General features: G+C 38.2%; 1 protein-coding gene across 1 annotated transcript; it reads right to left on the bottom strand.

The window, feature by feature from the left end:
* Positions 1-42,392: 42,392 nt before the first annotated feature.
* On the bottom strand, positions 42,393-127,002 carry ADAMTS20 (ADAM metallopeptidase with thrombospondin type 1 motif 20). Its single transcript, XM_030960217.1, has 39 exons — positions 126,897-127,002; positions 126,238-126,584; positions 114,819-114,981; positions 111,462-111,721; positions 99,979-100,062; positions 99,141-99,265; positions 98,284-98,324; positions 97,876-97,981; positions 96,638-96,784; positions 95,998-96,139; positions 94,610-94,714; positions 87,681-87,826; positions 86,126-86,307; positions 85,893-86,029; positions 84,650-84,767; positions 80,979-81,074; positions 79,599-79,765; positions 79,360-79,489; positions 78,180-78,306; positions 77,286-77,496; positions 76,635-76,799; positions 75,785-75,949; positions 73,981-74,103; positions 73,014-73,121; positions 71,821-71,985; positions 71,304-71,594; positions 70,810-70,971; positions 69,195-69,371; positions 51,696-51,863; positions 50,336-50,509; positions 48,853-49,023; positions 47,992-48,192; positions 47,729-47,858; positions 47,480-47,574; positions 47,287-47,381; positions 46,761-46,894; positions 45,998-46,089; positions 43,188-43,292; positions 42,393-42,545 (listed from the first exon to the last, which is right to left on the bottom strand). The coding sequence occupies exons 1-39, from the start codon at positions 126,985-126,987 to the stop codon at positions 42,456-42,458; spliced, it is 5,736 nt and encodes a 1,911-aa protein (XP_030816077.1). The 5' UTR covers positions 126,988-127,002; the 3' UTR covers positions 42,393-42,455.
* Positions 127,003-144,179: the final 17,177 nt, after the last annotated feature.

Below are 144,179 nucleotides of genomic sequence, written 5' to 3'. Positions count from 1 at the left end.
GGGAAAGACAAGAAAAAGATGAGTAAATTTTCTAGGTGTCTGTGTGAGAGCCTTCAAGTGACAGGTGCTTTATCTAACACCATTCTAATATGTATCCATACTTTTTTCTTGTATCCATTTAAGTATAATTGAGAAAGGTACCTTAGCCCTTATTGCCAAGTGCTAACTGCATGGATGCAGTTTCACGAGACACTCCTTTTGATTTATCCAAAGGTGGTAGTTACTTCCCATGAGAATGAAAAATTAACTTATCACTAAGGATTTGAGAGGGGATTGAGGAGGCAGAGTGCTGAGAACCGAAGGAGGTTTCCTAAAATCAGGCTGTGGGCACTTAACAATCCTGATATGCCTCCATTCTTTCTGGAAGTTGTTCATGCTTGACCTAAATTGCAGAGGCAATTCACTTCACCCTGTTACTTTCTTTACAGATATAGAATTTGAACTTCTAAAAAGAAAACAGACATTTCAAATTAAACATTTGTATTAGTGCTGGGACCAGGCAGATAATATGAATGCTGGCTAAGAGAGGTTGCAGCTGCAGCCAGGAGATCTGGGAAGACTTGGTTCCCCTGTCATGAGAACAAGCACATGGAAAGGATGTATAGAAGATGAAGGGTTCAAAGTGATGAGAAGGAAAAAAATTACAAGAAAGATAAAAAGAGGAGGAATGGGAGGGTCAGACCATGTTGCCACGATTTAATTACACTGTCTACGGAAACAGTAAATTAATTGGCAGTGCATGCAATTCATGATGTTTGGATTGTGTTATGCCTAGAGACAACGAAGCAGAGGAAGAAAAAGTGTATGTAATCTTGGAGTGCTCAAATATCACTACAAAAAGTACCTGGAAATACATGAGAGGCCAGAAACATTCTCCACTTTTTACTATAGCAACAAACTTCATTTATAGTGTTCAAGTCAGCTGTGAAAAATGAGAATTAAATTAACCCAAGTTGATAACATTGGACAGACCTTCCTGAGCTTTAACAAACTTTGGTGAGCAGGTACTTGCAGCCACAGTGATAGAGTGCTAACTACACTAAAGTCTGGTGTATCCTTTGGCAAGTGCTCCTCTGCCATATGAAATGTTCAGGCTGTTTTTGAATGAACAAGATTTCATGACAATCAGAATGAAACTAATTACATCTATTTGATGGTAAGACCTACTTTAAGATAATTTGCAACAAGCTCCCTAGGGAAGTTTTCCCCTTTGAAGTGCTTCTTACTCCAGGGTTGCCTTTTGAAGTAGCTCCCCCTTTAGATTGCTTTTGAAGTGCTACTTTTTCCTTTCTTAGGTCTTTGAGTTCTGCTTTGTTGCACCTTTCACATTGGAGGTTAACAGCTGAAGATCACTGGCTAGAAAGAGAGACTTTGATTTTGACCAGTTTCTCTCTCACACCATGCAGGAAGACCTGCCTTCATCTCCCCAGAAGCAGCCAAACAGGGAGGATTAGGAAAGCTATTCATTCACCTCCCCACTGGCACCAGCTTCATATGTAAACTGGCCACCATCCAAACCAAGGTGCAGAAATGTCTCCAGCTATCTAAAATGCCTGTTTTGCATGATTGCAGAAAAACCTCTTTTTTTTCTTTCCCTTCTCCCATCATCTTAGCTACATGATTTTCTCCTCTTCTTCCCTGTGGTACAGGTCTCCACCTGGGAAGCCCTTAGCTCTGAGTGAGTTTGTAAAGCCACTAGCTGTAAAGAATGTTTTGGGGACAACACTTTACTCTGGCAGTGAGACATTCTCATCACTAGAAAGATATCAGCTCCCACACCTTCATCCTGACTTGGGGGCTTGGAAATGCTCTGAACAGAGAGAAGGAAGCAAAGGTTTGAGGCTGCAGAAGGTTTTTAGGTCAGATAAGGCTGATATAAGCCTGAAATAACTCTGTGTTTGGGAGGCCTTTGCAGAAACACATGAGATCTATCAGTGACCTGAGAGGAGCCTCTCCATCCCTTCAAAGCACCCTATCACACTTCATTACATGCTATATACCATTCTGTGGGGACAGATTGAAACAAGGAAAATATAGGTTAGGTACTAGGGGAAATTCTTTACTCTGAGAATGGTCAGACACTGGAACAGATTGACCTGTGAGGGAGGGAGTGAATGTCCCAACCCTGGCAGTGTGCAAAGCCAGGCTGGATAAGGCCTTGGCCAACCTGGTCTAGTGGGAGGTGTCTCTGTCTATGGCAGCAGTGTTTCAGACTAGATGGTCTTTAAGGGCCATTCCATCCCCTTAATATTCTGTAACTCAGTGACTCTATGCTGTGGCAGGAGCTCACAACATTTATGTTATTCTGCATGGGATATCCCACCAATTGTTATCCCAGCTTTATGCCCCAGTGGTTTTGGTTTCCATAGTTCGGAAACCCCTCTTGTCTCTAGATGAAATATCCTGGTGTGCAGTTTAGAAGCCTTTATCTACTTTCATCTCCCAGAGCAGCAAGCAGCTGTGCAAACCTCTGCTTCCCTCTGTGACCAGACACAACAACCCCTGGCTGCCACTGAAACTGGCCTGGGTCTGGAAGCACTTGACACTGCTGCTACCCCATGGCCGGAGGAAAGAGGATATTTTTGACATGGCCAGAGATATTTCCAAGGCAGGAATTGAAGGCAGTTCCTCATGGTTGTGGTCCCTCCCTGGTTCATCTCAGGAAAGCAAGGGTAGGTAAGAAGGCGTAAATGCTGTGTGGGGATAGCTGTCCTCTAAGGCATCACTTCATTTCTTCTTCCCTCCAACCCCCTGCTGCAGCCTCCTGATACATTTCTCCCTCTTCTCTGCATGGGCCCCAGTGTGTGGTACTGACCACCCCAGCCTTCACCCACAGCCACGCACCGCTGGGAGGGAAAGGTCTCTTATGATGCCCGCAGGGAAGGGCAAGGTCAGCCATGGAATTGGACCAGCACTGCTGACATCAGGCACTTTGCAACCTGGCCAGAAAACCAGTATGGAATAGCAGTGCACTTCTTAAAGACAAACTGCTCTTTGAACAAGACAGAGAACTGACCACCTGTCAAAACAGCAAATGTTTTAGGGCTTCACTAATAACACTTTCCCCAAGTAATGTAGAGGATATGAAACTGGGCTCAGCAGTCTGGGCCGTAGGTGTAAGAACACAAAAAGCTGGCTGACGTTAATTTAAGAACACAGTGCTTTCTAAACCAGATTTTAACAACCTACAAAGTGTTTTCATTTTAACAGGGTCATGATTGAAACAGAAACAAATGTGCCCCACGAGCAAAGCAATCCAAAAAATGTGAGAATTGGAAATTTTTTTGGCTCTGTAATCAGGTTAAATTAAATCAGCATAGCTGAAAATACTGAAACAAATGGTAAAGAGAAAGATTAAATATTACAAAAAATGACATTAAATCAGTGGAAATTCCTCTGCAACACTGTCATTCTTGTTATCATACTAGTGAAATACTAGTAATGAAAATGCCAGGGCCTTTGAAACACAGAAGGATGCTGACAACACCACACTGAGAACTGAGAATCTTCTAATTCATCTAGTCAGAGATCATAATTAGCATCAGTATAAAATTTTAGATAAGTTGTTATCTTTCCACCACTATAATGACTATTCATTAGGTATTTCTGTGGTTATGTCATAGAAAGTTTAGTCATTAAGACTTCTGTATTTAAACTGAAGCTTTAGTTTCATGTTATGTTTTTCCTGGTACTAGTGTCAGTGTGAGGAGAATATTTCCTCCCTGTCACTGCTACTGTCCCTGCCTTTATGCACTCTCACTAGGTTGAATGAAATGTTTGCAGGTCCACAAGAAAGTCAGTGAAGTAAACTGGTTCTTTTGAGCTGGGGGGGAGTCTGAAAAATATATCCCTCCGGCAATGTCTCCAGAGAAAACTTCCTATGAATCCATAGCCTCAGAGATTATTCAACACTCTCCATCAGCATTTGTCAAGCAGGGATACATGTGTGTATTATGAATGAATTATCTATTGTCAGGGAAATTATAACACTTTCTGGGCCACCCAGGTTGAGGTAGAGTTTCAAAAGCATTTTTGCATATCAAAAGCTAACATTGAATCAAGCAGCTTTTCACTAGCAAGAAGATCATAAATTGATAGCCTAATTAAACCAATTATCGAGTCTTTAAGCTACAGGAAACTCCCAGTGTGGCATTTACACTCTTGAATTCCCAGGGAAAGCATGAGTTCACTAAGCTTTGGCACAATCCAGGGGGATGACATTAGAAGGATGACCCTGCTCAGAAGCAGGGCTGTAAGTGCCTCTGGGCTGGTGCCCAGCTTGCTGAGCAGAGGAAGGCAGGCTGTGCCACCCTGCATCCTGTGCCCACCACCATCCCTCCCTGCTCCTTTCCGCAGCCCTGGTATCTGCCGGACATCCTGCCAAGCCAAATGACCCAACTACAACTTCAGACAGCCCTTTACTGCCTTTCCTCCTTCTAGGATTCATTTTCTGCTGTTTTAGTGAGATAAATCAGCCTGTGAAAAGCTTAAGGAAGATCCAGAGCTCGTGCAAGAGATGCACAGATGAGTGGTCAGGGGCAGACATGGGGAGGGGGTATGTGAGGTCAGAGCAGGATATGCTTCTTGATTCTTGGCACCTGCTTTCCAAATCTAGAACGCTTTTAAGAACTATTTCTAGCATAGCACAATGAAACTTGTTTTATTTTTTCACCCCAGCAGGATAACCAGTGAAATTCTGCAATGTCATCCTGCACCAGGAGCAATGTGCAAAGAGGAAATCTCTTAGGAGTGTGAGCCTTATGTACTCAGGAATTTTCCTGCCACTGAGCTGACAGGATCTCCTTAGAGGTCTCTAACACTGACAGCAAAGTTGTGGGAAGCAGACCATCACTGAGATTGCTTAGACAAACTCAGTGTCATGAAATCAAATGATGGGGATGAGTAGCAACACTGAGCATAAGGATCTACCTACTCACTTGTGACACTACCTGATCAGCTGACACATTGCTCAAAATGCTGCTGTTGGCCCCGTGCATGCTGTCCTTGGTGTTCCTAACACACGTGATGCTGCAGCAGTAACAGCAGGAGGAGGAAGGACTGCAAATCTTTCTGAATCACTCTAAGGGCCTCACCTTAGTTTCAGCCCATCTGGGGTTAAGCACCAATTTCCTTGGCTTCCTCAGTCACTGAGCCATGGGCTCTTGCATTAACTGGTGGTGGGGCCTTGGGAGGCAGATCAGGCTAGAGATCTGCCAGAGGTGCCAAGAAAGGATATTTCCTGCTGATTCTCACATATATTCCCTTTCTGCATCTTTGGAATGTCTGCACTGCAACACAAAACAGAACAAGATTTTCCTTTTTCCTTTCACAATCACTGACACAGAAGGTGAAACAAATTGCGGTTGCCCCTTGGACTAAGCACTAGTGAAAAGCAGAGAGTTTCAAAGCCAAACAAAAAGATCCTGTATCTTTTCCTGATGATGAAACTATTTGAATGTATGAATTTGAGTTATTTCATAAAATAGTTCAAAATGTATTTGTTATTTCTGTCAAGGTATTGTGAATCAGAGAGCTGCTTACACAGGCCCTGGGACACATCACTCACCCTGGCTATAAAAAGCTGCAGAACAGCAGCACTCATAAAGCATATCCATTGGGCTCTGGCCAAGCAGTCAGTGACTGTGATAAGGGAGGTGGCTGAGTGGGAAAATTAGTTTGATTAACTTTATCAGCAGGAAGGTGAGGAGTGGAAAATCCCTAAGCAGGAGAACAAAGGGGCAGAGGTGATAGAGCAGCAGCCTGAAGAGCAAGGTGGCTTTGGGCAAAAAGGAGGAACAAAGGCGGGTGCCTCCATGGAGAGGGCTTTCCTCCCCTCCACCACCACTCAAAGAAACAGGGAACTAGCTGGAGGAGATTTTCTCTGTGCTTCCGGGACATGATCATGTGGAGGCTGGGGAGAAGGGGTAGATAAAGGGAGATGAGGGTTACTGCCCTTAATTGGATTTCAAACACATCATCTCTGGATTTTCCCAGACATACCCACTTTCACTCTCTGCATAGAAACTTTGTTGGGAGAAAGGGTGAGGTTTTTGGTCTACTAAACATATCTGGCCATGTAAAAAGAAGGACAAAGATATAGAATGCTAATGGAAATGCTAGGTGTCTGTAAGTCCCAGAAACACAGCCATCACAAAGGGCAGATTGACAATACAGCACATAAAAGGTGGCACTGGGGTCTCCCACACAGACTGAACTTCACAAATAGGCTCTATAATGTTACTCTCCACATGAACTCAGCACCAGCACAACTCATGCTCCAGAGTGTGCAGGTATCATGTATTGTCCTGGTAGATGCTTGTAGGCTATTTGAAAGGATGCTCCAGAAAGGTGTAGAATTCCAGGCATTGAGATTCTGTTTCTCCTGTGCAGTCTACGGTCAAGTTGAATTGTGCCAGAGTCCTTCAGAGAGCCTGGGTGCTGTCCCTTATTTCAAATAGCTTCGAATATCATATTTCTTTACACATCAAATCAGAAGCTAAACCATAAATTAAAACTCTAATGCTATTTCTTTGATAATTAAAGTTTTTTCTGTCAAGAGTGCTATGATGGAACTTAGGATGAATAGAGTATTATGGACCATTTTCATGAAGACTAAGAGCACAAAGACTGTGCCCAGGAATTATAAGAGAGAGGCTAAGAAAAACAAAAATAAATAGTGCCTCAGTGCACCTGCAAGCATGAGAGCACATAGCTCGAACATTCTCTCAGCAGACAGCAGGCTGACAGATAATTAGGAGGGGAAATTGTGTTACAGCTTAGCTAATTGCTTTTCATCAAGAAACATTAAATATCTCTTCCAACATGTGAGGAGAGTGAAGCATAGGACAGGGAACAAACTCCTCCAAGGTGACCCACTAAGTGAGATAAGAATAGACTCCTCATTCCAAATTCTCACACAGACTGACCTGCAAAAATCCGTCCCTTGTGCAGTCACCTTAGCAAGGCTAAGGATACATCACGGTCACTGTGGGGAACTAAAGGTTCAAGGGCACTTGAAAGATAGTACTGTGACTATTGAGGCGTCAGGCTCATGGACTTTTTCAGACATTGCTGTGGAAAAGGAAATCTCAAGATAATCATGATTAAAACAAGAGTGGACTGTAGTGCACTAGCAAAAGAAATAAATAGAAGCATATGGAACAAATACACTGGAGAGCATGATCTTCTGTTATGTGACTTAACCTGCTCCAGGGAAAAGTGTGGCACTGTCCAAGGCAAGCTGCTGCTCTGACAGATGTGCTCTGTCTCAAAAAACACTTTTCCCAGACAGATTCCCCTTCTGAGGAGGATACTGGTATGTGGTCAGCAGTGATGCTGCTAGTTTTCAGCCAGTCGTCAGGAAAACATTCTTATCTTTCATCTTGTACAAATGACCACAGCATTGCAGCCACTTGATTTCAGTACTTTTGAAAAGACATTTTACCCTGAGAAGTTCTTTACTGGCCATGCACATCCATTCCAGCTTGCACGGTGTTCTTCAAAGAGAGCTTTTTCCTGCATAGTTCTGGTTATACAGGATAATAAATTCTGTGCTCTGCCACTGCTGAGGGCAAATCCTGGCTTTGGAGACAATAAGTCACAGATAATTGGCACAAAGTGGCAATTTGAACACGCAGTAAAAGCAATAACACGTTCAGGACTAGGATGAAAACTAGCAAGACACAGCAAGCAGCAAGCCAGGGAAATATAGATGGACATGGTGCAGTTTACATCTCTGTGGCTCCTGAATTGTAGGAAGACCTCTAAAGTACACATAGTCACTCTCTGGTTTTGACAAAAGGAGCATTAGAGGAATGTAAAAGCATCAGAGGATTGCAAAGGAAAGTCCCAGGTTGGACCTTAAAGAGAACAAGGACAGCAGAATGACAGAGACAAATCAGAATAGTAAAAGTCTGGGTGAAGCTGGGGCCTCCATCAGCTCACAGGAGAAGGAGATGTGGTTTGCAGTCTCATACTGCTCATCAGATGTGGTGTGCACTGATCTGCAGCTCCGATCTCTTTGTGTAAATGGATTGCTCAGAGAGGATGTGAGCACTTACTGCAGGGAGGGAGCGAGATCATTTATTCCTGCAATGTCACTGCATGACACCACAAGGATAGTGTTCCTGCAGCACAGCCTCTTGGCAATACCATTCTGCTATCAAACATCATAAATCTTTTTGATGAAGGGCAAGATATTAAGTATGTGGAGCTTAGCTAGAAATGCATTAGAAGTATATGGGCAGTGTTCACTGCTTCCTGAGTTCTTTCCTGGGATGCCTGCGTAACCTTTCCTGGTGTCAGCTTTCTTTCAACCTAACCGTATCTTAGCAGCAAAATAAAATATTGTGGAGTGACTTCATTCATTGCCTTTTACCTCTGGGAGTCTACAGTGAATTTCTCTCAAGCCTAAAGATGGTGGATGGATGGATGGATGGAGAACAGGTGTACTAAACCCATCCTGTTCTCCTTTATGTGCTTTATCCTAGAGCTGAAAGTGTTCAGCTTGGAGCTGTATGTCAACATCTCAAAACACGAAAATCTGACAGTCTGGGAATCACACATGCTCCCAGAATAATTGGTTAGCCATGGTGATTATGCATGTGCTGTGGCTGGGGAAGGGACTTACAGGGACAGACTTTGTGAAGCACAGATGATTTTCTAAGAACCTCTCAAATGCACAGGATTTTGTTTTGGGTAGCAGAGCTGGTGCTGAAGTAGGAAATAATTTTAATGATAGCATTGGCTTCTGAGACTGTTCAAATAGTGAGTCCAGAGCCTCGGCCAATGCTCCACTTGAATGACTCTGGTTTTGTCCAAGTGAGTGCACAGTTAGGAATAAACTCTTATCAAGAAGGATGGAAAAAATATTTTAAATTAGTTCTTTCAACCTTTTCAATAATCTTCATTCTTGTGCAAAACCAAATGTATTAGCATAAAGCACTGGCACTTTCCATGTTGACCCTTTCGGCTTTGCACTGGGCTGGAATAGATACAACTGAAAAGAGTTTTCAGAGGAAATTTCTGCCACATGGCTACTATTGGTGTCCAGGCTGCACATGGGAAGTTCTCCTGGATAGGCAGGCATTTTGCTGATGCTTGGCCCTGCTTGCTTAGCAGGCACCATGACAGCAGGGGGCAGAGTTGGAGTTCAGAGACTGAGGAGTTTGTTTGATTTCAAATCAGCAGCTAATATGGGGTTTAACCAAGAGTGTGGGCATCCCTTTAGCTTCCTTTAGTGCTTTACAAATGTGTGTCATGAACAGGGCTTTGTGTGAGAGAGTTGGGCTCTTGCAAATGGAAATGGAAATAAATACCTGTAAGTAAATTTTGGCCAAATGCAAAATAACACAACAGAGCTCAGAAAATCCTGCTTAGAGATCATGTGTTTGTTTTCTTCCCTAAAAATTAAAGGAGATGCAATAGGCCCTTTAGAGAATTCTTTCCTAAATGTAGCTTTAAAATTACTTTACCTAAGTTGAAAGAGGTCTGTACCTTCACTGTGCCAGCTCTTGCCTGACTGACAGTGAACAAACTGTGTGGCTCTGAGGGGCGGGGGGAAAACAAGGATCACTCTAAGTCTTCAAGATCAGCCCAATCTTCAGTATAGGTCAGAGAAGTCTGTTCTGATCCTGCTCAGTTGATGACCAGGGCATAGAAGTCACACACCTTTTTTATCCAGGAAGAGAGCCATCACCCTTGTGGTATTAGAGACCTCTAGATAAATTGATGTGTCTAGATAAATAATTTAGCTTTCTAGATAAAATAATGTAGAGATTTACCTGGAGTAAAAACATCTGCTCATGTCTGATAAGGTCACACACATTTGCCTCATCAATTTGGGCAGTATTTTTTTTTTTTTGAAGAAGCACACAAAAATTTTCATTTAGAACCAGCCGCATTAAGTGTAAGACTTAATTATTTACTTAAAATTTTTAAATGGGAGCACTTGTATTGAGTAATATTTTGAATGTTAATTTTCAAGTAAACTGAACTGATATGACAGCATTGCAGTTGTGCAAAAAGGAAGATGGTTAAAAATAGCTGTAGAACTATATCTGTAAATAAAAGCCATGTGCTTACCACCTCCACGTCCAGCATGACTGTGCCAGTTCAACCACATCATTTCAATGCCAGATGGTCTGTGCAAGCACATGCTTGTGCTGAATGAGGACTAGAGTCCCAGAGCTAAGGGAATCCCACAGATGAGGGTGGGAATTGCACTGCAGGAAGTTGAGAGGAGTGCTTTGTGCAGGGAAGGTGCCGCTGGAAGAGCAGAGATCAGCGACTGGCAGGGAGTAAAGATGATCATACAGAGGTGGGGAAGGCAGTGCTCACCTACCACAGGCAAGGTCTGACTGGGGAAAGGATGACTGGAACTTGGGTCCTGGGGTTTTACTGTCTGTTCCCATGGTAGCTTCTCCACGTGCCTCAGGCCTTACACAACTTTGGTATGTAAAACTCCCTGTGGAGGTGGCTCAGTGTCTCACAAGACAAGACTAGGCTTTGTCCAGCATCAATAAGCACCACGCCATCCTCCCTCACTACTACAAGAGCTAACAGTTATTTCTTGTTTCACAGCACTCCTAAGTAATTGAATTTTTTACCAGATGTCCACATGCAACCATCAAGAATGTTCACATACATGTAGAAACATATGCAGATGGAATTGTGTTCATTACAGTGTTTGGATAATACGCTCTTTTGATGGGAAAACTACTTGACTTCAGTTTTATTTTCATGTTTCCTTCTCTTATTGCTCACTGTTCAGGACATGCCAAAGCCACTGTTTAAAATACTAAAGAGTTGCATGTCATATCTAATGATCTAGTTAATGATCTAACAAATAGATAATTAAAAAACCTTACTGTACACATTTGTGTTAAGGAGAGGGAAATTGCAATCACCACAATTTTCATTTTCTGTTTTGTCTGAACTGAAAGTATTCCACCTTGTCCCTCCCCCTCTTTAAACACCAAAGGAAAAAAAAACATCTCCTTGTGTTCCTCAAAAAGTCCCAATACAAGAGAGTAAGGGAAGTTAGCTTCTGGTCAAAATCAGCTTAAAAGATTTATGTCACCAAATATATAAAGAGGGATCTTGGGGCAAGAAAATGATGAGTTGTAGGAAAGTGTTGGTTGTAAGAAAGTGTTAACACATTTATTATAGCTCTAGGGAAAGGTGTATTTTACATTCTTATCAGACCAGCTGTTAAACTACAAAGGCACTAAATTTTGCAACCGGGTTTGAACACCCAGACAGAGTCACAAGATTGACGCAATACTGAGTTGATCAGATATATTTTTTAACTCTCAAATGCCTTGTTACATTAGACGCAAGACTGAGGAGTGCGGTCATTATGGCCTACACACAACAATGGTATTTCGGCTTGTATTAATTTTGTTGTCAAAGATACAGCTGTTGTAGGAAATACTTTGAATTTTTAGTACCATCTGGTGTTCTGAAAGAAGAAGAAATGCTTTAAACTTGGCATAAATCCATTTTCTAAGTGGGTAATATTGGTGCTTTGAGAAAGGGGCTGTCAGAGCAGGAGATGAGAGGAGTAGTTTATTGGGGCTGTTTTCATTGCTCCATTGCACTACAAACCCTACCCCACCTCAGTTAAAACAAACATGTTTATGACTCTTACAGGGTTCTCCGAATGACTTGTCATTACTACCTACATTTGCATTATCAAGCCTTTTTTTTCAGGGTTCAGGATTTAGCTGTCTTGGGAAATGACAGACATTGGGATTGCAGAAGGCAGCAAACGGAGAAAGCTGAGACCTTACACGGAGACAGTTTTAGCAGCCTCCCCATAAGATGAATTTGATAGCCTCTCTGTAGTGCCTGTACCTCTATTTGCCTCTACACATTGTCAAGGCAAGCAAAAATCTTACTGCTTTAACTCCTTTTGCTGTCCAGATAACTGATAGCCAGATTTACCTTTGCCGTATAATTAGATCAGAGAGGCATAAATGAGCGTCTGCAGGAATGTTGGATGTGTGTCTCTATGCAATGTCTCCTACCCAGAGGAATCTCCTGTGGGGATGACTTGGCTTAGAGGAGGAGCAGCAGCTCTGATGCAATAGCACATTTCCACATGGGAGCCCTGAACTCTGCATTCACAGACTCTCCAGGGAAACTATGAACATTAAGACAATATTATAACCACGGAAACTGAAGACAACAAAAGTTAAGCAATTTGTTCCAGGGCAAAAAAAAAATGAGATGAAAAGTCCCATGTGCACATATTTTCATACAGGCTTCAAAAATCCTTTTGAGCAAAACACAGACCTCAGTTTCCAGGTGATTAAATCTCAGTGGACATCAAATTGAGTGAACACTATAAGTGTCAGTTCAGTGAGGGAGATTGGGCAACTGCATGCTGGCAGTGTTGCATAAATCCATAAGTTTTGGGTGAAGTTGCTATAAACCCATGGAGATCAGTTTGATCTTGCAGCTCCACTGTGGGCGGCATGTCTGCCTGTGCTGGGGGACACTCAGAAGTCACATCACCCAAAGAAAGGGGAGTTACTGAGATCTGACTGCTTCTTTCCAAAAAAAAACCTAAAACCAAAACCAAAAACAAACCCCCCCCCCTTAACATTTTTTGAGAGTAATGCAAAAAATGTCTTTCTTTCTTTCTTTCTTTCTTTCTTTCTTTCTTTCTTTCTTTCTTTCTTTCTTTCTTCCTTTCTTCCTTTCTTTCTTTCTTTCTTTCTTCCTTTCTTTCTTCCTTCCTTCCTTCCTTCCTTCCTTCCTTCCTTCCTTCCTTCCTTCCTTCCTTCCTTCCTTCCTTCCTTCCTTCCTTCCTTCCTTCCTTCCTTCCTTCCTTCCTTCCTTCCTTCCTTCCTTCCTTCCTTCCTTCCTTCCTTCCTTCCTTCCTTCCTTCCTTCCTTCCTTCCTTCCTTCCTTCCTTCCTTCCTTCCTTCCTTCCTTCCTTCCTTCCTTCCTTCCCTTCCTTCCTTCCTTCCTTCCTTCCTTCCTTCCTTCCTTCCTTCCTTCCTTCCTTCCTTCCTTCCTTCCTTCTTTCTTTCTTTCTTTTCTTTCTTTTCTTTCTTTCTTTCTTTCTTTCTTTCTTTCTTTCTTTCTTTCTTTCTTTCTTTCTTTCTTTCTTTTCTTTCTTTTCTTTCTTTCTTTCTTTCTTTCTTTCCTTCTTTTCTTTCTTCCTTTCTTTCTTTCTTTCTTTTTTTTTCTTTCTTTCTTTCTTTCTTTCTTTCTTTCTTTCTTTCTTTTCTTTCTTTCTTTCTTTCTTTCCTTTCTTTCTTTCCTTTCTTTCTTTCCTTTCCTTTCTTTTTTTCCTTTCTTTCTTTCTTTCTTTCTTTCTTTCTTTCTTTCTTTCTTTCTTTCTTCCTTTCTTTTCTTCCTTTCTTTCTTCCTTTCTTTCTTCCTTCCTTTCTTCCTTCTTTCTTTCTTTCTTCCTTTCTTTCTTCCTTCTTTCTTTCTTCCTTTCTTCCTTCCTTTCTTCCTTTCTTTCTTCCTTCCTTTCTTCCTTTTCTTCCTTTCTTCCTTTCTTTCTTCCTTTCTTCCTTTCTTCCTTTCTTCCTTTCTTCCTTTCTTCCTTTCTTCTTTCTTTCTTTCTTTCTCTTTCTTTTCTTTCTTTTCTTTCTTTTCTTTCTTCCTTTCTTTCTTTTCTTTCTTCCTTTCTTTCTTTCTTTCTTTCCTTTTTTTCTTTCTTTCTTTTTTTCTTTCTTTCTTTTCTTTCTTTCTTTCTTTCTTTCTTTCTTTCTTTCTTTCTTTCTTTCTTTCTTTCTTTCTTTCTTTCTTTCTTTCTTTCTTTTCTTTCTTTCTTTCTTTCTTTCTTTCTTTCTTTCTTTCTTTCTTTCTTTCTTTCTTTCTTTCTTTCTTTCCTTTCTTTCTTTCTTTCTTCCTTTCTTTCTTTCTTCCTTTCTTTCTTTCTTTCTTCCTTTCTTTCTTTCCTTTCTTTCTTTCTTTCCTTTCTTTCTTTCTTTCCTTTCTTTCTTTCTTTCTTTCTTTCTTTCTTTCTTTCTTTTCTTTCTTTCTTTCTTTCTTTCTTTCTTTCTTTCTTTCTTTCTTTCTTTCTTTCTTTCTTTCTTTCTTTCTTTCTTTCTTCCTTTCTTTCTTCCTTTCTTTCTTCCTTTCTTTCTTCCTTTCTTTCTTTCTTTCTTTCTTTCTTTCTTTCTTTCTTTCTTCCTTTCTTTCTTTCTTTCTTTCTTTCTTTCTTTCTTTCTTTCTTTCTTTCTTTCTTTCTTTCTTTCTTTCTTTCTTTCTTTCTTTCTTTCTTTCTTTCTTTCTTTCTTTCTTTCTTTCTTTCTTTCTTTTCTTTCTTTCTTTCTTTCTTTCTTTCTTTCTTTCTTTCTTTCTTTCTTTCTTTCTTTCTTTCCTTTCTTTCTTTCTTTCTTTCTTTCCTTTCTTTCTTTCCTTTCTTTCTTTCCTTTCTTTCTTTCTTTTCTTTCTTTCTTTCTTTCTTTCTTTCTTTCTTTCTTTCTTTCTTTCTTTCTTTCTTTCTTTCTTTCTTTCTTTCTTTTCTCTTTTCATAAACTACTGGCTTTGTATATCACCTTGTTGTAACATTAATCTTGCCAAAATATTTTTTTTTTCTGAAATACTACTAGAACCTGTTAGCATCATCTCTTGGTATTCCACAAGGGATTCTTTGTGCAGACAACTGGTTTCCTGAGACCAGACTTAACATCCTGCCTCTCTGTGGGATACTTTCTCCTTCACCAGTACTGGGCTGTAATTTAACTTTATTGAGTCTACAGTTCAGAGGAGCTTCAACACTTAAGCATATATTTTATTTTCATTTCTATTCCCCTTCTTTACAAAGCCATACTTTGGAAACACATCTTTCTCACACAAATTGCTATAGAGAGGGAAAAGATGTTTTGAAGACCACTTCTAATGAACATTTCAACTGGATGCTCTTTCTATCACAATTCAGTAGTTCAAAGACTACCCAAATGAGAGCTCTATCACCACACCACAGAGAGAAAGTCAAGCCCCAGAAAACAGGGCTGAGGCTCATCATAATTATCTCTCCTTGGAAAAATACTTGGTCTTGCTCTGGCATTTTGTAGCAGCAGGAGACCATCTTGTGATGCTATGCCCTTCCACCAGCATTATCACTTAATTCCCTTCTTTTTGAAGGTTTTTATAGGGATTGGGTGCAGCTGGTTTTCATCAGTCCCTTCTTATTAGAATTTCTAAGAATCCTGATTAATTTAAAGCCTGTTTCTACTGCTGCTTAAGGAGATTGAACATTTTGGCCTGCTTTCATAATAGCATTTAAAACATTGTGTGCAGTATTGCAAATTTCCTTGGGTTGTTTTTGTGCAAATATATTAATAAACATATTGCTAATGGAGAAATTTTCTTATTCTTAGGGGCTTAATTTCTTATTTCTTCTTTCCCATCTTTTAATTTCTTAAAATGTGTCTAATTTGTAGGATAGGACAAAACCACGAGTAAATAAATTTAAGCTCTGAAGGGACTGTTGCATATCCAATGCTGAAGGTTGAGCAAAGCTAAAAAGCAGATCCATTGCCGTAACTTGTAGGACCTTCCATGGTTCTTCTCCAGCTGGTTGAATTTTTGGGGATTTAACCTGAAGAAATTCTTAGGGGAAAAGGTTTCTACCTCACCAAATAGTCATGTAGCTGTCTTGTAAAGGATTTAAACACCTTTTTGTGTTACTTCCCTGCTGAAGATATTTTGGTCTCTCTCGTCTTGAAAATTGCTGTGGCTCTATTTGTTGGTGCATCTGAAACCAAGCCTGAGGAATTGTAGTCTCAGGGCTTCCATCTCCCAGGACTTGAACTTGGGCAGGCTGGCTGTGTTCTGAAAACCTCCTTCTGTCACTCTAGAACTAAAAGGAGATGGGCACGGCACCGTGAGAGAGGTTGCCAGAGGCAGAGAGCCGTGAGAGCCCAGAGAGCCGTGAGAGCACAGAGAGCCATGAGAGCATGGCTGCATTGAGTCATGGGCTCCCAGGGAAGGCTGGGGAAGGAAGGCTCTGCTGCATCTGCACTTCTGGGAGCTTTTCAAGCATACACTGCTAAACTCTGGGCAAACTAGAGAGTCTGTGGCACCGAGAACATAGCTCCAGTGCTATGGGGTTGGAAGACCAGAGGATGGTGCCTTGAAGACCAGCAAGGCTGTGGCCAAGTGAAAATGTCAAAGAAAAATCTCAAAAAGTGCCGAAGAGATCTTAGCAAGCTAATTGCCTGGAAGCAGGGACATAAATCCTAAAAGATGCCTGTCTGTAGGTTACAAGTATTTCTGAAATATCTTTGTTTTAAATGGCAAATAAATGTCCTTAAAAAAACACAAACAAATAAAATACATTATTATTTTGTTGATTTCCAGCAGGCAATTATAGGGATAAGGAAAGTAATTTCCCCATGGAATCTAAAGACTTCTGGTTTGGTCCTGTTTTGGCTTCTTAACCTCATCCCTTAGATATGTTTCAGCAGATGTAAATTCTCTTCTCCAGAAATCCTCCTGATTGCTTAGCATGGTATGACCTTGTTCTCCCATAAAGTCTTTTGAAGCATTCTCCCCAGACCTTAAGAAGATGGTTTTAAGCTAGTAGGCTCCTGAATTGAGAGAATTCTCCCTGAATCAAGGAGCAAGTTCACTGCTGGAATGCCTGGAAAAATCATTCACAAATGCGTTTCAAATGTTGGGTTCTTTTGGTAATAAACAATATTTCTGCTATTATTTACTGTGGTTTCAAGGCAACATGAGTTTACAGCAGTAATAATGATATTAGTACCCAACTGTTAGATAAAATGGAGAAATAGCCTAATTATTAATTAGGTGACTTGATAGAGCCTGTATGCCTCAACCCAGCTGTCTTCTACTGTAAAAATACTGCATATTGCGTAACCAGTTTATTGGGGGGAAAGGGTGAATTAAGGGTAGAACACTTTTCTTCTTAGATTACTGCAAATACTATACACAAGATTCTTGTTTTAAATACTGTTTATGGTTTTCCTAAGTGATTCGTGTGTTTAGTAACATCTTAGTTTTCATGCAGGGTATCTAATCAGTCTCACACAGCAAATGTGTTGTATGGAGAATTCAAATAGTCTCTAAAATAGGAATAGGACCATGGGACTTGAGGTTCTGTATCCTTTTAGGCCACATTTGGGGTTTCTAAATCTCAGTAATATAATTTCAGCCTGACTTTTCTCCCCTAACAGGAGTCTACCTTGTTTTTAAAGTGAATGCACCAAATGTCTCGGTATTACTGCAATGCTTTCATTTTCTCATTGGATTGCTCTCCCATTTTCACACTCCTGTGGCTGTTCCCCTAATAGTCACAGAAATTTGTAATACTCAATTTAACAATACATTTCCAAACCCATCCTGTTAAAATAGGTTAGAAATTTACTAAATCAAGCCTGATATTTTTCCTTTTTCAGAAAGGAAAATGTGACCCTTGGGGATGTTAACACATTTGTAGCTAGGAGGTTCTAGAGAAAAATCTGCAGTAGGACTTTATTTTCAACATTAAAGGAGTTCAGTGAAAAACCCATTTTCATATGTCCAGTAGTTTAAAAAAAATCAGAACTATAATGTTATCACATCTATGCTGTACAATATTTCCTTATCTAACCCAATTTCACCCTCAGGCAGTGATTGATTCAGGTGTCTAAAGTGACCAGTGCAACTCACTTGCCTGGAAAATCCCAGTCTTGGTTTTAATGGGCTGTCTACAAAGATGTAGCAGGGAACAGATGGTTTTTGGAAGTCACAATTCAGGTTTCCCTGTGAAGGAGATACACAGGTGCAATTCAGAAACTGGTGTCCATTAACACATACCTGCCCCAGACAATTACCTGATTTTGATTTCCCTTATTCAGTTGTAACACCAGAAGTTCTTCATTTTTACAGCAAAGTGCAATGGTGCAATGATGAGATTAATGGGAGAAGCCTACAAGAGACAAAAGAGACACAAGCCTGGCTCAATTCACTGGTTCAAAATGAACTTGGGGAGACCCTGGTGGTGAGTGAAGGGCAGAGAAGGGAAGTTCACAGAGCAAGGCAGAGCTTTTGATTGACTGATATTTCACTTAACTGAGCAAATGAATGTAGTATTTAATAGAACAGTTGTGTTTCTGATAATACCAGTCTCTGGTAATTTACTTAAGCTGTGTTGGGTAGAAGTTAATTCATAGTTACTTGATTCCACTGTTTGCAGCAGGGATATGGTTCAGGTCCAGTGGCTTGCTGATGGAGTGATATGGGCAGCAGAAGGGGCTGGTAGGGGCACAGCAAACACTGTGAGGTTTGTACTTGCTGGGGTAACACACTTTCTGCTCCTTACAGCCTTTGGCAGCCAGGGCTGTTAGACGGTATTTATAATGCATGGTAAACTTTATTTGTCTATCTAGGTAGCTTTGGATTTTCTGCTGCTAAAAACAAAGAGGGACCATAGATGCAGGGCTAAGTTACTAACTGGATGTTTATTCTCCCTCCATCTTGTTTTACTTTGCTATCAAAACATATTTTGTTTCTGCTAATCTAGAAAATTAAGCTGCAGTAATCTAAGGCCATTTACCCTGAATGAAACCATTCACATGCAGCTTGAATATGCTATAACTTACATAAATTGACTTCACACCTTTAGCTGATTGATTTATTTAACTTTCCCAAGTGACCCTGTGTAGGCAAACCAAAATGTTTAATTAGTAAAATGAGGACTGCCCTACAAGCTGTATCTCTTACAGCTTCTCTCAGTCCCTATCATGAAGTTTTTCATTACTGTGCAAATGTAAATTTTTGCAAGGAGCCTGAAGCCAGCTTTAGCTCACTGCTTGGACAACATTTTGGACCCAGCCTTCTTCTCACTGCCCTAGAATCTTCACTTCCAGCCCTGTTCCTGCAGCACTCCATCCTCCCACCCAAGCAGATTTACGGGGTCAGGGCTCCTGGCGTGGTGTGCCAGGGTGTCCTCCAACATTACCCACCCACCCCCATTTTTCTTCTTTCCCTTTCTGACAAATTTTTCTGCTTCTTTATGGTGTTATGTTAATTTGGTATTTTTCCTGGAACCTTTTCCAACAAGGACTCTCTCAAATACACTTCCTACCGACACAACACAAAGCAAAGCCCTGATGTAGGAAATCTGTGAGTGCCCCCTCTCGTCTGCTTTCCAGTAAAACAGCTCTGACATCTTTTCCATGGAGGGAGAGGAGAATACAATCATTTGGCTTAATCAGTCCATTTGCATTTCTTTACAGACTGAAATGGAATAAAATAGAGAAGTTCACAGCATGATAAATGTAGATGCCTGCACATACTTGCAGAATGAAAGGTTGGGCTGTCCCTTCTCCTGGCTGTGAAAGAGATTCAAAAGGCACATGTAATATTAGTTTTTCTGCCTACTCCACATTCCTCAGTTTTTTCTCTGCAGACAGAGAAATGCTCTTGGTATTGCTTTGATCAGAAAGATCATAGATGATAAAATATTCCCTTTTTTCTCAGCCCTGCTTGAACCTTGGGATTCACTTTTCCTTGAAACAGTTTCTTCAAAATGGTTACACCACAATATGAAGAAGTCTGATTTCTCAGCTAGTCAGACCCATAAATATTAACATTCTTGCAGCCCCTCTAGAATAATATAGGAAAAAATATCTCTATCCATTTGAAATGTCCTAGGTGATGAGAATGGAAGTGGCAAATGGAGGCCACAAAAAGAACTAGCGGGAGCACGGATCCCCTGTGGTTACCATAGCTGGGCTGTCATCTTCAGAGCCAAGTCTGCAGAGCAGGGCTCTGTCAGGGCACTGCGCTGCAGGATGGCTCTGGACAGAGAAGGCTGTGGGGTAGGATCCACTGGGAGGTGGATTCGTGCAATCTGCATGCTCAAGAATGGCCTTGGGCTGCAATCATCAGCTCCTTGCTGTTAGATGAATATGGAGAATATGTAGGGCTTGAATACAAAAATCCTAATCTATGGGTTTAAATATTTCCCCCCAAAACCCCTGAAATATTTTTGTATCATTAATTGAAAGTCTGCAATGCAGCCTGATTTTTGTTCTCTCTTTGCCTTGTTTTCATTCTCCTGCACAACTTTTGGTTTGCTGGCTGGAAAGTGACCCCTGGAGACAAAGTTAATCTTATTCCAGGAACTGTGCCCATAAAACAAGGAGACGACTGCTGAGTTCTGGATACTATTAAATTTTAAAAAAACTGCATTGCAGCACTGAAATCTGTGTGAAAGCAGCACTGGGGAGCAGGGCCACACTGACAGTGACAGGGAATAGAGGCTCTGACTTACACAGGTAACCTGCAAGGCCAATGCTCTGTCTTCTCACTAGCACATCCAGATGTCAGGACTTTGTCTTTGCCATCCAATCAATATGGTGCTGTGGCTGGCCTAATTAGCTCCAGTTCTTTAATTAGGCCAGCCAGGATGCTATGCTAATGTGACCAGGCTGCACTGGGACTTCAGTGAGTGTCTCTGCACATCTTTGCACTGCACAGCTTGATGGGATTTGAGAGGCCACCCTGCACTGTGAGGAATGTGGACAGTGCACTCGTGGTGTTTGTTTGGTGCTCAGCCCTTGCTGAAGCCCCAGATTTGGTCTGACTGAGCAGCTTGTGTGCTTTGTTCATGCTGGAGTTCTCTCCTGGGGAAGCGAATGATCCTGCAGCAATTGGCAGGACCAAAATATATTTCAGGGCTTTGCCTTAGTAATCTCCAAATAATTGACTCCTCAGTCACAGTCTCTGTCTCCTGGTGGATTCCACTGGAGAGAGAGTTCATGTCTCACTCTTATTATAATTGAGTTAAACATCAGTCCTCTGTGAAAGGAGAGTCCACCAGAAATGGTTTGATGAGTTCCAGCAGCTTGAGAAAGAGGACACTGCTCCCAGGCCACAGGATGGGCTGACACCAGCCTCCTCCTCCTCCTTGCCCAGTGAGGTGATTTTGCTTAGCTCTGATCTAGCCCAATTTTTTTTTCAAACCCTTCAATGCTAACATATTATTTTTATTTTCTTTACAGCTTTGTGATATTTACACTTTCCTAGGATACTCTTCCCAGATGAAGCTGCACTGCATTGCCTCGGATCTCTGCCAAAAAGAATTACAGATGTTTCAAAGGAAATGTGCAGAAACCATGCAGCTGAAACAGAATAAATTATGCTTAAAATGAAGGAAATGTCCTAATAAGTGAGAAATGCACCAATTTCTCTAAGAGCTTTTTTCCCTGCCTCTACCACCTGTGTTTATTTTTGTTTTTTTACTTTACTGTGTGGTACAGCAGATGGTTGTTTCACATGAAAAACTCTGCAGTGAGGCCAAGGTTGGAGAGGATTTTTAGAATTTCTGAAATTTTCTAACTTCAGAGCACTTTACTAAAATTTGCAGATGTGTTTCTTTGTCTGTACAACCAGAAAACATGGTTCTGGAGCAGCTCTTCCAATTGCAAGCCCTCCCTGACAAACTACAGATATAACACTTGATCCAGTCATCAAGCAGAGCCCCAGGTGTTGGCAGAAGCATCCCCACCTTGAATCAGAGGAGTGAAAGGAGCTCCTGAACTCACCTGGATGACACAGCTCATTTTCTGTCTGCAACAGGCTGTGAGAGACTGAAATATTAAGGGTTATAATGACTCAAATGATCAACCTCTGCAAAAGCAGGGGAGATTTGCTGACAGGTGACAGCCCAAGACAGAAGGTGTGAGCACCCACCAACAGAGGCTGCATGCTGGAGTTAGAGCCAGGTAAGGACAGCAGCAGGTCCTGCCTGGTGGGATTGTGCTTTTACCATGCCAGTGTCCTCCCTTGCACCACTGGCTCAGATGTGAAAGTTCCCCTCTGGGGCAGTGTCAGGGCATTCCCACGTAGGCCTGGCCCCCTCTGATGGGGCATAACTGGCTCAGCTACACTGCTGTGAGAGGCAGCTGTCATGTCATGTCTCAAAGCCCCCCCAAGTGCCTCCAGACTCATTTCTGGGGCCTTCCACCAGAGGACTGCAACACACAGTGTTGCATCAGATGGTATAAAACTCCCTACCCTGCCCAAGGTGGGCGCCTGGAAATTCCATAAACATAAACTTGCGTAAACCCATTGAGCTCCTGTGTTTCAAGGGCTTCCCCCAGTCCTGATGGATGAAGACTGAGACCATCACTTCTACCAACAGACTTTGAAACTGCAGCAATCTCATTGCTGGGTCCACAGGAGGTGGTGTCTTTGTACTCTTATTTTCTTCTTCTCTTCTTTTCCTTATACATTTTCTTAAGTGTTATTTTTTATGTTTTTATACTGCTGTATTTCTACAGATCATAAGCAAAATGGCTAAACACCTCCTTTCCATTTCAACCAGATCATTAGGAAATAAACCTGCTGATCATTTGGTGTCATTTCTCTCTAGTCCACCCCAAGGGACATATTATTAACAAGAGCCTCAGCTACCTCCTGCTTCAGGAAGGGTTGTAGCACATGCTGTGTTCAGAGAGGAACATCTTGGTCTTGCTGTAGCTGTGTCCCAGGAGAAACTGCAAACTTGAGTGCTGTCTCATCTCCTTGCTTCCCAATGATCTTCTTTACTTAGCAATGCCCATTGCCTGCACATAGATGTACTCCAACAATCTAAAATATTTCTGTCCAGCTAATTTTAGACTTTTCCTTTTTTAACTCTTCTTGAAAAGCCTGGCCCAAAGTCTCAGAAAACCTGGTTCAACAGAAGATGCCAGATTTTTACGCCTTCCTTGCCAACACACAGCTACTAATCAAATATCTGATGAGACCAAGTCACTCTGGGGAAAAGGCATTTCTACCCATTCCAGTCAGGAAAATACTTAGATTAAAGTTTATCCAAGGAGGAGGAAGGCCTTATTCCACACATTTGTACTTTTTGCCGGATTTTCCTCTTCTGTGTTTGATTTCTTTAATTTATCATATTTTCATACTATCAAAGCTCAAGTTCCCTGAAGAACCATGAGAGGCACAGCAATAACACTCATGAGATGAGATCATCTGTCCTGTTATGGAAGAAAGCTGTAATTCCACTGGAATTTCATTGTAATTTAGCAAGCATTTATGTCTCCTTATTTGAAAGTTTTTCTGGATAACAAATTGCAATCCCTTAGACATTCCATAATAATTCTTATTTATGTAATACTATACCTTCTGTGCATTTCTAATACCAAAAAAGTCCATGTCAAGCTAAATGATCAAAACTGAATGTAGTTTCCTCAGTGTAATTTAGCCCAAATTTGAATTCCTTTATTGCTATGTATTTTAATTATGCAAACTAGGGACTCAAAGTAATTTTTCCATGTTAACAGAAAGGACAACTGATTTTCCCAATGTGAAAAAATGCAAATCTCCTCAGCCTTTGTTTGGTTCCCAGACTTACTACATTTTGATGCATCTTAGAACTCTGTTTATCATGTGCATAGAGACACCTTTCAGGATCTCACTGTCCTGAGTGTGGGCTGTAGATGTGTGATTTGGTTTTTGTAGTTCATGAGTAAGCTATAGGTTGCACATTGGGGTTTTTTTGGTAACATGTGATCCCTGATTGTCTGGTCTGCATTTGGGAAGAAGCTGAGCTTTTTCTCACAGAAGTATTTGAAACCACTGTGTGGAAATTAATCCTGAGCCTGTTCTCAATGCTCCCCATCCACCCTAAACAGTGTGCCCAGCTAGGGCTCTTAGCTGCTGGGATCTGCAGCCGCTATCCTGTGTCACTTCACACACTGCAGCTATTGTCTCCCCAGGTTCCCCTCAGCAGCCACAATCATGCCTTCCCTGGCTCTGCTATCACAGCCACATGGATTGTTTTCCTTCAGACTCCAATAATAAGTCAATTAGGGCAGGATTAGCCTCTGGGAAGTGAAACCAGTTAGTCTCTCTCTCCCAGAACGAGGACCTTAAATGATCTTCTTGAACAATTTGATTCCCTTCCTTTTGCTTTTCTTTTCCCCCTGCAATCCATTGAATCCCTTCTCTTCTAATTAGCTTGCCAGTAGCCATCTATCAAGCATTTCTCTCATTAACTAACAGACAAAAGAGTTCTCTGTAGCATGTTGTCAGGCTACAGCCAGATTTGGTGTCTGGTAGAGCTGGAAAACAAACAACCAACCCATCCCACCTCCAAAAATACTCTGCCTGATCCTGTGCTAAGTTTTCACACAGGAACAAGCTCATTTTCCTCCCTGGCTGACACTCCTCTTTCACTCCTCTAGCCATTGGGAAGTATCATGGTGACCTCGTTTATAAACACCAGCAGGCCAGTGTTTAGAGATGGGGACAAATTTCTGGTCATGATTTTCATTTCCTGGATTAAGACAGGCAGAAAAAAATGTGGTTAGCCAATAGAAATGAGTTTTGGCCTTTTTCTGTGCTAAAAGGTAAGCAAATTCAAAATATGAATTTTGAATTCTAGCCACAGCCAGTTTGCTGTGGCTAGAATTTAAAGGATCAGCACCAGCTCCTGGACATCACATCCAAGCCTTGCTCCAATCCTCCTCCTGTTTGCCAGGCTGATTTATGAGGGCAGTGGTTCCAGATTGGCATTTGCTCTTGAAGACCCATAGGGTAATGAGTTTGCCCACTGCAGTTTCCCAGAGCCTCTGCTCCCCCAGGAGCAGCAGCTGAGACAGGGAGTGGCAGCTGCAGGAGAGCCATGGAAAGTGCCAGGGAAGCAATCCAGCTGTGAGCACAGCTGTGTGAGGTCTCCCTGCTACTGCCTTCTATCCCCTGCTACTGCCCCAAGCCGTACAGGGGCTTCTCCATGGTGTTTGGAATTTTTGCACTAAGTTTCATACAACATGCATGATGCAGGTTTTGCTGCAGGGCCTCAACCACTAGTAAGGAAGAAGAGGAGGCAGAGCATGACAACAAAATGAGTTTCTAAGGAGTTACTAAGAAAAAAACCTGCAAAGACCCTGGAGCCTGGCCATGGACCTTTTTTAGATGTTTCCTCAGAGCCATAGAAAATATGAATCTTGTTTCCAAACAAATCACTGTAACTGTAATCTGGCTGTAACATGGGCCTTGATTTATCAAAGAGCATATCAGAAAAATATAAGTGAATGACAGCAGAGATTTTTTTTCAAGCAAACCTTTTGAGAAAAGCCAGGTGTTTTCAAATCTGGAATGCAGCTTCTACTTTCAGCTTTTCTACCTGCTGGATGCAAGGAGCCTGCATATGTTGCTGGATGCTCTGGGTGCTTTGCTTGGGACTGTGTTCTGAATTGCACACTCATGAATCTTCATCTTCTGAACTGCAATATGCATCCTACATTTTATACTTAATAAAGCAAATATCTGTTGACAGGGAATGGGAGTCTAATGCCCGGTAGAGCCAGTAAGAGAGACAAATGTAGGGATGTGCACACAGAAAACATCCAGGCAGCTGCCAAGCACCATGGAATCGATTCTGCTGGCAGCTTTGCACAGAGCCTTCAGCAGCACCAGTGACGGCCAAAGAGCTCCCAGCCATCCAGGTTGGACTGCCCGTGCAACAGGCTCTTCTCAGCATCCTCCTCCTGGCACTGGAGCTGTGATTAAGAGCCCAGCCAGGCTAGGCCAGGGGCCTCTCGATATATTTGGCATTTTAGAACAAAGCCATCATTCTCCAGGGCAGTCGAATGTGCCGTAATGAACCAAAATCAGGCAGAATGTAAAGGCTGGGAGATACAGGCACACTGCTGGAAAGCAAAGTCATTAAAAATAATGAGCAGCCTTTCACTTCCTTCTTTTTATTAACTTTCTGCAGAGGACAACCTGGCACTTTATTTTTAACACAGTCTCCACTTTACTAATATCTGTCAGACAGATGGCTAATTTTTTTTTCCACAACATGCTCCAAAATATTAAGAAAAGAAAAAGAGAAAAGAAAAGAAAAGAAAAGAAAAGAAAAGAAAAGAAAAGAAAAGAAAAAAGAAAAGAAAAGAAAAGAAAAGAAAAGAAAAGAAGAAAAGAAAAGAAAAGAAAAGAAAAGAAAAAGAAAAGAAAAGAAAAGAAAAGAAAAGAAAAGAAAAGAAAAGAAAAGAAAAAGAAAAGAAAAGAAAAGAAAAGAAAAGAAAAGAAAAGAAAAGAAAAGAAAAGAAAAGAAAAGAAAAGAAAAGAAAAGAAAAGAAAAGAAAAGAAAAGAAAAGAAAAGAAAAGAAAAGAAAAGAAAAGAGAAAAGGAAAAAGAAAAAAAGAAAAAAAGAAAAAAAAGAAAAGGAAAAGGAGACCTGAGCTCCCCCCTCCCAATTTCTTCTTCTCTATATACCTCAGATGGCTTCTTTTGCAATAACCTCTCTGAATTCAGCAACTCCTGCTACACTTTGTGGCAATCACATGAAAAGCAATGCAAAAAGATGCCACACCCAGCAGCATTTGAAGCATGTGTCTATTAACCACCAGTAACAATTAGTGAAAATTTGAATGAACGAAGTTTTGCAATCTCTTCCTTGGGACAGAGGCGTGTCTGTAGCCACAGACAGAGCCCTGGCTTCCTGACTGGGTCCTGGTACATGAGTCCTACTCTGCAGAGCAGAGCTGAAGCAGGCAATGGGATCCACCAAACACTGCATGTCTTGGGTTGAAGTGGTTGCTCAGGCACAACTCCACATCAGAAACCAGGCTGTTAATTGCTTTAGCAGCTCTGTCTTCTCCTACAACCACAGAAACCTTCAGCTCTAGCTTGGAACCATAAGTTCAGATCCTGACCCCATTCCCTGGACCAGCATCCTTGGGCTCCTCTGCCCATGCCAGCTGCCCACGCAGGCTCATAGCCCTGGGGGACCCTGAGGTACCAAGTACACTGAGGGTGAAGCTTAGCAGCAAGCAAAGCTAGAACATTCCATTGCTCTAATCAGACATGTGGCTCAAATCATTGCTCTAGATCTAAAGAGCTGTTGAGTAGGGTTTAGACTTCTAATTTACACTTGCAATTTGTCTTTGTTGCAGCTTTAAACTGGGGTGGTAATTTATTACTGCAATTCTACCATCCTGGCCAAGGCCTTCTGGAATCCTAAAAACTGAAACCTCTCCCCAGGCCCCGTTGGGTAAGATTTGTCCCTGCTCTCCCTTTAGATGGGTTCTTAATTTCTGCACTCACACACAGAACTTCTGTGCTTGGATCAAAAAAATCTGCTGTGAGGCCAGAAATTAATATTTCAGAAGGGTGTAAGATAAACTGAATGAAACATCAAAATGAATAAGCAACATATTTGCATCAGACTTGAGAAGGGGGTGGGTGGGAAGGGAGAGGGAGCTTGCTGGAGACAGACAGCAATATCACACAGCCCTGAACTACCTACTGGCTACAGCCTGAAATGTTGGGAAAGCCTCAGAGGGAGAGCAAAAGGAGCCATGAGGGGTATTTTAGTGCTCTCCTGGTCTGCTCAAGCATGTACAACCCCATGGAGAGCCTCCCACTGAATTTAGCTCCAGAGGACGGCACCGTGCAGCCACAGGGGCCCAAATCATCCTTTACAAACACCTTCACAAGCTGCTGCACGGTGATTTGGGGTCTATGGTATAAAGGACTTTGTACAGGCATTTTCCTACCTGACTGTAGCAAAGCTCCAATTGTTCATGTCAGCCACGTTAGTCAGGGTTTACAGGGCTGTCATGATAACCTAGTGCTGATCCCCTGACAAGAGAACAAATATTTAAGTCTGGGTTGGTTGCAAATATTTGCAGTGGAGTTGTGCTTCCCAGCTGTAGTTGATAAAATGAGTGCTGCCATTTCTGTCCAGGAAGGTCTGGTGACATTTTCTCGATGCCTTCCCAAGGGATATCTCTGTGAGTTTGCAATCCATACTCTGGCTGCTTTTACAGCCCCTTCCAGCAGCAGCAGAGTGGACAAGCCCATACAGTGGCAGCAGGTCTGCATTTCAGATCAGGTGTTGAATTTTCTAAGTTAAATATTTTTACAATTTCCTATTTGTGTCTGTATTTATACATACAACTGTGTGTAAAGATATGTCTGTCCTGGTTGGGACTGAGTCAAATTTTTAAAAATCTTAAACTTTTCATGAGCAGTATGAAACAGCACAGCCTTTGTTTCAGTCAGTTCCTACAGAGGCCAGAGGAAATTCAGTTAAGAGAAAAATATTCCTTGTGCTTATGTATCATCATGTATTAATCGTCTTCCTCCTGTTCCACAAATTGCTCTGGGCTGTACTGGTGTACAAGGTATACATCAGCTGAGGATTTGTTTTTGAAATCCCTTTTGGGTTTGCACTCCAGCAGGGCCTGTGCCAGAGACTATCTCTGACAGCTCAGAAAAGATATGAACTGTAATTGATTGTGCCCCTGAGAGCTTTTCTTCCTGTTTGTCTGTGTGTGTGCATGAGAGAGAGAGGGAGAGGGAGAGAGAGACTGTCTTTTATCTTCTGCCAAAAGTGGCTTTAAGCCAGCACTGAGCTTTTCTTCTTCACTCATGTTCTGAAATGCTCAACATTATATGTTTTCAGGGTGGGATCAGAAAAAGGCAGCTTTCAGAGAACATCTTGCTCCAGAAATTTCAGAAAGAGGCCCTTTTTCTTTAGTTGAGAGGCAAGGGACGCTGCAGCAGTGATGACAGAGCTCATTTTTGAAGACATGGAGAGGATGGCATTGCCACACCATGGCGGGCCTCTGCCATGCTGAAGGACTCTGCCAGCAGAGCACTGCCAGACCCTGCCAGGGCAGTTAGAGGGGTCACAGCTTGTCCCTTCTCTGCCTCCTTACATCCCCTTCCCCTGCCCAAGTCCCTGTCCTGCTGCCTGGGATGCTGTGGCATGGAGGACTGGGTTTCACCTCCAGCCTGCAGCCAGTGAGGAGAAGGCTGCTCTTTTCACCAGGCTCTGATAGAAAGTGGAAGGACATGAACCACTTTCCCTGCTGCTGCATCAGCCCATCTTAATACCTATGGATCAGAATCATAGATTCATAGGAGATCCCAGGCTGGAAGGATCCTGAAATGATCATTTTGTTCAAGATTTTTTGGGAAAGGGAGATTATAGATGATAGTAGCACCTGACCAATCATCTACTGAAGTTCTCTAATGACGGGGGGTGCTACCACACCCTGGAGAGATTATTCCAATGAATGATGGCTCTCACTTAAATAATTTTTTCTGCACACCAAGATGAAACATCTCAGTGCAACTTGTACCTGGTGTCCCTTGTCTCCTTATGTGGCTCCTTGTGAAGAGAGAGACTTCATCCTCCTTGTAGCTGCCCTTTAAATACTGGAAGGTTATGGAGCTGTTCCTGCTGGAAGACGTTCCAAAGAACATAAAAGATGGGAAATGTTTGGGAACAGCCAGAGTGGAGTGAGTGATGAGGTTGGTCACCTCTTGGGAATCAGGCAGGGGAAGAGCAGGACCTGCTGTTTTCTTTGACTATAGCAAGGCTTTCTACAGTATCCTTGGAGCCAAACTGGTGCAGAATGGGCAAGGCCCTTCAAGTGCAGGATATGTGGAAATTGATTCATTGGATGGTGACCAGCAGGGCTTGCTTGGTACAGAGAAGAGATGTCTTTGGAGGGATCTTATTTCTGTCTGCAAAAATTGAATGGAGCCATAGAGGAGAAGAACCCATATTCTATTTGGAAGTGTGTAAGGCAGCAGACATAAATTGCATTACAGCAAATTCCATTTAGATAGCAAGACAGAAATTTTTTCCTCAGTATAAGGATAGTCAAACACTGGAAGAGGGTTCCCAGAGACTGTGAAATCTCCATTGTCGAAGATATTCAAAACTCAAATACCCAATTGGATCCTGAGCAACCTGATCTACTTGGCCTTCTAGTTGGAAAGCCCGCCAGGAACAAAAAGGACTCTGCATTTTGTGTGGTATTTTTCATTCACATCTTAATTATTTTCCCCCTTCATTCTTGTATAGGGCCAAGAAGGAGCCCCTGTGGGGCCTGATTTTAAAAAACAGTCATCTGTCTGTGTTTTCTCTTCTACAGTTACATTTCCCTTGCTTCTGCTAACGAAAAATCCCACAATGATTGTGTTAAATGCTCTTAAAGAAGTCTAAATAACTTTATAATCTTAAACCTTTATAATCTTAAAACCTTTATTAACCAACCTTATTTTGTTTAACCTTCTGTGTTAAAATAGCTTGAAAGATGATTCTGTGTGAGCCTGATGAACTGTTTTCCATAAATCCCGATCAAGCGGCATGGTTGATAACACTGAGTTGCAAAGAGAACTTTTCATCAGTAACTCTGGTGTTTTGCCCAGGATTGATGGCAAGCCTAGAAGTCTGCTTTCAGATCACTGTATTTATGCCTTTAAAGTAAAGGCATAAATGGCACACATTAAGGTCTTTCTTACAGGCCTCTGGAACATAAGGCAAAACTTTCCCAGCTGGATGCCAAAGATTGCACATTTAAATAATGTTCGCAAAGGCCATGAGAATGGCAGATGCTTAAAAATAGGGCATGTTTATTTATGTGTTGAACATGGGTTTAGGCATCTAGCTTCTTATATGAAAATTACACAAGTGTGAATAGCCCACTTCCAGACAAGTGTGGTTATGCTTGTGATCATCGTTGCTCATATGCAAAAACATGCTAAAAGTGGGTGTGGACAGCAGGAACTCGTGCAGCATGGTTGTGCTGGCAGGGAAGGGCAAGATTTCCTCCACCATCAGGTTTCAAATGCAGCATCAAACAACAGCAGAGGTGTGGAACATACAACATGGGGACGCACCTGCGTGGGAATTTGCCACAGAGATGGTATGGGATGGAGGTTATTGGCATTTGAAGAAAGAGATACAGAGCAGGGAGAGGGAGGGAGGGAGGGAGGGAGGGAAGGAGGGAAGGAGGGAAGGAGGGAAGGAGGGAAGGAGGGAAGGGGGGAAGGAGGGAAGGAGGGAAGGAGAATAACTCTTAAAATTAGATTTAAAGTGGGAAAATGATAGGACGTCTGCCAAGTCCTACTAAGGTACTGCTGCTGAGGACAGGGCTGTCCCCAGGTTCAAACCACTGCACTCACTGCCACTTACACTGCCATCAAAGTGTGCTTTTCCAACTGGCTGCATTCCATCTCCCGGGCTAGGAGTTGAATACTGCTACAAAAAAAAAAAAACTACTGAAACTCATATGTACTGTTAAAAATCATGAGCATATCACAATCAGCCTGTGTTGGTTGTGGCCAAAATCCATAGGAAAGAAATTCACAGCAAAAGTCTTTGCAGTGCAGAGGCTGGGAGGTGAGATTTTGGAGGCGATCTAAGTACACGCCTCAGCAGGGATGATTTTCCTGCACAGGCTCACATGGGTGCATCATGTCTGATAGTCAAACAAGCTTGTTTGGAACAAGCTGAGCCTCTCTGCACACCCTGCTTTATCACAAAAGCTTTGGCTCCTGAATGCATAAATAATTTTAAAGTGGTACTTCTGGCCAGAAATGGAATATATTTAGAGACCAAGTTCATACTTAAATCACTGAGAATTAGATGACTGAATACCTTTGAAAATCTGGTCATGTGGCTTTCAAGTCACTGAAATGCCTCTGTAAGTCTCAGACAAAGATTAATCTGATCTTGTCACCTACTGATAGAAACTCACAGGTACAGCTGGGAACGTATTTTCCTCACAATCTTTTTCAGGTACCTGAAGGGCTGGAGCCATTCAGTCTGTTAAAGTCAACTCCCACCTTGACCAAAAGAGCTGGTATTTACATTGTACCTTGAGAATGTAATTTTTATTGTTTCTAAAAGAGTAGGACCCTGGGAAACAACTGTTTCTAATACTGGACAATACTTTCACTCTTCAAAGACCAGCAGTTTATAATGTGGAATACATTCTCCATCTCTAGTACCCAGTCTGAGGGCACAACTACCAAGAAGAAAATTCTGCAGTTCAGGCCCCATTCAGGTTCCTCTGCTTGGTTGCCCAAAGAAGAAACTATTCCAAACTGGCCATAGTTAAATATAAAAAAAAGAAAGCCTAATAAAATATTTTGGGACTAAGTGTAAGGGAGAGTGTTACCACCCCTTCCTAGCACCTCACTTCTTGTAGCACCTCACTTCTTCCCCACAGTATTTGTTCCTGATCTTGTCTCTGGAGAGCACTGCTCTTCAGTGGCTACCTTTCTTATGCCTAAAGTACCATGCCACTTTTTCATGCTTAATTCAGAAATGAAGGAATTTATGGACCAAAAGACCTCACACAAAAAAATCATGGAAGGGGGGGTGGTGGTTGGGGGCTGGGGGGGAGGTGGGCAGGAAGGGGGAGGGGAAGGAAGCAGTCTGGCAAAGGCACAGATCAGAAGCAATAAAAGTACTTTTCCCTCTCCAGCATCTAGGGAACTTGCAATTCCTAATGTGGAATGACTGAAACTTGCTATGTAGTCCTGAAGTTAATTTAAAGTACAATCAACAAAGTACTTAAAAAGAATGAACATCTGCCAGATGAGTAACCCATTAAAATGCCCAAAGTGTATTATATAAGCAGACTTTAATGCAACTGCATGGTAAGAAAATATTTGGAGTTGCTAAGACTGTACATAGCACAAATCAAAATGATGTGTTATTAGAATTGTTTTGTCACCATCTTGTGGGACATTAGGGTAACATCTGGCTTGCTCCTGATTTCAGTTTTGGGTTCAATGTGTGCTGAAGAAAATGGTGAGAAAGTAACTGCTCTAATATTACACTGGTGTAATATAAGCACACCATACTGCAAAATTTCAGATCGCTTCAAAACTTCAGATCACTTTAGGGCTCCTGCAGCTTTATTGTACTGCTGAGCAAACTTTCCAATTTGCAGGTCAAATAATTCTCTCAAAGGGAGCATGCAGATGCTTATAAAAGTTGGCACAATAAAGGGGGAAGAGAAATAAGATTGCTAATGTAAACAGCTATGTCTTCTCAGAGAATGTCTCTGTTTCAGCCATCTGATTTCAAATGGTTTCCTTAAGCCCTAATTTATTACTTCAAATTCAGAAATTGTGCCTAGTCTGAAGATGCTTGAGAAATATGCTCCCTCTCTCCATTGGTCCAAGCAGTTGCTGTCTGATGCAGACTTTTCTGGGTAAATGTGAACCAGATGTTTCCCAATCCTAATTTGTGAACTTCTGCCCCAGGTTTCTACGCTGAGGCAGTGCAAGAGAGCTGCTCAGCAGTAAAGGGCTGTCTGGGTAAGTGTGCTGTTCCAGACACCCTTCAGTGTTGGAGCACTTTTCTTCTTGTGCTTGGCCACCAAAACACAAATCTCTCTCTTTCTAGGGACACTGAACAGCACCCAGCATAGCAAAATACATTTGTAGTGAGCAAACACACCATATTGTGTGTTTCTAGGAGAGGTGCCAAGCCTGTGTGGGCTCATTGCTGCAATCCCTCTGTGCCAGCTTTGCCCATGGAAACCACCTCACAGCCTGCTGCTGCTGTGATAGCCAAGGACATCGTATCTGAGAGGTCTGTGATAGAGAAATCTGGAGTCAGATTGTATTTCCCAACTATTAATAAAACTTCCCTCGAAATAAAAGTCGAGGATCTGGCACCACTTTGTGTTATTCAAAACCATGAAATCCCCTTCTCCCACAGTCTGCCAGACTCTTCTGCAACTTAAAAATTTAAGATGTTTTCATCAAGTGAGCATCGTGCCCCTTCAAAATGCACCCAGGGAAGTTTAGTGTTCCAATTTAGCATTGCTGTTTATGAGAAGAGGGAGGGCTGATATTGACCCAGCACAACACTATGCATTGGAAATATATTAGCAAGAATTTCTTCATTGCATTTACCCCACCTTTGCAGCAAATGTTTCTAGGAATGACACTCTGGGGCCAAGGTGAAGAGTGTAAGCTGTTTGTGAGAGGAACAAGGAGAATCTCTTTGCTGTCAGCCACAGGGCTGCTCCTGGGCCAGCAAATGAAACAGAGCTGGGACATTGAGTGGCCTCTGTCTTTCTGGCTTTGGCATTAAATATTAACACATTTCTTGGTGCTATTTTGGCCTCTACTGTTCTCTGGACTGAGTGTGGGCACATTTTGGAGCAGCATGTGCCAGAGGGCTCCTGCAGCAAGCAGGGACCCTGGAGTAGGTATAGATTTATACTCATAGACATATGGAGATGAACTATGTGTGCTGTGTTGTGCAACTGCTTAGTAGGGCAGATGAGGCCATCCATGAAGGCAAGAGTTGCGTTGATGCCTGGCAAGACCTGTTCAATATCTCTTGTCTGTACTGAGTCACATTTTCTTGTTAAGAAGCACAGTTGACTCTAAATGCAGCTATGCAGAGAGTTGGATGGGAAATCATCAGATCATTTCCCAGATTTTTACAGCGTATTACCTTATGTCTTTCATTGCTCAGTGTTTTACAGCCCCCCTGTCCCAAAGCCTCTGAGTATATAAAATAGACCACTGATGTCAGATGGAGAATCTTGTTATTAAAGTAAAATTACTTGTAAAATTTGTCATATATAATAAATACTACGAGCAGTCAAGGATCCTAAACCACCCAACTTGAGATTTGAAGACGGCATCTTTCATGTTTGATGCGCCTTTCTCTTTCCAATGAGCTGGAAGGCTGCTGGCTCCTGACCTTCAGCAGGTCTGTCCTGAGCAGGAGGCAGCAAACACCCCAGTGCCCAGCCTTGGAGCTGCACACAGGACACCTGGGCTCCTTGGCAGACGCTGCAGGAAGAGCTATGAGATTGATTCTGGGAACCAGCTATCACAGTGCCCCTTGGTGATGTGGAGGCCTGAGCTCTGTGCTGCCTGCTGAAGCCCAGGCTGGAAGCAAGCAGCTCCCTGCCTCCCACCTCATGGCCAGGCCCTCATGATGACAAAGAATCAGCACATTATCACTGGAGAAAGGAAAGGGTCACTGAGCTGAGTGAGGATTGCTTCCCAGATGAACAAACAGGGATTTTATATATGCAAGGGAGATTCTTGGACATACTCTGTAGTTCAGCAAATGGGATCATACTTTTTTTTAGGCAGGAAGATCTAGATTTGAGACTGTCATCTGCTAGTTGAAACTATATAGGGATGACAACCTGTCTTCTGCATGCCAAGAGGTCAGTTTAATGTTCTCATATTTATTGTTCTAATATTTTAAGCACATACTTGGCATAGCACTGATCACATCATTTAGCTTTGGCTTGTATGGTAAAGGCAGCCTGAAGTAGCAGCACAGTATGCAGTTAGATCTTTAAAGCAAAATATGCCCTCAGATTTGCATGAAATTTCTGCTTTCAAAGCAAGTGATTCTTGTGTAGCTATGGGAATTTAACTGGCAACCTTTCAAATAAGACAGAAGTTTCAAATAGCAACTCCTGATGAAAAAAATACCACACAAGTAACCACGTTACAACATTTATCCTGTATTTCTCTCAGCAATAGCACATTTTGAAAAATAACAATTCTGAAAAATAACCCCATGCTTTGTCCTGAACAAAATGCTAAAGGAAGGTATATGGCCAGGAACAAACATCCAAAAAAAGCCCAAAGACTGAGGTCTCAAGCATGGGGAACTGGATACCCATAGAAAATCTGTGCACCAGTGCAGACTTACATGGGTATTACTGGGGTTCAGTGAGGGGCTGGAAGTGTGGCCTGCTGTGGTGACTTGTGGAATCAGACCCAGAAGTCTTTTCTTGCACTGAAGAATGGGCATGCCAATTCACATACATTTTTTGTAATGTACCACGTTACTAAGAAACCTAAACAACTTTGCCAGGTTGGTACTCATGCTTGAGCTGGCTTATGCCTTTTGATATGGAAGATGCCACTGGCTTGATCAAGAATGTAAATGTGGGCGTGGGTAAAAATATTTAAATACTAAAATATCTCGTTGCTTGAATGTGTATTTCTAGGGCATTATCATTAAACTAAGAGACCTCACTTTTTTCAAGGAGCAAACTAGAAAGAAAAAATTTTTAAGAACTGATGTCTCCAGAAGAATTATTTTTTGGTTAGAAAAGTAAGCACACTCGAGAGGTATGAAATAATGTTTGTAGTGTACAGAACAAAACAGAGAGAAAAAGTCACTGAGTGGTGCAAAATTGCCTGTAGGTACATTTTTTTAAATTAAAATTTTATAGTTCTGACAGCTTATATATAATTTAATATGGCAGCAAAAAAAGAACACTGGTAACAATAGTGAGGGTGTTGCTTGCACAGGGGCTAGGTAAGCTTTTCAGGTAGCCAGAAGCACATTTCCTTATTCAAGTCCCCTCTCTCCCTCTGCTGAAGCAGGGTGTAAGTTACCGCTGGAAACAGTGCTCCACTCTTCACTTCCTCTGCTGCTTGGGAAATACTCTGAACATTGAATTTCATATGAGGCAATGCTGTCGACAGCTGGTCAGACAAACACATTGCAGGAGGCTGAGCTTCCAGCCCAAAGAGTATCTCCTGCTTTTATGCCTGCCTATCTGCATTCTCCAGAGACCTGTCTCAAAATAATCTCTCAGTAAATATTTGGCAGCATGATACCAAAAATTCACTTGTCCACAAAAGAAAAAGCAACAATGACTCTCTAATCCTGCCATGGAAGAGAGGCTTCTAGAAGCAAAATAATGTCATTCTTTGCAGTGCACTTTCTGGTCCTGCTTTTATGTCAGCATACAGGTTGTGTGGTTTCCCTTTGAGGTAGCAAATATGAATTTACTTTTTTTCCCTTCTCTCTCAGCAGTTAGAAGTGGGAATTCAGCTAAGGAACTGGAGACACTTACTTTTCTGGCAAAGGTAGTAATAAACCCAAGACAGAAAACAATAAGTGAAGGGCAAAAGAATTCTTAGTTAAATACACTGTGAACCCTGATGAAAGGGGCTACTGGTGGCAGCCTTCTTAGCCCTGTCTGATTTGCAGAGCTTCCAGGAATACAAATGCTAGCAGGGCTGCTGTTTTCTTTACTGAGGTGTATAATAAATGTTTTTACAACAAGCTTTTCTGCAAGATGTTTTAAATACAAAACACTAAAAAGAAACTTTCTGCTCTCTGGTTTTACAAGCACAAATTTCAATTTGTGTTTTGTGCAACCACATTTTTAATTATTCCATCTTCCAAAAGTAAATTAAAAAGCTCATGGACAATGATGAACTGACCATGAATGTCATTACCATGGTCAGTAAATGACTGCCAGAGACAGCTGAAGTGCAAGGATTTCACCCTACAAGGTGTAAATATATGCTGCTGCTATGAATCACTCTAGTCTTCTGCAAATAGAAAATTCATGAGCTCTCCTTGAATGTTTCTTGCTTCTGTAAACCAGACTGCAAAATAAGCCCATACAGTTATTTCAAAAAAAGCCTTTCAGTATTCATAAATGAGGGGTTTTGCTTTCCAAAACAAAATAGTAATGATGAGCAAGACAGAAAAAGCTTGGTTTATTTCAGTTCTTTAGAGAGAGTCATTTGCTACAATTTACAGCTCAGATTGTCCATGTTGCATGCTTTGTTTAATTATGCAAATAAAATTTGAAAAACATATGTGGACAAGAAAGTTTTGTTGCAGGAACAGAGATAAAACACACACACAGATTAAAGAGGGAAACATTTGTTTATTGAAAAGGAAAAGGTTCTGGATGGCAGCACAGAGTCAGACATGAGACAGATGAATGCATGCACAGCTGTTCGTGTTTAAAGGCAGAATATAGACATAAATACAGTTAGATCTTTGCTCTGCTCTGCTGCTACAGTATTTTTATACAATCAACTCAAAGGAATATCTATCATAACTGAACACAAGGAGAAATTCATCAGAAACAGAGCACAGATTTCTTCTTTAAAGCCAGGATAAACAAAGCCCAGAAAAGCCTCTCAACCTATAGTATTGCAAAATAAACTTAACTGTGCAAAAGCAAACCACCTTCTGTGGATGGCAATATTAAATGTCAGATCCAACTCCAAGTCAGATAGCTTGTATTTCTGTTTGAACACAATGCAGGTAGTTTACCCCCACTTTCACAGTCCTGCTCTGTCTCAAGGAAAGCCAGTACTGTGAAACAGGAATGCCCTTTACAAGCAGTATTTTTTTTCTATGATCTATAAAGCTTATTTTCAAAGCGCACCAGAAAGAGAGAGGGCCTCCCTCCATGTTTTAATGGTTACATTATGATTAGTGAGACCATCCTGAAAAATCTTAAATGCTCAGGAAATGATGGTCAAATACCATAGGAAAGCACAACAGGCCACACAAGAGAGACTAAAAGCAGGTCTATAGGATAAAAATACTTCCCCAGAGTTGCCACTTCCTAGCCTTTAAAGGACATTATTTCATATTGGTTCTGCCATGGTGACCTCCACTCATACTTTTTCTGCATCAAGTAAGATACCATGTAACTGTTCAAGGCACTTAAGTGCAGCTTTTAGTATTTCATACTTCAATTTCTACAAAAGTAGAAATATGGAAGTCTATCATACCATGGAAATTCTTTATAAATGCTTTGACAGGCTTCTTTGGTGTGCAGTAGGAAAATGTTTCAATTTATAAATAAGGCAAACATGGATTTACTGTCAACATGGATTAACTGCCAACATGGATTACTTTGAAATCTCAGTTGTGATGTTTATATATGATGCTCATTTTAATGTTCCTTATTTAAATATTCAGTTATCTTCCTTCGAAGTTATTTTTGTAAATAGTTTTCCTTTATATTTTTTAAGTTAAAGTTAAAATACTACAGCATATTTCTGATCCACTTATAATTCAAACTCAGTTTTGATAGCCACAGAACTTCAACTTTCACATATCTATTTGTTTCTTTATGGAAACTGTGAAAACAACCCCACATACTCCTTCCTAATCTTATTTAAAGCTTTGCAAGATATAGAAAGAACTTGCAAGACAGTAGTATTTTCTTCATATTCTGAATTTCCCAAGAATCTCATGTTTTACTGCAATAAAAATGCAAAGTCACAAACCCCCTTCCTTGCTACAGGCAACTTTCATTTCAATAGCCAAAAAAACCATGGAAGTTACACTGAACATATTCCAGGTTACAGAAGTGGAGGAAAACCCCAAATATTTCCTTCATCTTGTCAAGTGTGTCTTGGATATTACAGCCTTTTAGTTAGATAACTGTCCATGACTGTCCATCAGAAACCTGCACAGACACATACATGTGCTGAAATCACTCAGTCACAACTCTGCCACTAATGTAAGATTGATTGTACAACACCCATGCTCCAGATCAAACACCTGGACACATCCTGCTTCTCTGCAGAGGGAGAGTGGCACAACAGACCAGGGTGAATTCTGCTAGAACAGAGACCTCTTAGTGTACCCAGAGCTGAAGTTTCCATCTCCTCTGCCACCTCCCACATATAACCTTTGGGGAAATACAAGTAGAAGACATCTAGAGGATGAATTCATCAAAAGAAGTCACAGGTACTGTCTCACATCAAGAGACATTTTGTTAGGGAAATATGAGAAACAAGGGTTGTTCATACCTAGTCCCTTTTTGGCACTTAATATTCAGATAAGCATTAAATGTGTGCATGCACACACACAGTACGTTAAGTACACACACAGCCATGTGCAGGTCTCTCACCTAATGTGTAATGCTGCCATTGATGAGATTGATAAGATCCTAGAAGCCATCTAACAAAGCATTGTTACAATCCTCTTTAGCTATTACCATTTATCTTTTTTTTTTTTCTCTATGGAATAGTGATAGGGCAGTTATGCATTTCTTTTCCTAAGCATGACCCCAAGCAGGAGAGCTGTGTGACTGTGACAGCCACGGGCAGCTCAGCACGTGCAGACCCAGGAGGTGGAGCCCATAGCTCTGTCATGGAGCACCCTGCCTTTCTGGCAAGCATCTTGGCTGCCCAGTGGGATGGAAATTCAGAGCAATTTCAATTAAAGCATATGGAAACATCTTACTGCAAGTACAACCCATGATCCTCTTTCTTGTTTGCATGGCCTCCTAACATGTCAGCATCATCAAATCTCCAGTTTCTTCAGAGCTGATCATCAGGATTACATTTTTCTTAAATTGCCCTCAGGAAAAAAAGTTAGAAACTTGAAATTGGGATGACTGATAGAGCCCTTTTTCCTCAAAAAACAAAACAAAAACAAAAAAAAAAAAACAAACTCACAAACCCCCCCAAAAAAACCAAAACACCAAAAACAAAATAACAAAACAAAAACAAAACCAAAAAACTTACACAGGGAAGTCACAAAATGTCAAAACATAAGGATTACTTTTTCCCTACAGTAGGCTGAAACTCTGAATCAAGGGTATAAGAAAGAAAAGATGCAAAAATCTACAATACAATATAGTGCTGTTCTATGCAAAAGTTGGACCATATGATATCCTAGAAGTATAGAAAATACTTTTTTAAATTTTTACTTTAAATTTTTACTCAAAAATACATTTTATTATCCAAGAAAAACATAATATATTGAATACTGCATTAAAAGTCACTTTGTTTGGCAGTGGATTTACTGAGTGACTTTGTGGCAGCAGAGCTGAATGCTTTGTAGCCTTTAAATGAGCTGAAAAGCAAAAAGCCCTCTTGGGGATAGAGGCAAACTGCAGTTGCCCTTCTGCCAAAGCAGCAGGCAAGGGACCATGCTATAAAAGCTGGAGTTAGCACAAAGAGAGGAAAACTATTTCAGATTTCTACATTATTTCAGTTAGCAACTTATAGGGCAATCCCCCCAAAATATGGCTGAATGTGGGAGGATAACTAGAAAGAGCAGACAGACATGGAGTTCTTCACTCTGAAGCAGGATTTGCTTCAATAGAGATTATTCCTGTAACTATAACATCCAGTTATTCCAGTACATGTCAATGAATACCACTGTACAGGAGCATTAAGAATGTAATTATTCTGTAAATGATCTTATTTCAGCTTAAAGAAGGTGAAATGTTTTTGCAACTTTTTGTACTTAGAGTACAATACCAAAAAGAACCCAAACAAAAGTACCCTGGTACCATTCACACAAGCATATTTATTATATAAATATTTTATAAATTACAAGATTTTAATTGCAAATGTAAACACTTCTAGGAAAATAATGTTTCATAGTCTTATTAATGTTTACAACTATTATAAGGCACATAGTGCAAAAATACATTTCTGATGCAGAGATCACAAATAATTACCTACATGTGTTATCTTAAAAGAAGCTGGATGCACTTCTGTGGTACAGTATTGTTTTTAATCAATAAATATTGCTAATTCATGGCTAACTTTTTGTGGGTAAAAATGTGATATAGCTGCCACTTGATCTACCAATTATACTGGCTTGCAAAATAGATATTTGGTTTACAAAATGTGTGTGGTCAGAAAAAGCACGTATAGTTATTTGGTACATTATAGTTATCTGGTACAATAATATACATTATTATGCTGGTAGAGAATTTATTCTGAATACCTGAGAGTTGGCCCTAAAACACATTTTCTGTATATGCATATATTTCTACAGTTCTATAAGGATTGTAAGGTAATACAAACCAACAAATCAAAGAGCTAGATCATTTTTTAAACCTTGTAACTCTTCTTTAAATAGCAGATGTTAGAACTGTATTTACAGACATTGAAAAACCGAGTCAAAGATGGACACCAAAACCACAGTGGGTGCTGCCTCTGTTCAGATTTTTCACTAAAGTTATTGAAAATGATGCTGAATCAGACTTTGAAGGACCCACACAACTACAGCCTTTACTAATGTGCCACTGGCCAGGGTAAAGGAGTAAGGTGGATATGGAAAGTGTTTAAGGAAATACATATTTGTGCAATTATACACAAGATCCTATGGTAAACAGAATGCACTGCTTTCACAGTATACTTGGATGAGAGGCAGCGATTTAAAATCAGGTTTTGAAGCAATTTGTTTCCATATTTTCTTTTCCTGTAACCACAGCAAACCTAAGACCTGATGTGTAACTTGTGCTATAGAGACTACAGAGGTTAAACCACAATTCTCAGTATTTCTGCTAGGATTTGAGCACCATAAAGAATATAATGAAAGGGATGGGGAAAAATGCTTTCACTGACAGAGAAACACACAAATCTATAAAACTATCTCAAGTATTTTGGCTATGTACTTTTCAGCTCTAAGTTATTGACAGAGAATCCCTACAAGTTTGCATAAAATTGGAAGTATTGAAATTACCCGTCTCTTTATATAGCAGTAAAGCTTTCCTTTCTGTATTTTAGCACAATCTGTCATAAAAGATCAGTAGAGGATAAATTTTACTGAATACTGCATAAAGAATTATACTCGTAAGTTACAGGTAAAGAATTACAATTATGGCAAAATTTAGAGTGTTACCCATGGAAGTAATCCCAGTGCAATTTACTTCTTAGTACATACTGTACTTTGAATAAATGCTTCTCCTGTAAAATCTGAAGATTTCTGATGGTGATTTATGCACTTGCTAGCCCACAAACAGATAATACAACCTTGAGTTAATCCTGAAGAAAACAGGAATTCATATTAGTGAATGTTACAGTAATGAGCACTACAGACATGAAAAAATTACAATATACACATACAGAGCACCTACAATTTGAACCTAAATGGCAAATGTCCTTGCTTTGATGCACCTAGTACATCAGAGTTCTCACTGTACTTGAAGTTGGAGACCAATAATTGTGTTAGGAACACATTTTCCACAAAGTCCTCCACATCTTCCATATATTTTAGTACCATCCTAGGAATTAGACAAAGAGAAGAGTCAATCAGGAAAAGTGATTGAAATCACATTGCACAAAAGGTTTCTCGAGGTTTGCACACAACAGACCTTTTGACAAATCATACCTAGAAACACTAAATCAAGAGACAGCAGCATTAGCAAAACAGGAACAGAGATCCTTTATCACTACCACTCTACAACTTGTTCCCAGGCTCTCCACCGTTCCCAGGCTTACCATCCAATGTTGTCTTAAACCAGGCACACTTACTGTTCTTGTTTAACTGGTCTTTAGGTTTCCCATGCTAATAGAAATGGAAGTAAGAAACAAAAAGGATAATCTGTAGTAGGATGATCTTGAACAAAATGTGAAGGCTTGGGTGTTGTGTTTGCATATTTTTAGAAGCGTATTCAAAGCCTCTAATAAACCCAATTAATCCGATAAACTCTTAAAATCATTTAAGTGACGGGTAAGCAGGGAGTGCTGATCTGATTTAGATACTGGACAGTGTGATTAAACATTGTTGAAGAAAACTTAAATGGGTCAGAGACCTTGAATGCTATTTCTGATTCACAAAAATCACTGTAGCTTTCACTACAGCCAACACTTGTACCTCTTGTCCAAGCTGTAAGAGCAGGTAAAGGAAAACAGCATTGACTCACATGGGATTTGTGTATGTCAGCAGTTGCATAGTTGCCCTGAGCAATCCATCTCACTGTACTGGATAATCTCAGACCTGTACCAGCCAAGTTAATGCTGAACTGGCCCTAGGAAAAAAAAAAAAAAAAAAAAACCCCATGGATCTGATAAACAGGGTCCAAAACACTAAAAGACTTTACATTGGCATATTTGCACACATGCTTGGGATATGACTAAACATGAAGTACTCAAAGGTGTGTACAAAATATGGGCTGGTTATGCTGCCTTACACCCTTTCTATGGATATTCACAACACAAAACCAAGTTATTCTGCAATAAGCACCAGCTGTGCATCAGCTGATCTGTAGCATCTGAGTATGAAGACAAAACTAACATCTGACAACTGAAATTATTTTTGCCCTTCTACAAATGAAATTTTAATTTACAAAAAGTACAGACTTTCAAAAGCAAGAATGAAGCTGATTTTCTTGAATGACTATTTTTTAAAGTTCCTGATTTTTTTAGAAATAACTTGATCAAAATACACTGCTGCCTGTAAAGACAAATTAGATACTTGGACACGTAATTTTCAAATGTTTGCGCACTGTCTAAGCATCATCATCTTATCATGTTCCATTGCTTTTTCAGTATGATAAATAACACAACTGAACAAGAACAGAAGTGGATGTTAAAATAAATATTTTTAAGTGGAGTATTTTGCAATACAAACCATTCACAACTGACAGAGAACTATTGATTCTAGAACATTTGCCTACACAAATACAGACTGAAAACTAGCTTCAGTCAGTTCCTATGAGAATAGGAAATATATTAAAAGTAACAAATTGCACTACCTTGGTAAACAAACTGGGATACAGAAAATTATTAAATTGCATTCACAGAGAAGTGCAATATGCTACAAAGAAATACTGCTCCCACAAAGAGCCTAATGATTAGTTCAGGCAGCACTACAATCAGAGAACTGCACACCTCTGCGTTATTCACTGAAAGCCTGGATTTCTGTATTCAGACCTAGCAATTTTTTATTGCAAATGGTAGCTTCTGTGTTTTATTGCTTAATAATGTCATACATATATAAATATATATATAGCTTTTATTATGATGATTCATTTAAATTCTGTTGCAAAAATTCAGTTATATTGCTCAGTGTGGCAGATTTATTTTGAGAGCACTTCTATGTAAAGATGCTGTGCTTATAGCACTCATGTAACTTCGGGATGAGCTAATAAAAACTCATATGGATAGGGTAGGTTGTTCTCCAAGTATCCACAAAGTGGAAGACTTCCATTTAATGCAGGAGGAAATTCATACAAATGGTGTGGACTGATTTCCATAATTAACAGTACCAGAGTAACTTCTTTCACAGTGACATCATCTTCCAAAAATAAATGAGAAATGCTATTGCAATTACAATGACAGCTCAATAGCTGTCTGATGTATCATGCAGCAGGTGCAAGGCCAGGAACAGATTTCAAGGACTAAAAGCACAGCAATGGAAGCCTTTTGACTGCATCAAAAGTGGCAGCTTCAGTCAGAACTTTTAGATGGAAAAAAATGTGTCAGTGCCAAGCCATGTAAGCAGAATGACCTCTCAACAGAAGCTACACACAGCAAACAGATTTGTATCATGCTGACCCAAAGGACTTGCAGGTTGAAGGCATCCAACACTGTAATGAACTTCAACTGTTTTCTTGCCAGGGGTTTAAGTCTGCCAAACCTAGGCACTTCATTTGTACATAAATTGCACGTGAACAGTCTCTAGCTTCCCTTGGCTGTGTCCACCCACAGCTGGTCCTAAGTTTAGGCAACCAGGACAGATGGGCAACGGGGATTCACTTCCAAGCAAGTGTGAGGCAGTCAGTCTTACCTCCTTTAAAGCCAGTGAAAAGAAATTCACTTCCAGAGGACATTTGACCTCATCCTAAATTGTCTAATACTGTAAGGTAAGCTGAAGTGTTTTCTAAGGAATCCTGTTTCTGCCAGGGGGCTGCAAAGGTTGACTAGGTCAGACTAGGGCCATGTCTGCATCATCAAGAAGGACAATGCAGTATAAGCAGATGTGTAGTAAAAAGTGGTCCAGAGAACCCAAGTCTGTAGACAGTGCACCAATCAGGGATTTATTTTGGACTAACTCTCCCCTATTCCCAATCCTCCATAGCATTAGAGTATATTAAGATCCCTCCTCTGAAGCTCATTGCTGGCTTTAGCTTCACCCAAAAGGGATCCTGTTCATGTCTTTCCAAACTACTCTGTGATGTGAAAAAGCAAACAGCAAACTGGGACGATATAGAGATTAACCTAAAAAGCAGCACCCAATAAAACTAGAACGCTAATGTAGACACAACAATGCATGTGGAAATTTTAAAGTAAACTGCTAAAAAAATTGATTTCCTCTGGTAGCCTTCAAAGACATGAAGCATCAGGAGAGAAACAAAGAAAAGATTAGGAAAATTATGCAGGATTATAGAAAAGTCACTAGAGGAGAACAAAGACTGAGAAAGCGTTAGGGGAAACAAAGGATACATCAAATCCAGAGGGAGACAGAGCAGTACATGAAACACACAGAAAGCTGGAGACACATACATAGAGCCTACAGGGAAAGGGTGTAATAAACAATTTGAGGGAAATTGTTGGGGGGGGGGGATGGTGGAACAGGACAGAAGAGAGTAAGAAAAAAAATTACCTATTAATGTTGTACACTGACCTCACAGAATAGGAAATTGGTTTAGAACCTTACAGATCTAAACAAGTCACACATATTTTTTTCCTCCTCTTATGTAAACATTTCAAGGGAGTAAGAAATCATAAATACCTGTGGACATCTGGCTGCGCTGTAGCAATCTCCAGCTGTAGCAAATGGTACTGCTCTCCCAAGTATAGTCTGAGCAAAAAGAAAATCTGTAGCTAGAAAACAGAAAATTATTCAACACTAACTGTTGCTTTTGAAGCTCAGGGGGAAATAGGGAAAAGTGTGAACATGGGTGTTTTATTATTTCATTGGGTGGGGTTTTTTGTTTGTTGTTCCCTTGGAAAGGAAGGCTGTATGTTTTGATTTGACAAACAATGGTTTGAATTTTGGTTATTGCACCAAAAGGCCAGATTTCACTCTGAGATATGAATGGGTTGGGAGGAAGGTGAATGTGCACCTGGACACTACACTAGGTGATCTGGGCCAGCTTGCCAGACTCAGGCAGTGAATCTTGAAGCACTGCAAGATTCACTGTCCACTCATTTAGTGTCTGCCAAGGTCTGAGAAGGGACTAAGCAGAGCAAAGAAACAAGACTTCCACAAGAAAAAAAAGCTGTGGACTAAAATAAAATTAAATAATGGGAACAAAACCTTAGAAAATGAAGGTAGTTCACATAAAAAATATGAATCTGTGAGATTCATGCCACTTGACCACTTGGGACATTTTTTTTTTTTGACATTGAATTCTTAACTTAAATAAGAGTTTTGTTTGCGCCAAGGTAGCACAGCTGGATCTGTAAGTGGATCAAAATAGTAATTTGGCAATTGTGACCACATACAATTCCAATAGAATGCTCAAATCGGCTAAAACTAACAAAATGCTTACTTTTAATTTGCATAGAAGCCACATCAAATCTTATTTTGCTAAAAACCGTGAAGCCAGCTGCAAGGTAATCATTTCGACAGGCACAGTCTTGCCTTCTGCTTCCATTGAAGGGACATTCATATGGATTCTGCAACCTAAAGAACAGCAAACATTTAGTTTTCATTTTGAGATTTTTTCTTAATATCATAGTGAAAAATAAGTGTACTGCACTATGCCACATAAAAACATTAAACAACCTTTACTGAACAACAAGCTCAGCTTTTAATCTTGGCTCAGCTGAAATGCTAATGTGGATCAAAGTCATTTCTACCAAAGTCAAGACAGAAAAAAATACAGTAATTTAGTACAACTAACATAATTTCAGGCTGGAAGTATCCATATTTTTGTATGTGTGCTCACATTCCTGTATATTTAAAACAGAAAATCAAGGAAAAAAAATCCTACTCTAATTTCTCACAAAAAGTATTATTATCTTACTTTGGAAGGACTAAATGCACTTCATAAAGTTACAAAACCACTTCTGTACCTGTATCCATATACTTCAGAAAAGTTTTCTGCTTCACCTTTTACCAATGTCAAATATTCTTTGGGATTCTCTAAGTTCATGCCTGAGCAATAAATCTGGGAGAGAAAATGCAACCCTTTAGCAAAATTTTTATTAGAAGAGAGTTATCTCATAAAAATATGTACTAAAAAAACCTCATAAATATTAACAGTACCTTTATCATCCTTCCCTTAACGTTAAGTAGGTATTCACCATCCCTTCTCATCCCTTTTTTAATCTGCATATCTTTGCAGGTGGTAAGAATTTCACCTTCAAAATGAATGATTAAATCATATTAATATTTCAGGAACAGAGCTTACCTTTAGGACTTAATTTTCCATAATTGCACTCCAAATATATTTATAGCTTTAATATAAGTAACCTGGGAAAACATTAACTGCATAAAATCACAGCTATCACTTACATTCTTTCTCATGGCAGATCTTTCTGGCATCTGGTTTTAAATGGGGCAGGCACAAGTCACTAGATACGCCATTTTCAGTCATACACTCTACTGTTCTCTGCTTTATCCCCACTCCACAAGATGCTGAGCACTAGATATAGATAACCATTAAGACTTAATTTAGAAAGAAGCAAATAATTAGCATCATTACATCAGCAAGTTTTTCTTGGCATTTATTCATGCAAGAGGCAGTTATAAAAATGAGTTTGCACATCTGTACTCACTTTAGTCCACTTCCCCACTGTCCAGGTAGCTGATTGTGAACATCCTTTGACGTTGCATCTGTAAATGTAGGGGGATGGCTGTACCGGGCACTCTGGGTACGCTACAGCCCGAAGGCCACGCATGTGCCGCCCTTGCACAGAGTGGATTCCAACACAGTAGGGGATCCTCTGCTGGTGACCAAACCCACAGCTCTCTGAGCACTGAAATAAAATCCCCAGGCACAGACATCATGGCTGTGAAAGGTTCTGGGACGTTTCTGCAGAATTGCATTACCGGTAGGTCAGCTCTAAGCCTGTCATTGGAGGCATGCTGCCTTGGGCTGGAACAGCAGCGCACAGAAGTGAAGGTCTGCAACTGTTACATGTGCAAGGAGCCACAAAGCACCATGGTGCCCTTTTCTCAAAGGTTCCAGAGCCATTCCCTCTCAGCTGTGATACATGCACAGACACTCATTCCCTCTCAGTTGTGACCCATGCACAGACATGCACACGCAGGCAATGCAGATGTGCAAGGGAAACAAAGCACTGATCAAACACTTCATGGAAATCAAGGAAAAGCTTTTTGGTTACTTCAGCGAGGTCAGCTTGCAAGAGAGTTTCCTGGGAACCAGCAAAGGGATCCTATGGTAGGGGCAGCTCTCCTCTGGTTAGTGATCACAGGTCCTGGGTGGTTACGGGAAGACTCATAACAGCCTCTACAATAAGTCATGGCTGACTTGTAAGGTCAATGTGGAGAAAGTTTAGACATGTTTAAATGCAAATATACTTCTTCTCCACAAATGTTACCTAAATTTTACAGCAATATAACATTCTTAAATGTAAAGATATATAAAAGATGTGTGAGCAGCATAATTAGTGTACCTGTGACAGTTCTCCTGTGAGCACAACATATTTAGAGGGAGATACCCCGCAAGTTTTGGATGATGGAGGCTTTGTGGCAGGATCACAGAAACTGTCATCCACTTGGAGCTGGTTTTCATTCACACATTTTACTTTCCTGTATATCTCCTTTCTTCTAGATGATGTTGAACACTAAAAGTGAGAAAATTAATCACAGTTCAACTAGACATTTACAGAATGAAGTTACCTATAAGATTGGCAAACACCAGTAAAACCCAGACAGCAATACCCTTTGACATCTGCTATCAATGTCAGACTAAATTATTCACTGAATCAGAGTATTTTACTTTGTTTTCAAAGTACTTCTAATCAGCTGGGAAAAAAACAAAACAACCTGCATAGAATAACAATGACACAGTAACTGCTGGGTGAGACAGAGGAGAAAGTGAAAATGTCAAGCCAAGATAACAGGTTGAGTGTAAAAGCCCTTCCATATGAAAAGGAAAGAGACAGAAAAGGATTTCAGTGAAATATGAAAGGAGTAAGTTGGTCCTGAACACAAAACAAGTTGATCTTGAAAACAGAAGAGGGAGAGGGAGATGGACGGGGAGAGGGAGAGCCTTGAAAATTTAGCATGTCAGATTATTAATATGACACAAATGCGCAATTTTTTTTTTAATGTTGGAGAAAGGCTCTTCTGCACACCATTTCAGGTATTATACATAATTTTGGGTTTTTTTCTCTTCCCCAGATTTATATGTTTGCATGTTTGCAAAACTAACAGAAGTTATTAAATTTTTCGCATGTAGAAAATAGTAATTGCACCTTTAGAAATGACAGCTCTTTCCTGAAGGTATCTGTAAATATTTTAAATATGAAAAAGCATATTTGGTAAGAGAATGCGGAGTTTTATTTCCTTATCTTGCTTCCTCTTTGGTAGGAGTATAATGAGATTTATTTTGCTTCTTATCTTTTCTCTAACAAGAAAAGATGCTTCACGTTTTTAAGATGTTTTAAATATTCCATACAGAACTTCTTATAAACACTGTTGTCCAAAGATTGTACCTCTGTGGTATTTACTTCCACATGACATTTCTTCTGCATTTCTGTTCTTAAAAAGCTGCTTTTTAAAAAGCTATTTCATAATAAGGATTTATTAAACATCTTATGCACTATGTAGAGAAGTATGTTGAGATAGTCCTGTCAATAAGTACCTGCTCAGAACTCCACCAGAGCTTTTGTCTACAACAATAGACAAGCAAATCCTGTAGAGATTATAAAAAGGGAGTATAAATAAAGTCTTTGACATTTTTTGTCACTTTTGAAGTTTTGCAAGCCTGACCTTCAAAATTTCCAGCATGGTCATTTGCTATTCTGCAACATAAGAGCTACTAGAAATACATCCAAATGTGGGGGGGAAAAAAATTTAAAAAGAACAGAAACAAACTTATTGTGACATATTACATAACTTAGTGGAGTCATAGAGGTTAGAAACCTTACTTACATTTTCCCATGCCTGTGCCAGCCAGTGGTGCTGAGGGCAGGGGGGCAGCTGGCAGTGCCTCGTGCTGGCGGGGCGCCGGTCACGGCTGCACAGGGCGTCACTCACCCGCCCCAGGCCTGACACCTGACAGGAGATGTCCCTTTGCTGAATCCCCACTCCACAGGATACAGAGCACTAAAATTGACCAAAATTAGTTGTGTCACTGTGAAATGAGACAGTCCCCAGGAGGGAGTACAGCTGTTATTAGAGGCTCTTAGGATATTATTAAGATAAACTTCACAGCCCTTGTGATAGGAGTACAACACCTGAAGAAATTTATGTTGAAAATGCAAAACTTGAATTAAAATGTTCTAAAAATACAGAAAAAAATTCAATCTGGGGTACTTAACAGAGCTCTCTACCCACCTTAATTCATGGTAGAGACAATCACTATAGATATGCAAAGCAAAAGTTTACATTTTTGCAAGATCAACTTTTGAAGCTTTGAGTTTATATCTTGTCTTTTTTAGAGACTGACAGTCTTGTCTGTTTTAAAATGCAAATACTACAACAAAAGAGAAAAAAGCTAAGTGTTTCAGGTGAGAAAATCTTGCAAAAAGTGTAATATTCTGAGGACACTATCTTTTGCAGGTCGTACTTACAATTTTGAACCCTGAAGAGCTTAAATGCCAAATGCCTCTTTTCCTTCTTCCTGGCCAAAGGAATTTCACCACACCACTAATGCCTGCTGAGATATACCTAATTCCCTTTTACCCTAGGCAGAAGCACAATTATGTCCCAAACCTTACCTAAAGGCCCAAGCCCAATCATAAAGTTCATATTGTTCTATCAAGCCTGGCCAAAATGTGGAGAGTGGTACTGCGTCCAATGTGGGGAATCTTGTGTTCAAAGAGTGAGTGAAAGACAAAATATTGAAATGTGCTCAGTTACACACAATTTTACAACAAGGTGACAGATATTTTATAAGACCAAACCAGGGAAAAGGCCAGTATTTGTGTCCACAAGCCCTTTTTTTGTCCTTTTCCCACAAACTTGGCTCCATTTGATACTAGTGAGTTCATTCCACAAGGTAAGAAGTAAACTTTAAAAATTTACTGTTAATTTACAAGGTAAGATGAAGAAAGTCTTAAGTAGCTATTCAGTACAAAATTCAGATTAGCAAATAATTTCAGTTTTCACGGACATTTATTTTTCATTACTCTTAAAAGAAAGAAAAAGAAACCACAATTAAGTACTTGCTAATTCGTTAATTTCATTGCTATGTGCATACTGACAATTTCTCCCAGTGAAGCAGTGTGTCATGAATATGATATTGTCTTGTATTTTCATGGACAACATAATTATGGAAGTTTTTACATACCTCTTTCCATCTGCTGGCCTTCCAAGAAGGACATCTTCCAGCTCTACATATTTTGTATGTTCGTGGTTTTTTCAAATGTTTGCAGTTGTCCTCTTCTATTTTCACTTGGAAGCTGTTAATGCAATGCACATCACGAAACTTCAAACCTTTTCCACAGGAGACAGAACACTGAAAAGAGAAGTGTTACTTCACTATTTTGCTAAAAATCTCAGAGCAATAAGAAAACCAGAAGAAGCTGTGGTCTCACTCAAAATGGACTCGGCCATTACAGGAGTTTCTGTCATATGCCACAACATCTGCTGTACATGTCTGAAATTTCTCTGTGAGCTCTCTCATACTGAGCATTACAGATCAGGTGCCAAATATCTCTCACATCTTCATTGATGTCATCATTGAGAAATACCTATGCTCAGCCATCCATATCCATGCAGGAGACAGCTTGATACTATGATCTCACAGGAACATGCTCTAGCAGCTGCTTCCAGCTGTTTTCACGTAGGCATGATGCTTATCACAAGCACCAAACACAGGAAATGCAATATCATGGCTATGTGTGTTTCTAGCTAGTAGGCTACAAAGTCATGTTTGCTTGGCAACTCCCCTCCACGAGCTTTGGGTATCTTATGGAATGTGGCAAATAGGCAAGAGAAGAGATATGAAGTAGACACCACCAGTTTTAGAGAGGTCCTTGGAGGCGTGGACTTGCCCCACCTCCTCCCCACTATCCCATTTTCTCCAGAAAGCTGCTACAATATACAGAGCTGGTTCTAGGACCTTCCTTCCTTCCTTCCTTCCTTCCTTCCTTCCTTCCTTCCTTCCTTCCTTCCTTCCTTCCTTCCTTCCTTCCTTCCTTCCTTCCTTCCTTCCTTCCTTCCTTCCTTCCTTCCTTCCTTCCTTCCTTCCTTCCTTCCTTCCTTCCTTCCTTCCTTCCTTCCGTGTCAAACTGTCAGCGCTGCAGGTTTGTTCTGTGAACCCCTCCCTGGCAGGGCACCCTAGCCAAGACAACAGCGTGCCTGATGGATCAGGCTCTGCTGGAGAAATGGCCATTCCTCTGCTGAACTGCTGGACTGCTGTCAGATTTCAGTGAGGTTTGATCAGTGAGGTTTTGATTCGTCACATCAGGGCCGTCCTATACACCTACAGAGTAGGGCTACAGGGCTTAGAGAGCTTTCAGTCAAACACGTCAATCATCTGAACTTCTTCCACATTAGCTGGCTACTCAGCTGATTTCTCTTGAACCATGAACAACGTGAGTATAACTACATTAGTGTTTCCTTCTCAAATATTGTCATTAATCCTCTTTACATCATCCTATTTAAAAGTTTAGATCAATGGAGACGAAGTTTTTTTTGTCTGGAAAGAGAACATGCTTAATTTGATCTAGGATTTCATCCATGCTTAATTTTATGCTTGAAAAAGCACTTCCTATGGGAAGATAATTAATTCAGGTAGAAAAATAATAGGACAATAAAAATTTAATTTTTAAGTGGATATGAAAAAAAAATATAGACTTTCCTCAAAAGAAATGAAGATATTTCTCTTCCCTTTATGTCAAATCATCATCATCTACATCATTATCATTACATGCTAACTTAACAAAGCATTTTTGAATATATACATCTTCTATTTTCAGGAAATTAAGTTCAGGTCATTCAGCTTTCAGTACAAAACCTGGTAAATATTTGCCTGAGAACAACAGCTGGGTGAAAGTTTTTAAAATAGAGAACAAGCAGCTGTAATAAATTAATCTGCTAGGTAAGAAACATTTTTGTTTACCAGTTTGTTAAACAGAATCTCAGCTTACTCAATTGTCCTCAATATCACAAGGATTTCTATGTTTTTAAACATTTATATGTATACTCTTAACGGTTTAATTGAAAATGACACTGTGCTTAAAATTAAAACTATGCAGAATGAAGCAATACATTTGTCACACATTAAAATGGGTGGCATATTTCTCTTATGCAACTATATTTACAAAAAGATAAGGGCACTGATTTGGCCACAGTTTGCCTTTTACATGTCTACTCTAAAATCTTAATGAAAAGAATGCCTGTTTCTAAATTAAATTATTTTGCTCTCAGCAAAACCCTTCAATATATATTTTTAAAATAATGTTCTTGTAGTTTTACAATTTATGTTTTATTAATTTGGAAAATACTTTAAGATAGTAAAATAACAAAAAATACCTGAAATTTTAATATATGACCAATGTAGGTCAGAAAACTTAAAATGTTTAAATCATATCATTATAAAACCCTTTCAGAAGACTTAGCTCTGAATTCAGAGGATTTATTTATCAAAGCAGGCTGATAACTTGCACAAAAACTAAAATATTGTTACTATCTGATAATTGACTCTGCCTTCCCTTAAAACTTTTTTCATGAATTTCAGACACAAACCATAGACATGAAGAACCCCTAAACTTTCAATGTTCTTCCCTTTAATTCTTTAGCAGGAAGTGAAGCATAGCTCACAGTTAATTAACCTCCTCCTATGATGTGTCAGAAAAATCCTACATGTCCTTCCTTCCTCAATGGCCTCCTCTGCAGAATAAATCAGGCTCCAGAGGGCTCCCAGGAGAGGCCCTGCGGGACAGCATTCCAGGCTGAGAGCTGCAACCAAAGAAAATCTCCTAAGAAGTCTCCACTTCAGGAGGTGAGGCTACCACAACACAGAATAATCTCACAGCAGGTCACAGTCTCACTCAGATTTGTTGCCCTCAACATTAAGTACTAGGACAACACTTTTCACATCTTTGTTTATATACCTTGCACAGATACATTGTATTCAACAGAAGTTTTATTTATTGTACAGGGCTCATGGTTGATAACAGCAATAGACTATGCATTATGCATTATCTTATCCTGCATCCCAGCTTTAGAAAGATCTTCCCATATCTCTACTCACTAGATACAGCGTTACACGTTTACTTCTACACAGGCGAGAACTTGATCTGAATTTCTGTGGTTGGCCTGGTTTTTTTCTCTTGGTTGGTTCAAATTCAACTGAGTTATATCTCTGTTATATTTAAATGTCCTTATTTGATCTTTATAATTTGTTATTACTTCTAAAGAAAAACTAAAGATTTTTGTGTTAACTTATTAGAAGGCATAATTACCAGTTCCAGAGAAATGTCTCCTTATCTTTTATAAGGATGTTCTACTTACTTTTGTAATTAGAATACAGGAATTAAAAGAGGGAGTTCAGAAAGGAAAATACCAGCTTAGATGTTAAAAATAACAGAGGCTTTATGAACAGTTATTACAAACACTTCACTTAAATACTGTTTAGCTTTGATGACTAAAAGTAGCTGAAACCTAGGTATCTTAATGTAAAAATACAGAAACACATATGAAAGATACCTAAAATCTGAAGGCAGAAATTACTTTCAATTATTTTAAGAATGTTCGTATTTTTAAAAACTAAAAAATATAGGGAATATAAGTTGTCTTTTCTGTAATGTAACTTGTATAATTAAACTGATCTATTTTTTATACTGTTAACTCATATCAAGTAAATATCTTTACATGATATTTAAATAACTTTTAAGTAACTTTTTCCAGGGCGATTTTCACTCCATATCAATTTAATGTTATCTTTAAAACTTAAAAAGACATGTTCAACATGTTGGGACTATATTAAAAAAACATTAAATGCATTAAATCCTTAAAAGTGCACAGAGACAATATTTCTGCATATAGATTTCCTATCTACTTTTTTCCCATATTCATCAAGATCTGATTCTCAGTTTACATGTATCCAAACCTTCTGCTGAATAGATCTTGCACTGAAAAAAAGGACTGTCACTCTGCAAGAAATGATTCACTTGCATCCTCTTATGGGTTTCAACTTAAGAGCTTTTCAGCTGGGGATTTTTTGTGGGGTTTTTTGTCTGTTTGTTTTTGTTGTTGTTTTGTGCTTTGGCTGGGTGTTTTTTTACTTAATTCATGAAAGAACACTGATATTTAATTAATTTTATTAATGTGGTTTTGCTCTGAAGGAATGAAACTCCTGATGCCTGTAAAATCTAGAAACCCCCACAGATATTAAGCATCTGTAAACTTCTGCTTAAATAGAATTGCCAAAACTTAAAAACAAATAAAGCACTAAACTAAGATGTGCCTCTAAGCAGCTTTGCTACAGCCAAGTGCTTGGGATACTGCATCTCCTGGAATTTCATGGAGCTACTCCTGCCCACTTCAGAGCAGTTCCACAGTGCCAGATTCCTACATCTGCTGCAGCGACCATCTCCCACCTATCACAGTGTGAGGAATAGAAACCTAAATATCTCGAAAGACCAGATCCTTTACAATTTCACTGAGACATCAAGAAAATTTAAGCAACTGATTTAAGGACTGTTATTCTTAAAGCCTTGCAAAAATATCAGTTACAGAAGCACCTAGATTGCCCTGAGCCACAGCCAAGGACCTTAAAAAAGTTATCTTAAAAAGTGGTAACAGTCTAATTCTACATGCATGCACAATCTTTTTAACAGATTGGCCAGCTCAGTGCTTTACAAACCCATAAGGACAATTAACATCCTGAAAACAGATTTCCCTCTATTTCTAATAACAAGTTAAAGAAAGAAATTGCTCTAAGTGTACACTGAGTGCACAGCAGATGAGTGAAGCACATGGACAAACACAGTGATAGATGATATTTAGTGCTACTGAAGAGAAAATAAATGCTCCAATTTAATTTTTTTAAACCACATGAAAAAGCTAATACACTTTGCCATGGATGTAGAAGACTCAGGATCATCAGTGGAAAGTTTCAGAAGGTACATTACTCTGTATGTACAGTATTCTCCTGAAATTTGATATATTCTGGCTTCATTCCTTAGATAATATATAAAAAAGAGTTCTTAAAAGGATCACTTCCTCCCAAAGTGCTTTGGGTTCATATGCAGGCAGGCTCAGCTGTGTTCTTTACTGCATAGTGACCCACCTTCAGCAAGAGAAGACTCTTCCAATTCAATACACTGCTCATGGGAGACTCCTGACCAAGTAGGTAAGCGTTGCCTGTCCTCCATTACAGAGAACAAATAGCAAAGACAGAACACCAAATCACTCAAATGCCAAATAAAAATGTGTCATCAATATCAAATGGGGAATTCATTTCTGTAAAAGCACAGATCCTGCTCAGTTCCTAGAATGAAAATATAGATTACATAGAAGATCTGAGCGGTATTTGAAGTGCCTAAAGGCATCTAAATGCAGCTTACAGGGAGATGTCTTGCACTGACCTCTAACCCCACCAGTCAGTTTTTTCTTTAGAGAGCTGCATACTGAACACTGAGCCAAGACACCTGCCTGCCTGCCTGGCCTCCCCTCAGCTTCAGTCAGTAAGTGTCAAATTCTCACCGGTGCAGGAGCAAAGCCTTGTTCTGTGCTCAGGAAGCCACTCCCATCCTCTCAGTGCATCGAGCCCACAGCACACCTCTTACTAGGCTGAACCTTCCCCTCCACGAGCCTGTGATTCTTCTCAAAGCTCCTAAGGTGTTATTCACACTCTCTGTGGAATAAATTCCTCTCACTGCTTGGCGCCCACCCTGATGTGGTGGTGATCTTCCCAAGGCTTCACTCTCCTGACCAGGGAAAGTACAACTGCAGTAATTCTGACTGACCACCCTCCACTCAAACTTGAACATGCTCCTTGACTACTTGAGCATGGACCTCACGGCTCAGTTTGTCTATAATGTGGTTTCATTTGTATGACATTCCACACAATTGGAGGTTTATGGTGAGAGAGCACAATTTTCCATATATTTTCTGCAGATTAACCACATAGGAAGAAAAAAATCCATAAGAACATTAAATCTCAGAAGAAATATGAATATTTCCTAAAAAAATGCAAATTGAAAAAACTCTATCCTGTTAGCATTTTACACAGAAATTCTAGCACTTGTCTCAACATTGGATAAAGTAATATTTCCCATATGCCATGTTCTTTTAAAAACATAAATCTGCAGTAAAAGCTGGATTTCATTACAATTGTTCAAAGTCATTCCATAACACTGCTAACTAGGATTCATCTGTTTGTGTTTTCTTCATAGCCTTCATACAGAACAATAAAGTTCTGTAGGGATCAGCCTGACAAAACTCATGCTTTCTGTGGCACAGATGGACTCACAGACAGGCATGCCATCATCAGTTCGTACCAAATTAGGGCTCTTTCTGCAGCAGACATGCAACTTCACTAAAAGCTTTTTGATGCTTTTGCTATTATTATTTCACTGAAAAGTTGAAGACCTCGCCTTATTTTGTGAATTTCCATGACCTTTTCTTTATAGGAAGTGCTTCGTGTAGTTTAGCTGGTAGCCTAGGGGGCTTCTGGGTACTGAAAAACAGACCAGTAAATAGAAAGCATGTAATAACTTCTTTTTGTATTTGTATTAGATATATAGAGACTTAAAATATAAATGCATGATTAAAAGATGATAGAGGTAATTTTCTTCATAGTAGCTAGTGCAAGCTTTTGCATTTGTGTTGAAAACACATGGATATTTTAGTTATTGCTGAACAGTGTCACACAGCATCAAGGACAGCGGGGAAGCTGGAGGGGCAAAAGTTTTGAGGGGACACAGTCCAGACCAAGTAATGTCATGGTCAGCAATAAAAGCTGAGAGAAAGCAGGAAGGAGAGGCATGTGGAGATTGCATTTGTCTTCCCAAAAAATGATCATGCATGATGTAGCCCTGCTTTTCTGGGGATGGTTGAACACCTGCCTGTCCATTGGAAGTGGTGAATGAATCCCTTGGTCTGCTTTGCCTGTTGGTGCAGCTTTTGCTTTACCTATAAAAATTACTTTGTTTAACCCATGAGTTTTCCTACTTTTAACCTTCCCATTCTTGCCCCCATCCCACCAAGGGGGAGGGAGGGGGTGGTGGTGTGGTGTTCAATGCCTACATGGGCTAAGACAAAACAGCAGCACTAAAAAAGAATAAAATATATTATAAATGTTAAAAGGTATTTTCTTCCTTTTTCCACCTTTTTTTCAGTCAGGGACTTTTGTGACTGGACAGGAAGTTCAGTTTAAAATGGGATTAAACATGGTAGTCGCTTGAGTCGTCTGGCAAACTGCATTTTGATGATCTCTAATTGGCCCAAAAGCCTGTTTGGACTCTTTTAATATTCTAGAAGTAGAGTGGGATCACAACTGCACAATTAATAAAACAATATTTTGAGCATTGCCAAGTTGAGAATTGCTTTCAACTTTTCATTTGCTGTATTAGAATTAGATCTTCTTTGTCTGCTTCCTCTGCTTGCTTCCCCTTCCCAGGGGTTTTGGCAATGCTTGAGCACAATATGCATTTTTCAGATAAAAGCACTCAAAGAGTTGTTTGTTGCTTTAAGTGTGTTGACAACTGTTAAGAAGCAACACAGACTCTGTAATTAAATCCTACTGAATTAGCTGATTCAGAGTCAGTAATTCTTTGCTAAAACAAGTACAAACATTTATGCCATTAGCTCATACACCCAAAAAGGACCAAGGATCAAACATATCATCACTCCTGAGAAAGAGTGGATTGAACTCCAAGAAATGTGTGTATTATTTACTGTTACATCTAAGTTAAACCTATGTCAACTACAGAACGTACACTGAAGAATTTTTAAGTTCTGTCTTTGAGTATGGCTTGATTTCAAAAGTTCAGTGTTATATCACATTTCACTGATGTTCAGAAGATATCTTGATTAAGTCCTCCTTCCATCTGCAGTCTATAAGTCTGCTTTGCCACTTTTCTGACTGCGTTTTGCAGCTATAGAAATGGAAGGGAAGAAGGCCAGGCTAAGAAGGACCTACAGGCATCATCCAATCCACAATGCTGCTCAGTTTGAATCAGCTATACACAGACCATTCCTGACAGCTGTTTGTCACTCTTGTCTTCAATAACAGGGATGCTACACCCTCACTTGCATGAAGTTCATATTTTGTTCTTTCCCAGACTTTAGGCAGAGGGAGGTCAAAAAGGTGGATATTTTTCTGTTCAAGCTCTACAGTGAGACTTTACAGTGCAAGCTGCCAGCTCTATGCCACAAAAAAAGGCATACTTTTTACCTGTTGCAAGTACCATCACCTAAAAAGTACAGATTTAGATTATCTGTCCTAGACTGAACCCTCAATGTACCTGTTAGAGCTGCCTGATAGTCCTTTCTGAATCCTTGTTAAACCTGGGTTATGGTTCCACAATCACCATGCCTCACCTTAATTATTAAGAAAAATTTTTACAGACTCTGAAATTAATTTTTAACCCCAGATCCTTATACATTCAATATAAGCAATATATTGCTGTGAGCTGTCAGGATATTTTTACGAGGAAACGTAGGCAAGCTTAAGAGTCCCAGAGCCACTTTATTCTAACATATGAAGAAAGCCTTCCTCTGTGACCCAAGTTATTTATAACTAGATTCTTCAGATTGCAATCATGTCTTTCTAGTTAATGTCTGCCTAAACTTCATCCAGAAAGTATCACTGGATATTATTTTTGCATCAGAATTGCAGTACTTAAGATAACACCTCTTCTGTATTCAGATAGCTTTCGAGTACTGGTCTGGGTTAAATATAAACTTATAAGTTATATTTATAAACTTATTTGTAGTGTTACTTCAAAAGCATATATTTGAAACCACCTTTCAGGACACTTCCCCAGCAATTTCACCTCAATTACTTGTAATTAATAAAAAAAATCACAAGTGTGGTGTAGCGTACATGACTTTTGTAACGGAAACTACTGTTGAAGGTCAGTTCTCATTTTTTATGAGAGAAATTTTAACGTTTACTTTTCAGAAGCCATTCTCTTCAGCACAGCAGCTCAGGAAGGACAGGCCCTGTGCAAAGGAACTGCCATTACCTACTGCCCTGAGTGGAATGGACCAGAGGACAATCCACTCCAAGTGTCATCATCTAATATTGGAATTTTTAAACTCAGAAACAAAGGAAGCCAGTGATCCTTTTCTCTAGTCAGCCCAAGAGAAACTTCTACTTTTTTCCCCCTTTCAGTCTACCTACATATTCTGGCTGTGTAACAAGAGGAGAAGCAGGCAGACACCAAGTTTCTACCATCCGCATTGTTTTCTGAGGCTTCCAGGTGTGTACTGGGCATGTTAACACCAAAGTGCACTGCAGTACAACCTCACAGCCATTTGCAAGTGGCAGCTGAGCACAGAGACTGCCACAGCTCTCTGAGGTCATCTAACCTGGCCACTGTCCCCAGCCATACCTTTTCTGTCAGGATTGAGCACTATATGCTCCATGAAAAAACTGCTTCTATTGGACTCTTTTTTAGATAATTTTGTTTCAACTTTCATAACCATTTTCCAAGCATGCTGAAGTATATCTATTTAACAGATGAACATAAACGAGAAGTTACATACATCTACATACAAACACAGAAAAAGCAGGAATGATGGGTGAATAAAGAGGATTAAAGGCAGATTTTAGGCTTGATATGGATAACAGGAAGGAAAAACTGCTAGGAGAGGATATATCTGGCATCTACTAGGAATGTCCTATTCCTCATAAAGACATCCTGACTAAAACAAAGTCAGAACCATCAGCACATCCATTGAAAGTAAAAGTATTTCACGTCTGAAGAAGCCACACTCTGCTGATGATGCTGAGAAACTTTAGATGATATTTTTTTAAGTTGACACCACATGGTCTGAATTCTTTTGTCCAGTGCAGCTGGCAGTATCCTCACTGCCAGAAAATGGCAATCTGCCTGGATGTCAGATGAACAACCATACTCTTTGCAGCTGTTGGAAAAAATCAAAACCAGAACCCTTGAGATTCCACTTAATGATTATTTACAGCATGTCTTTTATTCATTCCAGTTATATTTGTGAGTAAGTCTTAATTTGGCCTACCTTTCTGACATCTCAAATACTATGCATTTCTCCAAGTTCAGAACAAATAAAACAGATGACCAGGTCCTTCTCTGAAAGCCCTATCATGTTTTTCCCCCTCAGGATGAACACCACTATTCTGCCCATCACTGCCTAAAGCCCGAAACCCTTCTTGATGCCAACTACAGAGCATTTGAAAACCAGACCATGCTCGTGGGCAGACCAACTCCCCATGAGTTATGATGCTCAGCTCCCCACCTACTGTGATACTCAGACAGGCTCCACTGTGCTTTGTATTCCTACGCTGTCTCCATGTTTTCATAAATGAGACTGAGCTTTTCCAGCCAGCAACCTTCTCTTTGTTTTACCTACATGACTCATATAACACTATAAGACTTTCAAACAAGCTTTTAGCTATTACAATAACACAAGAACAATGGCTTATGGAGATGTTAATGTAGGTGGAAATTTAAAAATAATAATCCCATTTTCATGAATTCTCATGCAACAGTGGTGATACATTATATTTGCTATCTCATTTACCTCCTCCTTTATATATTCCATTTCATGTCTCAATTACAGTAAAAATTGAATTATCTAGTTATTCTTCCTGTCTTCCGAGCTCTTGATTTGAGTCTTCTTTGTCTGGTTACCACCTGAGACTTAGGAAACCAAGAGGTACTTCCGCCTCCTTTCAGCAGCCATTTGTCAGGCTCAGCTACCACATGTACAGTCTTAAATTTGTCACTGAAGGTTCTGTATGTATCTATGCTAGAAACTTTACCATCAGCCCTCATTCAAGCAACACTGAAACTATCATTCATGATGGTACACATTAAAACAATGAGAAGTGTGATCAGCTTCTTATTTGCTGGGAATGAGAGAACAAAAAAACTACTGTGTTCAGCCAGCACTCCTGCAGCAGCTTATCTGGTATGTGTACCTTTTATCATCTTTCAGTTGAATGACATATACAACAGACTGAGACAAATCACAATTAAAAATACAGAAACATTAGTAAATTAAAAAAAATGAAAAACCAACACTCTCAAAAAATAATTCTGCCTTACCTTTCCTTCTGAAATCAGTGGCAGTCAGGAACAGAGCTAGACTCTCACTAGGTCTTTTTGAAAATCTAATCTACAAGTATAAATTTGTGTCAAATTTACAAAACTGCAGTCCTGCCCTGTGCCTTTGATACCTTCTGCAAGAGCTTCAAATGGGCACTTTCACCATTACAGCATCACAGACATCAAATTGCTGACTTGGCCAGACTTCAGCAAGAATCATCTTTCTGCACCCTACAGCCATGAAGCACTAGTAACACTTATAAGCAATTACATGAAAGCACTGTAGGCAGTGAGTAAAGTGCAAGCATCAAGAAAGAAGGTTGGCAGAAATGGAGACAGGAGACCTTAAGGAAATCCACCATGAGAAAAAGAAATGCAGGGGCTTCTCTGTTTTAAAGAAAGGATAAATTTCCGGACACATTTTTCAAACAGAGAATAACAGATGTATCTGTGTCCATCCAGCAGCTGTGTTGAAAAACCCCCATGAAAACCAAACAGCAACCCAAAATTAGTCCATTTATTGCTTCCAAAAACTGGACACAGTTTAGCAGACTCTATCACAGGTAGTTTCACCTCCAGCCTCCTGTGAAGCTGGGGAAAACCAAACAAATGCACAGGAATGACATAATCTGCACTCTCACTGAAAAGTATCTTTGGCCCCCTGAGAGGGATATTTTGTTCACAGGTCTTCACAATAAAAGTTGGAGCACATTTTTAATATGATGGAGGACAATATTATGGAAGCTACATTTCCACAAAGGGGTTGCACAGTTAAAAAGCCTTTTCTTGTAATATTTTAACTATTTAAAACTTCATTTTATTATCTTAAGGGATAGGGCCTTTTCAATTAACCAGTTAGAAAAGCAAGTAGACATAAGACAGTTTTACAGCAGTAGATGAATTAGTTTCAGCTGAGTTCACAAAAAATCTGAAAGTGACCAAAAGAAATGCTGGATCCCAGCAAGTGCAAGCTCTGATTTATCATTTTTCATCATGTTAGCAACAGCAAAACAGTCTGAGCAAAACAGCTCAGAAATTAAAGGACTGACAAATACATAAGCTCTGTGTGCCTTTCTGCTCTATAAAAACATCATATCACATTGATTTTTTCATTTTATTAAAATCTAAGATTTTTTATTTAAACTTTAAAAACCTTGAAATAAAAAGCAGTATGTGCTGGCACAATATAATATTGTCAGAAATTTTTTAAACTCAGAAGCATAAAAAATACAATGATATCTATGACACAACTAAATCTAACTGAATGAATTAACATCCCCCCAATTTATATTAAATATTATTTTAGCATGAAAATATGAGTATATTTTGCATGAGAAATGCAACATTTTACCTACCTTCACATGTTGAAATCCAGTTTCCTTTCAACCTAAGCCACTTTTCTGTATATTTTCAATTTACTAACAATATTTCCAACATTACATTTCCTGTACATAAATATGAGCAGGCATGGAAGCTTCTGAAGGACTGATTCAGCAGGAAATCTAAGTGTTTAATCCTGCTGTCACTGAAGGGAAAGGGCCACAAATGCTAGAACATACACTGATCAACAGAGCAGCCTGTCATAGGGGAGTCACCAGTCTCCCACAATTACTGCTTTTCAAAGAAAGAACTAGGAACTCATGCAGTACAGAACATTTTGTTAATTTCCTAACCCATTCCATGTAATAAAAATATTTATGTACTGACCCTCACAAATGTTTGAAAATGCTAATACTTTAATATATATTTAGTAACTTTTAAATCTGAGTTCCAAAACCACTTTGAACCAACTTTATGAGTTCTGGCTGGGGTTTTCGAAGCTGCCACACACACAGGCAGCTCAGAATGATTTTCACAAGGATTTGACCAACTAGAACCCTTCAGCTTTTCTGAAAGTTCTAATAAATACACCAGTAGCTTCGCATTCCTTTCATTCTCATTACATGGCTTATGTATTTAGGCATGGTATTATGCATTACCTGCTTCTTTTCCCCTTTCATTATATTCTGGTTGCTGGGGTTTTGCATTTGTTTGGTTTTTTGTGGTTTTTTTTAATGTTATTTCATTATTATTATTATTTACTGTTTTTTATTTTGACTGTGTCCCACTCCTACTTGTCCTCTTTCTAAGTGGAAGGTCTGAAAGTTCTGTGAGCTTCTTCCTGCCAAAAGTGTTTTAGGAATGTAAAAAACATGTTACGTCTTTGATATTAAGAGTTGAGCATTATATCGTGATCCCCATTCTTCTCTGTGTTTGTTCCACTAAGTGGGAGAGGACTGGGCCACAAAATTACAGCTCCAGCAAAAGATTCAGGAGCTTGGATCTTTCAGCTTTACCATCAAAGGCTATCTATCTATTTCAGTCCAGTTGGTCAATGGCATCAACACTGCTTGTGTTAGTAACAATTTTTTTTTGTGTTCAAATATAGAGCTTTCCTCATGAAAACATCACTGTATTATGAAGTTAATATCAACACACAGATTAAAGAAAACCCTCACTTTCAGCAAAAGTGGTTAGTATCTGTCCCACCCTTTATTTTTTTAAGGGCTTTAAACATTAACATTCCTTAATAAAGAGCACAATAAATATAAACACAAAGCCACACAACATGCATGAAAAAGAAGGGTTAAAATGCAACTGTATTTCACAGACACAAGTCACAGTCATTAAATTAAATTATTACACATACATTATAACTTATTTATTATTTCAAGCTATACAGGCAACATAGCACCAAACAGGAGATTTTCCTCTCGATGAACATTACACAAATATTTTGATTTTGAATTTTGGAAACATATATTTTCTTTCATTTTTATCAGAATGACCTGAAATAAAATTCACTACCCCAAGACTGTTTTATGACATTATTTGGGCAGTGACATCTGCTATCAGTTATCTCTGATAAGGCCCCCCTCCCACTTCCAAAGTTTTAAAAAATGAATAGCAGATGCTAACATCAAGATTTCAGGCAGTGGGATATTAATTTAATGTGCTGTATTGGCAATGAGGTATTTTGAAGTTCAACATTAGGCAGCAGCAGAAGTAGAGGTAAAAAACTGAAGGTGGTTTTGAAAACCAAGTTCACTGATTCTGAATTCCCTTTTAATATAAAAGATTATTTTTAAAGATATAAATACTTTTTACACATTAGAAAAAGTGAATGAAGGCACTTATCATACATAGCAAGAATTTTTGCATTAAAATGAAAACAAATAAATATTTTACATATGAAAGTTTGGCCTGCTTCTGCTCCTGGAGAAGTCAATGGGATGCCTGGCAGTAACAACACTGGAAGGGAACTGGGACTATTTCTAAAAAAATAGAATAATATACTTAAAAATTAATAGTAGATTTCTTCCACTACTGCAAAGATAGAATTACATCTAAATTGTTCTGGAGCAAGTAAGTAGAAAACTGAAGCACTAGAAAGACAGCCACTTTGAAGAATATTACATCATGTGTCTGAAGGGGAGTAAGGAATGGCAGTAACACATTTCTGAGATTTCAGGGTAACTTTGAAAATAATCAATTATTTTCATGCCTATTTTCTCTGAAACCACAAGTAATACTTGTGAATTACATATAAATCCTAAGAGTGAGGAAAGGAAAAAGAATGAAAACATTTATTTTATAAACATTTCAGACAAACAAAATATAATTATCTCTTGTAAGGAGCTATCTATTCTTTCTAAAGAAAGAAGGAAGGATGAGAACCAAACATATTTCAAGTTGGGACATATCTGGTTAAAATTTTCATGATAAAATTAGATAACTCCCAACACTCATATAAGAATTGATTGCCCAAATGAAATACAAAGCTTCCAAGGTAACATCAGCTATTACCACCAACCGCCTAAGCAGAAACCTTGCTGTTTGGTACCTGGATCTTCAAGCACTGAAAAAGTACACAGGGCCAAAAATAAGATCAAACTCCTAAACTAATCAAAATTCTTGTTGTCTAAAAATGTGAGCAAACTTTCCTCACTATGCAAAGCCTGAAGATATTGTTTTCCCATATATGAACAGCTTATTTTATTCCTCAAGTGTAATTTTGGCCCAAGCTTCCTAAAATCTTTAGAAAATATAAAAAAATTAAAGGAATAAACCTTTAAAATTTGAGATTTACTTTCCTCACACCCATTTGGACAACTGCAGGACCCAGGAACAGAGGAGCACACAGCCTTTAAGCTTTATGAGGGTCAGCTCCAGTAGCCACTGACAGATACTATAAAGTGTAACAGCCAACAGCTGCTAAACTGCACAAAGCATCAACCAAAATTCTGGCTTCAAATCATAAACTGAACCTTCTTTGCAAGGGCCCTTTTGTGCATTTACAAGATATGTTATATGTTAATTATGTTGTGTAAAATTAATCAATAACTATAATAATAAAACAAATGTACTTCAAAAGGATACTACTAAAAGTCCTCTGTTCTGAAATATATAGGAATAGCTAGTGGACAAGTTAGAATCACAGAATCATGGAGGTTGGAAAAGACTTCCAAGATCATTTAGTCTTGCATAACAGTTTCTGCTTAGGTTTTAACACTGGAATACCACCTAGTAGACAGAAAAGCTCAATGCATTGCTCACCTGGCACAGAAATATTACTCAATAGTTCTGTGAAAAATATAAATAGTTATTTGTCTGGTTCTTGCAATCTTACAGAGACGGGGGAAGTGTCGATGTGACAGGCTTGAGGACTTCAGCAGCCAGAGAGCATCTAGTTATTAACAGTTCTCTATATTAGAGCGTATTTTATGCCAGAAATGTGTAAGATAAGCAGGGCCATGATCTATTGCCAAACTAAAAAATCACTAGTCAACCATGGCTAAAAAAAGCTGTTTGTACTAGGCTACAACAGGATTCCAGTGACTAAAGTTTTACTGCTCCTTCCTAATAGTCGTCCTTAATGAATAAATTCTGCTCTGCTTAAACAGCAACAAAAACCAACTAAATCTCTATGTTGGCAGCATTCAAATTAGCTAAATTATTTAAATGACATCATATTTAATATGTGAGCCTGCTTTTATTTCCTGAATCTGCTATGTTTGCTTCTGCGGCATCAGATAGTGTGAGGAAATTAAATCTTTTATGGCTTAACCATAGAGCTTGCAATTATATATAAAATAGGCCTCTCTCTCTGATAAATAGAACTTAGATTTTGCAGGATTAAAATGGCTTTTTGTGTCATTTGAGAAATAAACCAACATGAAGATCTTTATAAAACTAAACCATACATAACATTTACAATTCAAGATCTTACAGGTAATCTATTAATGTAGGGCAAACTGAATTACTCAGGGAAGAAACAGGTTGTGAATAATTCTTGATGTAAAAGGCAAACAAACATTGAGTTCAAAATCAGTTGTATGCTGAACCCTGCTCGTCTTCTCAGCACCTGATGAATATTAATTAGCGAGTCACCACTAATTATTTGGAAAATGGCTAAATAAGATACTCTGGTGTTTGCTAAATACAAACCCTAAACTCTGCTTTGCGTAGTGGAAGAAAGAGATAACTGTGGTAAACAATTAAATCAAACTTACATTTTACAGTCTCTTTGCAATAAATTACAGCTTATATAGCATTAAAATTGTTATCATTGAAATCGGACTTTTTTTTTAATGCTGCCATATTAATTCAAAGAGACAAATTACATAATTTTATTAATAAAAAAATTCAAATAAGTGCTGTCCCAGACCATCTCTCAGGGATGTCAATGACAGGTTTTTTGCTGATTTTGATGGAACCAGAACTGGATCCAACCTCCTTTGATTGCCTTTATTCCCCTTAAAATTTAGCACAATAATCAATATTGTTGTCAAATTCACAGTTTGGGAATTGTAACGTGCTCTATACTGCAGAGCTTGCTATGATTACTTCAGTATGTTAATAATCTGCTAGTGGCAATTTTAAAGATTAATGGTGATTACAGTCGGCATTTTTACACATTAATGGACAGCGACATGTAGACAATAACATATTATAATTACATACAAAATTATACATAGATAACTTTAATTAGTCCCTGTTTTAAAACCACTAATATAAACTTTTATACACAAATGTACAAGTAATACGGAGCAAAATGTTTGATGACAGAATATAATAGACATGGATGTGAGTCATTTTATACTTAAATATACTATAGGAAAAAAGTTATGCATTAAAAAGTTTAGGGTGTTTTTGCAATTATAAATATGTAGATAATACTACAGCATAATTTACAGCATGAACTCGTAAATTTAAACACATATCAAATTGTAACCCTTCCAAATGGAGCACCTATTAGGTACTGTTATGAGTTATGATGATTTCTGGTAATTTTCAATATACTCTCTCTGATGTTTTACAGACCATGATATTGTTCCCGCTGAAGGAAATGGCTGCTTCTTATTCAATTCTATGACTGCAGGAACAATTTCTTTATAAAACTACATTGACTATATTCCACCTGCATTATTATTTCATCATTATCGACTTTAAAAAATGACATAAAATCTTTTAAAAGACATGGGGAAATAGAGTGACAGAAAGAACAAGAAAGCAAAAAATATTATTGAATGCTATCGTACCAATTTCCACGGTCCCCGATGCCAAGAAACATCACCAGGGCAAGAATGCACATTACATTGTGCCATGTTAGGTGGCTTGTCTAGAATTTCACAGTTTTGATCACCCAACATTTGGCCAGTGGGAAGCTGACAAATCACCAGTCTTGTCTTTATTCCATCTCCACAAGTCTGAGTACACTGGAACACAGAATTTTATATGCAATAATTGTTATTAACAGAGTCACCACATACCATCAAACCAAAATATATAACAATCATCAGTATATCATATTATTTACTCTGTCTATTGCCATATTCCCTGGACACTCTATTCAAGAATAAGGACCTAAAGTCTTATCTCATGTAATTCCCTCATCAAAACCTTTACCAAATGACACTTTTACGGTTTATAAAGTGATTTTCTGCAGAAAGTCCCAGTAACAGATACTCCATTAAGGAGAAGTAATTGTGAGAATAAATGTGCATGTATCTCTTTCTTTAATACAAGGAAAATATGGAAATTTTTCTTAAAAGTAGTTTTCCCTGCCAAACAGTGGCAGAACACTCAGATACTGGGCACACTTTTACACAGTCCGGTTTATACAGACCAAGTGTAAAATACTTATAGGATGTGTTTTCTGGGTTCAGTTAGCCTGCAATTCTTCAATACCAGTTCTCATTCCTAATGAGCTCTGAAAGTCAATCTATAATAGTTCAAATATTTTTATGGTATTCTCAATGATTCTAAATTAGAAAAAAACCTGTAGAATCTGCATGAACTGTACCTCAAGTCTATGGCTATGGACAGAAAATAAATGACATTTAGACTGACCTTGAGAACTGAATGGCTAAATCTGGTTAAAGCAAGGAGAAAAAAGATAAAACAAAAAAGTCACTCAACCGATTTTTCTTCTTTTTTCTATTCCAGTAACTGATTTGCAAAAGTAAGAAAAGTGGGCAAGAATCACAAGAGATTAGATTAGAATAAATGCAAAAATAATCAGTTTAACTCTTTCTGTAGCATTTCAGCAGGAGTGTGTGGTCAAGATATGACATCACACAGCATGGAGATTAACATGTCCAATAACATCGTATGTGTCATCAAAATGTTCTAACCCAGGCACAACTTTTACATGGATGATCCTATTTCCAATTTTTAACTACAATCCAGTAACCACCACTACTTGCAGTTACTATTGTTAGTACCTATGAAATTACATGGAATAAAGTTTCTCTACAGCTTCTTATGCTCATTTTTTTTTCTTAGACTAGCTATTGCACTGTGGTTTTTCTGCATACAATCCAGCTTTCTGTAACAGAATAGAATTTTCTGCGTCTCAAGATACATGTTGTACAACAACTATATGATTTGTTGACATTGTATATCCTTAGCCTCACACAATACTTACTTCTTCTGGATGTATGTTTACATAACTCATATTTCCACTATAGTTCTGGATTTGATCAAAGAATAAAGTTTAGATAAACAGGTTGAAACTCTTTCTTTTTAAATTTTAAACTCTATTAAATAAGTAAAAACATGGTGTTCAGTTCCACTCATAACCACATAATTCTTTTTCTACTTCTAAGCTTATATAGTAAACAATGTTCCCCTTTGTAAGTGAAATGGTCTTACTTCTCCCCAGTTCCCAAAGTTCCACTGTGGGCAGGGTCCAGAATCACAGTGTCTCGACTCTGAAGGTTTTGTTGCCTCATCACAGTTACTGGCACTTCTTCCTTCCTCATCTTGACATACTACAACTCGGCGCTGAAATCCACCTGCACAAGTACTAGAGCACTACCAAAACAGGTAAAAATACATTTTGCCATTGCATGATCAAAGAAGTGTAAAATATGATGGTTAAAACAGCAGCTTTGTTTTAAACCTTAACTCTCAAAACTGAACTTTTCAAATAAAAATGACAACTGTGTAGAAGTATTTTAAATTTGAAATCACAGAAAAATTACACTTAGAATTTAATATATTCTAAATAATAATAAGAACAAGAATAACAATACTTTTTAAAATGAATGTGCTTGTTTTGACCAAATCTGTACTGCAATAACATTTCTAGAAATGTTAACACACATGTGACAGAACAAATTAATATATCTATAAAAATTTCTTACTGCTCCCCAGGGTCCAGTTCTCCATTGATATCCTCCCATGGAAGGACTGTTCCAGTGGTTTAAATTGTCTTGTGGAGGGTGTATTGGGAGGTAACCTGTTTCTGGAAAATGGCTTGGATGGTCATGTAGTTTTGGAACATGCTGATAAACTGGTGGGCATGGTGGCATGTTACATTCTTGTTCCTTAGGAGGTCGGCCTTCAGGATCACAGTAATTCTCACTGATTTGCTGATGATAATTGACACAGATGACTTGTCTTGTTACTATTCCACTGTCACATGTAACTGTGCACTGACCAAAAGATTAGTACAGTGTTTGTCACAGAACATTGATGATTAATAAATATAAATACATTTATATTTACTTTTGACAAGAACAAACATATACTTTGCTTTTTCAAGGGATGCAATTTCAATCACGCTTGCAAAAAAAGGAAAAATGAACTCTCGATTTCGAAACAGAGACTTGGACAATAATCTAAATACGCACATCAAAAATTGCTACAATTAATACTTACAGGGGACCAATTTCCAACTTTCCACTCTCCACATGGGCTAAAGCAGCTTGAAATTTCAGCTGGTCGTGGTAAATGAGCACACAAAGACTCATCTGCTATCTCTCCATGAGCATCTCTGCAACTCACATAGCGAGCACGATCGCCCTTCCCACAGGATGCAGAGCACTGTCAGTGAACAATTCAAGGTCATCACATTTTAGGAGACTAAAACAAGATCGTGTAAGCATCTAAAATATTAACATAGTTTCTGTTGGCCTGAAACTGAATTGCATGGCCTTAATTCTCATGAAGCATGTCAGTGTATATAAACAGACAGCATTTAAACTATAACATAGAATAATTATGCAGTTGCAAGAAGCAACAGAAACATCAGTAACTTCCAGAACACTTTAGTTGTTACACAGGGATGCAATATTTACAGGAACTTTTAAAATAAAAACAAATGTTAACAATCCATTTGCCATTATGGTTTGTATTAGCAGATTCCATTGAGCCCCTTCTGATGCCTTTATAGCTGAGAAGTTCAAGGGGGACTTAATGTAGAACTGCTGAAAAGCCTCAGTTTATGCACTCTTTACTGCTATTTAGTTAAAATAGCTGTGCAAAAATATAACTGCATTTTATGCTTTGTTGATTATCTCAAGGGATTAACAGACACATCCACATTTGGTAGATAATTTTAAATTTTTTCATCGCTATCAAGTAAAACTAATTTTCAACATTATCAAAATAAAAACCTTGCACTGAAGAAAATTTATGTAGGAACTGTTTTACTAATGCTTATTTTACAAAAAAAAAGTCAAATTAGATCTTTAAAGACTCCAGCTGTTTAGTATTACTATCACATAAAAGATTTAAATAATATTTTAACATCAAAGATGTTCCAAATACTTAGAAACTGATCAATTACATTTAAAAAAACACTTCCTAGTGCACTGTCAATGATACAAAAACTATTTCACTCAGAACCCCAGCCCCTAGAATTCTGTTTTTTTTCCTGGTTGAATTTGAAGCACACAGTTTGCTGGAAGTGTCTATCTGCTCCTTAAGAAACAGTTTATTTTCTTAAGAACTCCTTTTTAATTTATCCCAAGCAGATTTCAGTCTGAAAAATATCTTAATGAAAGCTTCATGGAAAAATGGGAGAAGGAGTGGAGGGCTGCCCTGCAAGATGTGACTGCTATATTACATACTGGGGTCCATAATCCATATCTCCATTGGGTCACCTTCCCCACATGAACTAGAGGAAGTGAAGTAGTCGATAATTTTGTATTTTCTGGACAAGAGGGCAATTCACATTCCTGTGGGGGTGAGGAAAAAAAAACTTTTGAAATAAACACTTTGGAAGAGCCAAATGTAAAGCAAATGGTTAGCATTTAATTAACATATAAATACCATCTTTTACATTTTCCCTGGAGTTATTCAAAGACCTTTCATTGAATTGCTTTGTTTCATTTTAAATGGAGTGTCGAAGAAAATTTATCTCCTCTTAAAACTGCATAAGCAATAACTAATAATATTGTCATTTTGAGAAAGAACAGTTTTGGCAAACTTGTTGGAGAGAAGGAGCATAGACATTACAGTTTCCTGCTTCAGAGCCACAGGCAGCACAGAAGGACCAAGCAAAGACAGTGGCTGTGCTATCCTGTCCTTTATACCTTCAGCTACTGAGAATATAAATTTGCCCAGTTTCAGTCAGTAGCCAAACAGGTACCAAAATTTAAAAATGCAAAGGATAATCAAATCCAGTGTTTGCACATCTAAGCAGAAATAAACTACACCAATTAACTGGCTTTTATAGTTAGAAGCTTAATAAAGAAGCCAGTTGGGTACTATTGATTAAACAGGATGGCAAGCAGTGTCCTTACAAGATTCTACACACTGGAGCTTCCCCTACTGCCAAATAATCATAGGCCTTTGAATTCCTTGAAGTTAAATACTCTATCAGCATCACAGACCAACTTTCAAACATATCTTAAAATTACTCTTCTTTTACTTAATTCCCTAGGCAAAATTTGACTTTTGTGAAGAAAAGCATAGTTTCAGTGTTTTGTTCTCATTTTAGAAGTGATGCCCTCCGAGTTCCCACGCAGAGTCAGTAGAAAAGAGTTGTATTCAGACACTTTTGACAGAGAAGTAGAGAGGTGATTTTTAACTTACTTGGCTGTCCCTAGGACGAGTGGCAGCATTGCACTCCCTGTCATTGCTCAGGATAACGTGGTACGTCCCAGTAACGCATTTGACTGCGCGCACCTGGTATCCGTGCCCACATGTCACAGCACACTGTTGAAGGCAGGAGTTTCATACACTTGAAATAGAGCTATTTATAACCAAACTTCATTTTTAATTATATTTTCTACTTTGCAACTCTTTCTAGAATGAATAGGAATGACTAGTGAGATGGTGTTATCTTCCTTTGTGGCAGACCATCAGGTACTTAACCAGTGTTCATAGTACACCAATGAACAGTGCTTACGCAGGACAAAGGCTTTCTCTCTTTCCCCTTTTCTATCCCCTGCAGTGACTAGGCTGGAGGTTGGGCAGGAGACTGGGAAGGAACACTGCCAGAACAGCTGACCTGACCTGATCAAAGGGACAATCCATGCTCTATAATGTCATGCTCAGCAATAAAAACTGGTGAAGAGAAAGTAGAGGAGGGCAAAGAGAGGAGTAAGGAGTAGCTTCAAATGAATCACTAACTGCAGCTGTTAAATGCTTTTCCCTTCACTACAGAGTTTGACCAGAGTGCACTCAAAGCTGCCACCTAAAACATTAGATGGCTGAAAATATTACGACACAAATCCTATCCCTATAAATGTTGTGGTTCAAACACAATACTTGTAAAAACCTGGTTGTGAAGGGCTATTTACAGGTGGTACAGTGGAAAGACTGCAATGAAAAGTTCTACTCCAGTGACATAGATTGGTAAATTACTTATACAAGCTATTTCAGAAAACTATTTTTAATTCATAAGGATTCTCTCATGGGACTGAATTAATCTTTTATTTAACTTTTGCATTTAGCTTGTAGAAATGGAAATTCATGGTCCTGTGATCACAAGATTACATTATGTTAGATAACAGTATGCTTATCTCTAAGGTAAAAAAAGTAAAAGAAATGTCTAAATTAAAAATACACTTAATTTCCAAAGGTATATTTATTCTGTATTTTAATAACAGGTTGTATATAATAAGATAAAGATCAGTTGCTATTTGGTTATGATTTCCCACTAATATCCAAGAAACACTGTTTCTTGGATAAGTATTCTTCTGTTGATTCGAGTAACCTGATCTTATAAAAGCCACATGAAGTTGAGTACCTCATATTCTTAATTAATTCTCATCTATTTACTGACAAAAGTTTCCTTCACAAATTAATTCACTTTTTCCTAGTGTTTTAAATCCACTTCGGTTTACATTCAATGAGTGTCACACAGGGACATATTTTTCAACAGCACTTTCACATAAAGAGATAGCAGATCTTATATCACTGAAGGCAAAAACAAAATGTAACAATAAAATACTAAGTCCTTTTCCCTGCTACTATTAGCGTACACATTTCTATGATTGACTGAAGTATGTTGTAGATTGAAGACTGATCTATATTAATTAAACCTACCGCTTGAATATGCCCACTTACCTATAAATACTTGGTCTTTTACCTGTCTCGTTCATCTAACAGTTTGCTAGCCTCATTTTCATTATTCTGGTGATGTAATACACTGATGTGTAAAACATCTTTGATATTAAGGTTCAGGACCAATTACTATTTTAGGCATTTAACTTCTATATGGGTGTTCCTAAATTACAAGTTAGATAGCCAATAGGACCCTGCAAACAAATATGTGAATCAATTCAATTAAAACAACTGTTAAGATTCAGCTAAAATGTTTAAAAGGTATTGTTTTGTGATTGCTTGTGGCCTGAACTATAAAACAAGAAGCCAGAAATCCTTATGTACTCACTGATCCCCAAGGCCCTACTTGCCAAGATGCACATTCATGAAGTTCACACGGTGTTATTGACTCTGGTCTTTCATTTGGGTTACAGAAATCATCTCTCAGTTGTTCATCATTAAGTTGGCACCAGACTTGACGATGCTTCATTCCTTTGCCACACGTCACAGGACACTGTAAAATTATTATAAACATCACTCTGCAGAGACATGAATCTGCATTAAGGCTTCAATTTCTTTTAGTAACTTGTTGGGTTTTAAAAATCGCATAAATAACAAAAATATTCCATGAATGTAAGTAGTCCAAAAAACCCTACTTTTTAATGAACTTTTCATTTCCTGTTAGGTTCAATTCAAATGCTAATACAAAGAAATTACTACTAAGATTCTAAAGCAGCAAATTATGAAAACTATGTGCAGATCATTTATTTCCAATACAATAATAAGCACATATATCACAGCGTTCACTGGAAAAATCTTTAAACTGTCCACAATTCTTTTATATCCACCTAACCTATAATAAAATTATTATAATTCTATTAAACATTTGACTGTATAGTTGTCATTGCTCCATAAAAAAGGAAGGCATGCAAATTACTGCAAATACATTTACTTTACGTATCTTCACTACCTCATTTTAATGCAACAAAATTAAGGAGGAAATAAATTCTAGGAGTGTTTTACAGAAGTTCTCATGCCAGCTGTAGATGTGTGATGTGTATCAGACAAATCGTAGGACTTAAGAACTTTCATAACCATGTGGCCCAAAATAAAACAAAACCCCTAAGCACTTAATGCAGCTTATTTTAATACCGATGACCAGGACCAAATGTACTTTAAGTTTTACAAAGTTTCATTACCTCACTCCAGTCAGTAACCAACCAGCTTGGACATAAGAATTCATTGCAGCTCTGTGTTACAACCCTTGGAAGTTCCTGGCATTCTCTGTCAGGAAGATGACGTCCCAAGTTGTTCATACAAAAAGCTTCTCTGGTTCTGACACCTCTTGCACAGCTCCTGGAACACTGTATAGTTATGAAACAGGAAACAAGACAATAAAACCAGGCCCAAAGACATTATCAGTCTTAAAGATAAAAGACGTTAAGGATTGCGCCAGACAAAAGTGTCCTCCATTTAATCCACAGAATGCTAATATGTTCATTTGAGATAAATTCAGCACTTTGTATAATAGTTCCAAGATAAAGCTCTAATGAAGAACAAAACTAAAATTGTACAAAATTAAATTGTTAAGTAAATAAAATATACAACTTCAATTACCAGATCATGGCTGCTGACATCCAAAACCAAGCTGCAAAAAAGCTACCCTTTCTTATAAAAATATAAGGAAGTTGCTGAAATATAAAGGCTGGTTTTAGCTGATTCTACATATCATATTTGTCAAACATTGTTTCCTCTTAGTTATTAAAGTAAAAAAATACGGAGGATTAAAAATTTTGTATGAATGCTAACCAGAACTGTAATGGTACAATTATAAAGTTTTAAATCTGTACCTCTGACCATTCCGTGTAGTGCCAACTTCTTAACGTACAGTCACCATGGCAAGGCTCTCTGGCTGGTGGTTTCTGCTGATCAGCACAGTACTTATCCTCCACTGGAGCACTGAGTCCTCTTGTAATAGAGTACTTCATGCAGTGGATCTCAACAGACCGATGTCCTGGGCCACACTTCGATGTACAGTCACTTTTGCCAACACTGTGCCACCTAAAATGACAAACTGTTACAGAAAGCTAGCTATGTTTTAAAAAATATGACCATGGTAATTAGAGCACTCAAAGAATGTACCAAGAATAATAATGTAAATATAGATATGCATTTTAGGGAACAAATAACACTGTAATCTCATGACTGGATTTTGAAAGCAATATAAAAGAATTTGACTTATAGGCTTAAAATAACTTTTTTAAATTTAAAGGATCTCTTATCTTAATCTCCTAGGTGACTTTGAAAAATGTAAGCTATAATTCTAACCCTTCATCCTCTGGATATTTCAGTGTGGGCTATCTTGGAATGCAAAAACACCAGTCTGTTTCAAATTATTTCCTGTTGTGGATACAGTTCTGGTGGAAAATGTATTTCATGCAGCAATACAAGTTTTTGTGCCAGAATATATAGAACAGATACACAATTCAAACAAGAGATCTTGTACTTTACCAATAAAAATTAGAAAAGTACCCTACTTCTATATGGAATTGAAGGTGTAAATATCATGTATAAAGCCACTACACCAATAGATTTAAGGAAAACAAGGAGAGATGGGAAGGATGAGGAAGGTAAAGAGGGATGCAGGGACAGAGGATAAAGCAATCTGAATTACCTTGTTTCAATGTCAATCAATAAAACCATATAAGACCACAATAACTCCATCAGTTAGGAACCTTTTTTACCTTAATTCACACTCTGTATTACACTCCTCAAAGACACTTGGTACAGTGGGTATTAGTTCACATCTTTGATCGGACACTACCACACGATCACTTTTACGTACACATGTCACTCTTCTTCTTCGAATACCTTCAAAAAGCATCAGAAGAAGTAAATAAAGGGCTAAAATAAGAAAGACTGCCTTATGGGTTCCATTCATCAGCTAGGAACTGAGACACCCCATTAGCACAAATTGCTGTACACAGCAGATTCTGCACAAACATGCTCCTTTGTGCAGCTCACTATATTCCAGGTGGAGAACTACCTTTTCCTGTCACCTTCTCCACCTCCCAGCTGTCCTGAGTGGTCTCACAGGATATCAACTTCCAGAGAACTACAAAAGTGCAACAGTCCATTCACTCATCAGGCTAAGTATTCCAAGCACATCATGTATGTCCTGCTAATTAACAAATTTCCTAAACCACCATGTTAACTTAGACATTGTGATCCTTTCCCTTAAAGAAGTAGAAAAATTGATCGCCTAAAAGATCTGGAGTTCTGGGAGAAATACCTCAGTTGACAGCTGTTCTTCTAGCACATGAGCAGGTATACAACCAGAAGAAACTCACCATTACATATTTTCAGGCTTTTTTAGCATCTACTAAGAAGAGTATTTGTCAAAAATCTGTGTACATACACTTTTATATATACACATTTCATAAATGCTGTGGCTTTATTTTTATACAGGAATGGCCTAGAGAGTAACAGCTTAAAACAGTCAAATATATCTTTAAACAGCTTCATCCGATTTAGCAGATAATCAAAAAAAGACAAATAAATGAGTATGAAAGACACCAGACAAATCAGTGATCACCTGGAAGTGGTATAATGGAAGCCTAATGAATATTAATAGACATACAATACCACTGTATAAGAATATATTAGATTTGAGCCAACCTTTTTTTAATAAACTGCTCCTATGTCTCCAAATGTAGGTTTGAATATAGAATTGTACTTCATAAGCAGTAAAAATAGCCAAAAAAAATCAGAAGCTATTCTGAGCTTAAAGACTCTGTGAACTTGAAGGTTACTGAGGGTAACAAGCCTCTTCCTTACAAGTAATGGTGAAAGTCAGAGAACTTGAGATCCCTTCCTAAACCCCATCAGGTCTTTGGTTCTGGTGAAAAAAATATTTCATATTACCTTGGCACATCCTGCTGCAATCTTGCCAGGGTCCATAAGGATCCCATGTAAACAGATCACTTCCATCTTCTATCGGGACATTGAATGAATAACGCACATCAGGGTTGTACAAATTCCCTACACACAAAACCTTGATTGAGATAAAATAATAGCTGTTTTTCAGTGAATTTGAACATAAAATTATGAACATAATGATCATGTAGGAAATTTTCAAACTTTTGAGAAAAGTAAACATGCACCTGTAAGGTTAGTTCTTCTTCAACTTTATCAGTGCTGTTAATTCGTTCTATGGTATTGTTTGAACCACTGTACTCAAAAATGGCTCCTTGTATATTGATTTCTCTTTTTGACATGCTTACAACAAAATTTCCATTCAAGATGAAATTTCCATGGGCATCTGATAAAGCTGCAAGTGAAATAAAATACTGGAAATAAATTTAGTTAAAAGGTTCTATCAAAAAAAATCTCACCAGCACGTAGCTTTATTGTAGTCAATGTAAAAAGTTGTATCAAACAGTTCAAATTCATGAATTCAACCCTAATAATCAGTACCTTTCACCTGAGCAGTGGTCATGGATTTTCTAAGTCATGCATTTTCTCTGCATTATAGTACTTAAATAATATTTGTTCTTCAATTGCTGACTGCAGTCCTAACTTTTAAATTTGGCTAGGTTCTGCTACTGCAGGAGGAAACAATAATTATTGGTATTTCTGCCCTATTCTACAGCCCACATCCTTGTATTTGCTATAGCTACTTCTAGTGAAGTGGGTTTTAAAAGTAAACTTGAAAATAAATGATTAAGCATTTGTGATAGTAATTTAATAAAATTACATATTTGCAATAATAAAGATTAATGGTAAGTTAAACATTTTTAAAATAAGGTAAAATCTGTAGTACAAGATGTTACTCAGGCATTGCTACATTTGAAATGGAAGGTAATGTCAGGAGGCAAAGGTTGCTTCTGGGCAGCAGGTGACAAGGCAAACATTTTGAGAATTCTGAAGTTTGTTGGCTAGGATGACAATGGAAGAAGAGACAGCAGGCTCTGTCAAATATGCTTCAGTATTTTTTAGGCACTTCAGATACAACGTAACTACTGTGAAATAGAACAACCAAGATTTTTGGTAGGACCTACTTATTAGTTCTTTGTTGCCTACACACACTTGCAAATCTACCAGCATGTGACAACCTTTATACACTTTATGTCCCAGGCACAACAGAAAAAGAGAACTATGAGACAACTAGTAAGTTTGCGGATGGTCTGACTGTTTTGTTCATAAACAAAGTAAATGCTTCCAAGATTTAAAACAATGCATACCTGCATTATTCCTGACCTCACCTGTGGCATTCCAATTAACATGGTGACAACAAAGTAAAGAATTGACAAAATGATGCAAGGTGCTATAATTCTTATTCTCTGATGAATGAACTCACTCACCTAAGAACTAGAAACCTTAACATCTTACTGATCTGCAGAGAGACCCAGGTCAATGAATATAAAAAACAATTAGATATCTTCTCCAATGTCTTTATCAGATTTCTCATAACATACATCCAGAGCAGATCTCTGTCAAAAGCACAAAACCTATCCATCAATATTGTACACAGAGGTTTTTACCAAGGTAGTTGTCATCTTCTGGTTTCCCTGAGTAGCTGTGCTGTCGAATATCAATGTTTGTTGCTCCTTTGGGAATATTTACTACAACATTGTAACCTGAAAATTAATTATATACAAAAATAGTGAAGTATTACTAAATACAAAAATACATTTTCATTCACAAAACCCTACAGTGCACCAGAGACAACCAACACTGAATGCCTTCACATGTTAGGAAGTGTTAGGTTCTCTGTTCAGATATGTGAATGCAATTCTTCACCACTAACATAAGCTCAATCTACTCAGAAAAATCCCTTCAGAGCAGAACTACTCTAGAAGGCAGTCAAGTATATCAAGAGGGACTCAGGAAATACTGTGACTGCTCACAATTTAAACTTTTACAGAAATCTGGGTAAGTCACTTAACAGGAAATATCTCCATTCCCCGTTTACATGATTGAGATAGCTTTTCTCTCCAAGTGTATTCCAAGACAGCACACTAAAGAATGAGCCTTAAATACTAAAATATTGCAGTGTTGCAGGCCATATACATAGGTAGATAGAGCTGTTAAACTAGTCACACTTGATCCATCTTCTTCTGCTTAAAATATTGAGTGCACTCCCTTCAAAATACAAATGCTTCACCAATGAGTCACCACTTCTTGTAGTATCTCTAAGTAATATTATGGTAGCCTTTCCATCAGGTAACAAAATAATGTGCATCAAGATCTACTTTTTAGAAATCGTGCTGCACATAAATCTAGGTTAAAAAATCCAGACATGTTTCTCACAGATGCTAACCACGAATTCAAAATACTTACAGCTGAGAAAAACTGCGTACAGCAAACACTGGAAACAACTAACAAATACAAACATGTAATCTGAGGTATTAATAATTTTTTTTTATAATTTCTCCACTTATTTCACTGTGTTAGCAATATTACTGTGGCTTTAGTTGATGCAACTTTGTGGGTAAAAATTTAAATGGCAATATCCTATTCATTTTGTACTGGGTTTGACTGGGATAGAGTTAGTTTTCTTCACAGTAGCTGGTAGAGGCTGTGTTTTGGATTTGTTCTGGAAAATGTTGATAATTCAGGGATGTTCTGGTTATTGCTGAGCAGAGCTTACAGAGTCAAGGCCTTTTTTGCCTCTCACCCCACTCCATCAGCGAGGAGGCTGGGGGTGCACAAGGAGTTGTGAGGGCATACAGATGGACCCCAGCTGACCACAAGGATATCCCAGACCATATGGCATCATGCTGGGCACATAAAACTGAGGGAAGAAGGAAGGGGGGAATGTTCAGAGTGATGGCATTTGTCTTTCCAATTCACTGTTTTGCATGACAGAGCCGTGCTCTCCTGGCAGGACACCTGCCTGCCCATGGGAAGTGGTGAACCAATTCTTGCTTTGCTTTCTGTGCATGGCTTTTGCTTTACCTATTAAACTGTGTTTGTCTGAACCATCTGAATTTTCTCACTTGTATTCTTCCAGTTCTTTCTCCCATCCCACTGGGAGGTAGTGAGTGAGTGACTGGCTGTGTGGCTCCAGCTGGGATTAGGCCATGACAAATTTAATAATTCATTAACTTTCAAGTGTTTTTAATCTATTAAAACTATGCCATGCATTTAAATGAAGACTTAATCTAATTACAGGTCCATCACATTTACCAGCTGGGGGCAGCACTGCAATTGCAAACTGACAAGATGCATGCTCGGGATAAATACACGGTTTGGTCAATCTTTCAACATACTGGCAAGAAAACCAAAACACAGTTAAAAAAGCCCCTCATCTCACACACTGAAGACTTTGTGGTAGTAGAATGAGAGAAGAAAAAATACAGGAGGAAACTATATACAAAACTTCATAGCATGCTGTCAAGGATACACGAAGAAAATAAATCACACACTAGGATGCTGAGAATGACCATTGTCCAGGAAAGCCTCAGATACTCTAATTTGATGAAATAATAATAGCCAACATAGTAATAGTGTGTACATAATTAGATTACCATCTCCTAAAATGGAAGCCAAGTAAATTAGTATTTTGCTGTAATGAACTTTTGATTATTTCTTTACTACTGTTCACACAGTTACTGACAACATCGTAACTGCATGACTACAAGCACACACCACAGGCTGCTATTATCAATTCCAAGTTCTGCCTTAGTAAAATGGCTCATTTCAGTTTGAAAGGGAACCAAATGAAGTTAAAAGAAAAAGATCAAGTGCACATCAGCATACTTAGCTTGTGATCCGAATTCAGAATTTTTTTGGAAAACTATATTTCCTCAGACAACACCTTCAGTCATTAGCCTAGGGATGTCTTAGACCTCCCATGGACATGAGAGTTTTAGCGATCAGATAAATACAATTTATTGTTTGCATGGCTGTATTCCTACTTGAGCACACCCCATGATAGTACCAAATGTTCAGCCTACTGTTCATTGGTATAACTCAGTATTATCTCTTATATGCTATAATTCAAGAATTTGAACATAATTTAAAACATTCCACTAACTAGAAAACCAAATAATAACTCAAGGCTTTCCTCATCCCAAAACACAGGGGCTTTTTCCCCTTCAACTTCAATTTGAAGCAAATAAGTCTGTGACAATGGGAAGTCGTTACATCAGAGTGACAGTCTTGACCTTGTTTGCATAATGGCAGTTTCACATAATGGTCACTTGACTTGTAACAAATGTGTGTGTGACAAAATTCGTGTGTTATCTAAAAGCAACTTCTTAGAACAGACACAAGAAAAAATACATGTTTTTGTATGGGAAGGGTAGTTGTATAAATTTTTTGGTAAGTTACGATGAGTCTGTGCCTTCTGTCAGGGGAAAAGAAAATCCAACAGGATACTTGGCATACTTTCCTCTTCAGCAGCAATCCCTTTGTTCTATGAAGATCCTATTTGGCAGTCCTCCAGGTATCATTTTCACTTTACCTGTGGTCTCTTTCAACCAGTGAAGTGTATGAAGGAGCATCAAGACTGATATTGACCTGAAGACTGCTGTCCTTATGTTCTATGCTCTAACTACTTAACTGCACTGCTACACACACAGTAGTCTCTCCACACTTCACAGAAAAGACTACATATAGAAGAACTATCAGTAGCTCTTGTAGAGAAATTAAATCAAATAAATAAAAAATACCAGGGTTATCTGGAACTTTCTCATTCACTACTTGTCAATGAGGAGGAAAAAACATAAATATTGTTACCCCTGTTCTCTGGAAGGAGGAGGGTCACATTTCATAGGTTGTATTTTGCACTCTAGGAGAAAAGGAACCTGATCAGCTGCTCACAAGAGAAACTTCTTTCTATCTCTTTACACAACCAAAATGAGACATTGGGATATGTTCTTCAGCTGCAAAGTTTCAGACTAGAGAATGCAAAGTATAAAGCAGGAAACATACATCCTTTTAAAGTACTTTTACTCTCATAATTTCTTTTATTTTTGGCTTTGACTTTTGAGGCAATTGATTTTTCTTTTCACTTGAATGAGTTAGCATGTCATAGTGTTTGCCTCTGCATCCTTGAGATGGAATGTGACTGAAAATCAAAGATATTTTTGTTGATAGAGGCCCTAAAGAACATACACTGAAATCCTGCTTCCTTAAATGTAAAGAATAATTTCTAAGCCATAGTGAAGTGTACATTAAGATTAAAAAAAAGGCAAAACAAACATACCATAATGAGCACTGTTGAAAGTACCTGCAAGTGTCTTACACGAAGAATTATCACCACCACAGATTCCACATTTGTCTCTCCTTGCCTTCGAATTCAAAACGTGATCACAGCCTGCTTGCTACAAATAATAATAAAAATAAAAGGGCCCAGTGTCACTCAGCCCAATGGAAAACAATGAAAAATAAGTAATGTAAGCTTCCAACTACCCCAAAATATTGTTGTTCACTGTATATATATCTAGTCTTCCTTGGCAATCCATTAAAAACCATCAATTCTGGATGGTTTGCAGAATTGGATTCTGCAATGTAAGGACAAAATAGAATGGTGCAATCCCAACAGACTCTACATGTCAAGATCTGCATAAGAATACATAACAGCACACAAAGATCAACATAATTTATAAATTTTAATTTATATTTACATTAAAAGCCTTAGAAGTCTAAAAGCAGTATGTATATATACACAGTCATCAATTCATTTAAACTCTGTCAATACTGAAAAGAAGCAAAGGAATACACACAGACTGTGCTGGTTAAACTAACATAAGCACAATTTTTGTTTATGTATCTTTACTTGAACTTCCAGAGTTTTTTGAACTATGATAAACAGGACAATTCTCTGGCATTTCCTCTTTATTCAACCATAAAAAAATAAGCTATATTTTCTCCGCATTCTGAATTTGCGCAGTTTCACTGCAATCAGCAAAACCTCAACAAGGCTCGACAAAAAAGTCTTGAATTGTTGAAATGTAGCACCTTGCTTCTCCCAACAAAATTTTGTGGCAATGCCATAGCTGCTATTAAGCAGAGTGCTCAATTGATTTAAGGGTCAGCTCCTCCTGATTTTACAGTAAAATAATAATTACATGAACCATTTACCCTTGGATTTTCTATTGACTATTAACTTCTTTGGTAGCAGAAATGCAATGCTAATAATTGCACAGCATGCTTCTTCCCTCCCTTTATCTTAATTTTGGATCAGTTTCTCACTGCTCACTTGAACAATATTTACTCTTCCATATGTGAGGCTTAATGAGGCAAGACCGTGGGTCTTCAGATTCAACTATATGTTTTTAACGTAATTGCTTCCATTTCCAGATCTTTAATTTGATAGGTAATAAAATTAACTTAAGTGAACTCAGAACACCATACTTTCAGTAATGTTGATTTGTATTAATATTGAATATGTACTTTACCACTTGTTAAAATTGATTTTAATAATTAATAAGTTTAGATTTAAATACCCTGCATAAGCCTTGAACACAAAGGTCATTGGTTTCTGCTCCACAGGGAGTACCATCAGCAACTCTGTCCTTCAGCTGATAGTAGGAAGTTGTTCCAGAAACTCGGCAAAAAAGTTTACAGCGATCTTTCATAGAAACTGGAAAGAAAATCCAAGAGGTTTCTTGTCTGTTTTAGAAGTTTAAATAAAGTAACATTTTTATTATGTTAATTGAAAAGATGTGTAATTACTTACTACCACTGTATTTTGGAAGCCAGCGAACAGCAGAGGAAAGACCATTGATATTGAAGTGTTTGCCATCAAATTCAGAGCACTGTTGCTCCCGAAAATCTTTTGTGCCTTTTGGACATGAATCAGTATTACATGACCGAAATTTCATCCTGCGACCAACACAGTACTTTCCTTCATTTCTTGGCCTAAAAAAAAGTAAATGTAAAACACACTCATTTTCTAAAATTGCTGTTTTACACAAAAAGTGGCCTCAATCACTGATCTAAAGAGGAAAATCTCACACATCATCCTGTCAGCGGTGTAACTGATTTACACATGCTCAGCTTCTACTGTGCATTCAATTATACCCAAAATAAAACCAATCCTTGTAAAACACTGTTGCTGAGGTGGTAATCTCACTGTTTATTAATGCATTATTATTTTTACTTCCCTTGCAGCTGTAACTATTAACTGTGGGTAAAAGCATTAATAATTTTAATGCTTTTATCAATTTAGCTGAGATTACAGTCATATTTCTACACAAGCAGCACCTCTCTCAGTAATTTGAAATTATTACTTTACAGAGTGACAAAGAAAGAAGACAATTAGGAGCTGGCACAGTCTCTTCTGTACTGTTAATATTGGTTTCACTTTGGGGATCAAAAGAATAAAAAAGGGAAATTGTGGAAAACACCCCAAAGTCTAAAAGACATTTTAACAGTTATAAACCTTGACACAAAATAATTCAGAATTCGTATGTTCTTGGGGAAGAAAAAAAGAATAAATCAACCGCAAATTGATACTATCAATCACTAGAGACTGAAAGAGGCATTTTCTAATGGCAATCTAGTCTACTGCCTCTTACTCATCAGAGAAAATAAAATAACCTGGGCCATTTGATTGAATTTCATTTATCCTACTGAAAGCATCAAGCTGATATGACTTCCTGTAAAACATTAAAACTACTCAGGCATCAGCTGTAGTTCTGCTTCGGGACAAGTTAAGGTTAAAGTTCTCCTTGACTTTTATTACAGAGAACAAAACTCACATGGAATTATTCAGTCAATGTAATTTTCTAATTATAAAGGGAAGTTTTAAATGCCTCTGTTATAACCACTGCTCCTTGTGGGCTGTTACTGGTGGTGATGTTGTGGAAAAGCCTTAAATCAAAGCAAATCAAGTGTTTCGCTGAAGAGATTAGTAGGGAATACATGTATTTATTTTGCAGTTCTTACTGCAAAAAGGCATCTTATGTTTAAAGAAACCTCAACAGTTAGAGTAAACCTAGAAAAAAAGACCCTGCCTAGCCAATTTTTTAGAAACATCTGCATGAATGGATAATATTGCAGAAAGACATGAGTAATCTAAAGGTCCTCTGCATATTAGAGTCTGTAAACTTATCTCTTTCCAAACATGGCTGAAACAAGCATTTTTTGTTGGAGATTCAAACTGATTTGCACAGCCCACAATACCTCTATTTTATTTTGAGCCAATCCATAATTTTCTAATACCTTCATTATGTAAATGTAAAACGCATTAAAACTTAATAAAAAATGTGAAACACAATAAAAAAACATACTCTGGTCGATTACACAGCCTGGTGGTGCTCTTGATTCCACCTCCACAAGTTCTTGAACACGAGCTATAAGGTCCCCATGGTCCCCATTCTCCATCTATGGGGCGCAACTCCATTTCTTTGCTCACACAAATTCCATGGCGGCAGTGCTGCACAGTCAACAAACAAAATAAAATTTGTAATTCAGGGCAAAGGTTACTGCCTATTTTAGGCAGAAAAAGAATAAAATTTAAGCACCCACTACTCATATCTGGATCTGGATATTTTCTAAAATGTTCCATTTCCTTTAAGATAACTTCCCCAGTAGTCTTGTTTTTAAAAATGCTATCCAGAGTACTTTGATAGCTAGGAAATCTACTGGATATTGTATACTTATCTGTCTTGTCACTTTATTCAAATACCTCTAAAAGATCTTGAATTCCTGATACATTTTAATGCATGAAGTTCAAAAATACAACTGTCTCTTATATACAAGATTTTTCAGTTTAATTTTGAATTCATACTAATACAAAAAGTGAAAAGTTAAAAGAAACCACCAAGAAAATCAGGGTGTTTTGAATATCTCAAAAGCTAACTATCTAGTGGGATTGTTTGGGAAAAGCAGACAAGCATTTAAGACCTTGATTATGTAAAGCAAGATGATGCTATAGATTCATACTTGAATCTAGAATTTCATACCTATAACAGAAGGTGTAAAATATTTCAATTTATTAACATTTTATGCATTTTAAATTTTACTACTAATTTAACAAAGCTATTAACATTAAAATGGAATTAATAGTTAAATTTTTAAAAAAGAATAGTAAAGAAATAATAATTCTTAGAGCAAGATACTACATTGCAATGCTTATTATTTTACTTTATATCTCATTCTCAGTAAAGAATTACCTATTTCCACTAAAAAAATTACATAAAGGAGGAATTTTCATTTCATCTGCTGGGATTTACATTATTAAGAAGACAAAGACTGCAGGACTATTTTGTTGTGGTCATGCCAGTTATGAGGCTTTACCATACTGTAATTGTACACTTTTACTGTTTATAGAAAGCAATTATCCCTTTTTCCCCAGAAGCATCAACCTCTTGCTTCTAAGTATTTACTATCCCTGTTCCTGACTGCATATATGTTTCCACTTCAGTGATTATTCAAAAAGTACATGACTAAAAAGTCTAAAGGAGAATCTTATGATGGGTGCATGTGTGACTTTTTCCAAAGAACCCACAGGAACTACCAGGACTAATCCGATTGATGACTTACAGTAGTTGGAATTCTAATTCACTTGTATCCTTTAGAAAATCCCAAGTAGTATAATTGATCACAACACAGTGAAATAGTTTACGTACTAAAATAGAATATTTACGAGACACTTTAATTTCAGTATTACATATCCTGCTGACTTCTATGTGGAAAACGTGTCAACTTTTGTCCTTGACTTCAAACACCCTCTGAGGCATCATGGACTGCCCTCATCTGGAGACAAGACACCGGCCAGGACTGAATATATGGGGTCAGTGTTCATACATAATAGAGAGAATTCTTTATTTTAGATGCCCGTTTGCAGACTCAGGATTAGATTGTCCATTAATTAGGTTTGTTGTCAGGAGGCATTCGGCTAGTTGTATTGACAGGGAATGGCTCATTCCATCTTTCCCTGCAGGAAATATAGCGTATGGATCAGTCACTAGAGCAGGTTATATCAACTCCATTGCTTGGTGTTTCTAAAGCCTAGGCTTTGCCTTTCTGCAAGACAAAACAACTTCAAATTACCTTAAACTCAAGAAGGATTTTGATAAAGTCTCTGGCACATAAAACAATTAAACAACCTCTGATACACAAAAGATTAAATAATAAAAAAGTATTAAACCTCCTATTTTTTACAATTAATTTAAATGTTACATAGAATTTCTTAAGAGTTATTACAAATTTATTGCAGAAACTACCAAGAAACAAGCTTCACTGAACACACAAAAATTGTGTGCAGTCTTTCTGAATATAGCTGACTGGCACAAAATTCAAATCTTGTTCAGTGGCTTAATCACTGCTTAAAATAACTCCTAGATTTTTTTTTCCTTATTAGTATATGCTTTTGTTATATGGATACTTATGTTCACATGCTATCATTCTCAAAATAGGAATTTTTCACAGAAACGGGTTCTCTTTTCAGGCTTCTGCCTAAGTTCCTAATCAAACTTGATGATAAAATTGCCTGCCTGAATAATACCATGTCACACCAACTCTTGCATATAGGCCATATCTTTTAATCTCTGAATGCCTCCCCCTAAGAATATGATCATTCCAGTTGACTCTCAGACCCAAAGAAAATACATAGAACTGTGTAAACAATCCAGTCAATTGGCCAGATCATCACTTAATGCTAAAACTAATGCTTTAACCTAAAACCAGAAAGCCACCATTATTTCACTGCATATGAATTCTCACTGGAGTGCTTACTGTTAGTTTGTATTATTTTTTTTCAAGGTGGCCTTCAGGTACCTCTACATCCAAGCCTTCTAGTACCTAATGTCAAATCCCTAGCAATCAAGGGTAGACTTTCTACATAGTCCATCCATAATAAGAAACATTAAGAACTTGCCTTTCCAAGAACTGTCCTTAGCATCTTAGGAAATAATTTTTTCCGCTATAGGCTGAAGAGTCTAAATCCTCCTTCACAAAATGAACACTGCATTCTAATATAGACAGTGACTTAGCATTTAGGTTCTTCGTCCGTCCAGAAAAACATTTACAATAACTTGAAGGCAGATTTCAAGAAAAGTTTTTAAACAAAATTTTATAGCCACAACAGTACAATTTTGATCCATAAAAATGCAAAGCATATGCTTACATCTGGGATTTTAATAGCTTATTCAACAAACTTGTCTCAGCTATTATTCGGCTGCATTCCTACAGAAGCAACATGATGAAGTCACGGTAGAAAACTCCTGCACCAGACATGTTCCAGATGTTCCTCTGTGTTCGCTTGAATCATTGCTTCACTAAGAATAGTATGATACACAGAGCTTTCATAAACTGAAATATAATTGCTAACAATTTTTTTCTACATTTTTATGGCAAATATAGCATATGTGTCATGTAAAGTGGATATGACACATAATTCCAAACATACTGATTGCAGCAAGTGGCAAGGCTGCTCTAGTAATGATCAACAGTTGGTTTTCTGTCAAAAAACCTAGAAATGCTTCAAATTTGGAATAAATAAACCTATGGGTACCCAAATTTGTTTTTATTAATATTAATCTCCCTATAATAAGCACTTGGAGTCTTTCCTATGGATTAACCTATAATTTGACAAATTGATTTTGAGAGCTTCCAATTTATTTCTAACTGAACTTTCTACATTTCCAGGAAAGCAACCTTGAAAGAAATGATTAAAGTGTTACTTGACAGGCTATGCTCAACTTTGACTGAATCAAGGAGAGTGGTGGATGCATGCAGAACAGGACTAGAGCTCCTCTGAAATCAAGCACTTCCCACACAGCCCACCAATACGAGAAGTGGGACCCCAGGTACATAAAAGGAGCTAAACCAGAGCAGCTAATAAAATGAGCATACAAGGCAGAAGAAATGGAGCTTGGAAAGACGTCAAACTGAAGGTGTCACCACAGCATCTCAGGTCTTTATCTCTGTGGTCTTTATTTAAGACAAGTGTACATTTATTACTCAAATTACATTAACTACAAAATCCACACTGTTTAAATTTTTTCAATGTTTTCAACTTTTTCTTGCAAAAAATCTGCATACTTTATTTCTCCCTTGAAACTTCTAATTTTCTGAAATTATAGCTCATAGAAAAATATTTCACAGAAATCCCAGTTTACAGAAAAAATTTATGGTTTGAGTGCATACTTTACTCTGTTCTTACAGTTCAAAAAATCCCCTGCTGCTTTCCAGATGGTGAACATATTCCCCTATCCCCAGCTCTGATAAAATCCATCTGATTTTTGTCATACTTACTTTACATATATAAAGTTATTTATTCTTTCACATTCAACATCTTCATGTATTACATTGATGAGGGAGTCATGAATGCTATGTGAAGCTATGTAATAATTCTTAATAGTAATCAATAAATCAATAAATACCTACCAGTGAATACCAGCAAACACCTCAGAATTAGATGGGTATTTCTTTTACTGTTCAAAGCAATTCTTTGCTGCTCTGCATCCCCATTCTCAGGTGTACCTGTATCCCTGTCTTTTATGCCAAAAGGACTAGGATGAAGTCTTAATTTATTCGATTGCTATTCTGAATATTTTTAGATGCTAGTTCAATATACATTACATATCTACAGCGAATAGAATTGATTGGCATGTCTCTAAACATAAAAAGCACATGCTTTCCAACCCAACAGTTACTTGTATCATGTGAATTCCTTCTTGCTGTTAAAGAGATTTTTCCAAACGTCAGTGACAGTTGGTTTCTTTCAATGTTCAAGTAGCAAACTGCCGTCATGTAGAACACTGGGATATCCCCAGGACACTGAAAAATATGGGTCAGAATCATATAGCCACCTCCTGCCTCTCCATTCCAATGCTCAAGGAATCAAAAGAATATGGGTATATTTCTATACTCCTCAGGAATCCAGGAAGGATCAGAGTGCAACCTTTTGGAGTGCCTCAAAAAAACATTAATAAACCATTCATGCTTTACTGGGTATTTTTGCTGTTATTTTCGTATCAATAAAGACTTTTTCTGAGAATGCCACTCCTGGAAGAGAGGTGTTTTCAACAATTTTTCTTCTTCAGACGTGGGGTTTTTTTGACTCAGATATGCTTCACTAAATCCAGCTGTTACAGCAGTCCATAGAGCAAGATCCAATAATACAACACATGATGTTTGAAATCTGAGCTTAAAAAGTTTATTCTAAAATAACAAATGTCTTAAATGGATCTTTTCTGTATCCATCATAGCAATAATGTTGTAAATGCCAAAAATAAATCAATTTAGCTTGCTGGAAAATATTAATTACAATTAATAGTCACCATCTCTTATGCCCATTAACATCAGCAGCGACTTACAGTCTGAGCTTGAGAAGAGCTGTCCCTTAGTCAGGAACAGATGACAATTTGTCAGATTAATTAATTGCTGTTCTTTCTTACATCTTTCAGAGGTAATGACCGTAATTAGCTCTTTACTTCCTAGAGAAAAATGGTTCCACTGCGCTAATTACCTAAAATGTTTTTGTATTCTTACATAAAAGAAATCCTCTGATGTTGGCAAATTAGAGTCAATTTAACTAAAGATCACAAATGAAGTTTACATAAAAGATGAACTTCCTTTCTGATGAGTGACTGACTGAAAAATGGGTTAAACATTTTAACACCAATGGCATGCATAGGCTACAATCAAGCAAAGCTTCCACTACAGCCTTCAAGTAACTTTTTCTAATCTCGCAAAACAGAAAGAAGCCATTTGAGACAGTTTACCCACTACATTTGTTTCCACTAAGACACTCTTTTCAAATTCCTCATTAATATTGTCTTACCAAACAGAGAATCTTGTAAGATTAAAAGTTATTGGGGAAAATTTAGAAATAACTGAGTGAAATGTGGCTGCCTATTATATAAGGAAATTAAATTAGAGCTTTTAATAATTTTTGAACATATAAAATTATTTTTAAAAAATTAACATTGCTCCCACATTGCCCCCTGAAGCCACCAAAGCACACTACTATATAAAAGCACCTCAACATAATAAACCACCCACACTTAAGATAATCCTTGTCATACCTTACCATGTAAAATCTCAAAAATATTTATTCTCACAATACCCTGACAAGTAAGAAAACACTTCTGTTTGCTGGTGGTGAAGTAAGACATGAAGAAGGCAGATACTAGACCAGTAAAGAACTTAAGCACCTTATTTTTATTCACTTCCCAAACCACATACAAATCCAAAACTAAAAGCCTCAAATCTTCACTGGAAACTGGATACAACTAGCCTCCACCATTGCTTCTGTTTCTATCGAGGTTCTGTAAGTGCCTTGACTATATCTACTAATTAGATATTCATGACCTTTATGGACATCCCAAGGAAGGCTATATTGTCCAATTTTACAGATCAGGATCCGCATTCAAACACTTGCAAATGAAGAAGCAGTGAGTGGCACCCTTATCACCCAAAAACTCCTTACTAAATAAACCAATGACCAGAATATAGGAAACACAGTTTCCACTTCTTTTTTTTTAATCTGTCAAAGCATTTAATCTGTACTTCAAGCAGCCAGGTGGTCTTACACATTGGGGTATAAATGAGAAGAGAGCTCCTGTTTCTAGCACTGAACAGACCCAATTATCCTGAATTAGGTTACAACAGGAAAGACAGAAAATGAACGCAAGTTATGTGTGCTTAAGGCACTTCCTGGACTGGGTGAAGAGCTATTGACACATGTTTTCGCATTTTCTCTGAAACAGATACAGCGCAGATACAAATATCTGAGACTAGATTCTAATCCAAAGACACCCTCTTTCAAAAAGCATACACCTGTACCTAAGTGATTCATACTTAATTTGTGCTGGTTTAATAAACAGCCTCTACAAGATGAACTGGGGGAAACACAGTTTAAGGATGTCATATTTCAGATAATTTTACTTTGGACACTACCAATCAGGAAAAAAACAACTTATGCATGCTGAACATTTCAAACAGAAGGAAAGATGTCAACTTTCCCCTGACTTCTTTCACCTATCTTTAACCAGTGTGGCATCTGTAAACTTTCATAATTACTCTGAACAGACAAACTGTGGGGTTTTATGTCACAAGATTACAGAACTAAGAGAAACTGCATGTAAAGTCAGGCAGACAATTTTCACACCATCAGTAGTCTATAGGCACAGTATTGCCACACAGCAAGCACTCATCTTTCTTGCCTACATCCGAAATTGCAAGTACTGAGAAACAAAACAAAGCTTACCATGCCTACACCACAAGCTGTTCCATCAGCCAAAGGCATGTGCTGAGTACGACAACCCTTATGAACACCTTCTGTGCTTGTGCACCATAAGCGTTTGCATTGTTTCTAAAAAGAAAACCAGATTACTTTTGTTGCATCTGCAATACCATTTTAGACATCAGTAGTTATTATTTTTATTTTCTCAGACTGCACACGCTCAGTGTTTGCTATTCTACTACCACTTTTCACAGATAAAGCCCCACAGAACCAAAAGAGATTTTTCTTAAGGCCAAGCAGGAATGTGGAATATCTGAAATTAATCCCATCAGATTAATAGATAACTTCATTTTCTGCTTCCGTAGAAAATTTTATTTAAAAGCACAAGAGGTTATGGCTAGAACTACGCACTGCAGTTTCCATATAATCCCCCAGAAGAAGATTCTAAGTTGATTTAACAGGAATTAAATGTACTGTCTAGAAAATTAAGGAGAAAGCCTCATTTTCAAATTGCTAAAAGACTCCTAATAGACAAATAACCCTTATGGATTAAAAAAATTTATAAATCAGTTTTCTGTAACACCATCTTCAGGTGTCTGAAGCCCCCTTTTCCTTTCTTTTAATATTCTCATAAAGCCTGACTCCTTTTAAACAACATTTTACCTCACCAAAAAGCTCCACTTAATTCAGTCTGAATCTGAGCTCAAATGCTCTTCTCTAAGCAGCTCCAACAAGACATACAATACTCGCAGAGGAATTTTACAAGTTGGTTCAAAATCTAACTCTATATGAAATCTTGTCAGCAGTGAATAAAGTGGTGTATTTGTGTTTATATTGCAATGGCTACATTAAGTTTTCAAAATACAACTTAAGTCTCAGTACTAATCTGGTTGAGTTTTCTTTCCACATCTCAGTTTTGCATACAAAATATACACTCTGTCAGGCATGAAAATATTTTTTGACTCTGACAAAGTAGAGGGAATCTACAATTTGGAACAAACATTTAGAAAAAAATGTTTAAGATAGTAATATTTTTAAGTTATAAGTTTCTAAAAAGCATTAAAAGAAGCAGAGAAGCAAGACCTGCTAATATAAGATATGATGAAAACATTTGCAGGAAGTGCTGAAATAAATCCCTTTAAGTTGTTGCAGGAAACTTTAGTATATGCAGCTTTAGATATTTTAAACGAATTCTCACATTCATAGATATGGAAATCAAAATGAATTAAACCTATTTTCTATTGCTATAGATTTTCACATATGAAATTGCAATGCTGTTTACTGAACTCTTCCACTTCAAAACAATATAACCTGAAATTTTACTTATTTCAAGGTAAAATCATTCCAAAACCAGTACTTTTCAGTAATTTTTTAGCCTAGATTAAGCATGACTTTGTCTGGTTTTCACTCACCAGGTAAGGGCATACTTGTGACCCAATACCAAATGTAAGCTCACACTGCTTGTTGACATCATATATTGACCCAGGCAGCTGAGAGGAGAGATGGAATGTTCCTTCACTAGGTTTGTCTAGGAGGCATTCACCATAACCAGTACTATTGTAAAACAGGAACAAAATGTGAATAAATCACTTTACACTATTCACACAACACTTACACATGCATATTTCAGTGGAGTTATGGGTTTGCATGCCTACTTGCCTGTATAATGACTTTAATTGAATTAATGAATAATGAAATGTACCAGGTCACTTGATTTTCCTTTTTTGTATTTTGCATTTAGACCCATCAAACAAAATTAAGTGGTATTTTTTCTTGTTTTTTAAAAAATGAAAAAAATGGTACTACCTAAATTATACCCATCACTTATTTTTAACATAAAAACATTAGAAAATAAAGGGTGCCTATTCTAACCTATTAAAATAGTCCTTAAGATATTTTCAATAAAAAATATCACTACATTAAAAAAATCTTCTAAGCTTTACATGTTCAGTGAAACTTTAATAAAGTCATAATTCACTGAAAAAGTTAAATACATGTAAAAAAAAAAACAAAAAATCGCACTCCAAACCATAGCATTATATAGATACTTACTCAAGAAATTCAGTGATGTATTTTTGACTGCATTTTGACCAGGTCCATGGACTTGTATGATAATTTAAAGTTGGAGCCATCACATGGTATTGGTGTTTAATTCCAGCTTCTTTACATTTAAAACTATCATCATGAGGCACATTAAACCTAAAAAGCAAAAGAGATAAACTCCAAAACAAGTTCAGCAATAATTAACTGAAACTTTCTTTGATGCAGCAGCAAATACTTGAGTTTTGAGTTTGAAAATGCCTTAAAATTTAATGAGACTCCCTTAATAAATCTATCTGACCTTTTGGCAATAGGTATCTTTAAAATGCCTTACATAATTATCCTCTTATCCAAATGCTCCTAGTTCTAGAGCGGTGGGTACAGGAAGAATTGTATAACATATTTTTTTAGCTTACCAGAAAAATTCCAGTGTTTTAGGAGTGTGCCACTTTAAAGGATCAACCCATGTCCTCAACTGAATATACAGGCCATGGCTGGTCTGTTCACAACATGCAACCCCAACACTCACATCATAACTCTTACTACTCAGAAACAAAAACTGCAGAGCACAATATCATACTCAATGCAACTAACACATCATCTTACATTACTATCTCAGTTCAAGTACCAAGACAAATAGCACGTGTCTAAGTGGACTTGCAGGCACAAGAAAATAAACAAGCTAGCTACTGAGCTCTGTAACCTACATCGTTACCTACACTGTGGCATGCTCATAGAGCTAGAGTATAGCACCTTTCTGCAATCACTGATGAGGCATGCTTCATAAAATAAAATGCTGTCATCTCCTCTTATTTTTCAGTGTAAAGTATTTCTCTTTGTGTTACTCTACTGTACTCTGAAAGGACCAAACACAAGGAAGAATATTTCTGTGTTATATTAACAATTGTATCTTCTTAAAGGTAAATTCCTAACGGGGGTAGAATACACTTAGAGTTAACAGGACTATGTTGCACTACCTAGGGCATGTCCTAGTTTCCCAACCAGTTCATATGACAAAAGGAGAGAATCCATCTCTTTGGACAGTTTTTCCTAAAATTCAGGACACCCACCAAGTTATAAAACTCAAAATTTCTTAACCAGGCTCACTGCAAGGGGCAAAAATAATGACTCTTCTAAAAGGCCACATCAGACTGCACCCTCTTAGAAATGCAAAGCCCACTGCTGAAAATTGGTCACAGTAAAACAGAAATTAAACAAAAACAATTACCTGCCAAGAAATAGGTACTTACACATGTCCAAGCTCATGTGCTATAGTAAAAGCAGCACTCAATCCATTTTCTTCACTTACAGAACAACTGCGTAGTGGGTCACACATCGTACCTAGCTCTGCTAAACCTGCAAAATTGAATCCTTATATAAAAGCTTAAGGGAATGAATTTTCACATATTGCCATGCATTACAGTGAATGCTATGCCACTCAAGTCAAAAGTTGTGCCTCAAGTGTGCAGCAAATTTACACAAAACAACCACCTGGCACCAAAGTACATGCCAGGAGACAACAGCAACTCCGGAAAACCTTTATTTTTGTCTGTGTGGCTTAAATTTTGTATCTATTTTCTGACTTACTCCTAACACAATATTGACACTGATATTCTTATGTATGTAAAATCATACTGATGAAAAAGAGAGTAACTCACCAAGAGTATCACACTTCTCTCTAGCTCTGCAGATATCTTCCCTTGAAAGAAAATATTTATTTCAAATCATTACAGTATATAAAAGAATATTTGAAAAGTATTTCACTGTTGCTATACCAGTTACAGAAATTGCAAACATGATTCTCAATTTTTAATGTTACAGGCCATTCAAACCATTTGTATTCTAGTGAAAGGAGAAATTTAAATTCACCAGACTAGGCCCACAGTACTGCTTTTTATCAAGCACGCAAAGAATAAAAATTTATTATGTTCTTTCTCTAGAATGCAGAAGGTAGATCAAGTATGAAATGATGCTGAAAAACATGCAAATTGCAGTATACTTGAAATTTTACTGAGGGAAAAATCAGTGAAAAAAAAAAGTGAAAAAGAGACTATTCCAATGAATGAACATCAAAACTCTCACTGAAGTGACTGGTGTACAGCCAGAAAATATACTAATATTTATATGCTTTCCATTTTAAGCTTTTCATAGTTCTGGTTACATCAGGGCTATCAGGAGCCATCTGTCACTGCATCCTTCAGCTGGCTCTTGCAACACTCCTCCCCTATCATATGTATGTACCAAAGCTAGAGATTTAATTTCCTCGCAACACTTTCTGGTCTAATTAATTTCTATCATCTTTAATGGAAGGATCAACAGATGCCTATCTATCAACATAGCAATGTCAGAGTAATTGCTCACATATTGATAATCAGTGTTTTGGAAGGGCAAGATAGTGTTATTCATTTATCTATGAATAATGTCAGTGGAATGGTTAAAAGATTATATTGTAAAAACAAAACTGAAGCATTTGTCTCACCTAGGTGGGTAACTGTGGCTATTTTAGATACTGTACCTAGTGATGAGAACAGCAGTATCATGATGAGAAGGGTGAGTATCATCCAAAGTGTTTTGTGCTTGCTGCCATAAACAAAAATTGCGCAGAGTTGTAGCTGCATTAAAAGTGATAGCTGGTCCTTCCTAAGCAAGAAATGGCCAAAAACATCAAATAAGGGCTTCAATATTCATGCACTTGCACTTACTGCTTTGTCATTTGTGCTGCTAATCTGCAAAGTAATGACTTGTGCATGGAAAGAAAGTCACCAGGACTCCACATAAGAATTCCCTCAGCACATTTGTTTGAAGGGTCAGATCTGAATTCAGCTACAAGTCATCAGTCATAAGAACCCATTATTCTAAACAATGTATGTGAGCATTTACCATGTGTTCAATATTAGAAAAATGTAGTGACAAGATGTTAATGATGAATACATATGAAATCCATGTATTTGAAAAGCAAGTACTTCTTAAAATCTTAAGATATTACAGCTGTTAGAGCTGAAAGCCTTCCATCAAAACCCTCTATAAAAAAGTGCCATTTTCCTGCCATGTTTCCACGAGCATAACCACACTTCAGGTAGTTCTGCCATAAGCTTTCATATACTATCTGATTTATGTCAGTATAAGTCAAATGGACTTACTAATACAGACAGAAAAATAGAGGCATTAAATACAGGCCTTCAAGTTAACCTTGCATTTGACATATTGTTTCCTATTTTAAAACAAAATTATGTAGTTTGAAAAAATATTTTATATTTAAACTAAAAAAAACAAAACTTTGTAATTACAATGTAAGTTCATGCATTTTGTTTCTTATGTAAGAATGAAATCTTTTAAATATTTATTTTTCTTACCTGTTCATTGTGAATTACAATTAATTTGACAATAACTATATTTATAAGATTTCCAATACTTGAATCTTTATAGATTGCTGCAACCTAAAGAGAAAAAAAGAAGATTAGAGTATTAAACTCACCTGGCAAACTATCTCTTTTAATGAAACAAACAAATTACCAAAGCAAACCAAGCCACTACACAACAGGTATCTCATGCATCCAACTGTACCTTCTACCCAAGGACATGGTGAAAAAAAAAGTTTCTCAGTTTTTAATACCCAAATAGCTTCAATTCTATATTCATTTCCAAACAGACAACATGTTGAAATGCTAATGTAAAAAGTACACTTATATAGTTTATTGGTAAAATACCAAAGAAAGGAAAAAAGTACTGTTACTCTGACTGTGAGGCATAAGCTGCTTTATATGGATGATTTGCAGAATCAATACATGGAATATTAGAGAGTCTTAAAAAGCAACTTTGAACAAATAAGTTTTTATCTTGCTCTTAATGGAAGCTAGACTGAGCTGTAAAACTGTATTGAAAATAAACATGACATATACAAAGGTATCTTTCTGCATTCATAAAATTTGTATTTATATACCCAGCAGGCATTTTTATACATACTCTTGCAGACAGATAGTAAAATTCATGAGTCAATTCCATGCACCAAAGTGAACCACTTTGAAAGTTATTTTTCATAAAAATAGTATAAAAAATTTAGGCACTCCAAGTAACAGCTTCAGATATCTCATCCATGGGAATTCTGGCTTAAAGCAGTAGTCGAATGACAGCCTTATATAAACAAGAGTTGCCACCAAACACAGAAGTGCTGCCTTTCCTCCCTTCAAGCTTGTGCTAAGGCTGCAAGGCTACAAAGTGGTCAAGGAACTGATCCAACTGCAAATTTTTGGGGTTTTTTTTAATCATGTTATACTGGTCAATATACTCTCATTTCTTGTGCAGTCTCCAATGCAAGTGCTGACAGAGGGAAAGGGGAAGAAGAGCAGACTTCTTTCAGAAATCTTTTGAGCCACTTGAACTGGCTCAAATTGCTTGTGAAACCATAGCCTTGCAGTGTATAAATTCTATTTACCTGAGGTCAAGTAATACTGCTAAAACTTAGAACTGGGGCTCCCAACTCATGCCCCACCTTTCTCTAAACTGGAGACAACACAATATGCAGCACTGTCCTTCATTCCTTTGTTGATAAACATGCTGGAAGTAGAGGATTCAATAAGAGTAGGGGCTTCAGAACCCATGTGGAGAACATATTTCAGAGAAGTACAGCTACTGTTTGCTTCTTTCCATACAGACTCCTTTCTTCATTACTTACCAGCAAGTAGCCAATTACTCTTAGGTGGGAATAAGGAACATCTTTCAAATACTCACAAAGTGCTGAATCCACTGGGCATGGACAAACTCAGAAGCCTTTACAAAAGTTATCTAAAATGCTCAAGCACAATTTAGGCAAAATTGAGTGGAATAAACTATCATTTTTCTAATAAAAAAATTACTTTACCACAATCAAGCTCATAATGTATTCTTCTACTTGGAGATCCACTTTGATAAACTTAGAAAGGATATTTCTGGACATTTATCCTCTCCACCATCAAAGTATGTTCCTATAGAAACTGCTGTTTTACAATAACACAATTATCACATCCATCTCAACTCATGTACCTTATAGGGAGCAAATTCCATCAATGGTCAATTGAGAAGGAGAAGGGATGAACTCTTCTGTAGACATGACTATCTAGAGATATGTATTTAAACATACATTTTTATACAAGACATGAAGAGCAGCTATTTCATTTCTTCATCCTTTTACTATGGAACGAGACAAGATGTTTAATTTTTGGTAGATTAATTCCAGCCCAGCTCTTTCAAGTTTTATTTTTCTTCAGCAAAGAAGAAACGGAATATGGGTTCATATGGCATTCCAAAATCATGTCAGAGAGAAATCTGAAATGAGATCTGTGAGGATCTTTGGCTTATTCCAAGAACTGGAAGACACTTGTTCCAAGGATTGATTCTAATACCATTTAAGCTGTTATAAGAGACACTTACAACTGAGAATTTGTTACAGTATAAACTTACACAAGAAGATTACATGTGTATAGGATTAACACAGACTTCTTTCACTGGACATGGTTGTTGCACTTGTCCTTGTAGACCTCCAAGGATTCACACAGGCTCACTCCTTGAGGCTCTCAAGGTCACTCTGGAGGCATCCCTTCCCTCAACCAGCTCAACTGAATCACTGAACTTGGTGTCACCTGAAAACTTGCTGAGGGTGCACACAATTACATTGTCAGTGTCATTGATGAAGATATTAAAAAGTGTTGGTTCCAATATGGACCCTTGAGGGCCACCACTCATTACTGGTTTCTGTTTGGACATTGTGCCATTGATGATACCTCTTTGGACTGGCCATCCAGTCAATTCCTTATCCATCTAACAGTCCATGCATCAAATCCACATCTTTCCAATTTACTGGCCAGATTGCAGTGGGAGGGTGTATCAAAGGCTTTACAGGTGATCAGGCAGAGTTCTTTCCTTGCCCCTGGTGCAGTTACTCCATCACAGAATGCCACTAGATTAGCCAGAAACATATCTTAATTAACTTGTAAATCATTCTAGTTAGTGTCTGGTTTTGGAACAGAAAGCTCTGAAACTCAGGAACCAGATGCATTTCACTGGCTGTCAAGTAAACAGCATGCTGAGATAGTGATACAATCAACAAAAACCAATACATGGACCAGTACTCTAAGACTATATATATCAGGTAGAATAGGCAAAGGGATTGAGAACTGAATGGGAGAGTTAACTAGGTTCAGCTAACACCAAATAATGCCTGAATGCCTAAACTGTGACTTTCAATCTTCAGTGCAAAATTAGCCTTAAGTTTCCCAAATGCCTCCTCTGCTATAGTAATTTCTGCTCCTGGGTGATTAGAATGATCCATGCAAGGAGTTAAGGCTAGAGCCTTCTTGTAACTAAAACTTAGCAGTTCTTGTTCATGGTTGTAGTAGTACTTATACTGTAGTTGGTGGCTGTTCCCTCATATGCAGTAATAGTTCCTCGAAAAATTTTTTACTGTTGTGCAAGTGCTTTCTGTCAAGGTAAAATATGGAAACATAGAGGAGGCAAAGAAACCCACACAAAACACAGAGACAAGAGTCCTCCTTCCTGCCTGTTGACTCAATGTCCATTTACAATATTTGAGCAAGAGTGTATCTTCAAAACACAAAACTAGTTACTCATACCTCAGAGGAGTTGCATTAGAATGAGTAAGTATATGAGAGAAAAATATCTCATTTCATGCCTGAAGAGAATCTGTTGCAGGACTTTCAACACTATATCTATGCACCATCTGAATTATGTACTGGTTATCTCTCTGCAGAATAGCTGAGGACTGAAATAATGTCATGTAGATGCCAGAGGTCTGCAGCTCCTGCCAAAATCTGAAACATACCTGTTTCCATTATGAGAGAAAGTAAGTTTATGCTAAATGTAAAATAACACTGCTCTCATTAATCCTATGTTTGAGCCAAACTGTGGATCCTTTGCCTCATAAGCATGACCTCCATTTAGTTATTACCACTGCTTTCAAAAGATCAAGAGCAAGACTGCATGCTGATAACAAGATGCCCTTAGCAGCAAGGTTCAGTATACATTCTCAGCATGGTTGAACAATTGTGAAAAGGCCTGAAAACTGATAACCGCAAATCAAACTTGAAGATTTACCTCAGGAACTAAGCAGCCTAAAATATACCACTGAGACTTGAAATGACATAATGATGCAGGAAACTATAAAATATCTGGAATATAAGATTCTTATTTTCAGTGAAAAAAAATTAAGAGGTAAGTACTCCATGCTCCTGTACTCTAAGGATGCCCCTCTCAGTCATCTCTTATTGGAAGCATTCATGAAAAAGGATGATGAAATGGGATAGGAATTTAATAGCATACACAATTTTTTTACAATTTCCAGATCCACCTCATTTACAGTGATCTAAATACAGGCTTCAGAGAAGTAGGAGGTAATAGCCAAGACAAAGTGAAATTAGTTTCAAGAGATTTTTCAAACTCTTAAAACCAGCCTCCACACCAGAATACAGCAACAAAGAATGGGGAAAAAATACAAATGAAACTAGTTACACTTTAGTGGAAGGATCACAGCTTTTATTTTCATGGAAGTGTGAAAGATTAAGTCAGACAGCTGTGGCTGCCAGTTTACTGAAAGCAACTTGGTCACAAAGTTTAGTTTCTCTTCACAACCCTGTGGCAACTGTCCATGAAAGTGCGACTGAATAGAGGCAAAATGCCCTATTTAGAAAACATGTTGATAAACAAGCAAGTACACCTAGAGGCTGGAAGGTAAGTAAATTATATATCCAAATCCAATTGGATGTATCTTGTTTAGCTCTTTTTTCCTTCCTTTTTGCCCCCTAAACATTGTATCACAAGATCTCTTTTTCTTTTCTCTTGTCTGGTACAAAGCATGGTACCAAGAAAATACAAACATTCATATCCCCTGAAAGAAACACAGTATCACTTCACAGCTTGTATGTCTTTTGCAGGCTCCAGAATCTTCTGTGCATCACTGTGGTGCTGAAAGCCTGTAAGATATCCAGGATCTGGGAGATATCCCCCTTCACCTTTTCCAGTGTCATACTGATTCTATCATATACTTAATAAGACCCAAAAAATTGTCTGAAGTCATGAGATATATGAGCAGCTACTGCTTCAGTGAAAGAGCCATGTTATTTCTGTTGGTGCTACTCCTATTCTGTTGCATGCGTATTTCTGTACAAAGCTGGCTTCCACAAGCAGATCCTAATGGCAGCAAAGACTTCTCATGCAAACTTGCACAAGTATACCTATGCCTCAGACTTCCCAATTTTTTCCCCTGTAAGTTTTAGGTCATCTACTGACCCCTCACCCAAGTCCTGTTCAATCTACTATCCCCTGAGTTAACCAAGTAGAGGTTCCACATGTCACCTCATGGAGTGCTTTAGTGAAGGCAAAAGGAAAGAATACATACATGCCTTTTAAAGCCTGAGTTGCCTTTTGTGTTGGTTTTGGCTAGAGTAGAAATAATTGTCTTCATACTAGCTGGTAAGGGGCTATGTTTTGGATTTGTGCTGGCCATAGAGTTGATAATACAGAGATGTTTTTATTATTGCTGAGCAGAGCTTACACAGAGCCAAGGCCTTTCCTGCTTTTCTTACTGCCACACTGGGAAGGAGACTGGGGATGCCTGTGGTGTTGAGAGCAGACACAGCCAGGACAGGTGACCCAAACTGACCACAGGGAGATTCCAGACCACGTGCCATCGTGCTCAGTGTATGCACTGGGGAAAGGAGGAGGAAGAGGGGGACATTTGGAGTGATGGCACTTGTCTTCTCCAGTAACCATTACATGTGATGGTGCCCTGCTCTCCTGGAGATGGCTGAACACCTGCCTCCCCACAGGAAGCACTGAATAAATTCTTTGCTTTCCCTATTAAACTATCTTTACCTCAATGCAAGAGTTTCTAGCTTTTACCCTTCCGATTCTCTCCCTCATCCTGTTGGCAGGGGAGTGAGCAAGTGGTTGTGTGGGGCTTAGCTGCCAGCAGAGGACACCCTATCAGGAATGCCTGTGCTCTGTCTCACCTCTAACCTGTAACTGAGATGGGTGTAAAGATAGCCCTTTAATATTGCCGTAACTCAGAAGATGGTAACAGTCATGATCATCACCATCTACAACTCTTCAATGAAAATACGTGCCACAGTTAGATCACATCAAATGCCATCATGCACAGCACAATGTCAATGCATCCTTCCCTTCAGAATCTAAAAGAAACTACCTTCAAAGACCATGTCACAAGGCACAGCCATACACAGGCTTCTCTAGCTGTTAGAAGCTACTCAGAGAAACACATGAGTGTTGCTTGGCAAGATTGTCTCCTTATTCTCCTTGTTCCTATTCTTGCAATATGAGATGGGTCCCAGGCAGTTTAAAGCAAGGCCTTTGTCATAATTGGACAGTACCAAGACTTCACCTTAGGAACACCTCTTGAACTACTGAAGAGAAAGCCATAGAGACAAGTCTAATCATTGAATCAACAACAACAACCACCACCTAGACAACAGCAAATAATACTAACAGCAGTGAAATGTAAAGACAGGTAAGTAGGTAAGCAGGTGCCTGCCCACATACTGCAAAATAAAATCACTTAGGTAAGAAAATACCCTTAAAATCATTGAGTTCAAACAAACACTGCCAAGTCCACTATGAAAACCTACCCCTAACCACCACATCTGCACATCTTTTACTTACCTCCAGGGATGGTGACTCCCCTGCTTCCCAGGGCAGCCTGTTACAATGCTTCACAACTCTCTCCATGACATATTTTTTTCTGAACCTTCCTGGTGCTTGAAACCATTTTCTCTGGTCCTTCACTTGTTACTTGGGAGACAAAACTGTTCCCCAACCCACTACAATCTCCTGACAGGTAGTAATACACCGTGGTAAGGTTTCCCTGACCCTAGCTTTTTCCAGGTTAAATGCCTACAGCTTCCTCAGCCACTCCTCATATGACTTGTGCTCCAGACCCTCCATCAGCCTTGTTGCCTTTCTCTGGCCATGCTCCAGCACCTCAATGACTTGGAGTGAAGGGCCCAGAACTGGACACATGACCCAAGGTGCAGCCTCACCAGTGCTGAGTACAAGGGCACAATCACTGCCTTGGTGCTGCTGGCCACACTATTTCTCATACAAGACAGGATGCCACTGGCCTTCTTGGCTACCTGGACACGCTAACACCTCTCTATTAGTTGGCCAACCTCAAGATGTAATGAGGTATCATTATGACATTTAATATACAGGCATCCTGGAGATGCAATTAGACAGTCACAACTAAAGAATAGTTGGCTTTTATACCCCTACAGATACCCATATGTCAAGATAAAATAAGAAGGCCAGCTCGGAGAATTTATATGAATGATACTTTGAAAATAATTGTTTCCAGCTATGTATATTTATTGGTGCATAAACAAATAGCCACTTTCATTTTAACTATGCCAAATGCACAAGATCATGGGGTTTTATATATACAGAAGAAACATAATAAGGTATATCCTTGGCTTATGCCAAGAAAAATATGCCTTGTGCTGGTCTTCTAGCTTTTACTGGATGAGAGATAAAAAGCACTAATCATTCCTGTAGCTTTAATACCAATATAATGATCTGAACGAGAAAGGGGAAAAATAGACTACTGAGGTTCTAAGGAACAGATACAAGGAACAATATATTCACCTCTAAATTTTGAATGTAACTATATTCATTGCCTTTCAGATGGTAGTGATACAAACTAAATTATTAACCTATAAGCTATTTAGGTCTACTGTCTATTTTTAAATTCTGACTACAGGCAAAATCAACATGCCAAATATTCTTAAAGGCATCAATGTTTTCCCAGTGTGTTCTGGAAAGATGAACTGTTAACTATTGTATAGTATGAACTGCGAAGTACAAAAACAGTCTTTAAATTCACCCCATATATATTAAGATAAAATAATTTGTCTGGGACACATTGGTGCACACACTCTTCCCATACAGGAAATACTTCATGATCATTGCTGATTATGACTGCAAAAAAAAAAAGCATCAACAAGACTCTAACTAGAAAAATCTTTTACTGTTAAGATCTACTAATCACTACCCTCTATTCCATATGTCAGTAAAAGATGGTAGCCCTAAAACTTTTCTAAAGTTTTTGTCTCAACGAAAATCACCAGCTTTTAACGCCATATTATAATAGTACTGTTTTACCATGATACAACACCCCTCTATGGTTTCACAGTCTCACTGTAAGTTAAATTATCTAAATTGATGTTGTCTCAATCCTCTCCTTGAATGCATGGCTCTCCCCTCCCATGCTCTGACTTCAGCATTCCCATGACTAGGCAGTCATCCAAGTTCACAATCTGAGGTGACCATCACAGCCCTACCACAGGCGGTTTTATATGCCATGACTTCTTTTCATAAAGGCAAGATTACAAAGTTTTTCCTGCAAGAAGAATAAGAACAGACCTAGTACGTTTTTTTCACTACCAAACTAACTATTTAAGCAGTACAGTACTTAAAAGGATGTCAACAATCAGGTTATTGATTCAGAAAGCGAGGACAGTACTTCAAAATGTTTCATGGAACCAAATTTCAGGTGATTTTGTATTTTACTGTAAATTCCAGTGTTTTAATGAATTATTTCAGTTACTAAGATCAAGCCTTCATGTCTGGGGCTCTGAGCTTTCAGAACATAGTCTAAGATAAGGTTGTCCAGTTACTAAATCTATTAAGGCAGTGCCTACTGCCTGCCCCGCTCATACAATACTTGGAGGAACAAGAAGAAACTGCGCAAGTTAAGCAATTACAGTATTCTTATTGTTTTATTTATTGTTTCACATTAAATAATGCCACTCTTTGTGTTTAAATAAAGCTTTTCATAAAATCCTATGGCAAAGGTACTCCTTCTATCTTGAAGTACATATTTCAATCAGAATGAGTATTTCCAAGATATAATGTAAGTTATGTGAATACTCATATTGCCAACATTTATGCAGTTTTAAAGAAATGAGATTACTTGCATGCTGACAGCTAAGCCTTTTCAGGTTGAATTGGATGAGTGACAAGACACTTAAAACCCTAAAAATATTTAGCAGTATATTTCAGTTCTTATTTTCCACTCATAAAACAGCAGGAAGTTTACTTTTAGTGTCTTTGTTGATGTTAAAAAAAAAGCCCCAAAGAAAATAAAAGAAAAATGGGCGAGGATTTCAAGGGTTCTTCTGGGAGCTAGATGTCTAAGTTTCATTAAATTTAATGTGATTTATATGCTTAAAGTTTTTAGGTTTCTTTAATATCCAAGCCAGAACCAAATAACCTTAAAAGTTTCAGAATTATTACAAGAGTAAAGTATAATGCTTGCTTCAATTAAAATGCCAGCAACCTGACAATTTCCCATAACAGAAGTTGCTTGACCAGATACAAGTGCCAGTAAAATTTAATAACCAAAGCTATCTGTATAATGGCAGAAAGGATAAAATTTAAAAGTTTCATTTCTTTCCTTTATAGGCTATCAAATAAGACTAAAAATGGTTCCACTTCAAACACTAAGAGGCTGTGGGTCAAGAAATGACCCACTAGCATACTGATAAATTCTAATGAAGATTACATAGGAAAGAATGGTAGTCACTTGTTTTCCTATCCTTCACTTTTTTTTTTACTAGTTTACAGAAAAATAACTGTTATGGATAAGAAGTGATAGAAGGCTGTATATTCATTCACATTATTTGTGTGACCAATATCTGTGTCAGGAGCGGGTTGGATTAGATGACTTCCACTTGTTCTGTGATTCCAAGCCATTGCTGAAAATGCTTGGAAGGAAGCAAAAGGAGAAGGGATACAAGTTGGGATATGTATTCTGTGGGGGAAAAGGAGGCGGGAGAAGGGAGAGTGCATGGAATTTACTGAACTGTAAAGAAAATCTTTTAAAAATAAGATCTGAATTTATACTTTTTATATTTGCATTTATAAAAGCTGTCTTCTGCATAATAGATAGATAGATAGATAGATAGATAGATAGATAGATAGATATAGACATATATATGTGGAATAGAGCTGCCAACAGATGCAAGCAATAGATCTTACCATCTACAGAGGTATTCAGAGATATATAACTCACATTAAAGATGTAGTGGCCTATTGAAGGCTATTACCCTAAAGCCAGCAATAAGTGAAAAACCCTAGTTTTACAGCACAGATAGGAACACACAAGAAAGAAATGACAAGTTTTTTAGAAAAGAACAGGTATTCTTTCACTCATACAGTATGTGTTAAATACTAGATCTTAAAAACAGTTCGTATATAGGCTCTCTTTAATAGCAATTATACAATGTTTATCTTATTTGCCTAGAAGTCCAATTGTGTAAGTAAAAACACAAATATGGCAGCATAAGGAATAGTACTTGAATGTACAACATATACAGATGCAGGAATAATGTTTTCTTCTTAAAAAAACCATCAGGAATTACATTACCTATAATCACAACAAGGCCTCATGGAAAAGATACAATAAACGTTCCATTTCATCTTATTGTAAAGTTCACTAAAAACAGCTTCTATTTTAAAGTAACATCTTTACCACTTCATTTTGTTTCTTAGTAAACCTCTTTAATAAAGGAAGTAACGATAAAAAAATTGCATCTTAGCAATTAATTGTTTCAAAAGGAATTCCAAACTGAGTCTTTACTATAAGAGACAAAAGAACTTTCAGTATGGATTTTTTTGGGTAAGACATGAAGTTTCATACCTTCACACCACTAAAAGTAGAAAAATTCAGAAGCCTTACAATAACATATGTAATGTTATTGTACATCTCCCTTAATCTCCCTTAAAACATTCTTTTTCCTATAAACGAATTAAAAGAAATTCCATGTTCTCATTTTACATGCCTACATCATCTGTGTAATAGATGGCAGCAGCTCTACTGTCATCAGCTGGAGATGTGGATATTAGAGTGAGCAGAATTCAGCTCAGTTCCCTTCACACATTATAGGTTATCAGAATGCTCAACTGGCAGATGCTACACATAATTTACAGGAGACTTGCACAGCTTGGTGAAGCAGCAGCTGAGGCCACATCAGATGTCCTACAACATCCTAAATGGCATGGGGCACTCCTATGAAGCAAGTTAATTAATCATGGTAAAACTAGAGCGCTATTCTATTCATCCAAAAGTAGATGTCTGTAACTGGTCAAGTTAAAAGCCATCTAAAAGCAGATTTCTCTATAGATACTTATGTGATAGGTGCTTTAATTTGCTACCCCAAGCTAGATGTAGTTTCATATAAATTAAGCTTCCTGTATAGATGTAAGGACAGAAATCTAGGAATAATTACAATGCAGAATATGTTAGCATGCCTTTTCATAACAGATGATTCAAGTGATGTCATGGTAAAACTTTTGATTTTAGAGCTTACTATACTATATTCTGAATCACTTATGGTTCAAGAAAGAATTTACCACATAAAGATCATAAATAAATTATACCAACCCAAAGTCTGATCCATATTAATCTTGAAAAGTTGAAGTTTCTTGAAAAATTGAAAAACTAGGATTACAATAACCAAGCTTCTTATTTTTTCACAATGCCATTTAACATCTGTCTGCTGTCATTAATATGTATTTTTCACACCATGAAGCTTAGGAATTCTTCTAAAGCAACTGAAAATCAGGAAATGGGTCCATCATTTCACCTACACATGCTACACTGCATTAAACTGAAAAGATCCATAACCTTAAATTTTGACCCATCTTTTTTATTTATGTTTATGTAAACCCTTTTTATTATACAGAATTTGATCAAACCAGAAGACAGGAAAGTTGCAGAAAAGAAAACAACAGAACAGAAATAATTAAAATTCCTAATGCTTAAGAACTTACTTACTATTGACATCAGTGTTAGTACATAGTGCTGTAAATTCTGCCCATGGTGACGAACCATTTTGGTGTCAGCTGTGACCATCACTTCTACATATCTTGGGTAGGAAAGAAAACGTTTCTTCCTGGAATGTGGATTGCCACCATCCTCTATGGAGAGGTTATTTAAAGCATACTCTAAACTGAGAGACTTCTGTAAAATGCTGCTCTTTTCATCTAAACTGCTGAAGGTTGGTTGAAATAAAGTGCTCTTCTGCAACTCGTTCTCTGTAAAGTAAAAAAAAAGATTTACTGTTGAATTCAGTTGCTAAATAGTAAAAAGGTAAAAGGCTACCCAAAATAGAAAAACTTATGTTTATGATCTTATTTTCAAGAGAAACTGTGGAAGAATTAAAAAAAATTAAAAAAAAAAAAAACACAGAAGACTATAATAGGAACATCAAATGAGATGTCCTGTATATTTTTATATAGTTCTATCATAAATAGATTATTTGTTACAAATTAGTTAAGAGACAGCAATACTACACAATTCCTAGAATGCAGTATAATCCAAACAGGAAGGCTGGAAGGAGATAAGCACTACAGTTTACTCAGTACAACAAAGGACACAAGTTAGTTAAACAAAACACATTTTTACACGCAAACTTTTGGTACCAGCAGAATAAATAACATCAAACTACTTCCAACTCCTGAATTCAAGTCCTTACTGACTTTCAAATTTACATAACATTATATTTAAATAAATATGTCATTTAACTTCATAAGCAAGTACACACCAAAAGCCTTAAATGACCTCTTTGACACTTTTGCAAATATTCATTATGTAGAATCAGGCTCTAAAGGAAATATGCAATCTACTCAGATGTCTCCAAACTAAGTACTGTAATACTTCCAATTACACTGTGTAGTCCAGCCACCAGAGGCTTCTGATGCCTGATATAGAAAAAACAATGCCTTTACCAGAGTCATCTTAGCTTACATAAAAAATACTCAATGGAGAAGCGCATCTGAATTCTCACTGCCCTCTAGAACTTCAGCAGCTAGCTGGGCACTCCAGCCCCTGCAGAAGAAACCTCCACTGTTTTTCTGGAAACTCGATTTCCCTCTTAAAAAGTAGCAGCCAAAGGATATGTCCACTAATCATTTTATTCTAATGACTTAGTGACTAGAGCACTGACCCAAGAAGTCACACTCCTGTCACCCTCAATTTGAGAGGATTTAAATCTACACATTCCATTATTGAAGGGAGGAGCCTTCATGTGTAAACTTCAAGCTATTTTTGAGAGATCCATAGTCTGTCTTCCTTAAAGTTAAGGTATGATGTGGCCAGAAAGAAAAATAGTAGAGACAACAGCAAGCACTTTACTGAGTAATTGTTTAAAAATCAATCACAAAATAAAGCTATACTAATTGTGAAGTCATTAGCACTAACAATAATGAGGGGAGAAAGCAGGGACTGGCTCTGAAAAGGAACTAGTTCAAGTGTATCCACACTCTTATGTGTTTAGACTGAGTTGGATGCTCCGATGAGAACTGGGAAGCAATTTCACATACACAATCTTTACTCTCAGACACAGAAAGTGTCTGAGACTGCAGAGTACCGGCAAAATGGGAAATAATACTTATATTTAAAGAAAGAGTTTAAAGATCATCTAAATTTATGGACCAAACAAATCAAAACCAAATCAAATTAATTTTGTTTACAAACACCAGAAAACAACAAGTGGTTAAGTAATAGCTATGAGACTTATCCAAAACATATTCTGGCAAACTCTGATGAGCTTCCACATCTAAAGGAAATAGAACTTATGGACTGAGGAGATGCAATAAATATCCTATCCTGACCTGACTAAGGCATATATCAGGGTTACAAAAAATTTCTTCATTGGCAAACTAGTTTTAGAAGAAAACAGTACAAAGTGGAGAAAATATTTGAATTTTAGAATTATCATAGCCCAATTTCAAACTAAAAATATGTATTGAATGCTATGTTCCTCCATATCTTCAGTCAAGGTTCCCTTACTAGAGAAAGAGAAACTGTCATGATTCCAAGTAGCGATATAAGTTGTTCCTCTGTGAAGAAAAGATATGAATAACCAAGCAAGACTAGCATTAAAGGAGACACATCATTCTTTAGAAGGACAGAAACATAAAAACACAAAGCTTTTCTTCATAAACATTTCTGCAACGTCACTGCCCCCAAAATGACAGTAAGCCTTAGCTCACAATCTTTTGTAATTGTTCCAAAAAATGAAAAGGGAGAAAATTACTATGTTCTTAATGCTTGAAGCCTTTTTGTCACACTAACTTGTTTAGATTAAAAAAAAAAAAAGACACAGAAGAAACTAAAAGACCTCTAATTTCTTTCAGTACATATTATTTATCATTTAAAAAAAAGGCATAGGAATAAGAACATTTGCTTGAAGTAATGGTTATTTTCTAGCCTGAGTATCTATGAAAAAGCAGAATTCTCAAAAGAATGTTTTCGACTATAAAATATGTTATAAAAATTTTCCAAAATTAATAACACTAATCACCCAAGATTTTTTTTTTGAATCTTTATGTTTTTAACCATCTACATAGATATTCTTCAAGAATAGTTCCAGTGAAAGTTCCCTGTTCAGCCTAGGAACTGATCAGGGAGCTGATCTTCCCTGCTGGCTCAGATTTCAGCACATAGGGATGGCATTCCCCTGCACCTGCAAAATTTCTGTCTTGAATTATGTCCAGCCTTCCTGTTCCCCTTTGTTATTAAGGACTGTTTCCCAAGAGACACTTTGAACCAGTGCCCTGAACAGGCCAAAGTCCACCCTCTGAAAGTCCAAGGCAGAGGTTCTGTTGATCTCCTTCCTTTAACTTTAAATAATACTAAATATTATGAATATGTAGCATAAATAAATTATTAAAATACACACAAGGACAAATATTTACAATAATGGGTAAGATTAGATTATAATAAATTAATGAGTAATATTAGATACTTCCATTATTAAGGAAGACAGATGTCATGTATTACCTGCTAGAATTGCAGTTACTTCATTATCTTATGTGAATATAAGCAACAGCTCCTGTGGATCTACTCTTTCAATGTTTACATATGGGACAATGTAGGTGTAAAAGCAAAACCCCACTGAAGTTCTTGTAACATCATGGATTTCGTTTATATACACATTCTGTCCTACTTTTGAATTTGCCACTGTCACAAAACAAAAGGAACAGCTGACATGCCTATGTGAAAGAAATGTGTAGGTTCTAATGGCACAATGGGGAGAAAAATTATTTATTAAATAGAATCTTGCTTTTATTTTCTTTAGAACATCTGACATTTGAAAAAGGCACAATAAAATTTAAAGTATGACTGTACCTGAAACTTCACAAGGTTTATGGGATTTCTGATCTTCTTTTTTAAGTTCATCATGCCTGTATATAAGATGTGGTTTGTTATGTTCATCTTCATGTTCACCTCCATCCGCTTTCATCAGAGGTTCTAAAATGTATTCACCATCGTGTGCCTTGAAGGTGCCCATCTGAAAGCAAGAGAAGTAATTTAATTATTTTCCACTGAAAATACTGATATAAAAATAATTCTCATTGAAAAAAAAGCTATTTATGATAACATTTTGAAGTTAATGATCATACACATGCATATGAAATGGGGGAAACTCCAATAAAACCTGGAAGGTAAGGCAAGAGAAGTTTGCTTTCAGGGACTTGCCCCACCAGAATAACTCAGATTACCTCGCATATTAACAATGTATTAAAGGTAATTACAATAAGAGTTATGAAACAAAGGAGATCACAAAAATATAGAGAAACAAGGTATAACCAAGCAGGAGCAGTTGGGAACTGTGCAAAGGAGAGCAGAGGCCATCAAGAAATTCAGAATTTGACTGCTGTTCAAATTCTGGAATGATTTCTTGCCTTCTGCCCTTAACATAATTTAGATAATATTCTTCTTCTAAAATTGCATTTTTCCCATCAATAAGAAAAATCAATAAGAAACAGTGTTAACATGATATTATTTTTGAAGATTCTTAACTGGAGCACCAGAAATTCAAAGTTGACACCATTAAAGTATCTTTTATCCCTGATTCCCTCAAAACACTCCCCATCCCCAGCCACCGCAGACACACATGGTTAACTATGTAATGGGAGCCACAGTAACCTGATTACCAACAAAAGCACTGGCACATACACAAAGAACAAAAATTAAGCTCCTTTCCCCCAGCTCCCTGTGCCATAATCCTTTCAATTATGAAATTCTAAAGTAGACTCTGTTCTTTCTCACTGCACTTCTAACCAAATTTATAATTTACCATGGCTTAAGTACTCCACCTCAGGAGACTACGAGGAGGAAGAAAGAATTTAATCAAACTATTTTCAAACTTTTTAGCAACTTCCTCAATTCAGCCAATTAAACACATCCAGTGAGTAGGTACACTTGCATCCTGATAGATGTTCTGCCACTAAAGCATAAGATTGACCAAAAAGACAGAAGCAACAACATACATAATACGGTTTAAGAGATTAAATGTTCATGTCAGCCTTGAAACTCAGGGTTATAGAGAGAGTGGAAGAGCAGGATAAATGAGAACAGAAGAATGGGGCTTTTTCAAACAACCTACTAAGTCTTCTACTAACTGCTGCAGCCTACTTTAGTGTCCAGGGTATTGTACTGGAATTATAATTTCCACTTGAATTTGGGATCCTTCTAAGCAGTTATCAGCTGTCGATCTGTAAGAGTCTGTTAGTCTGACACATGGCTGAAGCCCATCTCCAATCTTGTCTGATATATAACATTATTAGAGATAATGTCAACACATTGTGGATGAATCCTTTGCACCAGCTTTGTTGCAGAACGAAAAAAGACATTTAAATAGTATTTTCATTTCAAGACTGTTTAAATCTAACTCACAGAAGCACTTTTCCCCCTCAGTTTCATTTAAATTCTTTGCAAGTAGTCTTCATGCTGGATCCTTTATACATTCAGTTTAGCTTTCTCACATGCAGTGTTTCCTGGGCATGTAATTTGTAGAGGACAGCAGATCATATGTACCAAGAACAGCCTGGAAAGGGCTTCAGGAAAACAGGCATGCCACAGCTTGTAAGTTAGTCTTAAGGTACAACCTTTTAGGTTTGTAATGACAGGGACAGACAAGAGCCTGTTACTCAGGGACAAAGCATCAATTCCTGTTAAGATTCATGTTTTATTACATATACTATTGTAAAGTCCCAGTTAACAAAATGTCATAAATCTGACCCTATACTATTTGTCAACACTCACATGCTAATTAATTATTTTCTCCTGATATACCAAACCCCATATTTCTACATAATAAATATTTAAAGTATGTTCTTCCAGATTTAAACAATAACTTTATTTTCCACATACATTTTACTTCCCGCCTTTCAAACAGGTGGAGCAGATAATCTGGGTTTGTTTCTTCAAGAGCTTTTCCAACAAACAGACAAGGAATGGTTTCAGTTACAACACACAGATTATAAGAAAAATACCCCAGAACTAACAAGGAAAGAATTTGTACTACATTCTAAACTAAACTTCCAGAATATCAGACTTCCACTGAAAAAGTAAAAATAAAAGATTAAAAAAAAAAAAAGTAAAACTCCCAAACATAAGAGATATGTTTTTGACTCAGTCTCCTCACTTCAAAACTTCACAATAACAGACGACAAATTTACAGGCCAAAAAGAGAGACAGCTGGACGGGCAGAATCTTCCATTATGATTCCTGGCCTCAAAATTATTCCTAGCTTTTTTTTCACGTCAAAAGATTAACACAAGACAGTACAATTGTGTCCTTAAGACTAGAGAGTCCACCTTCACAGACACTTGGGACAACCACCTTAGAAAAATGGACTCAAGCTGTCAAGCTTCCTTTTGCTCACTCTTTAGCCCACTGATTCTCACACAGTATCCCAGGATCCTGTTTAGATATGGAAAAAAATAGCTGAGCAAAAATCTATAGTGCAAAAAGCTTTCATTCTTTCTACAATGAATTCTCTCCTCTTCAACAATGTATGGGTAAAGAAGCAATTACTACCACTGAGTAGTTATGAAGGCCTCCTACCTGTAGTCTATGACAAATTTTTGCACATCACTGAACACACTATGCTCTATGGATGAAAGAGCAAAAATTAAGAGATCAAGCAGTGTTCTATCTTAAGAAAGGTATTTGATACTTGTCATTCAAAGCCAAAGAAGACATTGAACTTGTAGCCACCAATTCCAATCCTCCAAATCTGCCGTGAAACTACATGGTTTGCTCCTCATTTTCCTAACACATGCATCTACAAAAATTCAGTCACCAGTTACACTGCCTATTTACAGTCCTCCAGCCAGGAAAGTGATACTTCATGTGGTGACAGATTCTGCTGATACAAATGGAACTATTTCTGCATCTTGGACACACAAGGAAAAGAGCTGTGAGATCCAAATGAAGAATACTTTTGGTAAAATGAAATAAAGAAAAGTCACTTAGATGTACAGAGGTAGGTTGCTGAAACAGGAGCACAAGCATTTGCAGGAAATTAAACCAGAAATTAACTGGATTTATTTACCATCCACAGATGCCTCTCAAATCATCTAACATGAAAGCTGCCTGAATCATTCTATTTCTGTTATTCAGCTAAAGAGATAAAAGCACATTTAAAAGATCTCTTCAGTAGAAGTAGAGTACAAAATTGAAAACAGTCTCCTGCACATCATAAATAAGTGGTCCAAAGAAGGAGTGCTACCCAGAACTATGCATATGCGTAGATTTGAGAAAATTTATGAGAAAGCCCACATGAGAATGATAATTTATATTTTGGATTTAAAATATTATGGATGAGCTAGACACTTTAAATTAAATCAAGGTTGAGGGGATCAACACAGCTACTCACTATACGGTATGACTTAGTGGTTTAAAGCAGCTTAAAACTGCATAGTCTTAACCAATATTAACTCTATTGCAAGAGTTATAGAAGTAAATATTGCAAAATTATGGTTAAAGAATGTACCATGCCCATATACAAATTACATCTTTGTTTATAAAGTTTTCAGAACACATAGAAAACATAAGGGATATATAGCAGATTTCAGAAATGAGGAATTAGTACATCCAACAGCACAACTGGAACAGTTTCATAAAAAAAGGACAAATGAAGCTCTGGAAAACTTGACTCTAAACTGGCAGACTCCCTCCCCGGTAAGCTCCACTCCTGTGCTCAAGTACTTCTCATGCTCTTAAAGTATGGCTTCTTAACTCACTTAAAAATCTGTAAGTAGTTTATAGCAAGAGCACTTTAACAGTCAAAGTAATTTACAAAATCCCTTCCTTTTATACTATTCTCTTCCCCTCTACTTTCCCTCCTCTTTTGATTATTCAAATCTCTTGAATCATATAAGAATCCCTCCCCCTTTTTCTTCCTGCTTCGCTGTTATAATATTTTATGATGAAAGACTTAACAAACATTGCTTAATTAAAGAAAAAAGTATTACAGTGATCATAGTACACTGTCAACATTTGGAAGATAATTCAGCTAGAAACACAATAACAGATAGCAGTTCAAGCTAATGTATTAAGATCAGAGCTAAAATAATTGAAATAAGAAAATAGTAATAAAATAATAAATTTTATATTTCTTCCCTCACCAGGGAAGAAATATCTAGCAACAAATGTTTTCTGGTAAAAAACACTTTAGAAGTGATTGAAAGTAACATTACGTTTGAAGTTCTTACAGAATAAAATTCAAAAAAGTTTGTTATAGATATCTAACTACATCTTACAAATTCTGTGATGTTAAGATTGCATGAACTGAGTATAATCACACCACTAAAATAATTGATGGGGCATTCATCTATGGTTGGAAGTGTCCTAGTCTGCAAAGACACCTGAGCTTTGGTTAGATAAAATTTCTTAATTCCAGATTGAAACTTAAGTTCCATGTAAGTGCTTAAAGGGATTTTACCTATTTGTATGTTTAGACCACACCTTACCAATAACCGTATGATAACCAGGAGTTTCTAATAAAATTTGTAGCCAAAACAGAGGGGCTAAACAGCAAAAAACTTAAGAGAATGTTAAAAAAAAAAAATCTCAAAGCCACCTGGAAAGAGCATTAGTTCAGGGAAAAAAAAAGATTCAGTGGAGTGGAAGGAAGAGAGAGGGGTCATTTTTTTTTTTTTACCTTTATATACAATTAACAGTGAACAAGCTAGACAAGCCAACTAAAAATATGCATAACAACTTTTTTTTAATAGATATAGACATGGAGATTCCATTACAGAAAACAGTATACACTGCCTGTTTACATTGGCAAAACAAAATGTATAAATACATACATGGATTTTCTTGCTTGTTTGGGGGTTGCTTTGGGAGGGAGTAGGTTGTTGGCTTTTATTTTTGACTTTTAGGGGATTTAGTTTTAACACCTCAACTATTATCAAGCTAAGTATTCTGACAGAACACAGACCTAGAGGATCCATACACTTTATCTTGAAGGAAACTCCATCACATCATCTCACCTGTCTCAGAAAATGTCAAGCAAATTTACATTTGCAACTTATCTCTGTTTAAAGAGAACTTCCTAGTTTGATGTTTTTAAGTAGATGCAGAACCACCTTTTTATCTCACTGGGAGATGAATAGCTCCATACAGTCCTTTTGACCTCATAAGCACCATCACAGGCAGTTATCGCTCAAGAGCACACAAGCTATGGTTAGATTTTCACCTTAGTCAGCCACACAGTAAGCTACCTTGAGTACTTCTGTAAATATGTGCATTCCCAGAAGATATTAACTGGTCTCAGTGTCTGGCTTTGCTATCTTAATCTTGCCATTTTCTACATGAGGGTACGTCTGAAATGGAAAGACAATCGAGACTATTGCAGATACACTATCTCATACGGGAAGCCTATCTATTCCCCAAGAGTACAAAGTTTCCTGAGATCCATGACAGCTAAATGTTGACTGCCACCTGGGACTGGAAGCATTAAGTTCAGACAAAAAAGAAAACCCACACACAACCTCTCCCCCCCCACCTACTTGCACACCAGTAATTTAGCTTAGTGACAGCAAAGGGCCATATGTTGTGTACTCTGCCCTTCCCTGACACAGAAACTTCTGTGTATTTCCTCAAAGTTTAATGAACATGTGTTTGTGTATATATATAGACAGATAAAAGTAAATCAAAGTTCCTCTGGCTGCCCAGAGCACACCAGCAAATTCACCTGGGTCACACAGATCCAAATAATAAAAGCAGCAGTTGAGAACAAGCTGCAGCCATCAAAACAATTTATTTGGCAAACATATGGGCAAAGAATGTGCCCAAGCAGTCACCAAGGAAAGGCCACTAGACACAGGACATGGGCAGAAGGCCAGTGACGGCTGAGCACCCCTGACATAAAACGTTACATAGGCACATCCTCCCTGTTGAGAGGACGATTCCTGCTGAATTTTGCTGGTGAACAAGTAGACACATACTCAGTTCCTACTGCTTTTGATAAAACATTTTCTGTGACAGACCTTCACCTGCACAATCTGCAACTCCACATATCTTCTCAGTTTATACATGCAATTACCACCTGTATTTGCTGATCTGTGCTGCCCCATGTGTGAAGGTATAGCATCTGTGGAAGTATTTCCAGGAAAAGTTGAGATGCAAAGAGCCTGAGGAAAACATACTGGAGAAGATTCGGGGTCTTTAAAACAGCAGTAGAGGGGACCGAAATTGTCTATTTTGTAACAAGCCAAAAAGAAAGAACATTTTATCTTAAACTTGCAAAGGAAAACCTTTTTCTTAAAACCACCTTGTGCTGATCAGAGACAGAGCAAATGCTCAGGGTTATAATGGAAGCACTGAAACTCTTCCTGCAGATCCAGAGCCAGAGTCTCACCTTATATACATGTATGACACAAGAAACCAGAACTACCACGTGGAAGTCTTCAGATCACCCAGCCAGTAGTAGTAAGACCTTGTTTGCTCAAGCAAGAATCAATTGCCTTGAGCTGACATTTTAATAGGACTGTTTTCCTAGCTTATGATGGAATCAGTATATTAAGATAAAAAAACTATGAAATCCAGTATGCACCTTATGGATATTCATAGCATTATAAATCTAACCCAAATACTGAAACTATCCTGCCTTCCAGATTTAGAAAATATCTTCTTTGAAGTGACAGCTTAGAAGTTAAAGCATTAAATTACCTCAAGGTAAGCATATTTTCTAGTTACAAGTGTTAAAGTTTCTTGGAAAAAACAACTTAGTTTCACTCACTGAGGTTGTCAGTACTAAGGAGCACAAAACCAGGGAGCAAATATCTGGCGTTTGTTACCTGCACTAGATCTGCACAAGACACTAAATGCTGGCTATGCTAGCAGTAGCTTTTGGCAAGTTTTTGGGCTTTGGATTGTTGGAATTTTTAACCAATTAAAAATCACAGTTTTTTAAGACAAATTCCAAGACTGCTTACTTTTCCCTAAAAGGAGCCACTTTACCAATCCATAGCAGCAGACAGAGCTGTTTTCAAAACCTCTGAGAAAGGTGATTCGCTGACCCAGATTAATAAAAAATAAACACAACCTCCTGTACTGAGGATTGCGAAGATCCACACTTAGGTTCATACTCCTGCCCTTCTACAGACTAAAGTAAGTCTGATGTGCAGTAAAGGGAGCATTACCAAAGGGTTCCCTCGAGATGCTGAGGAAGAAAACTGTCACCCTCCAAAGCTACATTAGAACAAAGAGGTCCTGCCTTCCTGGACTGCAGGCAAATCCATGCAAGAAGAGATTCATGTGTACTTTTCTACTCCTAACTACCGCCAGCCAGTGAGCATGTGAAATTGCTCTACACACGAGAGACTAGACACCCAAAATAAGGTATTTTTCCTTCTTTTTTACCTTTTCATCTCTCACAGTAGTCACATAAAACACCTTTGGCGCTTTAAGCATTTAGCTCACAAAAACTGATTTTAACTGTTCTCAGCATCAGCCAACACCCTCCTAACCCCTGAGAAAAAAATACCAGGTTTCTCAACAGAGTAAACAAACTGTTTCTGTAGCATTCATTCAGGATGATGAAAAAAAAATCAAAAAAAGTTCCTTTCTTTAGATGGGTCCTGCTAGGAAGTGAAGGTGCATTCTAGTTAAAATAAGAGAGCTATCATCATTTATAAGACACTTCATTCACTGGTATTAGCTTGTATTTGTCATTAAGCTCGTAAGTCACATGTTCTCAAAAGTGAAATGATTTTTAACTATTTGGGGATTTACCTCTTTGATTTTGCTGTCTGCCTAACCTTTGAAAGGTATATTTAGTCCACATGCCTCCAGGGACATCCTCAGCAGATTCCATTCCCTGTCTGTAGGAAGCTGTAACTGACTAAGGCAATAAAAGCAAAAAGTATGGAACTTCAGAAAATAAAGTGAAATAAAGCATGAAATCTCAAAAATTACTATAAAGATGCAAGAAATATGCCTGTATGTGATCAGATGTTCAGCTATGCACCCAGGCCATCACTCCAAATGACCTTCTGCCTTTGATGGAACCCAAAGTTCCCTAATTATACACTCTCTCCTTGCAATTACTACAGACTCCCTGCTGACCTTCTAACCTCCCTGTGCCATTTGCACCCCTGAACCCAGGGCATGCTCTGAAATGTAACACAACAAAACTGCATACAGGGAGTCAGGAGCCATTAAGCAATGCTCCATGGGTACTCTGGGTTGTAGGTGCTCTTAGCACATGCAGGAAAAGGCTTAACAGAGGGTGAAATGGCAAATCAGGATGGAGGGGGACAACGCACTCAACCTGAGAATGCAAAAAAAGGAAAGAAAGAAGGAACTTGAGGAGAAGTGAAGCTGTGAATGAACGCAGTCAGACCTTGGGGATAGATGAATACAGGATAAAGTGAACACAAGTTTCTGGTCTCACTTCAGATGACTCAAGCACATGTCCTAAGCAATTTTTAAAATTCCATTGTTACATTTCCTGTACCTTTATAACTAAGTACAAGTCATTTTCTCCTCCCTAGCTTTTACAGCATTGGTCAAATATAAGCAGCTCTCTTATATATGCAAAGCTGGAAGATAGTTCAAAGCAGTATCTTAACTTCCATACACTAAGCTCAAGTTCAGTGATCCTACAGAGAAAGGACCTTACCTAAAATAAATATAATGCAAGGCTACTGAGTCACTAGCCTGGTTTGTACCCTCTTGCTCCCCATAAATAGTATCTTACCTCAGCAGCAGTCAGACTTTAAATATTTGGATGCACTCACGAAGCATGGCACTGCTCATTAAAAAAAGAGCAATAACTGACTAATGTATTTTTTCAGGTACATTTGTTGAACACACAAACCCATGAAATTTTAAAAGCTTTGAGGATAAAAACATCTTTTTACTAATTTTTGACGGTAGTCCCATCTAGGAATAGGGAATGCATTCAGGGAGGACAAGATCTCACAAGATAATTCCACCTGGTCTGTAGTTCCCTCTTTTCACATTCATTCTTCTCTAAACTCCAAAAAAGTTTTCTCCTTTGGCAGTCGCACAAGGCAGAAAACATCTGCTTTGAATCCATGAGTTTGAGGAAGAACATTAGTTTGAAGGTTCTGAGTCAGGTTGGAGGACACTCTGTGCAGTTACAGCCAACCAGCTGGCTGTGACCACCACACAATCCCTCTCTGGAAAACTACAGGCATAACCCACAGAAGTGCAACAGCATCCATGGAGGCTCTGCTTCCTCTTCTGAAAACTACCACCACTGAGAGGAAAGCAGACACAACCCTGGCTATGCTACACACCTTCCAAGGTTGGATCTGCCTAGGCAGAAAGTGAAATGAGAGGTGAGAGAAAGTCCTGAGAGCAGCGAGACAGAGAGGTCTTTGCTGGTGGCTCAGACCAGGCACTCTGCGAGCCAGGCAATGACTGAGGACATGAAGTATAGCTGGAAGCTGCAGTGACAAGCTCACAAGGCTCATCTAGGAGAGGCAAAGGTCTAATTTAAAGGCACTCAGGGATTTCTGACCATACACATACATGATGATACTGCAATGTATCAGTAAGGAGGAGGGGAGAGAGAAATAAGAAGTGAGACATTCAGCTTGTTGCAGGCAAGAAGATGATCCTGTGATGAAGAAATTGAGAACTGATAAATAAGGCATTTGAGACAATTTTCAGCAGCACTAAGTACAGGTTTTGATGAAAAGTAATTTTTAATGTATGTGGTCCCTTCAAGTAATGCAAAGCAACAGTTTACAGGAATAGAATTCAAACAGGCAACAAAGGCTGTTGAAAGTAGAAATTCTTAGAACTTTTCATATTTTTCTGTATAAAGTATGCTACTATTCTCAATGACATGACATTTGAGCATCTATTAAAACATGAAACATGGAAGAAATAAACCAAAACCAAGCATATTTGTGATACCTCATCTTTCCCTCTCTTAGTAAACACACTACTCCCTCTCTTAGTAAACACATTAAGATATTTGGTATAGTTTTGAATTGGATTTTGGACTACATAGTCAAGAACCAGGAACAGTTATTTGTAAAGCAAGATATATACATAAAACTTAGGATGAATACAGAATTACTGTTTTCAAATGCTTGCTTCCTCACTAATTTCCAAGGACTATCCAAAGTCCACACAGCTCAACCCAAAGACGAGATGGTATATATGCAAATATCCAAGAAGCACAAGAAAGAGGTGTTTCTTTCAAATAGCAGTTATTTCTGGTTCTCTCTTCTATCCTGCGCATCACCCTCTTTTAATATACATCACACAGTCTTTAATACATCCAACCAATTGCATTTTATTTTGTGTAGACTAGAAAGAGCCTAGTATATGAAGTCAGATTTTCCTGAGGTCCCAAAAATAACAGTCTTGCACATTTAGTTTCCTGAGTGACTGGACAAAATGGAACAACACCAACTTCAATTCACAGTAATATTTACAATGCTGTATTTCTACAGTGTGCCTGTCACACAACTTGTCCTTGGCATTTCAATAAGTAGTGATTTGGCAAAGCACAAGGCAACAGTCTTCATGTTTCTAGACACAAAACTATAAAATTTAGCAACACAATACAACTGTTTTCAAAGACAGTTGTATGATACTCTCCATTATCACTTTGGAAGACATAATAAATGCTATCAAAGGATAAGTACAGAATGTACATCATTGCAGTTTTGATTTGTCTACTCAAAACAATTCTTAAGAAGGGTTTCACAGGCACACTTCCACTGAAGTTAGGAAATTTCCTATTCCCTTTTAGCAGAAATGTGTTTAGAGAGCACTGCTGCACACTTATTAGGATACAACATACCTTTACAGCATTGTTGAAAGCTGAGGAAGAAACTGATCAACACCAGCTCTTCTCTCACCATCTCAACTACCATTACTCCTCACCCACAACCACAATATCTGTTAAGCTACAAACACATAACTGATGCAACTGACAGCATCATTGTATTGAGACAATAGCTTACTGTGTTTCTAAGACATACTTTTTCCCTCTGTTATAATGCTCTTGGTGTCAGGAGTTACATCAACCAACTACATTACTGGCCAGCAAGAGATCCTTTGAAAGCGGCATTTGTATATCCCACCAGAGAAGTATCATCATGACTGCACACTGCTGATGCCAAGACGTTTCATGACCAACTACTTGGAATGATGCCCAAGAATTTCCAGCTCAGCTCTCCAGCAAAGGCATCCCACTACATTTCTTTCAGGGAGGAGAATATGAATGGAGACAGGAAGCAGTGACCAACATGCTTACCAAACCACCACAGATGCTGAAGACAGCCATGTGCGTTTCCTGGGCATTGACATGCCCGCGGTAGAAACAGTGCCGCAAATCAGGGGACGGCTGCTTCTGCGGGGCCCCGACGTGCACCACCGTGTACTGAGCAGCAAGGAATCCTGCATCAGCACTCAGGTTCAGCTGGAAGACCTGCCCGTATGCTCTGAGCTGGTAATGTGTTCGGAAAACAGCGGGCTCCAGCGGCGCCTCCAAGCTCCTTTTCCTCCTTCTGAAGTGACGCGTGTGCGGGAAAACTTCTCCAAACTCATTCACTCGGACAGGTGTGATGATTTCATAAGAGGAGAGCTGCTTCACCAAAGTCTCTGTAACAGAAGGCAGGAGGCTCAGTCTGACACCGCAGCACAGCAGCAACGCCGCGCCGGCATCCGCACGGCTCCTGGCACGGCACTCGTGGCGCCAGCCCGGGGTCCGGTGACAGCCGGGGGCGGGGGGCTGCCGCCAGCGCGCCCGGCGAGACCCCGCGGCGGCGGCCGCCGTGCCCCGCCACTCGCCGCCGCCGGGAGCCAGCGCTGCCTCCTCCCGCCCGCCGGGAGCGGCGGCTGCCCCGCAGGGCACGGCGCCCGCCGCAGGGCCAGGACCGCCTTTGCTCGCCGCCTTTGCTGCCGCTCGCTTACCTTGTCCGGGGTGGAAGCGGACTCCCCACGACGCGGTGACGAGCAGGGAGAGGGGGCACAGCAGAGCCGCCAGCCGCCTCGCCCCCCGCATGGCTCGCTCCGCGGCGGCCGTGCCCGCAGCGCCCCCGGGCCGCCGCCGCCTCAGCGCCCGCCGGCCGCCCGGGCCGGCCCCGCTCCGCGCCGCTCCTCCATGCGCCCCGCGCCCCTCCTCGTGTCCCGCCGCCTCCGCGGCCCCGCACACGCCCGCGGGAAGCCGCCCCGCGCCCGCGCTCCCTCTCCTCCCGCCCCTCGCCTCCGCTCGTCCAGCTCGCTCTCCGCCGCCGGGGTGGGCGAGGGCGGCCCTTCCCTTCCCGTCCCTGCCTCCGCCTCCCGTGCCGCTGCCCCCGCGGCCGGCGGGCGGCGCGGAGATGCCCGCTGCCCTCAGGCGGGGCCATCCCGCACCTCAGGCGGGCGCGGGCCCGGCCCGCCCCCGGGACACGGGCTGCCCAGGGGCGGAGGGCAGCTACCCTCCGCGGCCTGAGCAGGGGCGGCCCCGGGGTCTCGGCCCCGTCCCGCCGCCCCCCACCTGGGCTGCAGGCGGCGTTACCGCACGCTAGAGGTGTCGTTCCAGCCAAAATGGGCTTGTGAGGAGCCTGGCAACGCCGCATTCCCACCGGGAACGGCAGAGGCCGTGCCGTGAGATCCAGCGGTGTGTGTCCCACAGATTCGGTGTCACCCAGCCGCAGCCCCGCCGATCACCTGCCCCTGTGCTCAGCTCTGGGGGAAGCCGTTTCCCCAGGCTGCTTCGAAGGAAGGGGATGTCCAGGCAGAGCCTGACACCGTGGTGTCGAGGGACTGAAATTCTTCTGGCTCCAGGTCTCCTGCTTCTGTTGTTCTGTCTGGGTGAATTCTTCATAAAGCTGCTTGTCCCAGCATTCAGGGAGCCCAGCTTCCCTCTCACGGAGTGTGTGGATTATCTGTTTTACCTGAATATATTTTTCCTGAAATTAGGGAATGGGCTAATCAGGCCTTGAGTGAAGCTGTGTAGTACTGAAACAGCCTTCACTGCTAGATTAAAATAATATATCCCTTGTCAAGAGTCTGGGATTGTAGAAGGAATACCTGGATTGTTCCAATGTATATTGGCATCCAGCATCATCTTGAGAATATTGAATCTTGTGAGTACTGAATTTCTTCTTGAATACTCAGAAGACGGAAGCTCTCAGATGATATTAAACTGTTTTCTCTATGTGGGGTCACTGATAAGCACAGTTATATGAAAAGAAAAAAAAAATTTGAAATCTGAAGAGTTCTGCAAAGTGAAAGCAAAGAAAGGGTTTATGTCTCCAAATACCATGAATATCAAAGAAATCCAACAAGAAGCAAGAATTGCAAAGTATTTCTTTTAAACTGCATATACCAGAGAAGACTGATCATGATAGGTAAACAGAACTCCAGTTCTGAGAATGGGGTATGAGAAAGGAGGAGAGAGATCCATTCTGCCCACCACAGAAGCATGAAGATGCAAGATTCATTTCAGTACTCCAAGATGTCCTGTTGCAGAACACTCATGGGCAAAGTAGAGTAGAGCAAAACTAGAGTAAAGTTTGAGTGCTTTGATTTTATTGGCATAAAATGTACAAACAATAGTAAGACATTAAATTGATAGACACAATTGTTGTACATGCCTCTGATTTCTCCAGCAAATTAGAATTTTCCCATTTCTTGGTTCTTACTCGTTGAAGCATTTATCAGAGTGCAGCAAGTTATCTCCTTCACAGTGAACTTAAATGTTTGTCAGTGATGAAGCAAATAGGCACTACTTCATTAAATGGAAGCAAATACCTACTGATTCAGATGTGATGTTTCACTTGTTTATGATTTTAAAAATTACTTTTTCTAAAAATAAACAGAAGCACTAAGCACGGGGAAAATCAAAAGTTCAGTGATCCCAATTAAAGCACAAAGCTTTGTTGTAGACCACTTCAAAGCAAATATAAGATGACTCAATTTTTTTAACAATGTATGTATTTTTAGTGTTTTAGGAAAGACATTTGCTTCAAATGCAAATATTTTAAAAGCAATAAAATTACTTCTCCTAAATCTTATTTTATTGTATTTAAATTTCCCTGTATTCTATGTGAGAATGGAACCCCAGCTCTTCTACAGTAAACATTGAAGGTCTATCTCCCCCTTAATATCGATTGTTTAGAACAATTTAAAATTGATAACCTTCATTTAGATTGACAAATGTTCCAGTAGCTCCTCTCAGTGCCATGGACAAAACCCAGTGCCAGCTAAGGCACTTTTTTTTCCCAAATTTTCAACTGAAACAAAAAGTAAATTTCCAAACATGAATCCAGCAATTCAGGCAATGTGAGGCCTCGCAGTTGAACACCTTTTTATACTTAGCAGCCATTATTCCTTCCAAAACTACTGAAGCCCTACAGGTATTAGGCACAAGTGTGATTTTCAAATGCAAGATGGGTTAGCTGTGCAGGAGCAAAGGACAATAGAGCAGGGGATTAGGGCATTTCTAGCAGTGTTCATGTTACCTGAATGGCTTTGGGCAATAAGCTGCGGTCATTCATTTGACCTCCACCCATATGGCATCACTTTGAATCTTGTGAGGAGCAAATATAACCCTGTATATCAAAGCAAGAGCTACGTTTCTGTTACAAAGAAATATAAGTACATCAGAAAATTCAGAAATCATGGAAATAATATGTTTGCTACAACTGTTAGAGGTTGAAGGGTGGAGACACTCCTAAGGATGAAATGAAGAGGAAGAATTATGGAAGTTATTCAAAGAAGCAAGACTGAAAAAAATGAAATATTAAAACCAAATTAAAAAAAAAAAGAGATGTAAGTACAGAAACAAGGACACAGAGAGGTTGTGCAGTCTCCATCCTCCTATATACTCAAAACTCATCTGGTCAGGAAGCCCTGAGCAACCTGAATTAGCTTTTAAATTAGTCCTATTTTGAGCAGGATGTTGGCCTAGGTGACCTCCAGAGTCTCTTTCCACCCCTGGTTATTCTATGATTCTGTGAAACAAAAAATTTTAAAAAAGGTTATTGGAGGAAGCTGAAAATATTCAAGTAGAGAGGAAAAAGGAAAGGAAAATACCTATTAAAAGAACAGAGATGTAGGGGAAAAGTCAGGAGAAAATAGTTTTCAACTACAAAGAAACAGAAGAAAGGAGACACAACTGAGAATATTTAGTAAGATTTTTTCAAGGCTAGAAGTTATATAGTGGCAAAGCTCCAGCAAAGGCAGTAGAACTATGCTTGTTTGCATCTGCAAATGCAGTCCTCAGAGATGTAATGTATTCTGACTTCATTAAATCTGCATTGACATTAAAGCTTGCTATTGAATAGTTGTCTTTAAAATGCCTCCTACATTAGCGAAATAAATCCATCTATTTACAGTGTTTATTCTGTTCACTTATCTCTTTCAGTTGATATGTTTGGAGTGAAATGTGTTGCAACAGTTACTTTGCAAGTCAATGAACTAGAAGGATAGTCTGTGCTTGCTGAAATAACTTGTCCTCCTTGGGGTTTCTTTAGGATTTCATGGACAAAATGAATTGCAATTAGGTCATGATTGCTCAAATATTTGTATTGTGCATTTAAAATGCTGGAGTAGATAAGGCTTACCAGATAAAACAGTAGGATTTGTAAAAATGCATACTGAAAAATTAATACATTTCCTCTTTACAACCACAGATTAGCTATTAAATCCTTTCACCTGTTTTTGGCTCCATGTTTTTATTTAAGTGGTCTTTTATAAGTGGTTTTGGCTGAAAATCACAAAGTGGAAAATAGAGTTATAAACGTCAGTCATTCAGAAAAGGCAAAAACAACATTCCACAAAGTAAGAGAAATTGTTAAAAAAATAAGACTTATGAACAAATTTTATTTTAAAAAGGAGACTGTATGAAGTATATATTTTACTTCTTTATTATTATATCTTGGCATTTTTCTGTTTTGTGGAATACAATTTAAATCAGACTTTCACACTCCTATTTACTGTTCTTGACAGGACACTAAGCACACAAATCTTCCCAGTTTGCAATCTCTTCTCTTATTCATCCACTTATCTCACACTTACCCTGAGATATTAATACCTTATAGATAGATACAGAGATATAGATATAGATATAGATATAGATGATATAGATGATATAGATATAGATATAGATATAGATATAGATATAGATATATAGATAGATATAGATTATATAGATATAGATATAGATAGATATAGATATACACACACGATGGAGCCACCTGACCTCCAGCACAGGGCCAAGAGTGGCCCAAGTCCCTTGGTCCCAAGGCTACTGTTGTCAGGAGCAGGCTGGCCTTGTCCAGATGCTGAGCCCTGCAGCGAGCCTGGCTCGCTGCCTGTGCCATAGCCCTTCCCATCTGTGCCCCACCGTGCCTCCCCCACAATTCCATCTGCAGTGAGCCACGGGGTCTGGGCTTGGTGCAGGGAGCTGTCTGCCTGGGTCAGTCAGTATTCTCTGTGTGTTGGCAGCTGGGCTGTACCTGCATGACCAGACATGTGATTTTGATAGATACTGCTGAAGAAAAAAAAAGTTAATTTTTTTCTCCACAGTATGTATACGTTTCTGCTACTACCTGCATTCACACTATAGTAGTTTTTCAACAGTGGTGACTTACTCTAAGGTTAATGTCTGTAAATTTACTTTTTCCTTAATCAAAAACGACAGAGGTTTCATAACTTTTATATCATTTAATATGAAGTTGTCAAGTTTTATCCTGTGAGATATAGGTTTACCTACAGAGTGAAAGTACTCAGTACTATACCATGTAATTTAAACTTGCTTCACTTAGTTGAAATCCTGAATAATTTTTATATTATTCATTTTGTAGCATTGTCTATTAAATAATAACTTAATGGTAAAAAAGTATTATTCGCAAACAGATATATACCAGGCAGTCATAACTACTAATTTAAGAAGCTTCTGATTGATTAATATTGTTTCTTTGTGTTAACAAGTGAAGACAAGTACTTTGATATCATCAGAAATTCCCGAGCAGGAAAGCCAAGCGGCATATGCCAGCTACAGAGTATTACACCCAGCACTGTGCAAGCAAGTACCAAGGATGTACTGGGGCTCAGTGATCCAGGACAGAAGCAGACTGATTTGTGCCTTCTGCTAGCCCTGGGTCAGGAATACTACTCCAAGCTTCACCCTATCTTTGTGCTCCATCAATGCAGAGCACCTGTTGTATTAGATGGGAGAGTTTCAAGGAGAGGCAAATGTAGGTCACCACAAACTCCTCGAGAAGCATGCACAAGAAAAAACAAAAACCTCTAACCTGACATGTACAAGTGATACCATACAAGTAATTCAGAAAAATAAGAATTACTGTAGTGTGAAGGCAAAGGCATGTGCGCTTACTGCCAAAAAACATGCTTTTTATTTTTTTTTTTTAAGTCACAAGCACATTGCAGCTGTTACTCTGGCTGGAGTGAAAGTAAAGAGACATAGGGTCCAATTCATCTCTCATATCAACGCTGTTGGTTATGCCAAGGATAATTTGGCTCACATAGCACTCTCCTAGCTACCAGCCTTTTTCAGAGTCCCACTCTGGACTCTGGTTAGTACCTAAAATTAGTCTACAAGAGAATATAAATTTAACATTCCAAGACACTAACAGCAGTCATAAAATTGGGCATCAAATTATTAATAACAAGTGAAATTATGCTTAATTGTGCTAACTCAAGCCCATTTGTCCAGTGATACACTGTGCCAGTCAGAAGTGCTGACTTTAGCTGGAATAAGACTCCTCAAAACCAGAGACCTGCGTTAAAATATATGTCCACATGGTGAACTGCACAAAGACCAGGAAGATCCAGAGGCATCTGAACTCCAAACACTCTGCTAGGTGTGGTTCTATAGCATGATGGAAAGGATTACTTAGAGCACAACATGAGACATCCTCATATCCCGGTGCTGTGTTTCAAAAGGAGATGTGAGCTTGTTTTGCATTAATGTCAATGTTCTGACATTACAGTCATATGACACAAATGTGGGAATATCACAAATTCATGGATCATTGCAATATCCTACTGCACCAAATATTGTTATTCATTGTTAAAACACTATTCATGTGTTAGAACTCATAACTCTGACTATGAAATTGCTGAAGACAAAAGGAGAGGAAAATCATGTATAGTGCTAACAGGCTTTCCTGGAGAGACTATATCCTTCATGTCCTGTAAGAAGCTTCTCGGAAAAGAGTTGTCAGCTCTCTACCCGCTGATGGCCACTGCATTAGCATACCAGAAACTGCCATCTTCATTCTAGGTTTTTCTCAAATATGGGATATTTTTTTCTTCCTTTAGACACTATTTTTTCCAGCTGGGAGACTCACAAGAAAAATACTGAACTGATCACCAAGATGAAAAATGGATGAGGTCTTCCATGGCAAAGCAATACAAAGCTGTGTGTAAAGAGCTACATTGTGTCTCCATCTTTAGTAATTCAGAAATATTATCTCCTGATAGCCAACTTGAAAATGCTGACATTGCAGAAATTTGCACCCTTTCTTTTGTCTAGATAGGGCATCACTACCCTATTGTCATTGTTAATTGAAATTGTCATTCTGAAAAATAAATACAAATTCAGAAGATTATGTCATCTGACTTTAGTTTTAGATTTACAAAAACTAATTAAGGACAGTTGTTTTGTCCCATCCAGCAGTTACAGAATTCATTCAGGAGAAAATCCATGTTTAATTCTGTTTCTTCCAAAGGAAATTTTATCTTGTATTTTCATTAACTGTTTAATAAACTGGCCATGCTTGTTGCTAATTTTCTTGATAATGTTCCTCATACACTAAAAACTCAACATTTCACTCTCAGAAAATCTGTATAACAAATATATGGTGTATAGCAGTTAGATCTGATCTCTGTTGCATAGATTCATATCTCATTAAGGCACCAAAAGAAGTTAATGTAAGGATCCCACATCATTCTTCTTGAGGTCTCTAAGTCAGAGTTATTGGGAAAACTTTTTTTTCACGAGCTTGAAAGAAATTGCATCAAGCTGAAAATTTTTCCAATTCTTTTATATTCTCCAGTCAAATATTTTGAGGACAAAAAACTTTAGTTTGAACAAAGGAACGAAAATAAAAAATTGGTTCAGCCATTGAAAAAAAAAGAGGTAATAACTTTATATAGTGCCAAGCAGGACCTAAAATGTGTGTCTTGAATACTTACTGTTCTGAACAGATTTGAAGTTCATACTGCTGAATGGACAAGTCACCAAGTCATTTATAAGTTGTGGGAATTCAGTATAGCAGTACAAGGATACTTTCCTCAGTGCTTTAAAAGCTGATTTAATATGTTTGCAGTGCTTTCCTGAGATGCCACTGTTTCCCTTTTATATAAGACCCATACAGTGACTTCCAGCCAGTGAGAGGTACAAAACAGAGGCGTTTGTCTAAAACCAGTATTGAAAGAGAACATGTGTGTTCTCTGTAACCTAGGCCACAAAGTTTAATGTTACCAGCAAAATTCAAATAACCATTATTAACAACTCTAAGACTTTCCTGCCAAGCAAAAGGTGTTGTGTTGCAGACCCTGTTTGCTAAACACTGAAGCAAAATCATTTGCTCATTTGATTTCAGACTCTGGAGAGTCACGAGATGGACAATATTAAAATAACAGTAATTTAAACAAAAATACTTTGAATTTTCAAAGACAGTTTCATTCCCTCTTTTTTCTTCCTGAGACCAATTCCCTCTTCTTTTAAGAATTTTCATTTCTAAAACTAGAGAAGTATTAAACTTCTGTACTCAATCATGCATTTATTACTAAACGATGAGAAACCCTTAGTTCCTCTGTAATTTTAACATGTCTCCCACACATGCATAAAGATAAGCTCTCGCACTACACTTTGAGGCAATAATTTATTTGGTACTTAATACAATTGTAAGACTGTTCCCCAGACACAGAATAACCTAGAGGCCTCAAAGGGACATAAGTGGTTTTCAGACCTCCAAGGGGAATATGTGTACTTTGCTCACATGCACATTTCCTCCTGAAAAGTACTGCTATAAAGCAAGATTACTGTAGGTAAGTGTATATAGTGAGTTACCTAGAAATTAGCCATTCTTTAAAACTGGAAATGTCAAATCAGGCTCCACAGGGAGAAATTACACATGGTTCTGTCATGCTTGCATTCCTTTGAAACTGTTCAGGCAAAAACAGTAATAGTAATGGTAATTTCTGAATGGCTGCTTCTTTCTGTTTCTAGAAGGCATGGACAATCTACATCCTAATTTGTACATAATGAGGTATTATTACAGATACTATCCCATCTTCCATGGCTTGGCATTTTATTGGTAATTAACCCTATACTAAACCAAGCACAAACTTAGTAAAAAAGTGAAAGATCTAAAGTAATTTTGATATTTGGGTGTAGTATGGAACCAACCTGAATTATAAGTAAGAAAAGAATAATTCTTAAAACCAGAATCACCAGGTTCCAATTTTTTAAATTGATAATTGCAGATTTTTTAAACAATTAAGATTAGCAGAATAATCCAGGGGAAATGCCTAGATTAAAACAGAGGCTACAGAAACAGTTACAATCTTGTCACCAGAATGTCAAAACATCAGCTGGATTCCATCTCTATTCCATACAGCAGGTGGTAGAAGGAAATCATCTGATACAATGATCCCAAGCTAGCAGGTGGTGGCATCAGTCAGGCTTTTCATAAAAAGCAAATTGTCCTCCTCAGGAAGTTTAACAGAGAAAAATGCAGTTTTTACAAGTAATTTCAGAAATAATTTAAGGTGGCTCAAATTATACAAGTAATCTTTAAATTCATAAGGTTATTGCTATACATATGAGTGTTGTTTAGCTGTTTCCTTAGGGCTTTTTTCTAATATTCAAACTATTATTTGCTCTTTAAAATTAGTATAAAGTCTGCCTAATGACCATTGCCCTGAGATTGTTCTCTCATTAGACTTAGTGGATCTGTGTGTACACACCATATGTGCCTGCAAATTTCTCTGCTCTCAGATTGCCATGAAGGACCATGCTGGTAACTCTCCTCTTCCTATATGCATTGCAACAAGATAATTTTATTTTAAAATATCCAATCATATTTCATCAATGACATAATGTCAACTGCCCTGTAATCCCCATTTTCTAAACAATCTTTTTACTTATAATATTTTGTTTATATTTATATTTATTTAAAATTTTTTCTCCTTTTTTGCTATTCATGTACTTACATATTCAGTAAGCATACAAATAAACAGATTTAAAAAATGCAATAGATATACCTCTATGATTTTTTTATATATCATGCATTTTTCAAAAAATGAAACTGTTTTCAATAATGAATTTTCTTTAAACTTCTGTTTCTAAAGGATTTTGCTGATAAATACACTCTTACTGGTTTTTTTTAGCAAATACACACACATATTGTTCTAATAGTTGACACAAGGCTGTACACTATGTTTAGCATTTGATTTTCTTTTACTCGTAAATCATGGCTCTTAGTTACAGTCATTCTGATTTTTGAAACATTTTGCATCTAATTTTCTCAAAAGCATACTATGGAGAATTATGTTCTCTATTTGCTAAAAGATCATTTTTGATAATATATGGAAACATTTTCTAGAGATTTTAGCACTCTGCTTGGACAGAGCTTACATTAGCAAATGCCCTAACAACATGCTCTTGTCTTCACTCAATAATGAATTATATAATATTTCAGGTGTAGTAAAAGACTCAGGAACATGGCAAGCACATTATCTGTCTCGAAATAGAAACTAAACTGTGTTACTTGCATAATACTACTATTATTACTGCATCTTATTCCAATTTGGAAAATAATTATTTCCTTCCACATTTAGAGAACATCCAGGACTAAATCTTTCTGTGAATTGCCCCATACTTACCTAGTGAGCTCAGCAACCTTTGTCTGATATAATTTTCACTTACAGACAGATCTATCATCTGATACTGGCAGAGGAACACTTAAATATAATTACATGTAACCTTATTAGGGTGTCTTAGAGGTGGAAACTATTAGCTGCCAAGACTGACTGTGATGGACTGTTAGACAATCAGAAATATACCTCACTTGGGTAATTCCTTTTAGAAAACAATAAAACAGCTGGAATTTGATCTCTGTAACCATGGGAAAAAAATCTACAGGGCAGCAGATACATCCTTGAACTACTAAATCTGTATATATTGGGAAGATCTCTTATGGTATAGTAATTATCAATAAGAACTGTTTATCATACACATAGCAGTACAGTATTAGGGATCATGTTGCTTCAGCTTTGCTTAGCTTATTCCCTGTAGTTTTCCACTTTCTGTTACAAAATCCTCCAGTTTCTGAGAATGCCTCTGCCTATACTCTGGCAAGTTGCATTCCCCCCTTTTTAATATATCCATCTGCATACCCATGTATATATCCACATCTATATCCATGTGTATCCATTTTTTTATATCTTAATGCATTTAGACTTGTGTAACACATCAAAATATAAAATAAAAAAAACTTTATGAAAAAATAAATTATGTGGGTTTTTTATTTAAACAAGAGTATTTCCTAGGTAGTATTATCGTGTTAAATACTCTGGACCTCAGTTATATGTATTTGTTATATAAGTGGGTGTTATAAAAATGGAGGTTGCAGCAGAAAGATTCAAATTTGAATGAAACAGAAAGGTCCTAAAATTAGAGAATTGGAAAGTGGTGTCCTTTTACGAGCAGTCTAAAAGTAAAAGTAGACCAAATGTTATGCATCCAAAATGGGTTCTTGCCAGCAACATAGCCTGGCAGGAGATTAGAGGGATCAGCAGTTACCCCAGTGACCTGACAGAAGGCTGGTAAGGTGGATTGGCATCAGGGTGGAGGTGAAAATCAGGCACAGAGCCACTGGCCATCCATGTCAGAAACAAGAGGGCAGGAGGCCAGGCAGGATGACAGCATACTGTTCGTGCCCTTATTAGAAGACAGGGCAGACTGCATGCAGTGAATATTTCCTTCCAAATTGTCAGATTCTTGAAATCAATGTGTGCACTTCTTCTCATTTGGAGCTTCCCTGATTTGCTGCAGGGAAATATGCAGGAAGGTAAGTCTCTTGTGGTGAAATCCTTTGTGCAGAGTGAAGCAGCAATGAGAAGACATCAATGAAAATACTCAGAGTTATTTTTGCCCTGAAAAACTCCTGCTGGCACTTTGAAAGTTCTCTCTTTAGATATCAAGATAGAGGAGTGGCGTGCAACTGTCTCTATTGGGAGCACTTAATTCCAACCATTATGCCAAACTGAAGGACTTTGTTCTCCTCTAAGACATCCTCCTGTATACACAAAAATGGAGGGGAAACACATGCTGTGGATCAGCAGTCTGGTGCCACCAAAAAGAGCAGCAGCCAGAAGGATTGCAGCATGGCCTGTTCCTCTCAGTGCACAGGAAGGCGTGACAGACAGTAAGCTGTAGTGCCAACCTAAAGCAGTGACAGTGAGCAACAGCCCTGAGATCCTGCCAGGGATGATGCATAGAATCATGACTCACAGCACAGCTAAAGGACATGCTCACAGTTCCCTCAGATACTCTACAGCACTTCTGGAGCAACGACAGCAGACTTGTCTCAGCAGCTAGGAAGAAATACTGAGATTATCTCCATGTAGAGTGAATAAGTACATTTTCCTACATCACTGCTAGGTTTTTTAAATGATAGACTTTCAATCAATCAAGAGAGCTTTACCACATAAAATAGACATTAAACAGCTGCTTTATGAATATATGTTTTTACCTAGCCTTTTTACTACAGGGAAAGAGATTATCTCAGCTGTTGTACCTTTGGTAGTGGCTCATTTGTATCAAAATCTGACCTGCAAGACTGCTCCTTTTGGGATGTGTCAAAAAGCACTTTGACAGGGGGAGATGGAAGATGAAACTTGGAAATGAAACATTTTATCAAAAACTGCCATCCACTAAGCAAGGAAAAGCAAGACTGATTAAATGTGAAACATTAGTGGCAGTGGGCAGTGGGGGTGGATTGCAAGTGTCCCCACCTCATTTCAGGTGGTCTGCTGGAGACTCAACTACTGCGTCCCTTTCTCAGTAGCCCCGGCTGTGCTCACTTTTTGTCTCCTCTAAAGGTTACAACCACCAAACTGGAGAGATGTATCTCATTTCACTTTGCTTACTCCTCACACAGCAAGCAGCAGCTATTAATAGGTATTACTGGAAGCCTCACCCCTTGCTCTGTGCTTTGGGCAGTGGGACAGACCCACAAGAGAGACCACACAAAAAGAAATTTTATGGGCTATGTGCTGCTCCTGTGCCAGGAGCAGCAGTTCTACAACTAACATCATGGACTATGGGATTGAATTAAGTGGGAAAGAATCCTAAAAACACTCACATGTTTTTTCAGAGTGATAATGCATTTTTGCTTGGGCAGAATTAGTATTGGATTTACCAGTTTACATAAATAGGTATAGTTTCACTGAAGCAGTAAATTTTGATCATTGTTTAAAAATTTACTCTATTCTTACTGTCTGAATGTCATTGAAATATCAGCTAAGTATTTCAGCACAAAACTCATCAAGTGCAGTACGCCAGACTGCATGAGGGGCTTAGACTTTCAAGTTCCCAGATGCTCCCAGTTCAATCTGACCACATCTTCTGAGATGCTGTTTACCTTGAAACCTACCAATCTCAGCAGGATTTGGGGATGCAACACTTTTCTGTGAAAGCCATAGCATCTTGCACCTCCCAGTGTAAAGTGGGAACATTGGTGAAGGTGCGCATCCATGCTGAAGTCATGTAAGAGCTTAAGTTTATTTTCAGATCTAATTAAACTTTTTGGTAGTGAGAGCCACCACTATAGCTATTTATTAAAACAGTGTACAGATGTTGCACAGGGCTTGTACAAACCTGTGCCTATGAACAAATGAAAAGCTTTAAAGATCACAGAGGAGCGTTTGAAGTTAAAAATTAGCCATGATTGCATACACAATAACCTGTCACTTCTTCTACGCTTCTGTAAAATAAAACACTGTCAAGAAGAAAGAAAGTGTCCTGAAGAAACACCAGAACATAACTTTGCACTTGCTTAAAATCTGCTTCGAAAGCTGCTAAAACTTGATTATTGAAGAATATATCTTATTTTAAAAGACCTACTTGCTGTCATTTTGTATTGACACAAACAAGCATGTGTAAGACACAAAATTACTTGCAGCACTGTAGAAAAGATTAAATTATAAAACCTTTTTTTTTAATTGACCACCCAATATACTAAAGCTAGCTTTCATAAACAACTATGAAATATAGGGAGAAAAATACATAACAGCATTCATTACAATTATTCTGTTTTTTAAAATGTGACTAAGTATTTAATTAGTGAAAAATTCTTTATTCTAATCCTGTTCATTTATTTATTTTCCTCTTCTTCTGGAACAAAACATCTGAAATATTTTTACAATTCTTAAGCAAAATTAAATTGTGCTGCTTAAAAAGAAGGAAGGAAGGAAGTTCACTTGTGTCTTGGGAAAGGGCAAAAGAAGAAAGATAATGGAGGGAGTGTGTCAGAGCAGAGCCAGATAAAGAGAGACAGAAGTTCCTGCATCAGACACTGCCAGCAGCAGTGGGGACCCTCTGCCATAAGGGGACAGCTGCTGTAGCACCTCAGAGCCACTGTCTCCTGTGCTCCAAAGTCTGGTTTCAGACTCCCTAACACAGGCAGGGTGAATGTGGCTGCTTTTATAATCCCTGCCACTTGTAGGCATTTTCATTGGTGCCTTCAACTGAGAGTGTAGGAGCTCTGCACTGGATGCTGATGTTTGTGAAGAGCTGTCAAAGACTGCTGTTGGCTTTGAATCATCAGAGAGAGGTGGTAGAAACGGGGAATCAGGCAGCATTCCCCATCCCTGTGCTCATGCAATAGGACTATGCTAGAGAGAGACTGCTGGCACCTGTGACAGAGGATGCAACTCCTCTGCTTGAATGAATACTTTTGCTGGATAAATACTGATCCAGCCCCTGCTTGCTGCAGGGAACAGACCCGAACAGCATCAGCCCACATGAGCCTGACTGGAATTTGCGCAGCCAGGTGGAGCAGAAACCAGGACTAGGAAAAATCTCCCTATGTTCTGGAGAGAATTCCTTACAGCCATTCCAGTTTGAACTGATACTTCTTAACAGACCTGTGTTTTTTTCTGCTGAAAAAAAAAAAAGTTAAAAATAAAAAAAAAAGGCTGAAAATCTTTTTCCAACTTATTTTGCATTGTTAGTAAACCAAATGCTAGAAGGAGTTATCTAGTATCTTTTTAGGAAAAGTGAGGATAGTGTACTTGCAATTTAATCAGCACAGAAGCTGCAAAGAAATAAAGCAAATTTCATTTGGCAAAAGCCTGTAAAGGATCTATCTTGTATATTGTGAAAGTCTAGTCCAGTCTGAATTTTCAGAAGTTTCTAATTTGCCAAAATCTGGGAGAATACAACAGCCAATCCACTATGATATATCAAATTTCTTTGCTCCAAGGAAGTTTCTTTTTGGTCAGCAGCACTTTGTCAGTAGGTGCAAAACAACTTATTGTTTTCAAAATCAAAGTACCAGAGATTGCTACAATGTTTTATTTGAAATTTTTAAAATATAATCAGCCCAAAGTCTGGTAAAGTTAAGAATAATGACAACAGGATCCTGCACAAGTTGCCTTGTAAAGTCTCAATACTAAGTAATCATAGAAGGTCTACCTACCACAGCTGTGTACATTTCTAGAAAGTAAGTAAATAAATATTTGATACTTTGGAGCTTTAGACTAACAGAAGCTCTAGAGAAAAACACAAAAAAATACATGGCTCTCTGTATTTTTTTCTTAAATTTGTGCTAGCTGGTTCTTTTCCACTTCTTATGAAAGAGCATGAAGGTCAGACCTGTCTCTTTTTTTTATCTTCACAAACCAAAAGACTAATTTGATCTGTCAAGAACAAGACACTGAAAAGCTTCCTATATCAGTCTGACTGCTGGGACTGACCTTCCTCTGTTAAGGCCTCATCAAAACGACAGAGTAGATGGAGGATATATGAAAAAAGACCATGCTAGTGAGCAAACTCATCTTGTTTTAGCTTGTGATGTGGAAACAGCTTTTGAATACAACCCAAAAAAAGACCCAAACAACTCTTGTAAGGAGAATAAACTTCTTTATGAAAAAGATAACTGAATTTGGAACTTAAACTATCTTTAACAAAACAGCAGTTCATGGTGGCAGTTACTGCACATGCATACTAGAAACCAAGGGCCAAATACTCCTGCTCAATTTCTTTAACAGCTGAAAGAATTTTATTTTTTTTTATTTTGATAACAGCTGAGTGGCATTCCTTCAAACTTCCTCGTTAAGGTAGATAGGGTTTGCAGTCCAAGACAGTCAGGAAGAGCCACTGCAAACAAAGACAAAAGGTATAAAGTAGTATCTAAACTCTAACTGTAGCATCCCCTGAGAATAAATAAATGACCTAGTTACAACAATGATCACTGCATATTTATATATCAAGTTCCATCTAGAGATTCCAAAGTGATTCAGTGAAATGTTAATCATCACAACCTTCCTGATGAGCAGGTGTCATTATCCTTATTTCAGAGATCAAAACACTGTAACACTTCATGATTTGAATGACTTTGAATGCTTAGCTTCACTCAAGAAAACTGTGGCAGAGCCATGAAAGGTGTCTAGATATGAGGACTTCACATTTTAAACTGTCAGTTCAAAGTCTTACACTTTAAATGCAACATGCTTTTGCATTTGATCTTTGTCCAGAACTTCAAACTTAATTTAAACTCTCATTTTGAAGCCCTACCATTTGTATGCTATGTGGCCTGCAGGAAAACAACTCACAGAGTTGGAGACTTTGTTTGAACCTAAGAGGAACATACCTTTCCCACAAATGTCTTTAGCTAAATCATCAACACCTTGTTATTATATCTCTTACCACAGTGTGCATGGATCTCAGAAATGGTGTTAAAGTGAAGAGGGAGTGAAGTATGTGGCCTTGCATTCTTTAGAGAGATACATTAATTTGTACTTCTAGCCCAAGCAAGACCACTTTCACACCCCTCTTTGAATGCACTACAGGTTGTGTGGGGCATGCATGATGGGAGGAATGTGCTTCAGTGAGATCCAAACCCCTGATTTTTATGGTTGTAATCCTGTGTAATTCTCTAATTCTCCGTGCCTCACCCACCTCATGGTAAAGAATTTTCCCATAATAACTAATCTAAACTTACTCTTTTCAGTTTGAAGCTATTGGCCCCTGGTCCTGTCACAAGTTGCTCTTGTAAATTGTCTCTCTTCCTCTTTCTTGTAGTCTCCCTGCAGGTGCTGGGAGGCTGCAATTAGGTCACCCCAAAGCCTTCTCTTCTCCCATTAGCTGTTACTTTTCTAAGCAGCTGCTTCCATTAGGAAAGGGAAAACCTTAAGTGACTTTGAAAAGCTGAGGACTGAAATGCTGAAGACTAAAACATTGGGAAAGTACTTGGAACACTGATAGAATTTTCAAGTTTTTCTAATAGCAATAGTATAAACAGACTTGCCTACATAAGCATGAGATACCTTGTTGCACCTTTTCTACACGATTATTTTAAGCAACTGAAAAGGATACACTGGCATTTGTTCATTTTCCCTCTCCTTGTCATGAGGCATCCATATAAGAGAGATAATGCTGCGCACATCATGGCAGCAGAAAAATGAAATGGAACAGCCAAAGAATGCTGTATTGAATAATAAGCAGTGATCCCACTCCAACAGCACTTAAGAGATACCTTGTCCTGTCAATATTTGCAGAAGGAGCCAGGACCAGCAAATAAGCTCAGAAAGGTGCCATACAGAAGATGTCTGTAGGCATTTAATTCACTCTCAATTTTTATGAAAAAAAAAGTCATTCTGCAAATTGTGTCAGAAACTGATATTGATAGATTTGTACATTGTTGAGTAAACAGACAAAACCATTTCCTAAATTTTTCTATAAGCAGACACTGACAACTGATGAACCAGTCTTCGTGGGTGACTGTAGCAAACCTGCTTACTATATCCCATTAAAAACAGCCCAACTAGAAAAAGTTTTATGCATGACTACATACATACATATGTACATACAAATACATACATCACAACTGAAACCAGACCAGACCTAAAGATAGAGAAAATAACCTTCTTCCATAGGACTTTCCTAGCAAGAGTCTGAAGAATGACTGCTGGGATTATACAGTAACATAAACAGATATGCAAAAATGA

Source organism: Camarhynchus parvulus, chromosome 1A (assembly GCF_901933205.1).
Source record: "Camarhynchus parvulus chromosome 1A, STF_HiC, whole genome shotgun sequence".
Lineage (NCBI taxonomy): Eukaryota > Metazoa > Chordata > Aves > Passeriformes > Thraupidae > Camarhynchus > Camarhynchus parvulus.
This window is presented reverse-complemented; position numbering and strand designations above follow the sequence as displayed.

Bases quoted from the DNA above. Each gene is read 5' to 3' on its own strand.
- ADAMTS20 (XM_030960217.1), bottom strand. From the start codon at position 126,987: ATGCGGGGGGCGAGGCGGCTGGCGGCTCTGCTGTGCCCCCTCTCCCTG. The intron at 98,325-99,140 runs GTACAGTATCTA...TTTTCTTTCAAG, and splicing joins ACTGCTGTTCTCATCACTAG to GGAAGATATCTGCAGAGCTA. The intron at 94,715-95,997 runs GTGAGTGAAAAC...TTTTCTTTTTAG, and splicing joins CACAAGTATGCCCTTACCTG to AAACAATGCAAACGCTTATG.